This window comes from Balaenoptera physalus (genome assembly GCF_965194825.1).
Source record: "Balaenoptera physalus genome assembly, chromosome: 1".
Taxonomy (NCBI): domain Eukaryota; kingdom Metazoa; phylum Chordata; class Mammalia; order Artiodactyla; family Balaenopteridae; genus Balaenoptera; species Balaenoptera physalus.
The window spans coordinates 121917290-122061468 of NC_138882.1; the positions used below are offsets into that span (position 1 = coordinate 121917290).

Genomic DNA, 144179 nt, shown 5'->3' on the forward strand with positions numbered 1-144179 from the left:
TTCCTTCCTTCCTTCCTTCCTTCCTTCCTTCCTTCCTTCCTTTCTTTCTTTCTTCTTTCTTTCTTTCATTCATTTATTTATTTATGGCTGTGCTGGGTCTCCGCTTCTGTGCGAGGGCCCCCTCCAGCCGTGGCAAGCGGGGGCCACTCCTCACCGCGGTGCGCGGGCCTCCCACTATCGCGGCCTCCCCCGCTGCGGAGCACAGGCTCCAGATGCGCAGGCTTAGCAATTGTGGCTCACGGGCCCAGCCGCTCCGCGGCACGCGGGATCCTCCCAGACCAGGGCTCGAACCCGTGCCCCCGCACCGGCAGGCAGACTCCCAACCACTGCGCCACCAGGGAGGCCCGTTCACCATTTTTTGATGTTAATTTTAATTTGGTTTTACTGATTAAAAAAAAAAAATTGGTAGAGAAGTGAGACACTGTAGACCCTATGAGGACTTAAAGAAAGTTCTGGTGGATAATCCCTGAGTTTCTTCCTAAAAACCAGAATTTGGGGCCACATCTTTCTCTTTACTTTGCCTCTTGTCTTCTTTTTCCTGTTCCTGCCTGTAGGTCAATAAACTGGATGTTCTCTCTGCCCCCTCCCCTCTGCATCTCTTTCCTACATCACTTCCTTGTCTTCTGCTCAGATCTGAGCCACATTTGTTGAAAACCATCTAGTTAGAATGTCTTCTTCCTTTCGCAACACAGCTCACCATGTTTCCTTATCCTTTCTTCCTTTTTAAGGATTCATACATTAAAGGTAATCGCATTTGGCTCTACAGAATCCAGTTGAGGAAGTTCTCAAGTTACAACATAATGTGTTGCCAAAGTGCCTTTGCTAATAAGTTGTTTGGAACTTGGAACAAATTTCCCAGCAAAAAGTAGGCTCTAAGTGGTACTTACAGTTCCCAGTCCAGCCTACAACAAGTTACTCACTCAATATACTACACATCTGTTGAGTCAAGCATTTGCTAAGTGCTGGTGGTTGAGAATTTTTGTGTTCACTGCATTACCCTTCAGCACTGTGCTATTTGAGTTGAGCTGTTCACTCCCCTGGCCTCATTCTCATGTATATCATCTGCAAGAATTTTGCTTGTGCGGGTAAACATGATCTTTCTTTAGCATTAACTTTGCAAGTTGTATCTCTCTCTACGCAGTTCATCTGTAAGACAACAGAGTCATTTTCTGCACACCCAGGTGAAGCAACAATAATTTGGGCACATGTTGATCAAAATACAGCCCAATCCCTGTGAAGGTTTGAGGCACACCACGCTGTCATGGCCTATGGGATGAGATCCATTGCACAAGGAATAAAACATTATTAAAACATTATTTTCAGAGAGAGTGGAATTTCTTTGATGGTAAAAGGCAGGTTATCGTCCAGATTGTTTCCTGGGATATGGGTCCTAGTTGGCATACAGAAAGACCCAATATCAATACTGAATGATGAATGAACGAATGAATGAATGGCAAAGGGCTACAGGAAGACATCTCCCGCATACGCTCTCAGTTTTTTCCAAGGTTTTAAAGAATGAGGGGGAAGGACTCACAATATTTCCCTCCTGAGGTCACGGGGAGAACCCAACTCTCTGCACGTCTGTGCCCTCTTTTTGCTTTGCAGAGCTCAGAGAGAACAAAGTCTTCACGACAAACATTGTTTTACTTTGCACCTTTCTTCTTTACCAAAGGTGGGTCGGTGGAGGCTTCATATTTCAGCTTTGAAAAACAAAGTGTCCAAGACTATTGACCCCAAGAGGCCCAGATTTCTCTTACAAGAACTTTAAATATTTTTTGTTTCCTGTTTCAATAAAAAGGTGCCCAGGAAGGGTCCCAAGCCAAATGTCTGTGAACACCTGTGGCCTCTGGGGGCTGCCTGCTCCCTCAGATAGCTTTGGAGCTGGAGTTTTAGAGCAAACGGTCAGCCTGGCGGTGAGCTTGCCTCACACGTGGGCTGTACTTCCCTGAAGCCACTTCAAACAAATCTCTCCCCGCAGTGTGAGGAGAGTGAGGAGAGGGACAGGAGGACAGTGATTTAATACGGGGCTCCGAGGTACGGCCCTGTAGGGCCTGTGGGTGCTAGCGGTCCTTTAGTGGGCGCCATCTCCCCCTGGAGGCCGGCCACACGCCTGGGGACCAGTCCCGGGCAGAAGGGCATCAGCAGAAGAGCCCCCGAGCGCCGATCCGGGCCTCGCCGGTGGGGGGCGCTCTCCCGTGGGAAAGGTCGGGCAGGGCGGGGAGGGGCGGGGAGGAGCAGGGCGGGACGCGGCCCCTCCGCCCCCTGGGCGTCACCCCTCGCTCTGCCAAGCTCTCCTCGGGTTCCGGGCGGGTCTCAGCGTCCGCTGGAGAAGAGGCGCGCCGCCGCCCGCCCGCTCGCCGCGTCCCCCTCGGCTGCTCGCGCCCGGCCCCCGGTCTCCCTGTCGCGCTCGGCCCCGAGGGCATGCGGCAGCAGCAGGGGTCTCCGCTCCCGGGCTCCGCGGCGCGGGCGAGCGTGAGCGGTGAGTGGGTTCCCGGAGCGGCGGCCGGCCGGGGCGCGTTGGGAGGCTTTTCGGGGTTGCCTGGCGTCCAGCCCGGGCCCCAGACCCATTCCAAGTACCTGGGACGGCCCTCTTTGGGCGGTGTGTGGCGCATCTTGCCCTTTCCGCCTTCTTTTTAAAAATTTTTTTATTTTAGGAGGGAGAAGCAGTCGGGATGCAGAATCCGCGTAGCGCCCGCCCCAGCTGTGGGCTGGTGGGCTGGGCGCAGAGGAGCGCAGAGCGGGGCGCAGGCTCCGCTCTGCTTTTGCACAGGTGCTTCTTTTCCAAACTCGGTTTTACAGCCGTCGATGGTTAACTGAGGTTCTCTCGTGGAGCCTAGGGATATAACATTTTCCAGCCTTCAGTTACTCCCTATCCGGTGGTGTGTTAGGGAACAGCTCGAACCAAGCAAGGCATTCAGAGATTCGGGAAATGGTTATTACGAACTAACTAGTGACACTGTTGGGGGTTGTGCTTTGAGAGTGACGGTCCCCGCGGTCCCCCTCTCACCACCGGCAGACAAAAGTGCTTTGTTCTGTAGCAGCGTTACTTTATTGCTTTCCTTCAACAAGTTGCGACTACCTAAAATGGCTTAGAAATTTCTCAAGCAAGTACTTTGAGGAGTGACTGTGAGTATTGGAAACAATTTAGTCTTATTAAGGTCGTCATTTAAACTGCCCACAAAAGCATTTTTAAACTGAGTATTTTCCACGAAGTGTGTTCCCGGTACTTCGTTACTGTCATTGTCGTACACTTCTCCCTCCTCACTTCTTTGCTGCCCTGAGTATTACCTGGCCTTGGAACGTTACTTTAGAAGTTAAGGGCAGCTTAGCTTCTCACGGTTCCTTCTTGCTTTTTGTAAGTCGGAGAATAAAGTAAATGCCAAACAGGTGATCTCTTTATCGTTTATTATTTCATGCACTGCACAGCATGTCATTAATGCATGAACTTTTGTGTTGTTAAGGAGAGTTGTTGGGTTTTCCAGTGAACTACCTATCAGTGGTTGCTCACCCTGCTTCCAGTGAGGAATTGCATCCAACTTTGTGTGGTCTGAGTCCTGTGAATAGAGTTTTCCTCTTTTCTGAACAGAAGTGATATAGTTCGAAACACACAACCTTGGCTCTATTAACACCATGCTTGTCTAAACAAACTGGGCCATTCTAAAAAGACCAGCAAGCAAACCCTACCAGTGAGGTTTATGTACTTGAGATAAGCTTCTGGACTTGTTTCTCGTGCCATGAGACTGTATGACTGTATCATGTAGGGACTGGACATCCAATCATCTGGATGTAACTTATATTGATTGTTACTACCAGGTAACTAGGAAAATAGATTATTTTGGCACATTTTCAGGTTTTCTTTTCTTTTGCCTTTAGAATTCAAAACTTTGTAGCTTCGATTAAACAAGAAATAACACATTTCTTTTCTAAATCTGACAAATGCGTAAATAGTAGTTACCAGCCTCTTTATGTTGTTAGATCAGATCTATTTTAGGTATCTGGCTGTTTTACAAGATGTTTGATAGAACAGATCTGCATATGTTTTCTCTGAATGAAGACTGAAATGAAAACACTCCAATATGGGATTATTTTCATGTATGTCCATCAGAGCCTAGTTGAAAATCTACATGCTAATTCTCTCTCATTTTTCCAAAACACACAGGCACAGAGGAACCACTGTGCACACAGCATTGTAGCCAGGCAGCAATCAAGGCACACATTCTCAAAGTGGTGCACACATGCCCAAGGCTGGCTGCGTCTCCCCCAAGTTTTTCATCTTGGAGCAGAAATCCACCATAACCTAAGCCCAGCGTCTTATTTCTTTGGGCCGCGGCAGGGGGAAATCACTGTAACTTGAATGGGAATTACTATAACTCAAATTACCCATTAACCATTCTCCGTGGAGTATACATTAGTTCAAAATGCTCTGTGGCCTGTGATTATACCCAGCAGAGTGGTTAAGTCTGTTTGCAAGGTTCTATATGGCAGAGCCCAGGCCTAAGGTATTATTAATGTGGTGTAAAGAGAAGAGCAGGGCTTTGCAGAGAGATAGGCTTTGTTCCAGGCCAGGCTTCGTGACCTTGGATGCTTTGCTTTACCTCTCTAAGCCTTAATTTCCTTGTCTGTAAAAATGAAGATTATATCCACCTCCCAAGATGAAAAGAGAAAGCACTTAGCAGGGTCTCTGATATACAGGAAGTATTCCTTATATGTTGGTTGCCCTCTTTTCCTCCTAGATAAAGTATTGACATTTCTATAAACATGGTGCAAGTGTACATTGTACTGGTGAGAGTGCAAAGATAGATTCCCAAGTCTTGGGTGATTTAGAGATGTTCTGCTCACTTTCCTTACTTGCTTTCCTCCTCCCTTGCCATGGTCCTTTTGCTCTTCCCTCCATCATTTCTCCTGCAGGTACTGAGCTGCCTCCTGTCTGGCCTTGCTGATCCTTTGTCCCTAATCCTGGACTCTGTGTTTATGTGGAGGAGACCCCTGGAACTTAGTTCTGCCATGGATGGGAGAGATGGAGGTGAGGGGTGCAGAGCTGTCTGCAGAAGCCCTGAGAGTTTGTGCTTTCACAGTGCTGGGTTAGAGAGGCAGTTCGGAGTACAGGGGTCTGGGTTCTAATCCCAGCCCCACTCTTGGGAGCTCTTGTGACCTTGAATAAATCACTTATCATCTCTGAAGCAGTTTTCTCATTCACACGATGGGTATAATAATTCCTTTTCTAGCTACCTGCATGGGTTGTGTTGGGTCCCATTAAATCAGGCATGTGAAAGAGCTTTGTATCTGGTGAGGGCCACATAAATGTTGGATAAAGAGACAGGGCCTCCAGATGTGGGACACCCCAGGCAGGCTGTAGGGGGTGGGAAGATCTCCATGTGGGTGTTGGACGTGCTAAGTGGTCATTGCTGCCGTCTCTCCACACCCCTCTTTCCTACCTTCTGATGGCAAATGAGATTTCAAGGAGGAAATTCTGCCAAAGGTTGAGAAACTGCTCTGTGGGAAATATGAAAGGAAGAGAAATTTCAGGGCTGAGATTACCTAACATTGTGTGATTGAAGGCACAGGGCAAAGATCCAAAGAAGTTTTAATTCCCTCTTAGAATTAACTGTACTGTCTGCTCATCTCAGTTCTTAGTGGACAGAAACATAGAGTTAACTAATCAGCCAATGAGGCAGAGGAGAGTGGTACTGGCGATCATCAGACGTTGAACTGGGGTGCCCTGTGCCATCCTCACTGGCCTGTGCCTTCTTGCTAACTTGAGTCTCTGAGGTGCACTCTGCAAAGCACTAAACTGACTCAAGGCATCCCCCCACCCCGCCACAAACAATTAAGCTAATTATTTAATTCAATCTGAGAGGTTTGTGTTGCTCTCTGCCTGACCTGCCTCGTGAGCCAGGAGAGTAGTGCCCAGTGAGAGGAAGGTCTGACTTCCTGGATTGTCCCCACCCCCTCTTTCCTCCCCAGACTGATGCCATCATCCTTATTCCTCTTCATCTCCTGGCCTGGCCTCTGCGGCCCCTGACCCCTAGCCTCTTGTCCTGTCTGCCTACTGCCTTGCACTCCATTGCCTGTGCCCCTCCCTGCTCCCATGGACCTTGCCTTCCCTCCTCAGATGTGAATCATTCATATACCCATATGGCCTTAGTCCAGGCCAGACTGGGTGTCACTCTGGAAAACAGCCTGCCCAGTATAGCCTGCCTCACCCCTTCCAAACAATGTTAGTCAGCCCCCTCATTACTAATCAGCTAGTCCTGTGTCTTTATTGTTCCCTGGGACATTAGGCTGGAGGACCTACTAGCCCTGGTTTTGACGCAGCCATGTGCAGATTCAGTGGTGTCATCAAGTGTGGCTTGGCAGGTGCCGGGGGTGGGTCGGAGGGCACTTTAGCCCCCCCCATAAGTGCCACTAGTTTGCCCAAAGGGTCTCCAAACAAACATGCAGTCTAAATAAAAGCAGTGTGCTTGCTTTGCAAATGCAGCTTTAAGGCAAGCCCCCTTTCAGTCAGTCTGCCCCCAAACCCCTCCTCTTCAGAAATTCTGGAGCTGTCCCCAGATGGACTCAGACCATGTAAATCAGAGGTGGTCAGTGGAGTCAGTCAGAGGCATTCACTTCCCAAGGAGAGCTAGAAATTTAACGTTAAGGCTCAGAGCCCTTGAGAGTAACTAGTTATTGAAGATCAAAGCAAGGCATCAGGTGTAGAACATCACTGAATCATTTGCCTCCTGCCCTGGTTGATTTTTAATAGGCCAGTCCTTTAAATGGGAGCCCTTTCCCTGAACTAAACTGTCACATGGGTCTGGTAAAGAGAAAATAAGTATAATTTTTTTCTATAAAAATGGCATTAGGATTAGTCAGCGTTCTCCAAAGAGATGGAACCAATAGGACATATATAGCTATTTATAAGAGAAGGTTTATTATAAGAATTGGCTCATGGGATCATGGAGGCTGAGAAGTCCTGCGGTCTTGCCATCTGCAAGCTGAAGAACGAGGAAAGCTGGTAGTGTAGTCCAGTCTGAGTCTGAAGGCCTGGGAACAGGAGCTCTGATGTCTGAGGGCAGGAGGAGATGTATATCCCAGCTCAAGCAACCAGGCAAATTTGCTCTTCTTCTGCCTTTTTGCTCTATTCAGTCTCTCAGGGGATTGGATGATACCCAGCCACTGTTGGTGAGGATCATCTTCTTTACTCAATCTACAGATCCAAACGCTAATCTCTTCTGGAAACACCCTCATGGACACACCCAGATAATGATTTACCAGCTACCTGGGCATCCCTTAACCCAGTCAAGTTGGCCCATAAAATTAATTCTTGCACCACCAAACCAGGAAGTTGACACTGGTACAACACTACCGTCCACAGAGCCCATCCGTATTTCATCAGTACTTCCCCAAGTGTCTCTTTTGCCTGTCTGATCTAGGATCCATGTTAAATTTATTTGTCATGTCTTTTGTAAAATAGTTCCTCAGACTTTCCCTGTTCCTAAAGTCCTTGCAGTTGTACAGGTCTTACATTTTGTAGTTGACTCTCAACCTGGGTCTAGCAGGTGTTTCTTCAGAACCAGACTTAGGTCCTATGTTCTTGGCAGGGTACTCTGCTCTTCTCAGCACATCACATTAGAAGGTACACAGTGTCAACTTGGCCACCACTGGAATATTGGCCTTAATCACCTGGTTATGTTGGTGTTTGCCAGATCTCCCCACCTTAAATTCACCATTTTTCCCTTTGAAACTTATTGGTATTTGTGGGGAGGTGTTCCGAGGTTATGCTAATAGCCTGTTTCTCATTAAACATCCACCTACAGCCTTATCATTCACTGATGACTTCTGCCTGAATCAGCCACCTCTCTGAAGGTTGCCAAATGGTGATTCTTTATTTCCATTACTCCTTCCACATTTGTTAGTTGGCATTCTGCTATTAGGAAGAACTTTCTTTCTCCTTCATGCATTTATTCATTTATATTAGGAAGTATTTGTGGATTCCTTTTGTATACAGTATGTTGAGATCTCTTAGTATAATTATTTATTTTGATGCTCAAATTGTTCTCAGTTTGGCCAGTGGGAGTCCCTTTGAACTGGCTCCTTTGTCCTTTTGACATCCTTATGATCATTGAACATTTAAAAATTTTCTGTCACCCCAAGGCATCCCAGGCTCATCTTGTACTTTCCCTCACCTGGTTAGTCATCCCTTTTGGTAGAGAATGGTATTTAGAAACCAAGATATAGAAGGTTGATTGTGTCCATTTTTACTGGGGTGTCTTAGATGTCTCAGAGGACAGAGCTAGGAAATATAGGTATATATGTATTTACACATACACATTTATATATTTTCTACATTAGGCCATATATTATAAAATCATGAGTTCATACTAATACCTCCAATTCCAGTCCAACACCCAAGGATCTTTCTAGTCTTATCCCTTTACATCTTTTTACATATCTTCTCTGGCAGTTAGAAACTTGACTCTCATTACCTTCAATATTTTTACTTATTTGCTCAGAGTAGCCCACCCCTCAGCCACCAAGGCCATCCTGCCTCCTCTGTGTCCATCTCTCTTCCCACTGCTGCTCATCTTTGGTGCCAGGCCTGCTAGCCCATGTGTCTATGCAGCTTTATTATCAGCCTCCAGTTCCTCCAGCTCACTACTCTGTGTGGCTCCCCAGCCACAGCCCATGCTTCTGTGCAACCCCCCAAACTCTCTCCATCATACTGCATTCTCTGCCACATGCTGACCCCTCAGTTCTGGGGAGGGAAGAAAAGAGAAGGCAGATGAAGAGAGAAGAAGATGGGAATGAAAGAAAGCAAAGATAGAAACAGCATATACATTTTTAAAGGTTTCCATGGATTGCTACTAGGTCATTACTAGCCTTTCTCAGTTGATTTCCAGCCTAATTTCTATAGTCAGATAATTGATGTCTGTGGCCTAGTTCAACTGGTAGTCTCTAGTTTGTTGATGGAGAAAGTAAAATGCTTTAGGAGAAACTGTTTCTTACGTTATATCATTCAACATGTTAGAAGTAAACTGGGTTGCTTGCTCTTCTGAGCTTTCTCTGAAGCAGGCAAACTGACTAATCATTGCTATTTTCTATCGTGTATTTAGAGTTTTATTCAGTCCTTTTCATTTGTTTATGGATTTTTCCCATAAACTCTTGTCAACAATTCTAAGTAGAGATACATTTACAAATTTTTATTGACATTTACCACAACCACATTATATTACTTCTAGAATCACTAAATATTTGCAAAAGGCATTAATGTCATTATGGAGAACAAATCTGCATTTTTATTTCTCTTGAGGTTAGAGGATTAACTACTGAAAAAACGCTCCAGTGGTCAGGGTGGTGAAAAGAGCCCTGGGCTAGAAGGATGAGAGCTGGTCAAAGTGAATCAGTGTCTCCCAGTTTTAATTTTCTTCTCTGTAAGATGGAGAAAGCTACATTGCCCATTTCACCATGGGATCAAATGGGAAAAGAGACATGAACTCACTTTGAAAACTGTTCAGTGGCATATTAGTGAATATATTTTGATGGATTACTCTAAGATCCAGATAGAGTAGTCTAGAGGAAGCATGGTAATATGATTAGAAGGTTAAACATCAGGTTTTCAACCCAGCTGGCTAAACTCCTTTTATACTTATTCTCTGGGACTAAATAGTTTCAACTGGTAGCGAAAAACACCCGTTAGTGACCCTGGACAGGGTGATAGAGGGGAGAAGTTCTTGGGGTTGTAATGCCGGTGACCCACCCTGTCTGAGGGAGGGATTGCCTCCTTTGACCTTCCCTCCCTGGTAATCTCTCTTGAGATCCCCCTCCCCAACCTATTGGGAACAGACTTACCCTGTTGCTTTACTGGACTTGTATCACTCCTCTGGACCTGGAAGTGGATTGAGAACTTTACATTGGCTATTTCATTCACCTTGTCCCAGTAACCCAGTAACCTGACAAGTTAGATCTTTTCTCCCTTTTGTAACAGAGGAAATTGAGGCTCAAAGAGGTCAAGTAACTATCCTCAGGCCCCACTGATAATAACAGTAATGAAATTAGCACTCTGTGTCAGAGGCTATTCTAAGCACCTTGTTTAAATCTCCCTTTAGTCTTAGGAAGAAGGTACTGTTGTTATCCCCATTTTACAGATGACAGAATTAAGGCACAGAGAGGTTAACTAACTTGCTGGTAAGTAAGGCTTCACACTCAGGCCAGTTATCTCCAGAGGCCATGCTCTTTTGCTCTTCTGATATCCAGTTTCCCCAACACCATTTGTTGAAGAGACCGTGTTTGCCCCATTGTGTATTCTTGGCACCTTTGCCAAAGATCAATTGATCATATATGCATGGGTTGATTCCTAGGCTCTCTATTCTGTTCCATTGGTCTATATGTCTGTCTTTATGTCAGAACCATACTTTTTTGATTACTGTAACTTTGTATTACTATTGCTTTGTAGTATATTTTGAAACCAGGAAGTATGAGACCTCTAGATTTGTTCTTTCTCAAGATTGTTATGGCTGTTTGGAATCCTTTGTGTTTTCATGTGAATTTTAGGATTTTTTTTCTATTTCTGTAAAAAAAAAAGATGCTGCTGAGATTTTGATAGGAATTGTTCTGAATCTGTAAATTACCTTGAGTTGTATAGACATCTTAACAATATTAGATTCTAATCCATGAACACAGTATGTCTTTCCATTTATTTATGTCTTCTTTAATTTCTTCCATCATTGTTTTGTAGTTTTGAGTATACAAGTCTTTTGCCTCCTTGGTTATGTTTATTCTTAAGTATTTTATTCAGTATGCTGCTATTGTAAATGGGATTGTTTTCTTAATTTCCTTTTCAGCTTGTTCGTTGTTAGCGTATAGAAATGCAACTGATTTTTGTATGTTGATTTTGTATCGTACAACCTTACTGAATTCATCGATTAGTTCTAACAGTTATTTTTTTGTGGGATCTTTAGGGTTTTCTACATATAAGATCATGTCATCTGCAAACATGATTTTACTCCTTCCTTTCCGATATAGATACCTTTTATATCCTTGTCTTGTCTGGCTAGGACTTGAGATACTTTGTTGAGTAGAAGTGGCCAGAGTGGGTCTCCTTGCCTTGTTTCTGATCTTAAAGGAAAAGCTTTCAGTTTTTCACTGTTGAGTATGATGTTCATTCTGGGGGTCATGCTCTTAACCACTCTGCTTACCTGCTTATCTGCTAATATTTGAACCCAGAACCTGAAGCCTGTGTTCTTCTGCCACATCACATTGTCCCTCCTCTGCTTCCTTACCCCGTTCTACACTCCTGCCTCCCTGCTTTGTTTCAAGCAACAGAAGAGGGAAGTGGCAGTCTCTTAAGCGTAGTCACTGTGGCGCTAGGCCCGTACTCTCAGGCAGGAGAAGAGTCTTTCCTGGACTGCAGTTATTTTAGTGTAAGTATAGGATGCCTTTGTTATTGGTCCTTGTTAAATTGAAGTGTTAGAGCATGAACAGTTAAAATTCCAGAATGCCAGTTGTATATTCTGTTGAATTTTGGGGAAATTTTGAGTTAACTTTCTTGGGAGGTACTATCTACCATGTATTGAGTACACCCTGTGTCCTAAGCATCTTGCTACGCACTTTATAAACATTGCTTTAATTAACCTTTCAACAATCCTATATAGTTGTCGTAGTTATTATGTTGTAGTTATTTTTAGAGAGGAAGGACAAGTCTCTGGCCAGATCGGCAGCATGCCAGGTTAGAGCCATCGCTGGAAGTGATGAGCCTACATCTGACCCAGGTTCAGCTGACGCCAAAGCTTCTGCTCCTCTCCCCCGGCTACCCAGCCCTCCTGTGTGTCACAGCCTGCCATGCTCTCCTTGAAAGTGTTTAGGTGACCAGAACTCCACTGGTCTGGCCTTCCACTCTCTAAACCCTGTTTTAAATACCCATGCTAAAATGTCCATTTCTTTATTTATTCTGACCAACGAACGTCCATTATGCAATGGAGGAATAGAAATAAGCAAACCAGAGCAAAACAAAACAAAACTCCCATTCAGAAGAAAGGGAGACATGCAGCAGACATGATGAAAGCCCGCTGGGCAGGACTGAAGACTTCCCTGCCCTGGTCCCTTCCTCTGTGCTTTATGCGAGAGGCTTCCTGGTGGCCCTGACTGTGACTCTGTTCCCTGGGAAGTTCTTCCTTGTCCGTTACCCTCTGTGGCCATATCTGAAATGGGTGTTGGAAAGTGTGTGCTCCGGGCCACTCTGTGGCTTCCATAGCAGTATAATTCCTTAAAAAGTTTATAGGCTTCTGGTCTGTTTGCCTCTAGTCAGTTCCATACACCAGTTACCACATCCAAATTCTGTTTTGGACCAAGGTCTTAGGCATTTCTTTTTTCCCAACTTCTATGCTGGGCCCATCTCTCTTTTCCTCTCCTTAGTGGTTTCTGCCCTGAAGTCCTCTGAAACATGGACTTGGGCAGGAGGATGCAGGCTTACTCTTTACTGTCGGCCTGACTACTTTGTTCCAAGGCCATGTTTTATTGAGAGGCCTTTGAGAAAGGCTGTGAGCAGTGATACTATTTTCTGCTCTATGGGGTCGCAGAAGCAGTTAACTTTTCTAACCTTCCAAGGCCTCCAACTTCTGGATGCTGACCATTCTTTTCCACCTTTGCTTACAAACGATCCTTGCCTGAGCTCATCTCTTTCTGGGAATGCCTTGCTAAAAGCTGCGAGGAGCAGCCGATGCATGCTTATATGATGTTTCCTTCCAGTGCCTGCACCTAGAGCTGCAGGCTTCTTAGGCAGAGAGGCCTCCAAACACAGTGATTTGAAGACAACAGAAGTTTATTTTTCTCTCTTGTTAACAGTCCTGAGGTGAGTGGTTTGGATTTGAAGGGCTTCTTTTATCTTGTTTTTCCACTACCCACCAGGGCAATGTTTCTCAAACTCCCTTTGTTTATAAAGACTGGATCTTTTTTATTGCCAGTGTGCCAAAGACCAATACTTTTGGTTTATACTCCACTGATCACGCACTTGTATTTCACAGCAATGTCAAATTGTCGCAGACATTTCTAGGTGTTTATTCACAATTTCTGTACTTAGCTCCTCATTAATGGAAGCTTGTCCCTGGACTGCTTCGAGTTGTGCTTCTAGGGCTTTGCCCTGGTCTGAGTGTTCAGGGCTGGATCACAGGGCTGCTCGTGCTCCAGCTTGCAGGAAGGAGGAAGAGCACGGAGGCGCACGTGCTATTTCAGGGCTCACCTGGAAGCCGCAGACTTCATTTATGCTCACAATCCATTGGCAAGAAGTTGGTCACAGGCCTCCCTGTAAGGAGGCTGGGAAATAGAGTTTTTTACTCTATAAGAAAAGGAAAACATGGTTTAGCACTTTGTGCCATAGACCATAAAGCTAAATAATGATAAAAGAAATATTTATGAGAGAAATCGCAGGGCAGCAGACAATCATGGGCAAATGAGCTAGAAGAACTGTTCTGAGTTCAGTGCCCCATCACTCAGGACAGGGCCTCTTGGAAACGGAGTCTGGGGTCCTGCTGGCCTTTTTACGCAACCAGGAGGTCAGAGGCTGGTTGTGCAGTGAGGTTAACAAGGGGGAAGTACATGCGAGAAGAGGCTGAGAACCATTCTCAGGAGGAAATCCAGAAATCAAATACCCAGGTTTGGAGTTGGAATCCGCAAGGTGGTATTCAGAGTGCTGGGGCAGGGGCAGATCTGAAGGCTTAGGCCACTGCCGTAGTCAGGATCAGTGGGCATCAGGAAAGGGGTTCCAGTAGTCTACTCTGAGCCCAAGCAAAGTACCGGAGGAGGAAGGACAAAAGGTCCTGGCCAGTGTGAGCCGGACAAAAGGTCCTGGCCAGTGTGAGCCGGACAAAGCCTCTCCAATCCCAAACCTCTCTGCCAGCTTGCAAATGCTATGCTACAAACAGCTAGTGAAGCCCGAGGCCACCATTGTTTTAGCCCCTGCATTGAAACCTGGTGCTTAAACCTCAAACTTTATTCCTATCCCGACAGCTGAACTGAGGGAGGTTTCATGTCCCAACCTGCATACATGCTACCCTTATGATGACTTTCTTCTTGTTTATCTTGAAGGCAGTTTGGGAGCTTAGCATGAGGGAGAGAGGACGTGAGTGGTGTCAGGGCTTGAGCTAGTTCAGGAGTCATCCACATAGAGGAAAAAACTTGAGCAATCATAGCTCTTGTGGAAGAAAGTTTAAAGGGAAAAGAAGAGGGGGCTGAGAGCCAAGTCTAGGAGTATGTACACTTCAAGGCTGATGGAAGAACAGGAGACAGAAATACTGAGGACAGTGGGAAAAGAACCAGGAAAAAGTAGGGTCACAGAGGCTTGGGAGGGGAGTTTCAAAAAGAGAATAACTCTCTCAGCGTCCACAGTGAAACTGAATAAAAAGAGGACTGGAAACAAAGGAATTGTTACTGAATTATTCAATAAAATTGAACATATTTTTCTTATGTGCTGATTACAGGCAAGGTTCTGTGTTTGTGCTTCAGAGAACAGGGAGACAGAAGGATACTAGCTCTGCTTCCAACAGGTTTGGAAGTGAGGTTAAGACGAATCAATATTTAATATGATATGTTGAATGCCACAGGAGAGCTACCAAGTATTTGTCAGCCAAATTTCTTGGAAGAATAGCCTATACTTTCTTTCCACTTCCTGATCACCCGAGTATTATTCAATACAGTGTGATCAAGTTTCTGTCTCTTCTGCTTTCAACCAGTGAACTAAAACTAACCAACACGTGAACCAGACACGCGTTGTCCACGCGCCTATATTGGGCATCAGGTGCACAGACATGAGTAAGAAACTGTGGTGGCCCTTCAGAAGCTCACAGTATGGTGGTAAAGGCTGACACTGAGGCAGAGGCTGCTTCTACAGGGCAGTGTCAGGGGAGTACCCCTCCAGTGGCTAAAAGAGAGTCCGAATTTAGTAAATAAAAAGTCACCTTAGGAGAATGAATATACACATGTCTGAAAGTTCCAGGTATATAGATGTGTGCAGGTTCCAGAGTCAAGGACCACCTCCGATCTCCCCCAAGTGCGTTTGTATTCATTTAGGAAGAGTAGAGGTGAGGAATGTTAGAGTAAGATGAGACTGTTGATGGAATAGAAATGAGTTTATTCCTGACCTCCCTCCCTCCAGTGCCTTGAGCCCCCATGCTTCTTTGTCTACTCAGGGACTAAGTCTAGCTTGTGTCCCTAGGGTCTAAAGGTCATCTGCCATTATAGCCTCTCCACCTAGGTTGCAGCCTGCAGAGCTTCTGGGAGAGTGGCACTTATCCAGCATCCCCCACCGCTGGCCCTGCCACTGGAAATGCCACTGTGGAGGGTGGATCAGTGGTGCCACCAAAAGGCAGTCCTTGTAGTGATGTCTGCATGGCCTTGCATCAGGCTGCAGTGCCCCCTTTGGCTCAGGTTGTCATTACCCTGACCCCCTCTGCCCCGCTCTCCTCACAGCACCTTAAGGAAAACTCTACTGCTTCTTTCTCTGCAGTGTCTAGATTCAAACCTGGCTAACCTTAGGTCCCAATGAACACTTCAACCCATGTCATTTATTTCCATGGTATACAAGACCAAGAACACAGAGTTGGAACTCGTCCTTGATTACACTAGAGGACATCTGTGAGGTAGACTTCAACAGGCAGGGATCTGTTGGAATCCAGTGCAGTCATCTTTATTGTATATAATGCTTCTAACTATGGGCAAATCATTCATTGACTGAATCACTTACTGTGTGTAGCGAAATTTATTAGGGTTCTGGTACTCTAAGGGGACATAGGGGGCATCCAAAGAGTTGTGATACCGGCCCATGCCTTTGGGAATACGGTTTATCCCTCTTTCCTTCTCTGAGAGTTGTTACACTTATAGCCAGGAAATATGTGTACTCAATCTTACTAAAAGATTTAAGAAAAATCTATAACATATTAACACCTTACAAATAACACTGTTGTATTATAATGTACTTGAAGATATCTGTATTGCTCAGAGTTCCACAGGAAACATGATATAGTTAATTTGGTATGTGGAGCAGGGGATGGTAACTTGGTAACTGGGGGAGGGCAGAGTTCATGGAAACCAAGAGATGGTACAGTGACCCAGAGCTAGAAACAGCAAGAAGCTGTTAACACCCCTCAACCTGGAAGCCAAGGGCAGGGCGAAGGAGAGGCTGCCTGCCAGGCACTAACCCAGCCAACCCGTAGCAACCTGGCAGGGAGGGAGCAGGGGAAATCAGTGTCTCAGCCTTGCCCCACGCACTCCTCCCCATCTCTCGCTGTACCTCTCAGGGCAGGAGCTGGAGGGCAAGGAAGCCGGTTGATTCAGTCCCGCAGGGAAAAGAGCAAGTGGAGGAGGTTGGAGAGGGAGCTGGAGGGACCAATGGATGAGATCAGGCACAGCATTCAAATGCCTTTTATATGCACTTCCGTGACCTGGTTACCTTCATACAGACGTGCTGTTTTACTACGAGACACGCATAGGGTGGGAGAGGGGGGCAGGATGGGGATGGCTATGAGTTCCTTGCTTTAGTGATGAAACAGCTGTGCCCTCCTTTAGAGCCTCTGAAGCCTTCATTAAAACAACCATTTCCCACTACAGCCACATGCTTTGAAAATATGACTGTCCTTTCTGTATAGAGTTTCAGAATTCAGTCAGGCACTAACCTGAGCTGGTGTGCTTTCCAGAAGCAAGGAGGGGTCACTGCAGATCACTATTCACCTATTGCTGGGAACAGCGGGGGATTATTTAGAACAAGAGGCTGTTGAATATCCTTCTCAGGACTGGTGGCAGGAGATTGAGTCACGAAATGGAGAGTGAGCCAGGGAATGAATGCAGTTCATGGTTAAGTTAGGACAAACAGTTTGGACCAAAATTTTCTCTGTTGTGAATTTTATAATGTAAAGAAATCTAATTTTCTTCTTATGGGAAGTCATTGGCTGTAAGTAGGAACTTTGAAATTTCTCAAAATATATTTTCACAGAATGACAAAGTTCTTTGTACAAGAAGAATATCTCTTTCAGGGATGAATGTCCACACTTTAAATTTTGGCATTCTCTCCTCCTTCAAACATGTGATTACATGATGATCTAAGGATTATTTGGTATATAATAGAACATATGGGGTTATATTATATATAAATATTATTCATTTTAAACATTTTGATTAGTGTCTTTACTTTTAAGAGGGTCAAAGGACAAAATGTGTCTGTCATCTTTCCAGCCTAATGAATTAGATGAGATTAAAATCATATACAATTGGTAAAGTAAACACAATTAAAGATTTACATTACATTTGGATAAGCTGAGTCAGGGAGTTTGCTGATCATATAAAATCCCTGTCTCACCTCGTTTATTTGGTTTAGTTCTGTATGTTTTCAAGTTTGCTTTCCTGTTTAACCGAGAGGTTTAAGAGTTCCTCAGTCATCAGTGACATCTGAGGAACAATACATTTGATTATAGTTGTTTATTAAACAAGTCCTAGGGTAGCAGCTGTTTGTATATACCATGGCCTCTTGTAAATCCACCCACTCGATGGAGAGAGAGAAAGCAGTGGTTGAAACAGCTGACATGCAACAGGCGGTCCTCCCTGCCTACAGGACTCAGAAACGTGCGCTGGCACAATAACCTGTTTATCCTGCTGAGCTCTGGCTGCAGTTGCCCGTGTGTGTCACTGAGCTTAAGATGACTTGAGGCATGGAAGTTTCTCATTTCCCAAGCGCACTGGGCGTTTGCCTGCTTCTCCTCTGTGGCTGCTGTCTTGGGAACTTTACTACCAGTTGAAGCACTCGGTGTGCCGTGGGACCTTGTTGCTCTGTGGAGAGCAGGGGGTCACAGAACAATTTTATGTGCGTGAGTTTACCATTCGTTCCTAAGAAACAGAGTAATGAAACTTTAACAAAGTTGAGTTCAGCTTTCTTAAGAGAAATGGTCTAGTGTATTAAGATAGGGTAGCAGATTTGTAAAAGTGCTACACTTAACAGGTACCCCTAAAGTAAACATATTAGCTTTACCCAAGAGTATCGAGGATCTCAATACTCTGTCATAGATAATATCTGTTTAAGTTGAATCTCCAATAGGTGGCTACTCCTTTGTGTTATTTTACCACAGCAAAGAGTAAAATAACTGCTTATGAAACCTGCAGGCTTTATTTATTTTGAAATTACTGTGGTATAGTAGAGTTGATAACATCCTCTCCCCTCTCTCTTTTTAAAATCTATTTTTAATATTTATTTATTTATAAGACCGTTTTATATTTACAGAAAAATTGAGCAGATAGAATAGAGAGTTCCCATGTTATACTCCCACTCCTACACATGGTTTCCCCTCCTATTATTAACATCTTACAGGAATATGGTACATTTTTTACAGTTAATGAACTGATATGGATTCATCATTATTAACTGAAGTCCCACTTTATTCAGATTTTCTTACTTTCTACATAATGTTCCTTTTCTGTTCCAGGATCTGAGATACACATTATATTCAGATGTTATGTCTCCTTAGGTTCCTCTTAGCTGTGACAGTTTCTCAGATTTTCTTTGTTTTTGATGACCTTGATGGTTTATGAGAATGTCTCCCAACTGGGATTTGTCTGAGGTTTTTCTCAGATTAGACTGGGGTTATGGGTTTTGGGAAGGAAGATTACAGAGTAAAGTGCCATTCTTAACATATTTTATCAAGGTTACAGACTAGCAACATGACTTATCACTGTTGATGTTAACCTTGATCACCTGGCCGAAGTCACGTTTGTCAAGTTTCTCCACTGCAAAGTGAGCCTCCCCCTTTCATACTCTCCTCTTTGGGAGGAAGTCACCATGCACAGTCCACACTTACGGAGTGGGAGATATGTTCCCCTCCTTTAGAGTGGAATATCTACATAATTTATTTGGAATTCTTCTGCATGGGAGATATGTCTCTTCTTTTTCATTTATTATTTTTCTCAGTCATTTACTTCCAACAATATGGACTAATAGATTTTTTTAAAATACATTGGGTTATATAGTCCAATCCTACTTGATTTATTTCATTGCTCAAATTGTTCTAGCTTGGCCATTGGGTCTCCCTTTCTTTGGAAGTTATGTTCAAAGAGAAGTCATAATTTCTGATGTCCATACAGACAGGGGGTGGGGGGGTATCTACGGTAGGACTGCCCTTCAGACCACCCTGTCTTGTCTGCTCTGGTAAAGCCTCTGTTCAAGGGTGGCAAACACCACTCCTTACACCTCTCAGCCAGCAGGGCTTGGAGCCAAGTCTACAAAGGAAAATGAAAGAGTTCTGAGACCCAAATTAGAGAGTATACAGCAGTAGAAGAAAGTAATAATGCTCAGTTTGGGTAGGGCGCACGTGTGCCCAAGGATACTTAATTTAATTCTACATTTAACTAGTATTTACTGAGTGCCTACTGTGTGCTGGGCATTGTTCCATGTGCTGGGGACAGACCATAACCCCAAGCAGTTGGTCTCAGGTAGTGAGAAATGCTGTAAAGAAAAATAAAGCAGAGGAAAGGGCGATAGTGCCGTGAGGGCAGGGGTTTGGGTGAGGTGCTGTTTTTACAAAGGGGCAGGGAAGAGAATCTCTGGTGAAGTGACATTTGGGCTGGAATGAGGTGGCAAAGTGAGCCCTGAAGGTATCTGGGGGAAGAGCCTTCTGGGAGGAGCAGCAGTTTAAGGGCCTTGAAACTAATGGCTAGAATGAACCTCAAGGATCATATGTGGATTTAAATCTCCCATGCTGTCCTAATTTTGCCATTAACATGAATTATTAAAAGAATTCAGTGAGCAAACGTGATTGCTTAGAAGGAGTGGTCTCTTTTCTGGCCGTTAGCGTACCAACTAACCTAATCTCCAACTCCCATCTGGCTGGAGTTTCCAGAGAGGGGAGGATAGTTCTACATTTGTAGACCACAGGAAAAGAAAATGTGCACAGCACCAAATGATCTTGTTTCGATGCACCCTGTTTCGTCCTAAGGGGAAAAAGAAAGTGTTATTTAAAGTCAACTAAAAGGCCAGCAGTAACTTGTCTCGTAAGATGTAGCTCGAAATAAGCTGCTTGAGTGGTTTTCACATGTCTTAATTTTCATAATTGTTTCCACATTATGGGCTGACTGGACAGTTTTTCAGAGAATCGAGTTTGGGAGAGTCTAAATGAAAGCTTTGCTCCTGAAGTTTTCATTTGGATTCCACATATAGACTTTCTAAACCATCATTTTATGAAGTCTTAAATTACTGAAGTTTGAAGTTGTGGTAATACCTCTAAAGTTTAACATCTTTTGTTTCTGGGTCAGAACTATTCAAACCCTCTAAACCTTAAGTATAAAAAAAAAAAGAAAAAGAAAATAAAACAGCTTGGGATTTGGCAGAATTAAAGTTTAGCAACGTTACTCTTGAAATTGTATTGTGTGCCCTGCTTACTGTAAAATTTGAAAACATATTTTCAGAAAAAAATGCCTTTTCTGTACTTCTCAGGGCATTTAAAACAAAATAAAAAACCCAAAGTGTATTTAGAATGCCCAACTTTTTTTATAGTGCAAGACAGTCTTTGAACGTGATTTGGTGGGATCAGTCTATTTTGGTAATCCCATGGTTGTTGTTAAGTATGACTATAGTTCTTGTTCTGTCTGGTGTTTCATTTATCTGTGGAGGGAAACTGTAGTGTTGTAGAGAAGCACACAAGCCTGGGAGCATAGCTGCCTGAAGAGAAGCTGGGATCTTCCACTTACTAGTTGTGCAACCTTAGGCGAGGTTGCTTCAGTTTCCTCACCTGCAAGATGGATATGCTAGTAGTATCTACATCACTGAGGGGAGGATTAAATGAGATGACCTACATAAAATGCTTAGTCCAACACCAGGCACAAAGTAATCACTCAAATATTAGCAATTAAAAATAGTAATAATGAAGTCAAGATATTAAGTAACTAACCCAAGAACACATAGTTACTTAGTGAAGTTCTCTAATTGGCATATTTAGTGGGTGATGTGTAAGTCATCAAAGGCATTTAACTGAACCTCTTCATTTTAGTGGGGGAAGAGATAGTGTCCGGTGCAGATTCATTTTTTTCCTTCCACACATACTGATGCTATAGACATGAGCATAAAAGGCAAGCTCCCTGCTCTCCTGGAGCGAAATGGTCTAGCAGTGGGGGGTGAATAATAAAGGCAAACACACACACACAAAATACGTCACAACTGGTAGAGAAAACAAGGCTCTCTGATAGCGAGACCTGGGCGTTACTTTCGATTGGTCAGAGAGGGGTATCTCTGTGGAGGGAATGTTTAGGCTTAGATAATAGAATCATACTTTAAGGTTTGAGAGAGGTCGAGACACTATGTCGATAATTTGTTATAAGCTCACTAAAGTTTTTGGTAATTTCCAGCTAGGAGAATATGGTGATCTGTAGTTAATACGTACTGTACTGGGGACTGTCAACAAGCTTGATAACATATGGCAGAGAAAAAAAATCAAAAGTACTAATTCAGAAACTTCTAGTTATTCATATTTGGGGCTCTGGGGCAATTGTGTTAGGAAATGTTTTATAAGAGAGTTGGGGAAAGTGACGTCTTGATTTGGTCAGTTGTCAGCATATAAGGTTTTGTGGTTACATGAAGTTTTAAGTAGAAAACCATTTTATTTTCATTAATAGTGGAAAATGCTAAAGTGCGCTGTGCTGGTAAGAGTAGTAATAACGAACATAAGTGAATCCTTGAGGCTTTTCCTTTGAGCATTAATTTTGATTTTTCATTGTCGTAGTTGTCAAAGAAAGGTAGATTAAGTAGAATGTGTGCTCCTAAGACAGAATTTGTAGACTAGCATTTAAAAGTCTATTTATTTATTTATTACAGAAAATGTGGAACATAGAAAAAACTGGAAAGAGTTTTTAAAAAATGACCCGCAATTCTACCATTCTTAATTAACTATTTACACTTTGAGTTTTTTTCCTTATTTTCTTTCTATATCTTTTAAAAATAGTTAAGACATACAAACACAAGCACATTTGTGTGTGTTTATATGTATGTTATATATGTATGTATACATAAATATCTGTATATGTATACATACATATATATTTATCATTAAAATAATGGCATATGCTTTTCCTCATATTACTACAACTTCATAGTAAACATGGTTTTCAATGGCTGTTTAATATTCCATCCTGTGGAATCTTTTTCATCAATTCCCTATATGAACTTTTTATATTATCATTGTCTATTTCTCCCAAAAGTAGAATTCGAGGCTCAGAGGTAGGGAACTGTGTGGTGGGAGTTCCAGTTAATCATGGTTTTCTTGTGGTTTTCAACTTTGTAAGACAAAACTGCTTCTCATTCTCAGGACGAATTTTGCTAAAATATGTCGAAGAACATGCCATTTTGGTTTTGATGGGGGAAAGTTGAACTTGAAGATTTTTGAAGTAAGAATCATTGAGGTTTTAGGGCATCATCTATTTACAAATTCAACCAAATTTATGAACCAAAATAAATGTTAAGACCCCTTTAAAAGGAAATTAGGATCCATAAACAAGACGAAAAGACAACCCTCAGAATGGGAGAAAATATTTGCAAATGAAGCAACTGACAAAGGATTAATCTCCAGAACTTACAAGCAGCTCATGCAGCTCAATACCAAAAAAACAAACAACCCAATCCAAAAATGAGCAGAAGACCTAAATCGACATTTCTCCAAAGAAGATATACAGATTGCCAACAAACACATGAAAGAATGCTCAACATCATTAATCATTAGAGAAATGCAAATCAAAACTACAATGAGATATCATCTCACACCGGTCAGAATGGCCATCATCAAAAAATCTACAAACAATAAATGCTGGAGAGGGTGTGGAGAAAAGGGAACCCTCTTGCACTGTTGGTGGGAATGTAAATTGATACAGCCACTATGGAGAACAGTATGGACGTTCCTTAAAAACCTAAAAATAGAACTACCATATGACCCAGCAATCCCACTACTGGGCATATACCCTGAGAAAACCATAATTCAAAGAGTCATGTACTACAATATTCATTGCAGCTCTATTTACAATAGCCAGGACATGGAAGCAACCTAAGTGTCCATCAACAGATGAATGGATAAAGAAGATGTGGCACATATATACAATGGAAAATTACTCATCCATGAAAAGGAACGAAATTGAGTTATTTGTAGTGAGGTGGATGGACCTAGAGTCTGTCATACAGAGTGAAGTAAGTCAGAAAGAGAAAAACAAATACCATATGCTAACACATATATATGGAATCTAAAAAAAAAAAAAAAAGGTCATGAAGAACCTAGGGGCAGGACGGGAATAAAGACGCAGACCTACTAGAGAATGGACTTAAGGACACGGGGAGGGGGAAGGGTAAGCTGGGACAAAGTGAGAGAGTGGCATGGGCATATATACACTACCAAATGTAAAACTGATAGCTAGTGGGAAGCAGCCGCATAGCACAGGGAGATCAGCTGGGTGCTTTGTGACCACCTAGAGGGGTGGGATAGGGAGGGTGGGAGGGAGGGAGACACAAGAGGGAAGAGATATGGAGATATATGTATATGTATAGCTGATTCACTTTGTTATAAAGCAGAAACTAACACACCATTGTAAAGTAATTATACTCCAATAAAGATGTTTAAAAAAAAAAGGAAATTAGGAAAATTTAAAGTTTTTTGGTAGTATGTTAATTCCTACATCTTTCTGACAATTTAATCTTGATTAAACTGATGAGTTAATCAAGAATAATATAATTTTAAAATTAGAAATGTGCTTCTCTTAGCTATCTAAAGCATATAGCAGAATAAAAAGGATTTTTCATTCATGATAGGACACATAATAATTGCACACATAGGGACTTCCCTGGTGGCACAGTGGTTAAGAATCCGCCTGCCAATGCAGGGAACATGGGTTCGAGCCCTGGTCTGGGAAGATCCCACATGCTGTGAAGCAACTAAGCCCGTGTGCCACAGCTACCGAGCCTGCGCTCTAGAGCCGATGAGCCACAACTACTGAGCCTACGTGCTGCAACTACTGAAACCTGCAAGCCTAGAGCCCATGCTCCGCAACAAGAGAAGCCACTGCAGTGAGAAGACCGCGCACTGCAACAAAGAGTAGCCCCCGCTCGCTGCAACCAGAAAAAGCCCGCACGCAGCAACGAAGACCCAACGCAGCCAAAAATAATTAAATTTATTTATTTATTAAAAAAGAAATTGCGCACATAAGAAGACACATAATCATTAAAATTTCTTATGTGGTTTTTGGATTTTTTTGTCTTGAATTTCTGTGTACTTTCAATACTGTTGAAAGCTACATTTTCCCCTTGGATATTAAAATTGAATTTCACTAGATTAGTATCTGCTATGCAACTATTATATGTGCTGGTAGGATTAGAAATATGATCTGTCTCAAGGGCAGTTCAACAACATGTATCAGAAACCTTTAAATAAATTTATATTCTTTACTTCATCAACTTGAAATCCATGGATTAATCCTAAGGAAATAATTGGCCAAGTGTGTAAAGATTAATGCATAAGAATGTAGCCTTGCTTGTAAAAGTGAAATATTGGAAACAACCTAAATATGCAACAGTTAGGGATTAGTTAAGTAAAGTGTGGTATATTCATACTGGAATATTATGAAGCTATTAAAATTATCATGTAGATCTATAGTTTTAATTTGGGAAAATTATGATGTAGTGTAGATATATTGCCCTGTTGTATCTTTGTTTTGTCCTTATTAAAATTGAATCCCCCTTCCTTGTAACTGAAAGGCACTAGAACCATTTGTCTCTTGAGACCACTCCCATTTTGTTTATTTTAAACATATAAAATGATATTTTACCTTTCATTATTTACAGCAGGGATGCATATATCTAATTCATGAAAAATATCATTATACCATTAAAATATAAATATATAAAAAGAAGACTGTCTATGATAAATTTCTATTTTGTACTACTTCAAGCTGATATTTGATCCACTTATCCTGATTCTGGATGTGGTATTGGACTGTAGAATTTATAAGATCCTTAAGAGCTGGGGATTTCTAGTAAGATTTTACTGTTAGAGCCACTTCATTCCCACCAGTGGACTGCTCAGTGCCTGGGCCTTCTGGATCTCCAGCTTTCCAGCAAAAAAGTTGTAGCCTTGTTTCTTGAGAGAGAGCCCGTGGTCATTCTCCCCAGAAGCTAGATTTTCTGGCCTTCAACCCCAGTCTCCATTGATTGGACACTTCATGGCTATAGCCAGACTACTGTGAGGCAGAACACCTGGTCTTCCTAATAAGCATAGATAGATGGACATTGTTTGAGTCCTTGCCCAGCCCCTCCTTGGCCAGAATCCCTCACTTTTGGGCTGCAAGAGATCTTGTCCTGAGATTAGTGTCTTGCCTGTCTGTTTGATACCCCATTTTGGGGTCCACTTTCAGACATGTGTCTGGAGGACTTGCCCCTCCTTGGCAGGAGTGTTCTCACACCCTTGGACTCCAGATCCTAGTCTTACCCATGGAGGCCTGGTCTTCTACTACCATCAGTGTGGAAGAGAGTCCAGGGAAGGAAACTGACTTGAAGTGACTGAGGTGGAAAATCCAATATGCAAACTCACATTGGTACAATTTGGATTAGGAGAATAAGAAAGAAGTGAACAAAAAGGTAAGGAAGGAAGATTGAGGCCAAAGTTGCCAGCCCTGCACCACATGCTTAACAAGTGTTGTCACTGTAGTTTAAAACTAAAAGATGGCAAAAGGAGGATCAGGATTGGAATCAGAAGTGGTAGAAAATTAATCTCTTGGGGAAGCCATTTGGTCATGTGAAGAGTAACTCAACACCTGTTATCTGGGCAAGAATGTGCCTGGCATTACCAACCTGCCCTTGATTAATGAACAGAACCTATAAATAAGAAATGAGCTGGAAACCACCAGGAGAAGCCTTAACGTGCTATGCTATAATTGTTACCAATGCAGGGGGGATTATTGCAAGGCTCAGAATATTTGACCTATTCCTGCCTCCATGACCATTCATTCATTCAGCCAACCAGCCAGCCAACCATTCAGCAAATACCTGTCTTGAGGCAGCCAGGGCAGATGGGTCCTGGGGTTATCATGGTGAACAAAATAGACACAGACTCTCCCTCACTGCGCTTGCACCTAACCTGGGAAACAGACAACGATGACTGATATGATATAAATGCTGTGATAGGTGGTCAGGGGCCAGGGTCCTGGAGCAAAGGGCATGTACACTGAGATTTGAAGGATTAATAGGAGTTGACTAGAACAAGGGGCTTAGCAATGGCAATTGGTTGTTTAGTGATTGATTTTTCCAAAGAGTGATATTTGTTTCTTCTTTAAATTTCTTTCTAGGATGTTCAGTTCTTCTCCACAATGAATGAGTGTTACTATGATAAGCAGATGGACTTTTTTTATAATAGGAGCAACACTGACACTGCCAATGAGTGGACAGGAACGAAGCTTGTAATTGTTTTGTGTGTTGGAACATTTTTCTGCCTGTTTATCTTTTTTTCTAATTCTCTGGTCATCGCAGCAGTAATCAAAAACAGAAAGTTTCATTTCCCCTTCTACTACCTGTTGGCTAACCTAGCTGCTGCAGATTTCTTTGCTGGAATTGCCTATGTATACCTGATGTTTAACACTGGCCCAGTTTCAAAAACTCTGACTGTCAACCGCTGGTTTCTCCGCCAGGGGCTTCTGGACACTAGCTTAACAGCCTCCCTGACCAATTTGTTGGTTATTGCCGTGGAGAGGCACATGTCAATCATGACGATGCGAGTCCACAGCAACCTGACGAAAAAGAGAGTGACGCTGCTCATCTTGTTCGTCTGGGCCATTGCCATCTTTATGGGGGCTGTCCCCACACTGGGCTGGAATTGCCTCTGTGACATCTCTGCCTGCTCTTCCCTGGCCCCCATTTATAGCAGGAGTTACCTCATTTTCTGGACTGTGTCCAACCTCATGGCCTTCTTCATTATGGTCGTGGTGTACCTGCGGATCTACATGTACGTAAAGAGGAAAACCAACATCTTATCTCCGCACACAAGTGGGTCCATCAGCCACCGGAGGACACCCATGAAGCTAATGAAGACGGTGATGACTGTCTTAGGTAAGAGGAACCAAGTCAGCCATTATTCCCCTTCATTCAGCAAATATTTGTTGAGCACCTGCTGTATACAAGGCACTTACTAGGTAGTAGGAATGCAGCAGTGAACATGAACAGACCTAAACCCTCACCTGTCTGGAGCTTATACTCTAATAGGGGAAGACAATATAAGTATTCTAATGGGGACAAACAAAATAATTTTATAATACATTTTATTATAAAATTTGTAAAATAAGATGTTGAGTGGTCTAATGGGGAAAAACAAAGCAGGAAAGAGAGATAAGGAATGTGCTAAGCAGGTATAGTTTGCAATTTTAAAACGTGTTGTGAGGGACAGCTTCACCTAGAAGGCAACGTTTTAGCCAAGATGGGAAAGTGGTGAGGGAGTGAACCATGTGGGTGTGGGCGGAAGGGTGTTCCAGGCAGGAGATGCAGTGAGCATAGGAGGCTGAACAGCAAGGGGGCCAGTGTGGCTGGAGTGGAGTGGAGGGAGGGGGGGAGGTGATGAGGTCAGAGAGTTGAGGTGGTAGAGGTGGAGTGACTCAGATTCAGTCAGGCTGCACAGTTATCATAAAGTCTTTGCTTTCCTGAGGGAGAGGAGAAGCCATTGGAAGGTTTTGAACGAGGGAGTGACGTGATCTGACTTGAATTTTTTTTTTTAATTAATTAATTTATTTATTTATGGCTGTGTTGGGTCTTCGTTTCTGTGCGACGGCTTTCTCTAGTTGCGGCAAGTGGGGGCCACTCTTCATCGCGGTGCGCGGGCCTCTCACTATCGCGGCCTGTCTTGTTGCGGAGCACAGGCTCCAGACGCGCAAGCTCAGTAATTGTGGCTCACGGGCCCAGCTGCTCCGTGGCATGTGGGATCTTCCCAGACCAGGGCTCGAACCCGTATCCCCTGCATTGGCAGGCAGAGTCTCAACCACTGCGCCACCAGGGAAGCCCCCTGACTTGAATTTTAATGGCATTTCTCTGGCTGCTGTTTTGAGGAAGTACTGTAGTGGGGCAAGGGTAAAAACAGAGAACTGCTTAAGAGGGTATTTCAGTACTCAAGAGAGATGGTAATGACTAGGACCAGAGGGCATCTAGAGGTGATGCAACAAGGCTGCATTCTGAATTTTTTTAGATGGTAGAGTCAATAGGATTTGCTGAGTGGTAAGGTATGAAGAAAGGCGGGAGGAGGAGGGGAGGGTGGAGCGTGTCATTTGTGGAGATGCGGAAGACAGAAGAGGAGATTTGGGGGGAAGGTTGGGAGTCTGGCTTTGGACTAGCTAAGTTTAGGATTTTATTAGACAGTGAATTGAATTTCCCCTATTGAATTGATCCTATTGAATCAAGAGTTGAGGATTTAGGTCTGGGCTGGAGATCTATATTTGATAGTCGTTTGGGGAAAAAAATGGTATTTTAAACCACAAGACTGGATGAGCCCACCATGGAGGTGAGTGTGGATGGAAGAGAGAAGAGGACTGAGGGACAAGCCCTGGGGTACTCCAACGTAGGGAGGGTGGGAAGGCAGGGAGCAACGTCACAAGAGCCCGGGAAAAGGAGAAGCCTGAAAACCCAGGAGAATACGGTGGCCTGGAAGCTGTGAGAAGGAAAGGGTGTATCAGCAATGTTAATACTCCTGAGAGGTGGAGTCAGATGCGGTCTTAGCAGAGTGGTAGTTGTTTGGTGACCTTGAGAAGATCAAAACTAGTGTAGCCAAGAGCCTGATGAGAAGGAAATGAAGAAACGGAGGGAGGAGAGTCTTTAAGACAGAGTTGAAACAGCTCTGAGGAGTTTTGCTCTCCACTGTGAGCCCTGGACCAAGGAGACACTTTTGGGGCAAAGAATTTTCCCTTCATTTTGTTTTCTCTATGGCAGGTAGCCAGTTGTGCCCCAATTCCAGTCCCGGGTTACAGGTAGAATTTGTGATATGTGGGCAAACAAGAACTTTTGTGGCTTCACAGGCCTTGTGTTCTACGTTAGAGAGGTCATTTTCTCACCATGTGTGGTGGCTGCAGCCATGGGGACCATGATTGAGAGAGAGCCAGGAGTATATTCCTTTTAATTCCCAGTGTGAAGGAACTATAAAACGAATTCTTGGGAAACAATTCACAATGGAGGATGCAGGGTATATATGGTGTGGTATGGGAACCATCATGATGTCTGCAGGTCCTGAAACTGCTCGTAAGATTTGGAGGTCAGCAGACACATAGTGTGATTGTTAAAATAATTTCAAACTGAGGATTTATTTTAGTTAGCAAATATTTATGTAGGCTTTAATATGTGTCAAGCATTGTCCTAAGTGTTTTACAGATATTAACTTATTTAATTCCCATGGCAACCCTGTGAGGTAGGTGCTACTGTCATCCCCCTACCAGATGAAGAAACGGAGTGGAGACTTTAAGCAGTATGCCCAAGGTCACTTGTTATTAATGGTGGAACCAAGACTGACCAGTTGGCCTTTGGAGTCCACATGTTTATTTCCACACTCTGTAGCTAGTTTTGCTCTATTTGGACTTTTTACTGGCCTCCTCTTTGTCCTGTCTTCTGCTTTGACCACCTCATTCTCCTTTTAGTGTCTTGACAAGAACATAGACAACAGTAAGAAAAGGAGTAGTCACATTAATCCATTTTTCCACTCTTGAGCTAGAGCTGTTGCTGTTTTTGGTATTTATTGGTAGTGTCAACAAACTCTGCTGCTTTCCCTGCTTAACTTGCAAGCATAATCATTTGCTTGGCTATGTATCTTGAGAAACTACCTGCCTAAAAAGAGAAAACCTTTTTTCCAGCATGTTCTATATTATATACAGCATGAGATGGAAAAAAAACTTGTCATCCTAGGTAGGACTTTTTGTGAGATGGTCATCATGGTCACCAGCTTCAGTGTCATATGTAACTCTGTCTGGAATGTATGGAAGGGCTTAAAATGAAAGAGCTGTGTGGTTTGGGCAGGTGTGGTGTTGGATAAGGGCAAAACCAGAAGAAACAGTGAGATTGCCGAGTAGGTTAAGAGAAGTCAGGGCATCAAGATGAAACAACATTGGGGAATTGGTTAACATCAGGAAGACAGTTTGGTGTGGAGGACCTGGGGAAGTTCCTCAGTGGTGAGACAGAGGGATCTGGTGGAAGACAGGAAGTTTGGGGACAGGGGAAATGAAACCAAAGAGCTAGGTGGTATGAGGTTTTTAGGCTTCCAGCTCCTGACTTCTTCAGATAACAGATTTGGGTTTTAGCCCCACCTCTGTGATTTTCTACAGGGGTGATCTGAAGCACATTAGCTCACCTTTTCTTGGTTAAATTTCCTCATCTGAGGTTGAATAGGTAAACTTTAAATTCTTTCCAAGTTATGAAATTCAGTAATCCTACCATGACGGTAAGTAGCCAAAGCCAACACAGAGTTCGTGGATTGACTGTGTATAAAAGCACAGAGTCCCCTTCCATGAGAGCATCTTTCATGGTGTTCCTTAGGAAGGAAGCCCCTTAGTTGCTCTATCTGGTACATGTAAGAATTTGGTTGCCTAATACAGGTGTCTCTCATATGATGGTACATGCATTAGAAAAATCAACAGGGCTGGCAGGACCTACCATCACTGTAGTCACTGGTTCTGAGTATATGGAAATTAACAGCTTAATACTTATTTCATTAATGATTACCTGATTTAAATATCTTCATGATAAAATGCTAAACCTTTCTATTTACTCCTTGATATATATTTTGTAGGAAAGGTTAATTTAAGATTAAAGTTTCTTATATACGTAACTTCTTTTAAGTCTTAGAAAGTTAAACAATAAATATATATCTACTGTCTGTTAAATAACATCTGAGAGGCAAAGGGCTGCATGTATTCAGTGAGCTTAATCTCATTTCAGAGAAGGAAGAATGGATAATTAGGGGCTGTAGAGTTTGGGGAAGGCTTCTTAGGGAGCTTGGGGTGTGATCTGGAAGGATGGGTGGGATTTGCATTGGCAGGAGGGAAAGAATTCTATGTAGGAGAAACAGTATAATCAGAAGTGTGATGGCAGAGACATGTAAAGCTTGTGCAGTAACACAAGGAAGGCCCCGTGGAACTCAGATGCATGTTGAGGTACAAGGGGAAATAGCTCAGCTCTGAGCCAGAAAAGTTTAGTTGGCCATCCTCTTTGGAAGGAGAGGGGTAGACCGGATGACCTTTGTGTTTCTTTCTGGCTTTAGGATTTTGGTTGAACACAAAAAGCATACAGAGCCGGATGGGGAGCAGACTCTTTCCTGTTTGAGGGAGGTGGTGGTAGTGATGATGGCGATGTGGATTTTAAATCTGTGTGTGACTGGAAAGGCATCTAGGCATTGTGTTCCCATTTCAGCAGCCCTGAGGCAGAATGCTGCTCACTTCTGGGTTATAATGTGTGATGGGCCCTTTACGTGAAAGAAGTTGCTTATTTTTAAATTTTATTTATTTATTTATTGGCTGCGTTGGGTCTTCGTTGCTGCACATGGGCTTTCTCCAGTTGCGGCGAGCCGGGGCCACTCTTCACTGCGGTGAGCAGGCCTCCCATTGCGGTGGCCTCTCTCGTTGCAGAGCACAGGCTCCAGGAGTGCGGGCCTCAGCAGTTGCAGCACACGGGCTTAGCAGCTGTGGCTCACGGGCTCCAGAGCTCAGGCTCAGCAGCTGTGGCGCACAGGCCCAGCTGCTCCGAGGCATGTGGGATCTTCCGGGACCAGGGCTCGAACCCATGTCCCCTACATTGGCAGGCAGACTCCCAACCACTGCACCACCAGTTGCTTGTTGAATGTTCTCATCGAAAAGACATTGGAGACATATGATCCTACTTTCCACAGGGCACCAAGGCCCTGCCTAAGAGAGACTCCTGTATTTTGAAATCTTACTTGTCAGCCAGCCTAATCAGCCACAGCAACCCCAAACACACAAGATACCCCATGTGGAAACCTCTTATTTATTGTCAAACAACATACTAGGTGAACTGTGTACACATGGATGTTTTATTTTCAAGAAAATAGGCTGGGCTTTCTTTTATTCTGCAGTATCTTAAAGTGCAAAAGAAAAGAAAGATTCAAAGGATTTGTGAACCATACTTTTGAAATCTTTCATAAACCTTCCTGTCTCTTAGGATGGTGTTTTTCAAATTGCAAGTTGTGACCTACTAGCAAGTAGTGAACTCAATTAGGAGATTGTAACTGACACTTTTTAAAAATGACATAAAGTAGAAAAGAAGAGAAAATATCAGAGTGCATTGCATATAGTAGGTATAAGTGTATTTCATAATGTTTGTGTGTGTGTGAGACTGGATTATGGTGTGTGTGTGTATATATATATATATATATATATATATATATATATATATATTTTTTTTTTTTTTTTTTACTATGGGTTATAGTGAAGAACACTTGAAAAGCCATGGTCTTATGGTCCAGGTTACTTTTCTGGCCAATAAAGATAGAGCTTTTCAAAAATATGAGAAACATTACAGTTAAGGGACTTTGAAAAGGTTTGTGGTTATTGAAACAAAGAGCTGGAATTTTTTATTTCTCCCTTCTACTTTTCCACTCAGATCAATGCTGAATCCACCTTGCCTTCTCTCAGGGGAGAGGGGAGGGAGACAAAGCGGTGGTAAGAGAAGAAACAGTACCAGGAGTTCTCATGCTAGGAAATGGGTGAAAATTTAGTGCCATATAAGCCTTGCTAGAGTACTACTAATAATCATACATGACATTTCTGCGACACTATGTCTTTTTCAGTGTTTTAATACATTATTCTCATTTGGTCTCATGGAAATTCTGTACGGTAAGTGGGGAAGATAGCATTATTCTATTTTCTTGCTACTCCCCTAAATGCACCCTCTACTCAGCTGTAAGTAATTATTTACAGTTTTTCACTTTGCATTGCTAGGCCTTTGCTTCAGCTGGAATACCTTTCCTCTTGTCTGCCTGGGAAACTTGCATTCATCTTGTAAGGTTCAACTCAAGGGCTTATCTTCTCTGAATCTTGCCTAGACAAATCTGATCCTACCTTCTTTGGGCCACTCTCTATCTTGTCCATACCTCAATCAGTGTACTTCATTTGTTTACATGCCTTTATCTTGAACTAGGGTGTACACTCTTTGAAGTTGAGGTCTGTACCTTATTTATCTACCTTTGCATATCTAACATGTAGCACGCTGTCTGGAACACACTTGTTGACGTTATAGCAGAAGGAATAAGTGAGGAAATCAAGGTTTAGAGGAGTGGTTTTTCAAAAGCGGGAAATAAAAGTAGAACCCAGATTTCCTCATGTGCAGCCTGACCTTTGGCAGGCTCTGACTGTGACGTGCCTGTGAGGTAAACAATGGCTTGAGGGGAGTGAGTGGGTATCCCATTTCATAGGGTGGGAAACTGAGGTCTCTCTTGGGAAGAGGAAAACAAATGAACATTTTTTGATTGCTTACTATGAGGAGGTCTGTATCTTACACGCTTTTAGGATTTTATTTCATTTAACCCTCATAACAACTCTCTGCAGATCTGTTTAATAGATGAGGAAACTCGGATGGACTTAAGCATCTTCCCCATAGACCCATACTGGAAAAAACAATAATAGTTAATATTCACTGTGTGCAATACATGGTTCTGAGACACGTTTTATTGCATTTAATCTTCATGACAACCCTATGAGTGAGGTTCTGTGATTATTACCAGGAAACTGAGGCCCAGAGAGGTTCAGTGTCTTGCCCAAGATTAGTAGCAGAGCTGAGATTCAAATCCAAGCAGATTGGCTCCAGGAACCAATTTTTCAAGGTTAATTAGCAGCCTCTTGAAAGTGATAGGGCTAGAACAACATCTACCCACGTAATGATGTTTATAACTTGTATCTCCCTTAATTTCTAGTTAAGTTTATTTCAGTAAAGGTACTTGATCTCTCGATGTTTACCTTGCTCTTGATTTGTTTTAAAGATTCTGCAGCTTGGTGACAGTTATGACAACATCTCCCAGGGAATGACAGCTCCACATTCTTCAAACTTTATGTTCATTAAAGTAGATGGCAAGAGTAGGGGCTTTGGAATAGGGAGGGAACCAGATTTAAATCCTGGCTTTGCAGCTTCCAAGTTGCATGACCCTGAGCAATTCACCTGACCTCCCTGTGACTTAGTTTCCCCATCTGTAAAATGGGGATAATATCAGTAACCCTGGCATGGCAAGTTTTTGCGGATACAGTGAGACAATGCACATAAAATACCTAGTGTAGTGTTTGACACATAGAAAGTACTAAACAAGGTACATAGTAAGTACTAAGAAGAGTTAGGTAATCTGAAGAGCCTTGCCCTGTATTCAAGCAGAGTGCTCTTGTTTCCCCAGTAATGTCGCAGGTACTGTGGAGAGGGGGGGACTAGGGACCTACTGTTGGCGCCATCATGATGGCAGGTTTTGTATTGTGGACAAGTAGCCAGGAGGAAGCTAACTGGATGTGCTTTGCAAAGGCTATCTGACAGCAGACCAATGGCACCAGTTCAGTTCCTGGAGACCCAGGCCAATCTGAAAACACCGTCACCACAGATCTGAAAAGCTCTGTGCTTGCATCGCTAGTCCCTATAAACCATCTTCTACCAGCACCCCGCCCCCCGCCCCCAGTGCCAGTGAAATTCTGTTAATGATTCCTATCTCTGCCAAATGATCTTTGCATTAATAATTCATTTTGCTTTTGCAACATTTATGAATAAAACATGATAAGTGAGACCCTGACCATCAAGTGTTAGCTTAATAAGAATCCTGTAATATAGCACCAACATCTTGTGTGTGGATCTATAAAACATTCCTCATGAGAAACTGTCCCCATCTTGCTAATGAATGCTACCAGGATTCCTAGTTAACCAAGTACTATTACCACCTTTACTAGGGTTGGGAAATTTGCCCTTTGTCTGAAAAGAATTGGGAACACATACACACACACACACACACGCACGCACGCACGCATGCACACACACAGAAACCAAGAGTGAAGAGAAACTAACTACGGTCCCCAGGAATTCTGAAACGTTTGTTTTTAGCTTCTGTGACCTTGTAGTGGCTTCTACATCACAGAAGCCTGCTTTCAATGTTTGCTGCCTTGCATGCCTTTGTAATCAAATATCTGTTAAAAAAAAAAAAAAAGTTAAAGCTTTGCTTTAAGAAACGCTGAGTGAAACGATCAGATTTTTGGCACTCAAGAGTTTGCTTGTTGCTGTGCAGTCATATCAGAATGACTAATTCTTTTCAGAGTCAAGCCACCCAGGCACCACTACTCAGTACGTCTTGTCCAGGGATGTTTGTACTTTTGTCTTGAAAACAGCTAATCAAAGGAGCACCTTTGTGGCAGATGCTTTTCCTCTGGGCTTCATGTCATTGCAGCAGGGGCCTTTGGGAGAGGGACCTTTGCTTCCAGGCAAGCTGTAAATGAATGAGGGCAAAAATGTCATCTCTCCCCAGGTGCTGCCCCCAACAGTACAGTGTGACAGACCCCTCCATTCTGAGGGGGAACGTGGTGATTGAGAAAACCTCAACGTCTGATGTTAGAGGGAAGGTAGCTTCAAATTTTAAAAAAATCCATCACTGTATGCCTCTCCATCCCACCTTTTCAAATTGTCTGCACTTCTTGATACCTTTTCTTTTTTTTTTTTTTCCAACTTTAGGATTTCTTTACTGTAGATTCTCACACAATGGTATCCCTCCATGAATGTAAATAACTCCATTTTTAGTGCTCATCTATTTTTGCGATAATTTGATTCATATCTGTGTATGACATAGTAAGCATTCATTAATGTTTGATGAGTGGATGTCTTTCTTTTTTTTTTTTTAACATCTTTATTGGAGTATAATTGCTTTACAATGGTGTGTTAGTTTCTGCTTTATAACAAAGTGAATCAGCTATACATATACATATATCCCCATATCCCCTCCCTCTTGCGTCTCCCTCCCTCCCACCCTCTCTATCCCACCCCTCTAGGTGGTCACAAAGCACCGAGCTGATCTCCCTGTGCTATGCGACTGCTTCCCACTAGCTATCTATTTTACATTTGGTAGTGTATATATGTCCATGCCACTCTCTCACTTCGTCCCAGCTTACCCTTCCCCCTCCCCGTGTCCTCAAGTCCATTCTCTAGTAGGTCTGCATCTTTATTCCCGTCTTACCCCTAGATTCTTCATGACCTTTTTTTTTCTTAGATTCCATATATATGTGTTAGCATACGGTATTTGTCTCTCTCTTTCTTTTTTTTTTTTTTTTTTGTCTCTCTCTTTCTGACTTACTTTACTCTGTAGGACAGACTCTAGGTCCATCCACCTCACTACAAATAACCCCACATTTTTAGGAGTCTGTTCCTCCCCTTCTGCCGCTGCTGTATGTGGCCCTTTATTATCTCGAGTCTGGCTTTTGGTTCTTTTATTTTTTATTTTTTTCCTGCTTTACTGTTTCAGATGCCTTCCTTTGCAGTCAGTTCAAAAGTCATTTTACCAAATCTTTTTCGTCGTTTCCAGTGTAATCACTGCTCTGCCTTCTTCCTGCTTCTGTTTCCTCCATACACCCCTTCAGTTCTGTTAATCTCAATCCATTCAGCTTCTTTTATTTCCCTATCACACTCCCTCCTTCAGAACGGTTTTTTTCTGGTTTTTCATCTTTTTAGAAACCTGAAACCTTCCTCTTCAGCTGGAACGATTATTGAATATTTCCTGAGTACAAGGTACAGGAACACTTCTCAAGTTCTACCTCTTTGGTTTTTTTCCCCCAACTTTACTGAGGAATAATTGTCAAATATAATTGTATATTTTAAAAGTATACAACATGATGATTTGATAGACATATACTTTCCGGAATGACTACCAAGATCAAGATAATTAACACATTTCGTCTGTCACATAGTTAACTCTGTTCCTTTTTTGTGGTGAGGATGCTTAAGAGACACTCTCAGAAACTTTCAAGTATACAGTACTGTATTATTAACTACAGTCATCATGCTATACATTAGATCCTCAGAACTTACACTTCTTCTAACTGAAAATTTGTACCTTTGACCTACATCTTCCATTCCTCCTCCCCCTGCCTCTGGTACCCACCATTCTGTTTCATTTCCATGAACTCAGCCTTTTGTTTTTTTTAAAGATTCCACATATATGTGGTGTGTACAGCATTTGTCTTTCTCTGTCTGACTTATTTCACTTAACAGAGAAGTTTCATTACCCAACTACATCCAACTCTCCTGCACCCAGCCTCCTGGAAGGATTAGAGTTCCAGAACTCAGTCATGCCCTTTCTCAGGGCCTTGACTTCTGCCAAAGGAGAATATGGTTGTTACCTGTCACATCACTTGACTAACTTAACACCTGGAATAGCATGGTATATGTTGATCCATGGTAGAATTTTTACCAAATCCGTGTGAACATTGTTTGTACTTTTAAAATTTCCACTGGGGACTGCATTCATTGTGTAGCTAAAGCAAACATTTTGGGGAGGAATTAGGAGTCAAGTGTGTTTGCTGGAATCATAGCCTGTCACAGACCTAGGGGTCAACATGGAAGCTGGGATGAAGGGTGGGCAAACCAGGCAGTATTGGCAGGGGTACACCAGGTGGGCAGCCCTTCCTGCTGCTGTAGTCCAGGTACCTGCTCTTTCCGCCTCCTCACCAGACTGGTATCATAGCTCTGCAGAGTGTGAGAAGGAAAGATCCCATTACCTAGAAAATCAATACCTGTTGAAAGATTTATCCAAGTTCATCTTGTAAATCATTGCTAGTGTTGGGGCCAGAGCTCTGGATTTCCTAGTTTCTGCTTCTTCCTGTGGGTCTTCCTTCTTGCTTTGGTGAAATACACCTGTGCTTGGGTGCCTGAGTGGCAGTGATAAACAATAAGTTGTTTATTTCCATCAAGTCAGAGAGTTTACAGTGGGCCTATTTTATCCTTTACATTTTCTTAACAAGAAGAGATTTCTGCTTTTTATACTTTTTCATCATAAACATTTATTGAGTACCTACTTGATTTTAGGCAGTATAGTAACTATAAGACATGACCTCTGTCCTGAAGGCTATGAATCTGTGCTGCTCTGATGTTTTATGGTTGTCAGGAGATAGCCGTGGTTTGAGTCAACGGTTGGGTTATGTATGAGATAGATTACACAACGACAGATCTGCTCTGTGTGGCTTTTTGGGCAAATGACTTATAGGGAGCCCTATTTATAGGCTTATCTGAGGAATGAAGGAGCTTACCAAAAAAAGATAAAAAGAAATATAGATAAAAAGAAACAAAGAAATATATACAAGAGCCAAGTGAAGGGTCCAGGCAAATAGTGCTGTGGGTTTGGATGGTCTTTGGAGGCCTCCTTGAAGAGAGGGGATATGAGTGGATCTCAGTGTGACAAGTGGAAAGGAGAGGGTAAGGCCTTACTGAAAGGGGGAAAGATAGGGTAGGAGACAGGCATACATACATCTAGGGAGACCACGCCAGGGCTGGGACAGGGAGGAGGAGGGGGACAGGGCAGGCAGATTTCTGGAATAAGGGCTTTGCATGGTTTGAGAAGTGACTGGACCAGAGATTGGAAGGCCTTGAATCCTAAGATTGTGTGGACTTTATTGTCAAGTGTCTACAGAGACTGAGTAGAACACGTTGGTGTGTGGATTGGGCCTAGAGTAGGAATAAGGCACTAGGGAGGGGTGGCACCTGTGGCTAACGGGACAGTTCAACTTTTGTTAAAAGCCCTGCAGGCTAAGTTAAATAGGTCTGTGGCCAGTCATAAGCCCATAGCTAAGTTGCCTCATCTGGCAGTGGAGAGCCCCTGTAGGATCTTGGGGTATTGGTGGGTTGAGAAGAAGGTGGGAGTTGCGAGGTGGGCTGGAGAGGGAGAGATCACTTAGGGGACTGCTGGGATTGGCCCAGGGCTCTGTGGGCGGTAGGTAGCTCAGATGCCCGAGAGAGACAGAGCTGGCTCGTCATAGTAGGTGCTGCAGGAAAGCACATCTGTCACTAGCAGGCCCAGTCTACACGGGGAGGGAGGAGCAGCCAGGGAGGACCAACGGGGACTGCAGGGGAGCAGAAGGGGAGCAGTCCAGAGGAGCATGAGCTTGTGGAAATCTGGTAGGAGACAAAGGTGGAATAAGCAGGTGGCCAAGGTCAGAGAGATCTGGAAGCAGGAAGCAGGGATCCATCATGGGAACTAGGATTCAGGGGCAGGGGACTGGCCAAAACAAGATCGGACATAATCAAACTTCTCCCACTTTCCTTAAGGCTTTTGAGCTTTGCCCTTTTTCCCCTCCCAGCTGACCTCTCCTTCCTTGCTTCCTTCTAACCAAGAAGATAAAAGTTATCTGGCATGAATTCCCCTAATTTCCCTCCCTTCACTGGCTTAACCAACCTACAGAGGTCCCCCCTGTAACCTGCTAGCTTTTCTGTGAGAGTCATTTCCCACCTCCCCAGGAGCCTCATCCTTATTCTTGCTCTCCTGTGCTCTGTTTTTGGTCATTAAAAAATATAACCCTTGGGGCTTCCCTGGTGTTGCAGTGGTTGAGAGTCTGCCTGCCGATGCAGGGGACACGGGTTCGAGCCCTGGTCTGGGAGGATCCCACATGTCGTGGAGCAACTAGGCCCGTGAGCCACAACTACTGAGCCTGCGCGTCTGGAGCCTGTGCTCCGCAACAAGGGAGGCCGCGATAGTGAGAGGCCCGCGCACAGCGATGAAGAGTGGTCCCTGCTCGCCACAACTAGAGAAAAGCCCTCGCACAGAAACGAAGACCCAACACAGCCAAAAATTAAAAAAAAAAAAAAAAAAATAACCCTTGATTTTACCTCCCTTTTCTAACTACTGCTCTGTCTCCTTCCATGTATTATCCTGTTTTCTTAATACCTTAAACCATGATAAGCTACCTCTGCCCCTGCCACTCTACTAAGACCGTGCTGAAGCCACCATCGCCATTCTGTTGCTTAACATTGAGTCTGTCTGGATTCCTTCCTCCATGTTTTCCCTGCCCCAGGCCCTCCTCCATACCACCAGCTGAGGAATCTTCCTAAAAAGCACAATTAACTCTGATCTTTTCTCGCTCCTCCTACATACTACATAAAACTCAAATTCCTTAGCTGGAATTGCAAGGCCGCTTTCACAGCTCTGTTCCCAATCTTCTTTTCCAAATGCCTCTTCACACCGATGCCCCCCAGCCCATGCTTCCGTTGTGTCAGGCTTCTCACCACCCCTCTGGAGGAATGCAGGGATGGCTTGATACTCCTTGTGGTTTTTCTTAGCAGGGCAAACTCCTATCCATCTTTCAGGATCCTTCTCTGTGATATCGTCTGACTCTCTCAGGCAGAGTTAATTATGCAGTGCTTCTATAGCACACTATTTATATGCATAAAAGTATTTAGCTCACTTTATTACAATTTATTTGCTAAATGCCCTTACCTCTTACTAGACTGGGAGCTTGTCAAGGTCAGGACTGTGTCTATCTTCATTCTGCAGTGCCTGGCACACAGTAGGTACTCAACAAATGTTTATATAATGAACTAACAAACATATTTACTGGATGGGTCACTGGGAGGCGGCTGCCCCAGCCTCCATCCTTGTCCTTGTCATAACCACAGGCATGGTCCTACTGCCACTCAGGATCCTTCTTACTAACCCTAGGGTATCTTAACATGATTTCTTCCTGGAATGCAGGCCCCCTATGTCCTGCTTCTCACCAGTGGTCTTGTTCTGAGCTGGGGGAAATTTGAAGAGTGTAGCAAGTAAAGCTGGGATGGGAATTGACTTGTGTGAGGAGTGACCCTCAAAGGCATCAAAGGAGATTTCTTTGGGAGGCATGGGACTAGAGGCTGAGGGAGCTCCAGAAAATACCTGGAGTTTATGTTACTTGGGAAGCAATTACATCAGGGCTGCTGACAGGTCCAGCTACATAATTTGTGGACCTCTTGTAAAAGAGGCAGGAAAGGGGAGGATTGAGAGTGGATTGAGAGTTTAGGGTTAGCAGATGCAACCTATTACATATAGACTGGATAAACAGCAAGGTCCTACTGTATAGCACAGGGAACTATATTCAATATCCTGTGATAAGCCATCATGGAAAAGAATATAAAAAAGAATGTATATATAAGTATAACTGAATCACTTTGCTGTGAAACAGCAGAAACTAACACAACATTGTAAATCAACTATACTTCAATCAAAAAAATTTTTTTTAAATTATAACAGAAAGGCAGGGGAAAGAAGTGCTACTTTCCTTTCTTCTGCACATCTCCTCTACTCACACTCGTGCTCATTGTACCGTCAAACTTCACTTACAAAGAACTAAGTTCAAAGATACACTTAGGATTTCAAGGCAGCAACAGCAGAGCTTTAAGCCAGGCACGGGGCCCTTGTGAGTGACTTGTGACTGCACAGGCTTCATGCCCACAAAGCTGGCCCTGGCTGCTGAGTGTGACCCCTCGGCCTTAACTAGCCCAGGACCCAGCTACTGTGATGCACGGCACTTTGAACGACTTAGGTCTCATTGAATTTGCTCCTTCAGTTTTACGAGGACCAGCCATGTGTGTCGTTTCATGATGTCTCCTCGATTGCGAGAGAGGTGTTTTCTTAGAGGCGTCCTTGTCTTCACTAGGGCCCGCGCCTGTTTCCAGGGTAAGGCTCCTTATCGCCAGGCTTGAGCACTGACGGGAGGTGGAGCGGGGCTGCGGGGCTCAGACAGGCCCAGGGCTCCCGCTTAGAGCGTCTACGTTACTGGCCTTTCAGATCTGGACTCGCCGATGAGTCAGGGAACGGTCTGTTCCTGCTCTGTATCTGCTCTGAGTTGCCTGTCTGGGTCCAGGGCAAAGCTTATGAGATAAGTGCTGTATTCAGAGCACTCCACCTCATGCCTGGGTCACCTCAAGAACCCTGCAAATGGGCCTTGTGCGAAAGGTCAGGACTTGTCACTCGAACAATTCCTCCTTTGAGAGGTCCGTGTTTTCCTCCCCAGGACACATTCCAAGCTCCTCGACCCTGGGGCTCCTCATCGCCAGGTCTGATGTTCTGTGGAAGGCTCTGGGTTCCAAAGGAGTTGTAGTGAGTTTATTCCTGAGGGTCCAGATGCTGGAAAGCATGCAGCCAAGTTCCTAGGCTCTGCATGGCCGCTTAGGTGTCTTGCTGTTTCTCCAGAGACACATGGCAAGCCTTTTTGTTTAGGCTTACAAACACACATTTATTTTCTCACAGTTTGGAGGCTGGAAGTCTAAGATCAAGCAGGGCTGGTTTTTACTGAGACCTGCCTCCTTGGCTTGTAGATGGATGTCTCCTTGCTGTGTCCTCACATGGCCTTTTCTCTAACCATGACATGGCAGACTTTTGAAAGCCATCTCCGAGTGGAGTTCAGTGCTGTCACTTAGGCTAGGGAACATAGGGCTGTTGAAGTGGCACAGCAGACCTGAGTGGTTCTGACTCTCTGTGCAGCTTGGAAGCTGAAACTGTGTCTCTTCAGCAGCATGGGATGGACCCTCAGAAGGACATTGACGTGGTCCTACAAGAGGTTAATGCTAATTTATGCGGTAATAATTGGACTCTCCTCATTTGTAGGGGAAATCTTGTTCCTCTGCTTTAAGGCAACTTGCAGTTCAGAGACGGCAGCATTGGCATGAGCCTGGAGAATCTTTAGGATTCCTGATTCTTCTTTGCTGGCCTCTGTATAACAAGGGGCCATGTAGACCCTCCTGACTCAGGGAGTCTCTCTGAATGCAGTCCCCAGGGACAATGCCAGGAACCAACCCCTGGATTCTGGATTTCTGTCATTGGGGAGAAATATTGGCCAGCCTGGGGGCCCTGCAGGGACAGTCTGGAAGTTCTTAAGTTGAGGGCTTTCTTGGATTCCCTCAATCTCAGGAATGAAGTAACATAGGAGACTTCACTGTTAGGTGGGAGAGTCAGGCCTAAACCTCCCCAGATGGAAAAGTGGTGCTTGGGCTCAGCCTGGGGGTGGTCTCAGTGATTACAGAGTGGAGGAGCCGTGGCCTTCAGGATCTGGCAAAGAAGGATGGGGATCTCTAAACCGAGGAGTTCCCTGGGATCTGGCTCTGCAGCCCCTCCGAAGCCCCCAGGGTTAGGCTCTGGGAACCTGGGATTTCAGGGCAGCCTCAAGAAGCTTCAGGGTCTCAGGAGAGAGTGGCCTCCTTGGATCGTTTAGAGGCACTGGCCATTCAGAGAACACAGCCAAGCCAGAGCTCATTGGCCAGAGGCAGCCCTGGACAATGGAAAAGAGAGTAGGCTAGGGCCCGAGGGTTCTGTAGGAGAAGCCTCCTTCTCTTAAGGTCCCTTGAAGACTTTTTGGAGCACAGTAATGCCTGTCCCACGTTTGTCAGTCAAGGGCATAGGCTGAGACCACCCTTCCTATGCTGAGCAAGAAAGGCTGGGTGCAAAGCTTGCTGAATTCATGTCTCCATGGGAGATAAAGTTCTCTAGCAGCTGTGGGCTCCTCTGGAGTTTCCTAGGGAGCTCTCTGGGCATTCCCTTGGCATGGGAAGTGGATGCCTGGAGACCTGAGAGGACAGATGGCCACCTAGGTGGAGCTTTTCCCACACTTCCAGACCAGGATAGGGTCACAGAGTGATGGCAGGAGCCCCCTGTAGGGTTAAGGAAGTAGTGCAGGCAGGGGCTGGCCATGTTCAGGTGGAGCTGCCACTGTCCGAGCTCTGCAGCAGGTGCAGGCTGGGCGGCTGGCAGGTGGGGGCTGGGCTGTAGGGGTCACAGTGGAGGGAGGGAGCTGGCTCTGGGCAGCCTCACAAAGGCCTGTGCCTGCTGTTAAAGGAGGTACTGAGGGAGTGTCACAGAGTAAAGTGTAAAGTGGCGGGTCCTCAGTGACAGCACGGGCCCGAGAATAGTGCCCAGGAGCCGCCAAGGAAGGGTTTGGGATCCAGCCAGGAGAGCTGGGGACAACAGATGCCACTTCCTGCAGCAACCAGGTACAGGCAGCCCTCTTGGGAGCAGCAGCTGGAAGTCAGGGTCAGGGAAACCTGGCTGTGGATAACGGGAACCTGGTCATCGACCCAGGCCCGGCTGGGATCACGATGGGTGGATGGATGCATGAGGGGCAGGGGGCCGGAAGCTCCCTGAGAGACTGACAGGAGTTGGGGAGAGGCCCAGCCTCAGCAGACCTTGAGTGTCAGGTCACCATGGAGACCTAATTAGTGTGGCTGGGATATAAGGCAGACACCAGGATTAAGGCTGAACTGAGGCTTGGGGTTCCTCAGATTCCTCCCGATCAGAGATGGGCTCTAACTGGTTCCAAGTGCTTGGTTTGGAGGGTTGAGGAAAGAGGGCCCAGACAATTCATTACAGAATGTGGTGCTACTTTGCATCAAGATCCCCCGGGCAACATTTTCCACATATGCGGAGCTCTCTCTCCCCTCGTACACACACACACCAGTTTCTACTTCAGTGGTCTGCTGGCACAGCCCTGACATGCATACTTTGAAAAAACTACCAGAGTGTTCTGAATGCCCTCATCCCATGCATAAACACTTCAGAGGCAAGAGTTCCTGTGATGGCAGTGAGAAAAGAAAAGGAAAGATGGAATTAAAAGACATTAAAATGATAGATGCCTCAGAAGGTGGAGACATATCGACATGAGGGGAACAGCAAAGGGGTGACTTCAGCTTCAGAATTTTACATTTGGATGACTGAAAGAACAAAGCAAATGGTGGTTTAGAGATGGAAGAAGTTCAATGAAATAGAGAGACCCAAACCCAAATCTCTGATATAAAATATCATTTCTTTAAAAACCTTTAGAAAATACGTGCTCCCCTAAGCCCAATCTCTAGGAGAACAACCTGCAGGGTAGACCCTCACAACTTCCAGATACCACATCAAAGCTGCATCATTTGCTCTGATAGGACCCATCTATTTAATACATTTCTTCCCTTCTGCCTCTATATCATGGAGACTTAACACATTTTTTGTCCTTGTCTTGTTCTTTTCACTATAGGAATAAACTATTTTGTTAGGTAGAAATTAGCCAGTGTGAATTTGTGTCAGATCTCATTTGCCCTGACACAAATAACCCCTTTGTGGGTAATGAAAACAATTTAATGGTGTGGTCTAAAGGAGAAGACAATATTACTCAAGCGATTAACACCAGGGGACTTCTCGCTGACCTCTCACGATGACCTGCAAACTGTGCTTCCAGTATTATTGCACTCTTGAGGAAGCATGGAGTGAAAGCTTGCCCCCAAATATTTTAGAGAATGCTTTATGTGGAAAAAGTCATAAGATAAAGGCAGAGAAAGATAAGTAGCTGTAAGTGAGAGGAGAGAAGGGACTTCGGGAATTAACCTGATGACAAGGTCGACTCGTTTGGAACAGCACGTCTTCAACACCAGTGTGTCTGAATTGGGCACAGGACCCCGTTGCTATAGCATTTTGAAGATAAAAATTGCACGGGGTTCTGCAATATTGCGTTTTGTGATTCTCTAATAGGACTGCAACTTTCAAGGAAGTGCAAATTAGGCCTAGCATCTCTAGCCTTAATTATTTTTTTCTTTTAATATTTCTTTATTTCTTTATTTTCTTTATTTTTTTGGCTGCATCGGGTCTTAGTTGTGGCACGTGGGATCTTTCATTGCGGCGCGGGTTTCACTGCTCTTTGTTGTGGCGTGCGGGCTTCTCTCTAGTTGTGGCGTGAGGGCTCCAGAGCGCGTGGGCTCAGTAGTTGTGGCGCACGGGCTTAGTTGCTCCGCCGCATGTGGGATCTTAGTTCCACCACCAGGTTTCGAACCCGCATCCCCTGCATTGGAAGGTGGATTCTTTACCACTGGACCACCAGGGAAGTCCCTATCCTTAATTCTGAGTGTCGGGTGAACGCCTTTGAGGCAGGGAGTGGTGCCTCTATCTTGTTCATCTTTATATTGTACTGTGAACTACACACAGTTGGGCTCAAGAAATGTTTGTTGATCTGAATTATCCAAGCAAAGAAATCTTGAAGAAGACAGGCTTTTCCTGCCTTGAGACATGGATGATACTCCCAGGGAAGAGAGGAATAATAATTATCATTTAAAACTAATGTCGAGGAGCAGTGTAATTGGTAGTTGTCTACTGTTTCAGTTATATAGCTGAAACATCTTTAAAATGCCTGTTTTAACACTTAGGAAAATTTATCTGGGAAGTCTTTTTGACAGTCTTTTATGATCAATAAACATACTATCTCAAATTTGGTTTTTTGACCCATAGTAGTGGGAAATTGATAGAACTTTGTGACACTGATTAAAATTTGCTTGCTTAGGCAGAAATAGAGATACAGATGTAGAGAACAAATGTATGGACACCAAGGGGGGAAGGCGGGGTGGTGGTGGTGGGATGAACTGGGAGATTGGGATTGACATATATACACTAATGTGTATAAAATAGATAACTAATAAGAACCTGCTGTATAAAAAAAATAAAATTCAAAAAAAAAAAGAAAAAGCAGAAAATCTGAATGTACCAATAACCATGTAATAAATTGAAACACTTGTAAAAGAGCTATTCTCTGAAAAGGTATGAAGCTCAGATGGTTTTAGCAAGAAGTTCTTCCAAATTCTGAGAAGGAATGATACTTTTGTCCTGTTTAAACTGCTATAAAGCATGGAAGACCTGCAAAATGTCACAGTTCATGTTATCAAATTATGTTGCTGTTCTTTATAGCTACTCTTCCCCACACCCCACTCAGCCCCAAGCTTTATGATTTGTAATTTGCTGCCTCAAGGATTTTTGAACAGTTATCACTCCTCTTTTGCAAAAACTCCACTGAAGAGATCAGTTTAAGTATTTTCATGGTGGAGACCAGTTTTTCCTTAGAGGAAAGCCAAGAAGAAGTTCCCTTGAACTGGTAAGAAAGAAAGATTTATAATTCCCTAAAACATCAGGGACCTGTACTGTGTGCTCTGGCATATTCTAGAAAGCAGTAAAACCTCTGGGGAAAATGGCAGCACAGGGATGTAGGACTGAAGAATAGGTGGCTTGGGAGCAGCTGGGGAGCAGAGATGACTGATGACAAGGGTCTCCTCCAATGCCTTGGTACTTTGTAAGACCCCAGAAACTTTATACTACCTTAGTAATAGGAAGGGGACTCAAGAATAACTGACAGTGAATTTCCTGCCAACCTAGGGGCATATGTGCTTGACGTTGGAAGTAAATTGATTTAAAAGTAATAAAAACTGTGATATTTCTGTCACAATTGAGTTTGTACATCAAGATCATACCCACTACATACAGATTAAAAATTTTTTAAAATATATTTCTGGTGAATTAAATCTGGGAGAATAATAAAAAAAAATCACACTGGGATAATTCTACAAATATAAGAATGGTTAAACATTGAAAAAAAAATTTTGCTTGCTTGAGGGAATTCCCTGGCGGTCCAGTGGTTAGGACTCTGCACTTTCACTGCTGAGGGCCCGGGTTCAATCCCCGGTCAGGGAACTAAGGTCCCACAAGCCGCACAGTACAGACAAAAAAAAAAAAAAAAAAAAAAAAAAATGTGCTTGCTTGAAGCTGAGGGAATTGGAGCCCACACACCTTATTTAGAAGTGAGCCCTCTTATTTGAAGCCTTGGCAAGAGTTATAACTTACGGGACGATGGCTGGGTGGGACAGGTAAGACATGTCCCGCCCACTTGTTTGTACACCCTGTTTGTATATAACGGTAGCAGTGCCACAACAAGCAAACCTTCAGAAACTTCCCAGTGACTGAAGTATCCCTTTCTGCAATTTGGTGGAATCAGTGTCCCTGCTTTTTTCCAAGTCTTATTTTTCCTCCAGGTAAATGCATGTTTGAATCAAGACCTACATTTTCTTCTTTTTTAAAATCCTGAATATTTATTCTGAAGAAGTTTTCCTAAACTGCTCTGGTTTTAGGTGCATAAAAGCGTTTATCTGAGCATAATTCAAAAGATTAATTGGCCTTGGTGAAGATGGACCAACACACTTTTCAGGAAAAGAAACATACGGGGCTTTTTTCGCTGCAGTTGTGTTTTATTTTATAGTTCCAAAGGTGCTTATTACTGCTCCTGACTAGACCCAGTCCCTTTCACCTTGGAGGGAATCATAGTCTACAGAGTCTATTCACCTACCTTCTCTCTGGGTAATGCACGGGGTGAAGCGGGGGTTTAACGTCAGAGCATTTGCTTCTAGTTCTGCAGTCTATGGGGGAAATTTAATTTCTCTCCGCCCAAATTTCTTCACCTGGAAAAGTCATAACACAGATCCTTCCTGGAGCGTATCCTTAGGAATAAATGATAGAATGGTAACAAGAAGCTTAAACAATATACATAATGGCTTCTTGGCATTTAAAATGTTTTTAAAACTCATGCCATCATTTTGATTTAGCTGCCCAATAACCCTGAGCAGTAGCCTCATTTTATGGGTCAGGAATAGATAAAGCCTAGAGAGGTGATAGAATTTGTTAATCTGAATGTCGGCGACGAGAGCTCAGAATGTAAATAATTTTATCAATATTAAAGTGCTCCAGCTCCAGAATTTAAATGATGTTTAAAACCTTTATTATTTTTGTTATTAGGAATGTGGCATTTGCTTGTCGCTAAAATGTACACATGACATAAATATATTATATTTAGAAAGTGAAAGTCCCACTCAGCCCTGTCTTTCGAGCAGTCAGCACCACTGTTAACAGTTTGATGTGTCGTCTTGGAGACATTTTCCCTGCAAATAAAAGTGTGTGATACACACATATAATGATGATTTTTGTACAGAAAGGTGTTCTTGATACTCATAATAGTTCTCTAGCTTGCTTTGTTCCCTTGACCATAATATCTTGGATTTGTTTTTTTGTTTTTTGGGGGTTTTTTGGTCATGTCAGTATCAACATATGTACTAATTCTCTTTGGTGACTATATAAGATTACATTATATTCCACACTGAATTGTTGGTATTTTACGGACTACTAATTTTTCACCCTTATCAATAATGCTGTAGTGAGCACCTTGTATATACGTCTCCGAGGATTTGTGGGACTATTTTGTGGACTATATTATTTGAGAGTTAACAGGTCAAGAAAATACCTGTTTAAAATCTTGTTAGCTGTTTCTAAATTGTCCTCCAGTGGATTATATCAAACCGCACTCCCACAAACGGTGCAGTAGTCTTTCTTCTCATGCTTTCCATCAATACCAGGTTTATATAATTCACATACCTTTAAATGAAGTGTTCCTGCTTTAGCACAAGACGTGTGAAAGGGTGACAGCTATCCATCTCCCAACTCCTGTCAGCAAACCAAGGGCAGAAAGCACAGAGTAAATCAAAGCTGACAGGGAGCTAGAAATGGAGAGACTTGGCTTCCATTCCCATTCATTCATCCAGATAGCCTTTATTGAGGGCCGTTATGGGCCAGACCCTATTTAGGCCTTGGGAACAGAGTGATAAAAAGACAAAGTACCTACCTTTGTGAACTTACATTCTAGTGGACGTGAACCATAAATAAATCAGAATATTATCTCCAATAGTGTGAAGCTCTCTGATGAAAAATAAAGCAGGGGAAGGGATAAAGAGTGGCAGGGAAGGGATAAAGAGTGGCAGGGCAGAGGCGGGCAGGGGGGAGAGGGGTGGTCCTGGAAGTTTCTCTGCTGATGTGATGCCTGAATAGAACCCCTGATGCAGTGAGGGCTGAGTGCAGTGCTGATCAGAGAGGGTCCACCCAGACAGAGCTGGCAGCAGCAAGAGAAAAAGCCCGAGAAAGGAGCAGTTTGGTGGGTTCCAGAAATAGCCCTAAAGCTTCACTGACTTTTGATCTTCCAGAAGAGGATAATTGAGCTACTTACTTTCTTTATAGAAGGCCATGTTCAGGTGAAGGAACTTGGAAATGCTTATGTCTCTTTAGAAAAGCAATGCTCTTAGTGTAGACTGGGGTTCTAACCACTAAAATCCACCAGCAAGTCTCTGCCAGGGTCCAGCAGATGTGGAGTTTTCACACAGTCTCTCTCCCAAGCAGTAAGACCACCTGTGTTGAAACATAAAAGTGTAAAACGGACCCACTGCCCCTCCAGCCTGGAGAAGTTTAGACCAGCACACTTTTATGACTGACATAGCCTTCCTCCTGCTTTCTTGCTTCATAAGAACCCAGTTCTTTGTTAAAGTGTTTTAACACCACCGGAGAGAAGAAATCACAATCAAAAACCGACTTTGTTTGGAAGATGGTTGCAGAAAGAAGCTTCCACTCTCCAGGCCTAGGAAGTTACTCCTGTGTCTAAGGACGGGTCACCCCCGCCCCCACTCCTCTGACTCAGACAAAGGCTGAGGGCGGCAGCCAAGAGATTGAGGGGTAGCTGTGTGGAGCGTGAAAGAGGATGTGCTGAAAGCAAAAAGGCAGCTTTCAATGTGAGGATGAAGGCAGGAGTTAAGAAGAGCCTCCATAGGCACTGAACTTCTGGCTAATCCCTGACACACACCCTAGGCTTGAGTTCCTTTTAGTGATGTGAAGACTGAGACAGAAGTTTACTTCCTCGTCAGCACTTGGTCCCCTCCTTTTAGAGCTCATCTTTTAAGGAAAGGATGAAGCTGCCTGGCCATAAGGCTTATAGGGGCCAAAGCCTTGCTTATTGGGTGGTTTATGTTGCCTGCGTCCCAGCTCCTCCATGTCTCAACATGTGGCGAATCTTTTTTTTTTTTCTTTGACCTTCTCCAAGAGTCTTACGAAAGAAGGCTCAAACAAGAAAAACCTCCCTGTGAACAAAGCAGCACTGCTGGAAGATTTTGATATTCATGCCAAATGTGATATTGAACTTGAAATTCAAACATAGGACTGTTATTATTATCTTCTACTTCTAAAAGGAACTCCCAAGTCTACCCTCATTTACCTGCATAAAGAAAAAATGTGCTTACTCAGAAGTGCTTTAACAGATAATTTTAAAAAATTAATTAATTAATTAATTTATGGCTGTGTTGGGTCTTCGTTTCTGTGCGAGGGCTTTCTCTAGTTGTGGCAAGTGGGGGCCACACTTCATCGTGGTGCACGGGCCTCTCACTATCGCGGCCTCTCTTGTTGCGGAGCACAGGCTCCAGATGCGCAGGCTCAGCAATTGTGGCTCACGGGCCTAGTTGCTCCGCGGCATGTGGGATCTTCCCAGACCAGGGCACGAACCCGTGTCCCCTGCATTGGCAGGCAGATTCTCAACCACTGCGCCACCAGGGAAGCCCCAACAGATAATTTTTTTAAATGACAGGTTTGTAAGAGTGCTATGAATAAACAGACTGATGAGGTGTAAAATCTGCACGAATACTTTGCATTTTATAGAAATGAAAACTAATATACTTAAGTGCATTTCTTTAATACATCTCTTCAAAGCTCTAACTTATGAAGCTATAGGAAATGTAGGAAAATAATTTCTGCAAGTTTATTTACATCACTAAAACCACTTGTGTGGCCATACATTATGTTCCTCCCATCCCAAACTCTTTGGGAACTTTTTGGCTTTTGACCAATTACTGAACTCCTTTTGTCTGCGACTCCAAAATTACAGCAAATGATTGATCTGATTGTGGTGGTTATGAAATATCTGGAAGAAACTATATATTTCAGTTTCTGGCCCTATGCTTAAATTTAGAGTTCCATTCATTTATTAACTATCCTTTTAATTGCAAAAACAGGGACCAACTCATGTCAGCTGAAGTGAAAAAGAGAGGAACAGGAGTGCCATAGAACCAAGAATGTGTAGATCACCAGACCTAAGGAATGGCCTGGAACCAGGTCTTGGAAAGCCCTGTGTTCTCCAGGAATTCTATTCCCTTTTCATCTGAGTTTCTCCTATGTGCTTATTTTATTCTTATCTCCCTCTGCAAACTGCTTTCTATTGTCCAGCTACTTCTATCTAGATTGTGCAAAATATAGCAGCCAGTAGCTCCTATGTGTGTATATCAAGGTCTCTCTCTCCTATTGACATATTCTCTGGGATGGGACTCAACTGGCCCAGTTTGAAATCAGATGCCAAACCTTAGACCATTCACATCTGGACGGAAGCTGGGGTCTATGGATGGGATTTTGATTGGTCCAGTCTGGGTCAGGTGTTTCAAAGGAACCAATTTTGGTCAGGAGTAGAATCAGGTATGTCAGGAACCTCACCTGTGTAACCATGTGGATAGAGTGTGTGAAGGAAAGAGAGTGAGAAACAAAGAGAGAATGACGGAGAGAGACAGACAGAGAGGGATAAGGGATGTGATACTTAATTACTACAAATCTGAGACACAGACAGAGAGATTAATTGAGAGGGGTATGCAGTCACCAGAGAAGAGGGAATCTTTGACTTGTAGGTGTCCATTTTAATCCCAAAACATGTGCCCTACACACTGCATAACTTGAAAGTGTAGAGGTGGGTACTTGGAGAATGACAGAAGAACCACTGAGAATTTCCTAGAATCTTATGGTGGGGGGAGATTCATCCATTTTTCTTTACCACTAAAGGACAAACTCCACTTCAGTGAAATCTAAGGACTCTCCAGATTTTTAGTTGTAGTGGGGTTTTGTTGTTACAAAAATTTTTTATTAAATTAATGAATAAAACAAACATTATCTGTCATAAGGCACCCTTGGTTGTTCTCCCAAACCTCTCAGGCAAATAAAGAATTTCATGATTATGCTACATTTTAAGTAGGATTTAATCTCCATCACAAAAATGGGAAATGGAGTTTCAGGAATTCATTTTTGACTTGGGATCTAGAAAGAAAAGATAGGAACCTTAATGAATACTGTATTATTTTTCTTGCCAAGCATTGGCAAAGAATGGATCATTGTTGAGAACTGAAGGATAACGTTTATAGTAAAAGTTCTGGTTGCTGTTTCTTTACAAGGAAATTCCAGTGAGTCTTTAAATGGGTCACAGACGTGAGGACCAAGGTTTTGGATTGCTCAGCAGAGGCTCTACTCTGAATGAAACTTTTCTATATTTATGTGTCTCTTTTGGTGAAGACCAGCCACTGTTTCAGCAAATGGGGTCTCCATTCCAGTATTCTCTAAGCAAAGACACTGTTCCTAACAAGGGATGCAATACTCAGTTACTCCACAAAATCCTGGCACAGTGTCTATTCCTTTGGTTATATCTTTTCTTAGATCAAATTATTGTTTTAATAAGACATCTGCTTTGTTTTTAAGAGCACACAATTAAATCCCTGTTGAGATCTGAGGATTAAAGTTTTTTCACTGTCAGTGAGTAAATTGTTCAGGAAATTTTCCCCGTAAAATGGAATTTCTTTGGTCCTAACCATTCTCACAAATCTGAGCTTGTCCTATTAGTTAGTCTTAGGAAACATTTCCCAAAAGCTTTCTTATAAATTTGCTCCTCATATGTAGGAGTTTATCTTTTATGTAAGTAAGTGGTGTGCTCTGAAACTTCTAGATCATTTCCTCTTTAGAGTTGGTTAGAGCCGACTCATTCATCTGCTGTTTTTGTTAGTTAGTTAGTTGTTTTTGTTGTTTTTTAAAAAGTCTACTGATGAGATTATTTTGTAAAGAATCCATCCTTAAGCTAGTTCCTTGATGCTTTGTAACAAGTATTTGGGCAGTGATGTTTAATTCTAGGACGAGCATATTTTTGAGGATTGTCACTTTATCTTAGTTTCTCTTGCCTGTAAAGTTGAACTAATGATGTTCATTCCATTTTACAAGTGCTTTTAGTTTCTTCGTTAACATGAATGCTAATAATAGCAAACACTTGTATAGTCCTTATATGTTCCAGGAACTCATCTAAGCACTCTACAGCTATCAACTTATTTAACTCTTACATGAACTGTGTATTATCATTATCCCCATTGTAGGCAGAGAAGTTAGGTAACTTGCTCAAGGTTACACAGTTAGTCATTGGAAGAGCTGAGATCTGAATGCAGATTGCTCCTGGAATGTGCTCCTAACCCTATACCATATTGCCAAGCACTGTCATCACTTATTAATTCAGCAATCATTCACTGAGCTTCATCTAGGAGACCACCAAAAATCAGGCATGTCTTTCCTTCAGGACCTGCAGTCTGTGGTGCAGAAAATTGGGAAAATAGATAATTGTAAGTTTTATGATAAACATAGGGGGCTCTGGGAGCACTTAGAAGAGGCACATAACCCAGCTTTGAGAGATCATGTGATCTCATCTCTAAAAGGGGAACATGATAATCCCTACCTCAAAGGGTTGTTGAGAGGACTCAATGAGTGGATGCATAAAAATGCCTTGAACAGAACCACTCATATTAAGTGGAAGCTACTGTTTTTATTAAACTGAGTACTGGAAGCTGTGGCGTTGTGTGAGGAACTGGCCCGTGGATCTTTAAAGTGTGCTGGAAGCAGAGGGAGCTTCAGGGACAAAGACCCAGAAACGAAAGACGACATGGCCTGTTCAGGGCACTGCCAGTAACACAGAAGGTAGGAACAAGGGGTGAGGGGAGCAAGGAGGCTGGCGGGTCAGTCAGGGAGAGGTCACCAGGGACCTGCTGGTCAGGCTGTGGACTTTGGACTCGTCCTGAAGATGTCCTAAACAAGGAGACGGCTTTGTCAAACTTGACTCATATAGAGATCGCTGACCACACTTTGCAGAATATAGAGGCAGGAAGGCCATTTGGAAAGCTGTTAAATTAACCCAGGCTTGGGATGATGGTGATCCGATCTAAGGGAAGCATAGGATGGTTGGAAAGAAACAAATGCATTAGAGAGATATTAATGAGGTAGAATTGACAGTACTTGGTGATTGTTTGCATGCGAAGGTGGGAGAAGGGAAAAGTCCTTTGGGATGACACCCAAATTCTGGCCTGGACAACTGAGTGGACAGTGGTCCTATTCCCTGGAACTCATGGCATGTAACCCATATATGAGTGCAGGTTCTGGCAGCATTGAGAAAGGGACCATGAGAGATGGTAGAGTACACAGTGAAAGAGGATGACCTATGAAAGAATCCACGATGGATCTGGCGTCGATACTGGGTGGCACAGATTTCTTAACATTTGTACAGAGAAGCTAATAACCAGACTGTTGGCACAGGGCTGTTGGCAACAGTGATCCTCACCCTCAGATACCTTTTGCCCTGAGGATCCGCACTGGCCCCCTAGCCTCCAGAGCCTGCCCTGGTAGGAGATGGATGCAACTCGTTTCTCAAGGAGTTGGCTTCATGCTCTTTATGCCCCAATACATGTTAGACCTGTGTGTTATAGAGCTCTGGTGTTCTAGGGGGAATTTTAAAATCACATGCTATTATGCCAGGAGGGACCTCAAAGGCCATCTAGTTCAACCATCCCTGGAGGATATTTCACAAGTAGATGTGATAATACTGAATTACGTGTATTGTAAGGCTACCGTTTCTGAATCACACCATTTTTCTTCCAGCTTCAAATAAGATTGTTTTCACCCTAGTTTTTGTGCCAATAAGAACATAACTCTCCCCAGCCTCACTACCCTCCTGTTTCTGTATCTTGTTACCTCCATTAGATTTCAGCCTTTCTTTTCAGTGGCAGAAAACTGATATGAATAGTATTTGTGTGTGTGTGTCATATATATGTATATGTATATATACCATATTTCCATGTTTTATGATGAGAAACTCCTGCCTAAGTTTGGCATTTCATATACCCTCTGTTAATTCCATCAGAGTTGATGTCACTTGGGTTTTTTCTAGAATAGGAAAGGACCTCAGATTCTCCTAACTGGCCCCAACCTGGCTCAGAACCTGCAGGAAAGCGTATCTGCTGACCATGTAGAGTCAACCTGGGGGAAGTTTCTGTCTTTCTTTAAATAAAGTGCTATGTTCATATCAAGTGAGTTTTTAAATAAATAAGTGATAAAGTAAATGTTTTTCTTTCAGGGATAGAATTATTTTTTTCTTAAGAATATAGGGCTTTTAATTTGCTAAATAGATCAACCTTAATTGTATTATTTGCTAGTAAGATTTACTAACCCCTCTGTGTCTCAGTTTCCTCACCTATGAAATGAAGCAATTAGAAAGCACAGAAATGACTGTTTATTTTGAGACCTGTGGTTTTAAGATTTTGTTCTAATTTTCTAAATAAAGTCCCAAATGAGCAATTATGGTTGACTGTAAATGAAATGTTATTATTCTTCCCTAGGATGCAGTGTATATGTGGAAAAAAATAATAGTTTTGAACTTTAAAATTTTAAATTTCATTTTCTGACCACCTTTACAAGATCTTTGAGTATTTTACAAATATGAGCAGTTTTGTATGAAGTCAGAAGATAAGTCATGAATTTATATTGCATAACTAACTAGTTTAATGTTTGATGAAGAATCTTACATGCTCAGGAAAATTGTAGAATAGATTTTTAATTAAAAAAATAAGTGGTGCTCATAAAACACCATATAAATTAAATAACAAATCAGCTCAGTTTATAATTTGTGATAAGGTTGCTAGGAGAGTAGATAAGAGCATGCTATAGATAGTATGTATATGTGGATGTCAAGATGCCCTTTGTTAATTGGACGTCGTATTCTGGTGATCAAGAGGAACTGTGGGCAGGATGATAGAATAGTCAGAAGATCCACCAGTACCTGAACAGGTACACCTGAGCCCTGGTGATTAGAGACAGGCTTGATGTCAACCTAGCAAGAATCTCAAGGATGCCAGAGAACTTTGTGCTTGGTCTGTATTTCCCCAGCAAAGTAGCAGTGACTTAGAGAAGATGGAAAAAACATTACTTGCAGGTGTCAAAATATGTAGGTAGCAAAAAGAGAGAATAGCTAATATGTTAGGTAGGAGGTTCCTTATTCAAACAGCTGTCAACAGAGTAGAATGATCTGCCAAAGCAAGCGAGAACAGCGCTTTATAAGAATAGATATGGTCATTAGGTTTAGACAAAACACACACACGCGGGCACACACACACACACACACACACACACACACACTGCAGTTATACAACCAAAAAGATAAGATCTTAAAAACAATATATGTATATATGTTTGGGGGAAAAAAAGAACTAAGGGTTTTTTTTTTTTAATTAATTAATTTATTTATTTATGGCTGTGTTGGGTCTTCGTTTCTGTGCGAGGGCTTTCTTTAGTTGTGGCAAGCGGGGGCCACTCTTCATCGCGGTGCGCGGGCCTCTCACTATCGTGGCCTCTCTTGTTGCGGAGCACAGGCTCCAGACGCGCAGGCTCAGTAGTTGTGGCTCACGGGCCCAGTTGCTCCGTGGCATGTGGGATCTTCCCAGACCCCTGTGGTTTTAAGATTTTGTTCTAATCAGGACAGGGCTCGAACCCGTGTCCCCTGCATTGGCAGGCAGATTCTCAACCACTGCGCCACCAGGGAAGCCCCGAACTAAGGGTTTTTACTGACTAGAAGTGCTGTCGTGTCGAGGACATCACACTGTACGATTGTCCCAAAGGGGAGTGTGGTCATAGGCATGCTCATGAAATGTGAAGGATCTATGCTTAGGAAAGAAAGTGTGCTGCTTTCTCTGGATACAAGGATGTCCACAGTGGTACTGTTAAGGCCAGATCTGGACATCACATTTTGAGAGGAATATTGTCAGTGTAGTCAGCACCTACTGGAGAGTGACTGGGGTTTGAAAGGATCCAGAACAGATGAAGGAACTGGAATTGTCACCAAAGAAGAGAAGAAATGAGGACATAACAGTTATTTTAAAACATTTTATGTGTTCAAAAAAAGGAATTATATTTTAGAAGTTTGGAAGTTAAAGCTAGGATCAAGGGGTAGAAATTAGAGAAAGAATATTTTAACTCATTATCAGAAGAATTTTGTAAAAATTAGAGCTCTTCTCCAATGGAGCTGGCTGCCTAGTGATACGGGTGGGCTTCCCCTTGCTGGAGGTGCTGGGTAATTGATAGATGACTGTCATGTGTAGTGCTACTTAGGGATTCTTACACAACGTGGGAGGATAGATGGACAAACTGTAAGAACGCTTGTGAATCTCAGAGTCTATGACTCTATAAAAAATGTTCGTTAGATTTATCGACAACATTTTTGTGCAGGTATGGGAAGACGACTTGATCTTATTTGAACTGGGAGCAAGCATTAAATACTTTAGTTGGTTGGGTGTATATCATCCACATAAAGCAAAACAATTTTGCCAAAGGCCTCATGCAGTACATTAGCTCTGGCTGGGCTAATTAGAATTGCCAAGCAAATGAGAGGATTCATAATAAAACCTCCACACGGTGAAAACTAGGTTCTGTGAAATTGAGGTTCCAGGCTATAGACGTCACTCCTGTTCGTTTATCTTCTCGTTTGCTGTTGGCTCCTACCTGGTGATGCAAGAGTCAGATTCTGCTCTGATAGGATGAAAAGATCTTCTTGTACTTGGACAAATATCTACATATATCTTTAGACCATTCTTTAATTCACTCATTTGATCACTCACTCATTAATAAGTATTGGTTAAGTGCCTGCTTTATGTCAGGCACTCTGCTAAGAACTGGGAATGCAAAAGTAAATTGGCTGTATCTAGTCGTAATCCTTGAGGTACATATGGTCTAGTAGAGAAAACAGGCATGAAAATGAAAAACATTTGCAGCATTGCTAGTGCTGTAACAGAGATGTGCTGAATGGATGGGGCACCGCAGGCTACTTCTGTCACTCAGGTCTTTTCACTTAGTTCCTCCTGTACGGCTATGTTCTAAAAGACTAAATTTTAAAAAATAAAAAATAAAGACTAAATTTATTGAAAAAAATCATTATCCCTATGGGGTTACTTAGGAAATAGCAACTAGTTACTGCATCTCAAATAACTCTAGTTTCTTAGTATTTTTCCACATCTTCCCACTCTGGAGTTTGATTCTGACCATCTTTGAACCTGGAAAGCAGGGTCAACAGCAAGAATGACTAACACATCATGTCTCACTCAGTGCTGAGCACTGATCTGGATATTTTATGTATAATCAGTCATGTGGCCCTTACAGCAATCCCAGGAGGTGGGCGTCCTTATTATCTCCATGTTACAGGTAAGGTAACTGAGGTACAGGTGGGTTAAATAGGTTAAATAAAAATCACCCAAGGGTACCCCAAAGCAAGCGTACATCTGAGATTTGAACCCAGTAGTTTGGCGCTAGGAGCCGAGCTGTTAAAATGCTCCTCTGACCAATGCTGTTTCAGGTTTTCCAAATATCAGATCACAAAAGCAGTACAAGTAAGAGATGCTGATCACGATGATGTCTTTGTGCTAAATGCTGCACTGAAGGGCCTTATATCTGTTCTCCCAACTGGGCCTCACCAACCCCACGACGGGAATTTTAGTGTCTTGTTTTACAGATGAGGAAACAAGGCTTAGCAAGTTTAAGTAAATTACCCGAGTTTACCTAACTAGTAAATCCTTCAGTATATGTATATCATTAGGTTAAAAGATCAAATTAGTCATTGTACCCAATAATAAATAAACACATTTGCTTCAGGAAAATAAAAAGGTATATGTTGAAAGAGGAAGTGTTTAATGTTTTCCTATGGGAGAGGGGCTAAAGGATAAGAAGATGAGCTTTCTGTTATTTGAGTATCACGATGTCTTTAGTTCCACAGTTTGAGTGAGACAGTATCTCAGACTTTATTTATTTGCCCTTTATTGAACTTAGGGTATTTGATGTGCCCAATATCCTGGACCAAGGTAAATAGATGGTCTCTAGTTCAAAGATAGACTCCTTTAAACTTTGAACAATCTTTCTCAGCATCTATATGTATGTGATTTGGATGTTTCGTCTTCACTGATTAACAATTTATAAATTATTTATTGTCGTTTACACATTTTGACTTATTAATCTCATTTGATTAATAGGATAGTAAAAGTAACCTTTTAAACAGAGAGTTCTTTCAAGCTATGATATTATATGGCTTAAATGTGTTTGATTAACCCAAATGTGGAAACACATGGACTGTAATAAGAACCTCAGACTCTTCTGTTCTAGATTATAATAAACCATCCCAAATCAGAAGAGGAGTCCTTGGTTTCCCAGGTACCTATGATAACATGCTTTATAGTTTCTCTGGGAGAAAAATGCACGGGGAGTTGTCCCAGCTTGCTGGTATTACAGCACCAAGGTACAGTGCCTGATCTCAAAGGTATTGGTATATTTATATGTCATGTGTGTGGTCAGTAGGTTAGGGACATTTCAGCTTTCCTTTCCTGATTCCTTGAAAACTGAGCAACTACTAAGCATCCAGCCCCAATCAGGTGTCAGGAATCCAAGGTGAATATGGCAGCATCTCTGCCCTTCAGGTGCTCTCAGCCCAGCTGGCCAGATGGAGGGATAATCTACTAATGGTGTCTGATTTGACAGTAAGTATGTGGAGAGCCTATGGAAATGTGGGATGGGGACATTTGGCTCAGCCTGGGAGGAGTGTCTGGGGAAAGCTGTACACAGGAGGTAACAAGGGAGCTGCTTTCAAAGGAGGAGGAGGAGACCATCAAGCCATCAGGTGACAGAGGGGAGAATGTGAATCAAGCATGGCACCACAACCGGTTTGCCTCCTTCCTTCCTCCCTTTGGCCTGCCCTCTCTCTGGATTGGGTGTGTGTGTGTGTGTATGTGTGATTAACTAGAATGCCATCGTATTTATTTGGATGGAGGAAATAAAATTACCAAGAGGTTTAGATACTCAATACCTGGCAAATCAAGTTACCATTAGAGGTTGTTTTTTGTACGGACTCGCGGACTCGGAACAATAGAGACATCCCAGCCGTGAGAAAGGCTGACCTTGACCAAGAACTCTTCTCCCTCTGAATTGCATACAGTCGTTCTAGACATCCCTGGCTCTGATGACATTCTTTCTTCTGAGATGTTAGTGCCTTCAGTCAGATTTCAGAAAAGGTGTTGCAGGTCTGGGAACTATAATGTCTCTTTAAGATGACTTTGGTATAGGGCTGAACTCAAAAAAACGACCTTTTTCCTCTCATTTCCAGGTTCTTACAGGATACTTTGTTGGCACCTCCTTGTACTTGGCACTCCTGGCAAGTGTACTCCTGGCACTCCTTGTTTGTAGTGTCCATCGTCTCTTTCACTGTTATCTGTTATACATATTCTCTTTATGTCCTCCAACCTTACTTTGCTTTCTTCTCCTTTCATCCTTACTGTATACTTAAGCCACCCATTCCCTCATATTCCTTCTATCAAGCTTTGAAAGTTTGTTCAATGCAAACTGAGACTATGCTTCCAAATAATGGGTTTTTTTCTTTTTCTGATTACATAGTTTGTTCATTAAGTTATTAAGCAGGTTGTGCTTTACCAATAATTTTCTTTTTCTTGAATATGAACCTGATGGAGAATGGCTTTTCTTAAATTCCTGTAGGCCTACACCATTCACTGTCACCAAATTACATTTCACAGGAGTCCACAGAGTATATCCAAATTGAGACTTTTCCTTTTCAGTGGAAGGATCCCCAAGTGGGATGTAAGCAGATATGGTCATCAAACTTTAAGACCCGGGTTTGTATAAAATCCAGCACTTCACACATTCACCCTGAGCATGAGACTCCCTGGGGGCATCTGTTAAACATTCAGATTCTTGGGCCCCACTCCAGGCTACTGGAATCAGAACCTCCAGAAGGTAACTAGAAGGCGCTGTATACAAGAAAGGTGTTTGTAGGTGAGTTAAATGGGCAGAGTCCTCACTTTCATGTTTTCTATCCAACTGGGATGATGGGCAATTAGTAAATGAAGCAACCAACCAGTCAACAAATAAACAAGGTAAGTGCAGAGAGTGATATAAGGAAATCAAACAATAATATTTTAGGGAATGGCTAGGCTGGGCTACTTTATATGGCACAAAGGAAAAGGTCTCCAAAGGGTACACTTTGAGCTGAACTATGAGAAGGAGCCAGTGAAGTCAGGAACTGGGAAAGAGCTAGTATGTCTCACCTTATTTACCTGTGTCCTGGGTAATTAACACGATTGTTGGCACCTCTTGGGGCTCAATGAATTTTCGTTGGATGATGCATGCAGTCCTGGGATAGCAATGCTTATATCACAAATAGGATACAAGCAGAATTCCTGAAGAAAAAGAGAAAATGAAGAAAAGTAGCTAAAGGAGAGCATCTGGGATGAATAGGACATGGCTGGGGGTTGGGGAGGGTGGCAGCAAGGCAGCTAAAGAGTTGAGGAATAAAGAAAATTGAAAACAAGGCTATGTTTGCACCTCTAGCATCACTGTATTGCTAGTTAAAAGGTTAATCAGTAATTATTGCCATATTCTTGGGATTTGAGTACTGTGCTCTGACTAGCATTGCTTTCTAAATTACAAAGTAAACTTTAAAAAGTCTTTAGAAAACAAAGACAGTGTCACATTACATTCCTTTAAAGCAAATTATGGTAAATACCATTTCCAACAAGCTTAGGAACAAGTTACATATGATCGAAAGTAGCAAGTTGAAGGTATTTTGACAGATTCTGAATGGCGCTCTAATTCATACACCTGGCAAGTTGAAACTATAGATGTTTGTCACTTGGATTCTTTTTTTTCCCCACTTGGTAGCAGAAAGTGTAACAAACGCAAAATGAGTTATTGGAGAAGCTGGCTATTTAAGAACTAGTGGGGTGTATTTACAGCAGACTATCTCCACATCTGCATGTGGAGAAGGAAGCTGTAGGTGAAACTCAGAATCAGCCAATGTAGGAGCCAGAAGGAAACTTACAGGTCATTATGGTCCGAATCCCTTAATATACAGATGAAGAAACTGGAGGCAGAGACATAGAATGACCTTTTAAAATTACTCTAGTCCAGGGTCTGGATTCGAATCAAGATCCCTTACTCCTTCATTTAACAAGCTTCGATTAAGTACCTATTATGTGTATGGCACATGGCTTCAGCTGGGTATCCCAAGCTGAAGAAGGTGCGAAAGGGATCTCCTCTGAGGATGTCAGTGTAGCAGGGTAGCCAAAATAGGATAGAGTGTAACAGATTGTGTGTGTGTGTGCACACGTGTACACACAGGTGTGGGCCTATGACAGCGACCAAAGCTTTCACACTTCAGCAAGCTTTCACACTTTCACACGACAGCAACGCACCAGATGTGTTCATAAATTGCCTGAGGAAGCACAGCAGGGGAAGTGTCCGACACCATCTGGGCAGTCAGAGTGAATATTTTCTTTTCTGAGTGTCTTCTGTGTTAGGCACTCGCCACCCATTATCGCAGTAAATCTCCCCCAAAATCCTGTCAGGTCAGTATCCTTCATGCTCATTCCATAGCTAAGAAGTGGAGGGAGGCTCAGGAAGGTGAACTGATTTGCCTGTGGGCATAAACCAGGATTTCAACTCTGGGTCTGCTTGATCCTTAGCCTATGCTCTTTTTTTTTTTTTTTTTTTACTATAATAGGGATGGTAAGTGGATGTCATCTCAAGGGCAAATTCCAGCTGATTGCTCGAGGCTGAGCAATGTGCTATGAAGGCTTCCAGGCCATATCTGGGCTCAGAAGCACATGGTGGATTAATGATGGCGGCCATGGGCGTAGGACGGAAAGGGGTAGCCCTGAGTCAGGCCTTTGTACTTCCTGAGCTATACCATGCTGTCACTCTTGCAGGCCCAACTCTCTCTAAGTCAAGTCTCCTACATCCTGTTCCCTTCCTCTGAGCTCAAGATGGTATTTTGTGCCATCTGGGTGTCTAGAATCTTGTCTCCTAATCAGGTCAGCTCCCCTGTGCATTGTCCCATGCTGCAACCCTTTTCAAAATTTTCAACCCCATCAAAGATATCCCTTTTGCATTGCCTCACAACCCTGCTCCGTGCTGATGACAGCTTATGTGATATGTAGATTATTACATGCCTACAGCTTAATATGTTCGTGTCTAGGTAACGTGCAGGCCTTCCTAATTCAAAGGAGTGACTCCAGCAGAAAGAAGTTCAGATCCTTGGGCAGGCTAGCTGGGACCTGTCAGTCTTTAAGATTACACCAGGCAAAGAGCTGCTGACCTCACACCTTTTCTTAGATGCTGGAGAGCCCTTGATATAATAGTTAGTGAGGTACTGAGGTATTGTAGGTCCACGCATACGGTGCTTAAAGAGGAATCTGGAGGTGGAGATGGTGTTTTCTTACTGTTGCAGTTTATGATTTCCAGCTGTTGCCCTGAGTTAGACACTACAATTAGGTCTAGGCTGTGGTTCTACCTAGTATGCCTCTGCTTTAAATTTTATCTCATAACCCCTTGGCAGCAAAGAATTTCAACTTTCCAAAGCTGGCCACAAGTTTGAAACAAGTGTCTAAAAGCAGTTGTTAGAGTCAAAAGATACAGTGGTAGTAACAACCGTGTTAAATGAATCATCTGTGGAATGCTTAACTGCTCACCATCTATTTGAAGTGTCTCAGTGTTTCTTGTTTTCTGCAGTAAAAATAAGTCAGGTTTACTCAAGGTATATATTTTCATTCCTTTCGCATATGTGACAATCTATTTTCTGAATTATTGGACTTCTAAAACACTGTGGGTAAACGAGTATGAATTTGAATGCAAACCACATCTGGAGGTGTTATTTTTAAATTACTGAATAAATTCTTTAGTATCATAAGAGCATTTTCACTTGAATATTCTATTAATATGTAACTTACACATTGTAATACTTCTAACCAAGAATAGCTGTTAACTTTAAAATCTTACTTTTAAAATTCTTTTCAAATAAGAAGAGAGCTTCCATAGGCTGAGGTTCCTAGCCTGATTTTTATGTAGAGTTGTAATTTTCTATTTTAGTAAATCAGACAGCCCTGTGGCTTAGTAGGTTAGCATTATTGCTGGTGCCCTGCTGTTTTTTCCTGGACTAAAAACAAAGAATAACAGAGTGAACATATTTAAAATATATCCTCTTGTTTGATGAAATGAGTAGCCCGTGTGCCAAAGTGAGACTATTCTGTGTGAGTGATTGCTTTTATCGCTATGGATGTTTTATTTATGTGTCACTCACATGTCAGGTTTTCTTTTTAATTGTATGTGTGAATTTTTAAACAGAGGAAAATAAGGCTAACTAGATGGAATAGAAAAGTATGAGTCCTAAAGAACAGGAGTCATACAACTTGAGGTCTGAATCTTCTATACATCTTGCCTGTCACCTAAACCCCAAGAACTATCTTAAAAAAAACTTTATTTTAAAATTTTGGTTACAGTTTCATTTTTGTTTTCTTAACAAGTCTACTGTTTAATCTCTCAGGATTAAAAAACAATTATTAATCTTCTAAAGAACTGAACAACAAAGGAATGTCAAGGGAAGGGCACAACTGCCCCATTCTCTGGGGGTATAGTAGCTACTCCAGTTTAACACCTAGCTTCAAAACAAAATGAATTTTTATATTTTCTAAATGAAATAATGTACAACCACCATCTTCATCTGAGCTTATTATAACTTTCAAACACAAAGCTTCATTTTAAGCTTGGTAAAAATCTTTTAACAGGAATGATGGCCGACCTTAATATGTAGTGTGTATCTTACAGGAAATGTTTTTTAACAATCATAACACAGTAATAATGCCATTAATGAAGTCCTCAATTTAGAATCTGGAACATTCTTCCATCAAGGGGGGGGAGGGGGAAATTCAGTCCAATGAGTCTGTCTCAAGATCTTCATCTCTTGTTTGCTCCACTTGTATTCTCTTTTCAGTAACTGGATTAATGCTTTGAGCCCAAAATGAGATATATTTTTTATTACTGTAGATTACATGTTGTTTGGTGCTCAGTTTCCATTTGTTCCTCTTGCTTGCATTTTCTATCTGCTGCTTCTTTCTCATGTTGGCCTTTCAGCATATTCCTTCTATGAGCAGTCTGAAAGTTTCTTCCACCTTTTCTCTTCTTTTCACCTTCTTGATCATCTCCTTCCTCTTCAGAATCAGAGGTTGATGTAAGCCCTGTTTTAGCTAAATTTTTCCTTTTTGATTCAACTTCTTTTTTCCCCTCTTTTTTATCTGGCTCTTTTCTTGGCTTATCTTCTTCCTTCTGGCCCTCTTCATCCTTTTTAAGCTGCTTTTTAGGTTGTTTTTCCTCTTGCCCTTTTTTCTTACTTTTGTCTTCTTCAGTTACCATGTCACTCTCCGAAGGACAGGGCTGTTTTACCATTTTGGGTCTGCCTCTTGGTTTTGGAATCTTGACTTCTGTAGCTGCAGGTCGTCCTCTTTTAGGACTCACTTTTAGATTAACAGATGCTGTTGCTGTAGTCACTACTCCTGCCTCCTCGGTTTCTACTTGTTTTTCTGCCTTTTTCTTTCTCCCTCTTCTGGCAGCTTTTGGAGTGGTTATGTCAACTGCTTTAGTCACATCCTCGTTGCTGGCTTTTTCTTCATGGTCAGTATCTTCTTTTGAAACACTAGTTTCTTTTTCTTCAACTTCAACATCAGATGACGCATTTGATTGTTTAGTTGATGCCTGTTGACTTGAAAAATTTCACTTTCGGATTGTTATCTATCTCCCATAAACCTTCATTAAAGCCTTTTCGTTTATTTGGTTTGCCGTACTTTTCCTTATTTTCTGAGTAAGGAAATATGTCCTTTGGGCCTAAAAAAGCAGTCTCGTGAGTTCCAAAAAAGAAAATGGGTAGTTTGTTTGTGGGTGGTTTTACAGCTCCATCAGGAACTTCATCTACTCGAGCTGGCCAATGAGGATAACCTTTCATCTTGGCGAAGATGAGGTCCCCAGGTTTGAAATCGCGAGTCATGTTTCGGGGGCGAGGCCGGGGGTCCGAGCACAGGGAGGAGGTGTGGCGGTGCGGACTGCGAGGGGATGCGGGAGGGCGGACGGCAGCCGAGGCTCCCGCGGCGGCGGGAGGGGGAGGATGCCTCGGGGTGTCCCGACGCGCCTGCCGGGGCCGCGGGCGCTGAGGCTGCGGTGGCGGGCCGGCCGCCTCTGCCCGCGTCCACGCAAGCCACCCGCGCCACCAGCTGCCGCAGAGGCGTCTCAACGGCTCCAAATAGCAACCGCCGCCGCCGCTGCCGCCGCCGTCGCTACGCTAAGAACTATCTTAAATACATTGCAGTGAGGGGCCCTTCTCCCATATGGACTGGTATTCTTTTCTATAATGAGTGTATCTTCTTTCATATAATGTAGCCATGAGGTGTTAACCAGAGTATTGTTTGAAATATTTTGAAAACTTCCAAATAAGGGGGGTGGTGGTTGTAGATTATTTCAGCATAATATTGACGAGGGAGTTTGAAAGATTTTTAATTTCACTTGTCACCAATATTTTCAGTTGTAATTGTCTCTTCTAAAGTGTTAGACATTCCTTAACTTGATGTTTCTGATTACCTTAAATTGCAGTCATTAAATATCATTTTAGTACTTAATTGAATATTCTAGTGTATGATTCACTATACTTTAGAAACTTGTATTGAATTCATGATACTGGTTTTTGAGTACAGCAGTGAAACTAGTTGAATTACTAGAGGAAAGCTCAGTGGTAATCTAATTGGACTACTAGTGAGTCTCTTAAACAGGTACAGAAAGAACATAGAATATCATTAAAATAAAAAAATAATTGCTTCTTATCAACATAACTCACCTATCACGTGGCACTAGAAGGATGTTATATTTGTTATTCAAATGTAATCATCTGGAAGACATTCACTCTTAGTGGCTGGCACATGGCAGGTGGTTGCCTAGTAAGTATTTATTAATGAAAGAACATATGGCTTCAGTTCCACCTACTGCCGATGACTCCCAAGTTAACATTTCAATTTGGAGCTCTCAGAGTTCTGACCCACATTTTTGGCTGCCTTCTACTCGTCTATGCCTGGAGGAGCCACAGATATTCTAAGTGCTCGATGCCTAAAACTGAATCACCATCTCTTCCTTCTAAACCTGTCGCTCCTCTCTCTCCCACTTGGTTATCAGAATCCCATGCTACCCAGTCACCCTGGATTCTTTCTTCTCCCTCACTTCCTAGATCCAGTTGTTTATACATCAAGTCTTACAGGTTTTCCTCCTTACCACCTCGCTGACCTGGCTACATCTCTCCAACTCCATCAGATCCTTAGACTTTCCACCTGAATTTTAGTTGGTCTTCAGAGGTGTCTCCATGCCTAGGTCAGTGGTCCTATACTTCACCCTACTAAAGCATTCCCCAGGGAGCTGGTTAAAACCGGAGATGCCCAGATCGTACCTCCATCAGTTTCTCATTTGGTAGCTCTGGGTGGGACCCAGAAATCTGAATTTCAAGCAGTCAGCCCAGGTGATTCTGATGCAGGGGGAGCGTCACATACCTCCATTCCATCCTGAGCACTCAGACACAGCTTTGCTTTAAAATATAAGACTTATCCATGCTCTTGATTAAAAATCTTCAAAGAACTACCATTCTACAGCGGTCATTTTCAAACCTAGGTCAGCGAGGTTCCCAGGGGTTCCTCAGAGGTGCCTCAGTGTATGTATGTGTAGGGGGGCGGGGGGAGCACTGTAGTGTGAAGATGGGAGTGAATTCTCCATGAAGATCTTTAGTCAACTCCCTCCACCCCTTCTCCTTCTTTAGTCAGAGCAGATCTGATATTTATTGAAGTTTAACAAGAGATTTTCTTTGGGAAGTCATCCTCTACTTAAAAAAAAAAATAATGATCTATAGAAGTAGGTTTCAATTTTTATTTTTTAATCAGGACCCCACAGTGAGAAATAATGTACATTCTCTATCATGGCCCAATACATACACATATTTTTGTGTGTAATTGAAACAAGTTTCATGAAACATACCATTACTATACTTGATGTATCCTGATGTTTTCTGTTCTATTTTATTTTTTAGAAAATTGCTGGTTGCAACCTATTAAATTGATTTCACAAGTCACTGATGAGTTGCAACCTACTAAATTGATTTCACAAGCCACTGATGAGTTGCAACTGAGCCTGAAAAAAACCTCAGCTCTTAACCTTTCTCATTAGGTTTCCTTTATGAAACGTGGAACCTAGAAATATTTTCTTAATCCTCCCATGATGCTGTATGACTCATACCATTCTAGGTGCTTGGGAGAGAGGTTAATTCATTACATACCATGGATACCTGAGGGCATTCACCTGATGAACTCCCGGTTGAAAAAGGCTTATGGGGTGTGATCTATACAATAAATCCAAACTCCTAAGAACTGCCCACAGGGCCCTTCCAGGTCTGACCCATGTTCATCTTTCAGAATTCATCTTACTTCCCTAGTCACCTTCCTGGGTTAAAACCATCCTAAACTGTTTGGAATTCCCCAAGTACATCATGCTATTTCTCACCTCTGCACAGTCATTCTTGACCTTCAATACTCAGCTCAACTGAGTGTCATTCCACCTGGCACCTTCCTGGATAGTAATCAGAATCATCGCATCCTGTTTCCCTGCCTGTCAGTGCCCGAAGGGCAGGACAGCACACTGTTTGCCTCAGCAAGTGCTGCAGCTAATGCGTTACCTGGCCCCGTGTGGGCTCTTAATAAACTTCAGTTATGTTCAATGGACTCATCTTCTCTGCTACTGAGTCTGGAGCTCTATACTTCATGCTGAGGACACAGACAGGTATGAAGCACAGCCTACATGCTCAGGAAGCTTGCAACAGGCCCGAGAGACAGGACGTATGTATTAAAAACTACCTCAGAATAGCACAACGCTCAAGAGTTTGCATGGGGGAATCAGGCCTGGGTTCAAATTCGAACTCTTCTATTTGTTGGCTTCTGACTCAACCTAGGACAAACTCTTGAGCTGTTCTGAAGTTCAAATTCATCATATGTGAGACGGAAAATAAGAGTGGCAACTTCACAGGGCCATGAGTTTTAAACAATGGGTGTATGTAAAGCTCTAAGCACACTGCCCAGCCCAGAGCTCTTGGGAAATGTTAGAGTGGAATTAAGCAGGTAATATGCCCAGTGCTGTGTGGATGTTGTAGGTGGAAAATGCCACAGGAGTTGAGAGGAGGGAATGGTCACTGTGGGTTGGACGTATGGGAAAGGTCCAGTAGAGGAGCTAAGCTTAGAATGAAAAGTAGACCTTAGATTAGGAGCCAGGAAGGCATTCCTGGCAGGGCGAACCAGAGCGCCAACCAAGGCCAGTGGAGGACAGTATATGCCTTGCCTGTAGACTAGTTTCCCTGCTAGTGTTTGTACATTTCATTTATGCATAAGATGTACTCAAACATTCTTTCCAAATAGAAGCTGAAGGTATTGATCTGAAGGTGATTTTCTTGTTCTAAAGAATTCTGCCCCCTTTCTCTTTTCCATGACTTTTTTGCCAAGTGTGTATGGAATCTACAATTTTGCTGACAGGATCAGCTTGATTAAACCATTTTGGTCAGCATAGAAAAATGGTTTGTAAAACTGGCCATGCATCATAATCACCCAGGGAACTTTTTAGTCCTACAGATTTCCATGTACCACCCCAGAGAGTCTGACCATTGGCTCTGATCTAGGACCAGGTGATCTGCATTATTAAAAAACTCCTCTGAGAATTTGGTGGCCAGCCAGCTTTGGGAACTGCTAGCTCAGAGGATTCATCATAATCAATTTTTAGCCATACTGTCTGATAATGGTGTCTGGGAAACCAATACGTCGAATTTGTTTGAATTTTATGGGGAGTTGAAACTCATAGTTTGTAGAATTTAGCAGTTTTCTACTTGGAAAAGAGTTCAGAAGCCACTTAACCCTCTCTCTCTCATTTAGGAAAAATCTCTTCCCTTTGTACATCTCAGGATGATCTGGGCAAAGTAAATACCCTGGCTAAGGGAGGCTCTCTGTCTGCCGAACAACAAATTCCTCTCCTAATAGCTTCATTTTCTTAAAAAGAAGTCTTACATTCAAATTCTGCCTTTTGGTACTTTTCCATTTGTCTCAGGGTGACCTTCATGATAAGTCATGCTTCTCTCTATGTGATGGCCCTTCAGGTCTTTGGGGACAGTTAACATAATGTGGTTTTCCTTTGCCTTTTCTTTTCCAAGAGAAACATGCTTGATTTCTTCCATCAGTTCCCTGATAGATACCTTTAGATCTGCTCCTATTTGTTAATGCCTGATTTAGGGGGGGGAAAAAATGATCCAGGCTTGGCATATGTCTCTTTGAAAGCCTTGTTTGGTCCCAGCTGTCTTGGTCTGAGCATTGAGTTTAAATACTCAAAAAACATTCATCTTAGTTTTTTCCTCTAGAATTTTTGGGAAATTGATAAGGGACTGAGTGATATATATTTCTCAGGATGTACCCTCTGCCCCTCTTTTTTTTTTTTTTTTTTTTTAATTTTATAGCTACTTTTTTAAATTTTTATTTATTTATTTATTTTTGGCTGTGCTGGGTCTTCGGTTCGTGCGAGGGCTTTCTCTAGTTGCGGCAAGTGGGGGCCGCTCTTCATCGCGGTGCGCGGGCCTTTCACTATCGCGGCCCCTCCCATTGCGGGGCACAGGCTCCAGACGCGCAGGCTCAGTAGTTGTGGCTCACGGGCCCAGCCGCTCCGTGGCATGTGGGATCTTCCCAGACCAGGGCTCGAACCCGTGTCCCCTGAATTAGCAGGCAGATTCTCAACCACTGCGCCACCAGGGAAGCCCTGCCCCTCTTTTAAGAACTGGGACAGACAGAAACATTTGTATGTTTCTGACATCTCCCACATTCTCCAAGAATTCTCCAAAAAGACGGATTCCGAAGGCCAAAACCATTCCTGACATTTTCTTCTCTTTTAAATGTTTTTGGGGACCTCATATCTGCTGCTGCTGACATACAGTAAAAACCCCCAAGGAATGAGCTGTTTAGATAAGCTGTGCCCCCGCTCTGAGATGTGTTTGGAGGTAGAGCTTGGCCGCCGGTGGAGGAGTTGGGGAGCTGCAGTTTCCCAGGGTCCCTGCTCGGAGTGCAATCATCACCTCAGACAGCACCACTGAAGCACCCATCAGCAGCGCAGCGTGTGGAGGCTGTTCTGTCAGAGACTTGCCTGTTGTTGTTATTGGAAACAGTGTAAAGAAAAGGTCAGAAGATTTTTTTTAAAAAATAAATTTATTTTATTTATTTATTTTTGGCTGCGTTGGGTCTTCGTTGCTGCGCATGGGCTTTCTCTAGTTGTGGCGAGCGGGGGCTACTCTTCGTTGTGGTGCGTGGGCTTCTCATTGCAGTGGCTTCTCTTGTTGCAGAGCACAGGCTCTAGGCACGTGGGCTCAGTAGTTGTGGCTCACGGGCTCAGTAGTTGTGGCTCGCGGGCTCTAGAGCACAGGCTCAGTCAGTAGTTGTGGCGCACGGGCGTAGTTGCTCAGCGGCACGTGGGATCTTCTCAGACCAGGGCTTGAACCTGTGTCCCCTGCATTGGCAGGCGGATTCTTAACCACTGCGCCACCAGGGAAGCCCCAGGTCAGCAGATTTTTGTTGCTCTTCTTACCTGTATTTTTGTTGAAATTCTTTCTCCTTTCTTTCCTCCCCTTCCCTTCCTTCCTTCTTTCCTTCTTCATCTTTTTTGCTTCCTCCCTCCCTCCCTCCCTCCCTTCCTTCCTTCCTTCCTTTGCCAGAAATTCTTTCTGTTAGCAAAGCAAAGAATGACGTGGTTGTGATATACCGTATGCAGTTTCACAGTGAGATATGATATTCTACGAATGAGACTTTAAAGGTCAGAAGTACCCTCCCCCCTTCCCCATCACTTACTTTAGAAATAATATCCTTTGCAGCTCACTGCTGAGCAGCCTAGCACGAGAACAGGAGCACAGGCTCTGGGGCCAGGCTGCCTGTTCAAATCCTGGCCCTTCCACTTATCATGGCTTTGAGCAGTTTACCAATTTCTCTGTGGTTCACTTTCCTCAGGTTTAAAATGAGGGTTTTATATATATAAATGAGGGTTTTATATATATATATATACATATATATGTATATATATATGTGTGTGTATATATATATATATATATATATATATATATATATATATGTAATAGTACCTATTTCCAAGGGTTGCTATGAGGATTAAATGGTTAATTCATATAAAATGCTTACAACAGTGCCTGGTATATAACCATTGCTCAGTGAAAAGTGTGTCAGTGTTGACTGAATGAATTATTTTATGAAATTCAATGCAAAAGGAAAATGTATGTGAAGTACCACATTATGACAAACAGGGCATCAATTTGAAGATTTATTTAGAGTGTTTAGGTCCCCTGATTAATCCAAACTAGAGTTTTATACTAGGGAAAAAAGCTTTAATGATTTTTAAAAATCCAATTTTAAAAACAGTCTTTAGGAAAACATATTGGCAATTTACTTTTATCCTTTTTTCTGATGTGTGTGTGTGAAATATATCATTCAAACAAAATTATATAAGATATATGTACAGTTTAAAGAATAACACTTAAAAGAATATTAAAAATGTAAAACACCTGTGTACTTGCCACCCAATTTAATAGAACATTATCAGTGTGTTTAGAACCTCCTTTGTGCCCTATCCTGGTGGCCCCCTCTCTCCTGTAGAAATAACCATATTATAAATTTCATGTTAATCATCTTGCTTTTCTTCATGGTTTTATCACGTATGGTTATAATATTAGACATCAAATTATTTAGATTCACTTTTTTAACTATACAATTAACATTGATTTTGATTATTAGTATACCATTTACCCTTGAACAACAGGGGTTTGAACTGAGCAGGTCCATTTATGTGCAGATTCTTTTCAGTAAATACATGCTACAGTGCTACATAATCTGATCTGAGGTTGGTTGTATCTACAGATGTGGAATCATAGATACGAGGGCCAAATGTAAAGTTATATACGGATTTTCGACAGTGCAGGGCCCCTAACCCCTGTGTTGTTCAAGGGTCAACTTATCTGGATTCATTTCCAGCATCTTAATTTTTTCTTTATCCCATTTTTCTATGTTTTCCCCCTTTCTTATGCATTGAGACTTTTTTTTTCCTTTCCTTTACTTGCATCCTTCCCCCTCCATTGGTTTGGAAGTTATATACACTATTAAATTTTGACATGCATATTTAACTAAGTATAAAGTTTATCAATATTTCTCCCTCCTACCCATTAACACAAAAACCTTGGAACACTCCCACTAGGATTTCTTTGGAATTCTGCAATCTCACACAGAAAGGACTCTTCACATCAAAGTTGGTAGCTACAGCTTTTGATGTCTGCTTTGTTTAGTTTTTCCCTCCTGACAACATAGTAACCCTGTCTCAGAAATGGCAGAGAGAACAAAAGTGTTACTGTTATGGGAAATACAGACCATTGGAGCTGGATGCAGCCTTAAAGGTTATCTGAATTAGTGTTTTTCAAACTTTTTGACTAATCCCAACAGTCAAAAATAATATTTTATTTTATAAGCAATGCACACATAAATATAGTATATAAAACTGAGACAAAAGTTTCATGAAACAACACTTCTCTTGGTCTGTGTAATATACTCTGAGCTATTCCATTCCATTTGCATTTCCATTCTTTCATTAAAAAAAAAAAGAAACTTTTCCAAATTCATTAAATTGATTGCATACTCACTAAGGTGCCTTGGCCCACAGTTTGAAAAGCCCAGAACTTGCCTAACATCCTCAATTTACAGTTTAGGAAGATGAAGCCCAGACCGATGACATGGATCTCCCAGAGTTGTACAGTAAGTGAAGAATTAGGACCCAAATCCCTGATATTTTATCTCTAAGTTCACTTCTTTCTTCACATATGTCAGCCAAACCAAAAATAATACAGGATGGAGAAAAAAGGGAGCCATTGGAGAGCTGTAGTTATGAAATGGGAAATGAAACCCCCTGAGAACTCCTGCACGTCTACTTTTGGCAGATGTCTTTGACAAAGCATCTCATGATAACCACTGCTGAGTGAACCCAACACGGGATTAGACACCACTTTTCATTACCTCTGACTCTTAACAACCACTTTGTAAGTCGGGATCATTATCCTTATTAAATAAGGGAACGGAGGCTCAGAAGAGTAATTTGCCTTACTAGCAGTATGTAAGGTGAGGAGCTGGGCGTAGCTGTCTGACCCCATAGCTCACGGAGTTTCACGGCCTCATACTGCCTCTTTATAATTCTTGACTTGACTTGCTTATTATTATATCTCTCAGAAGGAAGATAAAGCGCCAAGAGGAATACTGTCCAGGTCTGACTCTAACCAGGAAGAGTAACTAGTTGGTGATATGGTTCACAGACTTGCTTGTTCGTTCTCTCTCTCCCATTAGCACTTTTGTTCCCGCACCGCAGGGTCTCCGCCTCATTCACTGTCTAGCACAGTTCTTGGCACATTGAAACCTCACAATGACTATTTGTTCAGTGGATAAGTAAGGACCTTCAGAAATCATAAGGACTTTGGGAGAAAGAAACCACGTCCCAGGCAGGTCCCATAGTGGCCCAGTGTACAGCCTGTGGAGGAAGACTGCCTAGGTTCAAAATTCAATGTCCCTTACAAGCTATTTGCCTGTAAGCAAGTTACTGAACTTCTCCTGTGCCTCAGTTTCCTGAGGATGATAATGATGTCTATTTCAGAGTGTGGTTCTGTGAGTTAATAAAGGGAAGCGTTGATGTGTTAGCTGTCATCGTTATCTGATGTTACCATGACTAAGTAGGGAAATATTGAACATGTGTCTCATATTTTAGGAAAAACAAACCAGAAAGTTTGAGGTAAGCTAAGTATGATCATATGGGTAGAGACTCAGAACAGACCCCCCCTTCATGTGCCATTGGTGCTAAAATTATGCTAAATAAATAAATGTGCTAATAAAAAGCACACCTCTATCTCATCATGAAAGAGAAAGATTTATTTCTGACAAAAATATCTCAGCCTAGAACAGATTATTAGGCAGATAGCCTATGAATATGTCAAAAAGAATTCAGTGCTTACTCAGCATCAACATGGATTTGTAAAGAATACAGTTTTTGAGCAGGTGACTTGATTAAAAGACTAGGAGACTCCCATAGATGCAATGCGTCATATTTTCAGGAAAGCATTTGGAATGTCTGATTTGGAGGACAGCAGAGTGCAGGGTTAAGTGTGTGAGGCTTCCTTCCCCACATAGACCCTGGGATTTGGCCTCAGTCTTCTCACCTGCAGAGTGTGGATAATGACCGCACAGCTTCCTAGTGTGATTAGGAGAACAAACAGAAATAAGGTCCATGTTGTGTTCAATAAGTAAGAGATAAACGTAAGCCCCTAATTACGGTACCTGGGTAAGCAGATAAGAAGGTGAAGTGGAACGTGGTTAATAGCCTGTTTGCTTCTAACAAGCCCAGTCTCAAATGCTCAGAGGAAGGCTGGAAGTTTGCTTTGCAGTTGTCAGAACAAATCCTCAAGGTCCCTTGACACCACTGACCGAAGACCGGGCGAGAAGAAACCCAAATAATTAGCCTGAGGTCTGAGTGCCTGTTGCTTCCTCTCTCTCCCTCCAGGGGCCTTTGTCGTGTGCTGGACACCAGGTCTGGTGGTTCTGCTGCTCGACGGCCTGAATTGCACGTGGTGCAACGTGCAGCATGTGAAAAGGTGGTTCCTGCTGCTGGCGCTGCTCAACTCCGTCATGAACCCCATCATCTACTCCTACAAGGATGAGGACATGTACAGCACCATGAAGAGGATGCTCTGCTGCTTCTCACAGGAGAAGCACCCGGAGCGGCGGCCCTCCCACATCCCCTCCATGGTCCTCAGCCGGAGCGACACGGGCGGCAGCCAGTCTATGGAGGATAATAGCGACCGAGGCCAGGTCTGCAACAAGAGCAGCTCCTAGGCTGCAACGCCCCTCTGCCTGGCCCAGCCTCCTCTGGGAGAACTGTTCAGAATGGTTACCTGTCTCCAACTAAGCCCACGTACAGTGTTATCTGAGCTCTGAATGAGTCACTGGGAAATTTTTTTACAAATTGTTTTTCATCATTTTAAAAGCATGGGCAGGAAAGAGAGGACACGATGCATTTAGAGAAAACGCACAGAAAGAGGGAAGGCAGCGCCGTGGATTCCTGCCTGACATCCTGTGAACCCCTTGGAGCATCGCCCACCAGGCCGTGCATCCTGGGCTCTGCCACCATCTTGTAGCCATTCTCGCTGTGTTTCCAAAGGATGCTGTTAAAGGGCTTAGGCCAAAATAAATAAAAATGTTACTTGAGCCACCTTATGTAGCTGCTTGGAAAACCTATGTAGTTCTTTCTGCATACATTTGAAATTTTAAAAAATGCTTCAGCAGTGATGTTTTTCTCCTCAAACAAATCATGGCCAGTAGCTAGGTGTTCAATAGGAATCTCAGAATAACAAATCAGTCAGGGCTCCAGATTAATTAACTTGATTTTTAACTGAAAGAACATTCTGAGGAAAAAGATTTACTTTGAAGTAATAACAAAAAAGGTAAATGTTAAAAACTCTTCTTGCAGGAAAAAAAAAAAAAGAGGCCTTGATATGGTCCTCTCAGTGTGCGTGCGTGTGTATACACACCTGTATATTTACACACTTCAAATTTGTATTTAAAGACATCACAGACAGTGATGGTGAAATAAATTCACTGACCACCTAGACTTTCCAGTCTAGGACTACAGTTGTAGAAATGACCTGTTGTGCTCTAAAATAGAAAGAGGTGATTTGTTTGAAAACAGACATTCAGCAGGGTAGAGAAGTATATTAGCATGCGGACTGAGTTCCTTGCATATAGGATCAAACATGAGCTTAAATGAGTCTTCCTATCCAGTTCCTTCCATGCCACTGGTGACTTGTCAGATTTAGTATTTAGAATAATTTTCACACCTCATATTTTACCCACAATTATTGACATGTTTCCACTACTTGTTTTACTTGTGGACTGAATTTTGATCTGTGTTCTATTTAAAAGTTTTCTCCTTCAAAGACCTAAGCAGGCAACATGAAAGGCAAGTCAGTAAGAAAAAAAAAAAAGTTTTATATACATAGGCTACTGACCAGAGTTTTCTATGTAAAGCATATAGAATATCTTCTGATTCTAAAATGAGAATAACTTCAAGGCAGATATTATAGTATTTATGTAGTTTGCAAAAGAAGTTTACATTTTTTTTTGCTATTGTGGTGTAACATTTATGTGCAAGAACTACTTGTAATAAAAGGATTTGAGAAGTCATGCTTTTAGATATAATGGCCTAAAATAGAGAGTAGTATGATTTGAAGGTATAGATTTCACAAACTGTGTAGTAAGTGGGTCTATCTGAAGCTTATACCAAAGCTACCTATAAAATAAAATAAAAAAAGAGGATCTGTTTTCTATTGTTGGAGGTGCATTATTACTTTGTGTATTTTCTAAGTAAAAATATAATTTGTGGTAACTATAGCACATGTTTCTATTGCAGAAGAAAAATCAGATTTGCCAGGAAGTACATACTCTCAGTGTTTTATGTAAGCATTTTGAATCTACAGCTGGGCAAAGGGTGGAGAATTGAGATTGAATTTCCATCCCTGAATAGCTACTAAGGGATCTTTAAAGGTTTTATTTTGAGCAAAGCACAATTTTTAGTACCCTGCAGCAGAGTGTCATGTTCAGAATGGTGTCTGGAGGGGATCCAACTATGGAGACTCGGGGTGGAAATATATAGCTTTTGTTTTTATGCACACACATATCTCAGCACTGGTGCAAGAGTAGAGGAGTCACGTATATTTGCAGATGACAAGTGCCAGCCATCACAGGGCTCACCAAGAACACAGCAAACCCATCTCTTAGTTGGGAAAAAAAAACAAGAAAAGAATGTTCCTATTCAAATCCTAGGACCCCGAGTTTATCTGCAAGTCATTGTGATGATGGTGCTACAAATTTGATCTAGACTCTTTCAGACCAGCCCTTGACTCAAAGCATGGGCTACTCCCAAGCTAAGCAAGCTTTCATTTTCTCCTTAGATTTGTAGCACTGTCCAAGGTGTTCTGTTAAATCTATGTGGGTGAGAGAATTTAGTCCTTCATGAAGACTGCCTGCTTGGAAAGAGAGAATTTTTTGGAAGTAAACTGAAGTTTCTTGGTGAAATTTTTTTTTAAGTGACTGGTAGACTTGAGGCCATAATGTAACTTTTAGAAGCCCTAAGCACTGAAATGATTATGCCTCCATTTGTGTAATTCCAAATAAAAACAGTACTTAACCATAGAACAAATGTAAGCCTTGAACAAAACTCTAACTTCCTTCACAGTTAGCACTTTGATGCTTTTTATAAATGTTGACAATCAAAATTTAGCAGTTTCGATGCCCCTGCTGCCCTGGCACCCTGAGTTTGGATGGTCCAGGATCAGGGCCTGGGAGGGCCCAGCAACAGCAGCATCAGGCAGTGGGGGGACCGGGGAGGCATGGGCGGCGCAGCTCTTTTCATCTGCTGGTGCTGCCCCACATAGACTACAAGGCATGCCATGCCCCATGCTTGTAGACTAACTGTAGGAGGTTGAGAGTGTTTTGTTCTTATTAGCTCATCAATTCTCTCATCATTCAGGGAGTGGGGGCAATAAGAATGCTTGGCCCTCTTTTAATTGATTGACTAGGCATAATGAAGGCAAGCCCCATGAAGACATTCATGAAGGTGACTTAACGACAAACACAAGCCCTGTTAGAACCTGGAGTGAAAATAACCAGAGCGTTGTTCTACAGGATGATGCATCTCACGGCATACTAAAAAGAATTTAAAACACACAAAAACAGATCTGACTTCTGGGATGTTTACCAGAGAATTCTATCCCCTTGGTGGGCCACTAAATGTGAGCTTAAATTGGAAACTCCTAGAGCTCTTTCCAACTTTACACATTGTCTTTCAGGCATAGGAGTTGGGGTTAGAATCACTTAAAGACATGAAGGAGCTTTAAGAGAAGATGCATTTTGTGAAGGATGCTCTCCTGAACACATCACATAATTTACAATACTCATAATGTAAGACTGGTTTTCACAGAGGAGTAAACATTAGGATGGGAGATGCTGTTGCTGTAGGGTTTTTTTTTTTGGCCCTAATCCTCTATCTATTTTTACATCATTCTCTCTAGTGCCTTTTAGAGTGTGCTCTCTCCTAAATAAATAGATGGTAAAGTTTTAATGGCAGTGGTTAAGGGTTCAGAGTATTTTATTTTATATAACTTCTGAGCTAAAGGTGTATGGTGCAAACAATAGTACAATGGTCACTAAAATCACATGGGGAGATTCCGGTACACGTGAATAAGAGGGTGGGTCGTGTTATGCTGTATATATAATGCAGTACCTCTGCATGTCAATCCATGAACATGGTTTGCAATTTACTGGGTCAGCCAATTTTGGAATTTGCAGTTCTTGCCAGCTTTTTAGAGAGTTGCAACTTTATAAAAATGTTTCTGTATTAACAACTTCAAGTTTACATAATTCAAATTTCCACAAGCTGCATCTGTATTGTATTTGTTACTGAGATTAGCACTTACACATTCTTTGTTAGTCGTAAGGTCGTATTGAAGAAAAGGGAGTGGCACCTGTCAGAAGTCCATGTTACATCTTTGTGCATATTAGAAAACACTGTCCCTTCCTCAAGACACTTTACCTGCATCTATTGGAAAGCATCTAATACATTTTGTATTAGAACTTTTGTTAGAACTTTACTACTACTTGTCAGACAACTGTCCTAACACATATGAATGTTCACAGTATGATTGGCACACATAGAGTTGTTCAGTTCACCACTCACCCAAATGTAATGACAACCATCTTAAAGAAAGCACAAGATTGAAATTCAGAATACCTAGGTTCTGAGTTCTGTTCTGTTCTGTCCTAAACTATGTATGAAATTCTAGATATGATTGCTGATCTCCTAAATGATAAGCTTAAATGATCTGTAAGGGCCTTTTCAGCTCCAAAATTCTGTCATTCTATACATCAGCTCTCAGATGTGAATCATGGAAAGAACCCCAAGTCTTTGGATTCGTTGGGTTTTACTCCTTGCATAGGGATTTCGAATAAAAGGAGCTCCGTTTTTATTTATTGCAGTGGTTCTCAAGCTTTAGTGTACGTAAGGATCACCTAGGGGAGACCATTTAAAATCTATGAGATTGAGGCAGGTGTGAAATGTGTAACTGTAAACCCATCGTCAATACGAGAAGGAATTTCTGGAATACAATGGAACTGCTAATCAAAATGGAGAACCTAAGAGACTTGAAGATCTGCTTATGTGTGCTAAAGTGAACTTAAATTCAAAGTGTGTGAGTCAATGTTTACTCCATCAAGGCAAATGGGAACCCACAAATTTACTTTTACGTGTAATTTAACCAAAATCTTTGAATAGTCCCTAGGTGCTAGGGAACAAACAAGCAAAAAGTCCCTGCCATTAAAAGAATGAACAAAATCATAAATTAAACATACACAGAAGTAATTGAAGGGAAATAAAATGAAAGGGAGCTGAAAATATTAAGGATGGACATATGTGGAGGTAACCATCCTCCAGATATCACTTGGAACATTGTTTGATATTGGTGTTGTATTTTTTAGATCCGGCCTCTGTAATATAATTCTTAATATAGAATTCTCCAAGACCTAGGGGAAGAAAAAGAAATCACATAAAGGGGCTACTCTGGGGGTTAAAATCAGTTTACAATTTATGGGTTGGGGATCTGGTACTGATCATCTAAACTAGACTTGTCTTTTTCTTAAGTGGACACCTGACCACAGGTTTATATAAATTAAGAGATGGGATATTTCAGTCAGTCTTCAGTTTGTAAAACAGAAACCGCTCTGGGTACTTGAAGCAGGAAGGTATTTAAAATAGGCAATTAGGTGCTTATAAAATAGTTGGAAAGGCTAGAGGAGCAAAGGTGAGAGAAGCCCATTGTTAGCTCTCAGGTTTGCAGCTAACCTGTAGGGAATTATTGCCACACAGGTCAGGAACTTGTGGAAGCTGCTTCCTGAGGGATACTCAGAGGCCACTGCAAAATCTAACATCTGCTGCTAGGGGAAGAATATGGCTTCTGCTTCCCTTCTGCCCTCCTTATCTCTTGTCTTTGGCACTGGCAGAATCTAAACTGGGATATTTGCTGGCTTTGTATTCTGGGAAATAGAATTCCCAGGCTTCCAACCTTTCAGATTCAGGGGAGAGCAGAGAAAGGACCAGCAATCCAGCTGACTGCTGGCAGACAATACAGCAGATGGAAAAAGAAAAAAGGAAGGGAGTGGGTCATCTTGGCTTCTGAGACTTTTGCCTTTCGGAGATATGGGTCCTATTAGTTTGTCTTGACTGTGGGTAGAAGATAATATAACTAGTTCTAGAGTAAGGGATGAAAATTCTCTAAAAAGTAAAGTGTTGGTATGTGTAACTTATGGGTTCCCCCTTATAGTATATGGATCTTCTGAAGGCTGAATGGGTAAATAAGACAAAAAAGAACATAAGAGCATGGTTTACTTATTGGCTATTCATTATCCAAACCTGTGATATCAAAACTGAGATTAGAGCACGAGAAATAAAATATGTGGTCACAGTTGATATACAGCCATGGCAAATTTAGTACTACTTAATCTTTCCTTTAGATTACCAGATGATGAGAAGAGGACCTTGAAACAATAATGAGTGAGCCAAGGTAGGTGTAAAATGCAGATGTGCAAAGTTATTTAAAAGTCAGAACTGTGTGTTCCATGGCCTTAAAAGATGCAATGGATCAAGCCTTTTCTAGAGTTGAATGGTAATAGATCTAAATTTCAGAGTTTGTGGTTTTTTGGGGGAAAGTAACACTAAAGTTTCTTCTTTTGATGGAAATAAGGGCCTGATTTATGCATCGTTGTGAGGAAGTTGTAATGTAGGGATTATCTTGATTTTACAAATGAGGAAACTGAAGACCACAAGATTGAATGAGTACTTAAGTGACCGAGTCAGGATCAAACTTAGCGAGCTAAGTTCTTCTTCAGAGGTTCTTCTCTATTGAGAAAATTTTCCTACCACTGTATATAACTTCAGATTTCAAAGAGCCAATGTTTACTAATAATAGGTTAGCCATTTTAGGGACTGAGAACGTTTATGCTCATTGAGCAATTCAACTTCTAAGAATGTATGCTAAAGAAATGATTCTAAGTCAAGAAAAGGTTTATTACACAAAGGTGATCAAAACAACATGATTTATAACACTCGAAACTTCTAAACAATGTAAATATTCAAGCATGTGACAAATGTAAGGCATTGTAGTCAAACACATGGACTCTGGACTCAAATTGCCTACGTTCATATCTCAGCCATTTCACTTACTAGCTGTGACTTCGGGCAATTCCTCTGTGCATTAAGTTTCTCACCTATCAAATGGGGATCAAGATTCTACCTCCCTCACAGAGTTGTTGTAGATTCAATAAATTATATGTCAAGCACTTAGAACAATGCTGGGCACTGTGTAAGTGCACTGATTGTTATTGATGGAATGCTATTTGGCGATTTTTAAGTTATGGGTATGGATAATCTAATGACATTGAAAAATGTGTATGATGTAGGATATGCCAATGGATTGGATATGGCAACAAGAGATTTGTCTTAAGACAACTTCAAGTGTTTTGATCCAAACCACTACAAAAATGGGATTTCTTTTTACGCTGGAGAAGGTGGTAGGAGCAGCAGATTTGGGGATGGGTAGGAATCAGGAATTCAGGTTCACTGTGATACTAGATGTTGCAGAGGTACACGCAGGTGGAGATGTCGAGAAGGCAACTGGAGAAACAAATCTGCTGCTCGGGGAGAGGTCCAGGCTGGAGATATTAATCTTGGAGCCACCAGTTATGAATAGTATTTATAACCACGAGGCTGGACTAAATCACATGGAGAGTAAGTGTAGATGGATTTACAGATTTGAGAACTGACCCGTGGGCATTTGCAATGTTGGAGGTCAGAGAAATGAGGAGTCAGTTGAGGAGACTGAGGAGGGGCAGCCGGTGGTGTAGGGAGAGAACCAAGAGTCAGTGAGACCCGGGAGTGATCAACTGTATCAAATGCTGCGACTTGAGGCTTGAGAAGTGACTGCTGATTTGGCCTTGGAGGTGTTTGGTGACTTGACAAAGCTGTTTCAGTACCTTGGTGGTGAAAGCCCAATTGGAGGGGGTTCAAGAGAGATTGGGAGGAGAGGAGAGGAGACAAGTGAGGACTGTTTTTTTTTTTTAGCCACGCCACGCAGTATGCGGGATCTTAGTTCCCTGACCAGGGATCAAACCCGTGCCCACTGCAGTGGAAGCGTGGAGTCTTAACCACTGGACCGCCAGGGAAGTCCCAGGTCTAGTTATTTTTAAATTACTGTTTTTATTTTCCTAAAAAGACACCAGAGAAATGGGGCAGTAGCTGGAGAGGTATGTGAGGTTGGGGGGTGGGGTGGGATTTATTTTCAGATGGGAATTATTACAGCTTATTAGCTGCTGGTGGGAATGCTGCAGTAAAGAGGGAGTAAGTGATGATTCGGGAGAGTCATGGTGATAATTGCTGAAAGGAATGGGCTCCAGGATATAAGTGGAAGTTTTAGCCTTTGACAGCAGTGGGGACATTCCATTCATAGTCAGAGGGGGGAAGGCAAGGTATGCACACAGGGAGCTGGAAGATATGTTGATGGGGGTGTGTTCACTTTTTTTCCTATCTAATCAGTGAGTGAGGGCTTCACATCCTTAGCAGAGAATAAAGATAAGGCAAGAGGAGTTGGAGGTTTGAGTAGAGAAGAGGAGGTGAGAAATCACTGTCCAAGGGAGTAGGCCAGTGAGTGGACCAGGGGATTTAGTAGGGCTGCTGGACCAAGGCCCACCCAGTGAGATTTAAGACCATTCAGAAAGTTCATGTGTTTCCCTTCAGCCTGACTAGTTGCCTGGCTGCAGTCGTGGTGCAGACAGAGAGTTGAATTGTTTGTCATGTCTGGGCTCCATCCTAACCAATTAGATCAGAATCTCTGGGACTTGGCCCAAGCCGTGGGTACATCCAAAGTGATTGCCATGTGTAGCCAGAGTTCAGATCCATGGATTAAAGCAAGAAGGTGAAGGGAAGGTTCACAGAAGAGCCTGAGATCCAGGACACCCTGCTGTGAAAAAATTCAGCGTCTGTTTAATAACCTAACTCTGGGCTGAAATTTTAACTGAGAAAAGAAGGCAAGATAGGGGAAGCTAACATTGATGGAGTACCCATTATGAGTTAGGAATTGTGTTGTGCCCTATATACTTAGTACCCAGAATCAGATAAGAATTAGATAAGAATCTTGGAGATAAGAATTTTAACCTCTACTCTATAGTAAATAAGCTGAGATTTAGACAGATGATGTGAGTTGCCCTCAGCTCCACTGCTAATAAGTCGTCAAGCCAGGATTTAGATCCGGAACAAATTTACTCTAAAGTTTTGTGTAAGATTTCATGGAAGATGTGAGACTTGAGCTGTGTGCTAAAGGAGGAGTATGGTTTTGATTTTGGAGAGGCAAGAAGGCTTCCCAGCTAGAGGGATACTGTGAGAAAAAAGGGCATGGAGTCAAGAAAGAACATGATGATTACAAGGAAAATTCAGGAAGAAAGGCGCCTCCCATGGCCAGGTGGGTTGAAGTAAATGAAGGAACAAATGATTCAACCAACCAACCAAGTGAGGGAGTGTCAGACATCTGGGCAGCCTGCCAGCATACTTAGGGCCCCAGGAAGTTGCATTGCAGAACTGCTAAGCAAACGTTCCCTGCATTGTTTGTACAATTCATTATTTTTAAGAAATGTTAGCTGTTGGGCTCCACTGAGATGAAAGATGGCCTCTGAGTATAATCTCATTATCATCTGTCACCCTGGCTGGGGAGCTTTATGTGTCTGCAGAATCTTAGAATCTATACTTCTCTAGCTTTAATCTCAGGGTCGATATCCCAACACAGCACTGCTCATAATAAATAGCTAGTAGTAAATGATAAAGTAGGCTACTGTGTTTTATTTTATTTGGCTTTCAAGCCAATCAGTTTTATAGCTGTCTGTTTGAGTGCTGAAAAAGAAATTCTGGAGACAGCAAAGAATCATATGAAAAACTAGAACACACTGACAAAAAGAATCTTTATCTCCGCCGCCTCCCCCATGGAAAGAGGCCCTAGATAGACTGTTGATTATGCATCTAATAAGGCGGCTGCTCACGGAAATGGTCCTTTTGATTGGTTTGCAGAGTAACTATTTTATGCCCCTTTGGCCAGTAATACAGCTTCTCATAGGCACCTGTGTGGTGTACTCGGTGATGACATTAGTTTGCTTGCCTTCTCATAGAGATTTTTCACTTTGAGGATATGAAAAATCATAATTCCTGAAGTGGTAGCAAGAGAAAAAAAGAGAGATATGAAAAATAAAATAGCATCTGTCCTCAATAGCAGTGCTGATTAGAAAGCTGAATTTCTCCTCTCTCTGCCTAGTTATTGCTTTTGGAAATATATGTGGTTCAGGTAAGGTGGAAAGTATTTTGCCTGCCCTGCGGTGGAAACAAAAGTATAAATGATCCAATCAAAAAGAAGGCAATAAATTCAACATATAAGGCCACATTTAAGTATACTTGTTATGCTCGTCTGACTTTCAGTTTCTGACCAAGAAAGTTTTTTTATTTCAAGTCATTCATTAATGCAACATGCTCTCACTATTCATTCATTCACTGAGCATACTTTCAGAGTATCTACCTTAAAGCAGACAGTGTGCTGGCTACTGAGAAAGATACCGAGGAAAATGAGATTGACTCTAAGCTCAAAAAGAGCTTACATTAGTGACTAAGCCGCTTCCAGTAGATATTCATGGGGCAAGAAAGGGGCTAAAATCGGTGGTTGCCCACACTGTCCAAAATGTATCTCCAGAGTTATACCCAAAAGTGCTGTATGGCTTGCCATTGCACAACGTACAGGCTATGGCATAAAATTCACTGTTGTTATGGAACTAACTGGAATTTTCCTAAGAACCAGTGACTGCAAGAGCATTTGCATGTGATGTGCACATTTTATATAGATTATGTGAACAAGTTATAGGCATACTTTAAAGAAATTATTATTGCTATCCCAAGGTGTATTTCTTGATTTTCATTTCCTTTATTATTTTTAAATTGTTAAAACCCATTTGATTTCCCCTACAGAAGTCTATGCAGAAAGTCAAAAGGTGTCTAGCTAGAGAGTGGAGGGCATGTCAAGTTAAATACCGACTCTGGCACCGCTGAGGACCAGCCCCTTGCTTCCACGACACCAAGTCTCTTGGTTGCCGCTTCTCAGTCTCTTTTGCTGGTTTCACTCTTCTCCCTGGCTCCTCAATGCTGATGGGCTCTGCCACCGGTCCAGTTCTCTTTTCTATCCACCTCCACTGTGTTGGTCATCTCATCTAGTCACATGGCTCTAAATACCATATATATGCCGACAGCTCCGAAATTTTTATCTGTAGCCAAGACCTCTCTGTCTCTCTCTCAAACTCTAAACTCATATAGAAAATTCTCCCTTGAGGGAGAGATAAATTAGGAGTTTGGGAAACATATACACACTACTATGTATAAAATAGGTAAACAACAACAACCTACTGTATAACACAGGGAATTATACTGTACTCAACATCTTGTAATAACCTATAATAGAAAAGAATCTGAAAAAAGATATATATATGTACAACTGAATCACTTTGCTGTGCACTTGAAACTAACACAACATTGTAAATCAACTATGCTTCAATTTTTAAAAATTGGGGAAAAAAAAGAAAATTCCCGGGACTTCCCTGGTGGCGCAATGGTTAAGAATCCGCCTACCAATGCAGGGGACACGGGTTCGAGCCCTGGTCTGAGAAGATCCCACATGCTGCGGAGCAACTGGGCCCGTGAGCCACAACTACTGAGCCTGCGTGCCACAACTACTGAAGCCCACACACCTAGAGCCCGTGCTCTGCAACAAGAGAAGCCACCACAATGAGAAGCCTGCACACCGCAACTAAGAGTAGCCCCCGCTCGCCACAACTGGATAAAGCCCCCAGGCATCAATGAAGACCCAACGCAGCCAAAAATAAATAAATAAATAAATAAATTAAAAAAAAGAAAATTCCCCTTTGAATGTCTAGTATACATTCACTCCCACCCCACACCTGATCTACTCACAGCCCACCCTGTCTCAGTTGATGGTAACACAATTCTTCAGGTTGCTCAGGTCAGCAATCTTAGTGCCTTCCTTCACTTCTTTTTCCTTCACACCCCACATCCAATATGTCAACAAATTGCCTAAGCTCTTTTTATCATAAAAGCAGAATCTGCCCACTTTTCACCACCTCCAGTGCTACCTCCTGGTCTGAGCTACCTTTGTCTCTTGCCTAGATTCCTACATAGCCTCTGATTGGTCTCCCTGCTTCTACCCTTCCCTTCTTCCCATCTATTCTCCACACGGTAGCCAGAGTGATCCTTTTAAAATTCAGGTTAAATCATGTCATCCCTCTGCTCTTAACCTTGCAATTGCCTCCCATCTTATTAAAGAGATGCTAATGACCTTCAAGATCTAGCCCTGTCACCTCTCTACCTCTTTCCCGTCTACTCTCCCCCTCGCTTACACCACTCCAGTTACATCATCTCTTGCTTGTCCTTGAACATGTCAGGAATGCTCCTACCTCAGGGCCTTTGCACTGTTGGTTTCTCTGCCTGAAATGGTGTCTCCCCATATATCTGCATATCCCTCACCTCCTTCAAGTCCTTACTCAAATGTCTCCTTCTTCATGAGGTCTGCCCTGACCAGGTATCTAACGTGCAGCCCACCCCACGCCCGGCACTGCCTTCCCCCTTCCCCCACTCCATTTTTTTGGTGGTACTTATCCCCTTCAGTAAGGCTCCTTCCACTAGAACCTAAGCTCCATGAGGCAGGGATTGGTGCCTGTTTTGTTCAGTGATCCATCCCAAGCACTTAGAACAGTGCCTGGCAGATAGTAAATGCTCAATAAATATTTGAATATAAATAAAGATGAATGAATGTATTATATGCAGGAGGAAACCTCCTTTTACAGACTATATCTACCACATTTGTGTTCATATAGTCCTAAGGGAACATAGGAACACTCTTCTGAACATCTGCTAGACACACAAATTCTAGTATTCTAAACACTAACATTTTTTTGCGTGTTTGTTATAAACTGGGCACCATGGGAAGTACTCTACATGCACTTCTCTTTTAATCCTCACAACCCAATGAAGAAACTTGGAATGATGTTACCTCCACTTTATAGACAGGGGTACACCAGCTCAGAAAGACTAAGTAATTTTCTCAAACCACACAGCTTATACATATAGAATAGTTTCTTAACCACTCTACAAATCCACCTCCTTTAAGTAAAGACCTACTGTCAGAATTCGCTCTTTGAGATTCATTTTTCAATGATTTGTTTAAAGTCCTAAGAGGATTCCTACTCAGCTGTTTGAAACTGGCAGTGGAAAGACCTTAGAAGTGGGACCAATGAGTCAGGCAAAACCATAACAAGAATGCCAGAATTCAATTGGGTACCATTTTAATCACTAACCCTAAGAGTTGAAGAGCCTAACAGATTGAAAGGATATGAAAAGAATCCAGGATTCTGAAGTTCAAATGTCTTTAGAGATAACCAGAAAATATATTTTTATATGTTGAGTTAATAAATGCAAAACCTCATCAAGTGAAGTGTGTAGTCCATGTGGGAGGAGGGTTGGTGCAGACTTCTGTGAGGAGTTAAACAAATTCAGTAAAACAGAATGTAAACTCAGGGCTTGATTATGAGGCAGCCTCATCCAAAGGGCATTGATGGCAATGCTATAAATAGAACTACTATGTCCCAGCAGTGTTACCATCAGAAAGACACCCTTTGACCACCTCTAGGCATTACCGCGTGATTCACTGGAATGACAGCTCCTTTGTGCAGATAGTGGGTTGAACGGTGGTCCCCAGAGAGACATGTCCATGTCCAAATCCCTGGAATGTGTGCATGTTACCTTATGTGGGAAAAGTCTCTTTGCAGATGTAATAAAATTAAGGATTTTGAAATGAGATCATCCTGGCTGGACTACCTGAGTGGGCCCTAAACCCAGTTGCAAGAGTCCTTATAAGAGACAGAAGAGGAGACACACAGAGGAGGTGATGTGAAGATGGAGGCAAAGATTGGAGTGATGTGGCCGCAAGCCAAGGAATGCCTGGAGTCACCAAAGCTGCAAGAGGTGAGGAAGGATGCTCCCCTCCAGCCTCCAGAGAGAGCAGGGCCCCGCTGACACCTTGATTTCAGACTCTGAGCTTCCAGAACTGGGAGAGAATAAATGTCTGTTGTTTTAAGCCACCCAGTTTGTGATCATTTGTTACAGCAGCCCTAAGAAAGCAATACAGACCTTAAGCATCACTCAACCACAGGCTGGTTTAGATTTAAGTATGGATGTGTTTAAGGAAATCAGCCTGTTGTATATTAATATTTTGTGTGAAAGAGAAGCATATATTTGGTATTTCATGTGCCTGCAGTGTTTAACACAATTTGGCCTAATTTTAAAATTACCAGATTTTAAATTCCAACTTATAATGTGTGAATAATTGCTTTCAATTTTGTTATAATTTTACTAAGTTTATACACAGTATTGAAATATTAAAAGAAGTTAAGGTCAACCTTATTTATAAGTTTGAATTATGATGATTCCTTGTTATTTGAATACTCAGGAAGGTTGTGTTAGTTCAATCAAAATATGGAAATAATAATTTAAAAAAGAAATAGAATACATTGATTTATAAATGCAATTTAAAATGCTTGAAGGTGTTAGTTTAGCTAAGCTTAGAAACAGGATCATATATTATTCAAAAGCCTTTGACATAGTTTTAAAAAATATGACAGGATATATATAGTATACAATGAACAATAATATTTGATGCAGAACTTAAAAGCTTCAGAAAAAAATAGTTTTTTTAATCTGTAACTTCAATAAATTGCATGTTAATTTTTAAAAACAACATTAACCTCTGAGTAGTTTTTACTGCCTCAAAACCGCTCGAGGGCACCAAAAAGCTCACATTTAATAGAAGCGGCATAAAAGAAACTTTCTAACTATGGCATTGTTCAGGAGCAGGGCCCAAGGAGGCAGTCAGCAGAGTCAGTCGGTGTCTGGATAGTGTGAAGGTGATCTTTGCTGTTGGGGGAGCTGCAGAAGGCCGTGAACTTCGCTGGTGGGCGCCTTTGTTCTGAGTCAAAGCATTCCTCGGAACACAGAGGAACAGCAGGTCCAAAGGCCTCTAGTGACTGAACAGTTAACGTGAGCTCCATCAAAGCTCAGCTCCACTCATCCCGGCCTCTCCTCCCCAAGACAGCACGGTGAAGGTGGCATGCAGGCAAGTGTTTGATTTCTGTTTCTTTATTAGCTTAATTTGAGGAACCAACTCTGTCTCCACAAAGAAAACCATAGAACGATCATTTTGAAGTGGTGGCCATTTCTGGCTTTAGTCTTTTAATTCCCATCACTGCTGCACGTATCATTGGTTTCCTCATGTGTGACTGCTGGTCCTAAAATTTCCAAGTTGGCGCATTGGTCAGGTCTGGGTGAGAGAGCCCTGGGCAGATTGCTGTCATGACCTGGGATATCGAGCGTTGGTCTTAACTTTACCATTATCAGTCCTTAGAAGAACCACAGCAAATGACTTCAGGCCTGTAACATGGAAACCATAAAGAAACTCTAAAGAAACAGAAATGATTTTATATGAAGAAAAACCTGAAAGGAGAGTTGCTAATGATCTTAAAATGTGTAACCAGTTTTAAGACTGTCCTTAGTTCTGTCCACCTCTCTGTTTACTTTACTTTAAAGTTCTCAGCATGCTCCAGGGGCTGGGGGTGGAGCAGTGGGAGAAGCAAGGTGGTGGGGAGGAGCTTGAGACCGACACCGCAGAGATGGCATCGCTCAGCAAGCCCTGCAGAGAGGTGCATCCCAGAGCTGCATGCCGTCCAGACTTGGACTGCAGGAAGCTCAGTGCCCTCTCTCTGCTCTGGGCCCTACTTGCCAGGTCCAGAAAAATAGACAACATCCCACTTGCTACTTCCCACTACCTCCTTAAGAGAACAAAGACTCTGGTTTTTACTGGGTTGAATGAACAGGGTGTTTTTGTGTTTATCTCCATGGAGATTATTTGGTAGGAAACTAAAGCACAGTATACCAAAATTTTTATTATTATATCTCCTTAGAAACTGTTCCTGAGGGACTTCCCTGGTGGTGCAGTGGTTGAGACTCCACGCTCCCAATGCAGGGGGCCCAGGTTCAATCCCTGGCCAGGGAACTAGATCCCACATGCATGCTGCAACTAAGAGTTCGCATGCCACAACTAAGGAGCCCGCATGCCACAACTAAGGAGCTGGCAAGCTGTAACTAATGAGCCCCTGAGCCTCAACTAAGGAGCCTGCCTGCTGCAACTAAGACCTGGCGCAACCAAATAAATAAATAAATAAATAAATAAATTTTAAAAGGAAGAAATTGTTCCTGAAGTCTCTTTAAGGAAGTTGAGTGTCCATCTGTAGCTGAGAAATAAGGAGGAACATCCAGGTGCCTTCTCTGAGAAGTCTTCCCCAGGCTACCCCATGTGAGCCAGCTGTGCTCCCTTCTTCTCCCCATTTATTTGACAAACACTTGTTTGGCACTTGCTATACTGGGGATCTAGCAGTCTCTGACTTCAAGGAGCTTTCAGTTTAGTAAAGAGAGAGAAAAGTAAACAGATACAATGCAGTGTTAGAAACACTATGATGGAAGTGGCAAGCCTGCTGTGTGTGGTTATGTAGGTTGTGTGTTACACAACTCCAGTTGGGGGCAGGGTGCCTTTGCCTTTCACATTGCAGCCAGGGGAATGCACAGCCACATGTGGCAGCCTTGGTAGCTCTGGAGGCAGATAGGAGGGACAGGTAATCTGGTGGGATGAAGAAGAGCAAAGGGTGGTAAATTCTAAAGTGGTTTCTGTGCTTCCAATTTCCCGTATTCACATCCTTCTGTCACCCCTTCCCCCTAGAGTGTGGCCAGACCTGTGACTTCATTTTAACTAATATAATATGGCAAAGGTGATAGGTTGTTGCTTCTGGATTTTGTTATATAAGATTGTAACATCTCTCTTGCTAGGAGACCCTCTCCTTTGCTGGCTTTGAAGAAGCAGGCTGCCATGTTATGAGCTTCCCTATAGAGAGGGCAACATGGTGAGGAACTGAGAGCAGCTGACAGCCAGCAAGAAACTGAGGCCCTCAAACCCACAAGGAACTGAATGCTGTCAACAACTATAAAAGCTTAGAAGTGTATCCTTCCCCAGTCAGACCTTCAGATGAGAACCCAGCCCTGCTGATACCTTGACTGCAGCCTTGTGGGAGACCTTGAAGCAGAGGATCTAGCTATCATGCCTGGATTCCTGATTCCACAGATATTGTAAGAAAATAAATGTGTGTTGTTTGAAGCTGCTAATTGTGTTGTAATATTGTTTTGCAGCAATACCTAACTAATACAGGTGTTTCGGGACAGCATCTCAGGTCACATATACACTATGTTCCCATGGTACTTTGGAAAATCCTCATAACAGCATATTGCAAATGTCCATCTCCTCTCTTGAAGCCGTTGACCACGTCTTATTCACCTCTGAATTTCCTCATCTGTAAAATAGGTTAATAATAGTATCTACTGCTTAGAGCTGCAAATTAGATAATTTAAGCAATGTGCTTTACACTCTGCCTGACTTAGTAAGTGCTCATTAAATATTACCTCTAAATCTTCAGGGTGTAGCACAGTACCTGGCACATGTGTTATAAATGTTTGTTGAATAAATGGTTAAATGCAAGAATTGATGGAGAAGTCCAGTGTATCCCAATCTTATGGCAAAATGAAAAGTGTCAGAATTTTGGCCATGATCCCTCAAGGTCTGCCAGAAGAAACCAAGGATGTATTCAACAGTGATGCTAGGATGACTAAACAAACACAGGCAGAAGCAGGCCCAGTTACGATGGCATCTATTAGAAGCTGCTTCTTTGGTTCTGCCCACTCTGGACACCAGGTTCTTGACTGAAATAGATATGTGGTTTCACCCAGGGGTTCTTTTAATTCAGGCTTTATGAACCCACATTTAGTACTGAGAACAATAAACAGTTTACATACTGATACACAATGCAGTATATAAGAGATTCAGCAGATTGTGATGTGACTTTTTAATTCCTCCTTTCTAAGGATCTGATATAGCCTTTAATCCTCCCTTTGCTACTTCTTTCATTCATGATGCGTTTATGCGTTCCGCGCACAAATATTTACTGAGGATAACTCTGTGCTGGTCAGTGGGTCAAGCACTGGGACTACACAGTGAGCAGAACAGAGCTGCTTGCAGTCCTGGGGCTTATTAGTTGCACAGCTGGTTGGAATCTCTTCTGTATGTCCTGTCAACCCCCATACTACTCCCTTGCTGTTTGTGCTATGCTGGAAGGTCCTACTCTTGTTTTAGTGGTCTCAGTATTCTTTGTAGTCTTTACCCATTGCTTAGGCACTTGCTTCAAGAAGAGTCTTTAGATATTGAGTCTTCATCAATTACATTTTATGGAAGGCTTTCTTCCCTCCAGCAAGCTCCTTCCCATGGGACTAGGCAAGTGATTTTGCAACTAATAGCCTCTTTAATCTGAATGTTCTTTGTGATCTCTTTTCTGTGTTTTCTCTGAGGAGCAGGGGAGATTGGAGGGCCCTTTGATGGTCAGAAAATCTTATGGCTTGGAACATGAGCTTAAAGTGGATCCTGCATTGAGTAACACCCAGACACTATGAAAGCAAGATGGTGGGATGCCCTATCTAACCGACTCTAATAGCTGCTATTTAGCTGTGCGATGGGGTGCAGTAATCACCAACAGAAGCACAGCGAGAGCAGCAAGGAGAAAGCCCAGCCACAAGCAGTTGGGTGCATCTCAAAGAGGCCAGGAAGGATCAGCACCTGATGCCCCAGCCCAGCCTACAGCTGCTGATGATATTTTAGCCAAAGCTTTGGGTCCACCAGGTAGAATTATAAATCATGACCGACTTGCTTTAAAGTTTGTTTGTGTTTTAAAAATAAAACAATAAAATGAGCAGTCATGAACCTATCTCCCAACTTAAGAAATAGAATGTTATAAATATCATTGAAACTCCCTGTGAGTAGGGTTGCCAGATTTAGCTAAAAACAAACAACAATGAAAAAGGACACCTAATTAATGTTCTTTTTATTCTTTTTTTTTCTAATTAACTTTAAATTTCAGATAAGCAATAGATAATTTTTAGTGTAAGTACACCCCATGCAATATCTGGGATATACTTACACTAAAAACGTTATTCATTGTTTAAATTCAAAGTTATTTGGGCCCCTGTGTTTTATCTGGTAACACTACCTGTGTTTAGTCGACCCCATTATATCACAGCATTGCCAACACTTAAAATTTTCAGACTTTAAATTTGTACCGGGCTTCCCTGGTGGCGCAGTGGTTGGCAGTCTGCCTGCCAATGCAGGGGACACAGGTTTGAGCCCTGGTCTGGGAAGATCCCACATGCCGCGGGGCAACTGGGCCCGTGAGCCACAACTACTGAGCCTGCGCATCTGGAGCTTGTGCTCCGCAACAAGAGAGGCCGCAACAGTGAGAGGCCCGCGCACCGCGATGAAGAGTGGCCCCCACTCGCCGCAACTAGAGAAAGCCCTCACACAGAAACAAAGACCCAACACAGCCAAAAATAAATAAATAAAGAAGCTTTCATTTAAAAAAAAAAAAATTTGTACCACTCTAGTAGTTGTAAAAATATCTCTCGTGATTTTATTTTGCTTTTCCTTGATTACTAATGGAATTAAACTACATCTTGTGTATTGGTTGGCCATTCATGTTTCCTCTTCTGTGAAAAGCCTTTTCATCCCTGTTGCTCATTTTCTATTGGGTTGTTTTTAATTTTTCTTACTGATTTTTAGGAGTTCTTCATGGATTCTGTTAATTATATGCGTGGCAAATATGCCCTCTCAATTTTGGCTTGTCTTTTCACTCTCTTTATGTTGTCTTTCATTAAAAAGAAATTCATAATTTGAGTTTTTAAATTTATCAATCTTTTCCTTTATGATTTGTATTTTCTGCATCTTGTTTAGAAAATACTTCCTTACCCAAGGTCATAAAATATTCTTCTATGTTGATATATAAAAATTTTTAAAGTGTTTTCTTTCACATTGAAAGTTTATTTTACCTGGACTTTATTTTATATATGATGTGAGGGAGGAATCCAGAATCATTTTTTTTCTGATGTGGATAAACACTTATTCCCACACTATTTATTAAACCGTCATTTCCACCACCCCCCTACCCCCAACACACACTGCTCGGCAGTGCCAGTGAATCATCTTTATATATTTATGGTTCCACTTCTGGGCTCACTATTCTTTCCTTTGGTCTATTTGTCCATCCATGTTCCAATACCACATTGCCTGATGTACATAGATTTATGAATCTTGCTATTGACATTTGCCAGGGCAACCCTCACCCCCATTCCATCACATACACACCCTTGTTCTTATTCCTCCAAAGTATATTGACTGTTTGTGAGCCTTAGCTCTTCCATGTAAAATTTAGAATCAGATTAATAATGTCTATAATAAACTATTGAGATATTGGTTGGAATTGCATTAAATTTGGGGAGAGTTGACATATTTATGATATTAAGTTTTCCTACCTATGGGCATGGTATATCTCTTTATTAGTTTAGGTCTTCTTTAATGTTTTTCAATAAAATTTTTCTTCATAAAGGTCTTGCCCGTATAGTTTTATTTCTATTGTAATGGTATCTTTCTTTTTTATTTTGGCTGCACTGGGTCTTCGTTGCTGCACACGGGCTTTTCTCTAGTTGCAGTGAGCGGGGGCTACTCTTCGTTGCGGTGCTCGGGCTTCTCATTGCAGTGGCTACTCTTGTTGTGGAGCATGAGCTCTAGGGCACACGGGCTTCAGTAGATGTGGTGCGTGGGCTCAGTAGTTGTGGCTCGCAGGCTCTAGAGTGCAGCCTCAGTAGTTGTGGCGGACAGGCTTAGTTGCTCCGGCATGTGGGAGCTTCCAGACCAGGGATCGAACCCGGGTCCCCTGCATTGGCAGGCGGATTCTTAACCACTGTGCCACCAGGGAAGTCCCTGTAATGTTATCTTTTAAAAGTTATATTACTATAATTTTTATGGCTGCTGTATGGAAAGGCAATTGGTTTTTGTTTACTCAGCCACTTTGCTAAATTCCCTTCTTAATCCTAATAACTAGACAATAGATTCTTTTGGATATTCTCTATAGGCAGTCATAGCATCTGCTTAATGATGGTACAGTCTTATAATGACTATTTTATTTCTTCTTTGCAATTTGAATACCTTTTATTTATTTTCCCTTTTAAATTTTACTAATGAATCATGAGAATAATGTTGAATAGAATGATAGCATCTTCAGCTTGTTCTTAATTTTAAAGGGAATGCTTTTAAATTTTACCATGAAGAATGATATTTTCCATGTCTTTTGTTTTAGCTTTCAATTAAGAAGTTACCTTCTTAATTATAATTTGCAGGGTTTCTATCACAAATTAGGTTGCTTTTTCTGAATCTTTTGAGATGATCAAATGGTTTTCCTTCTCTAATGTGTTAATATAATGAATTATGTTATTTTAATGATGTTAACCCAACTTTGCTTTCCTGGTATAAACCCAGCTTGGTATGATGGAGTGTCTTTTTCATATTCTTCTGGATTTGGTTGATAATAGTTTGTTAGAATAGTTTGCTTTTGCAACTTTGGTTATGAGTAAGAGTGACCTATAAAGTTTTCTTTCCAGTCATATTTTATTTGATTTTAGGATCAATGTTATACTAATCTCACAGGATAGATTGGAAGAATTTAAGATTGGTGCAAGAAGATGCTCAATTAAGTGTCAATTGAAGCACCAAGATTCAAAAGATATAAACTTCCAAAGTGAGATGATAGGCCAAGAGAGACTTTTCAAAGGAAATAGCCAGGAATTAGTTCCTTGACATCAACTCCTCATCCTCTGAAGCATGTAAATGGCTTGAGAGAGTGGAGTTTGATGGAGGTATCTCAATAAGATTTTTCAATTTTTTCCTTTGGAAAGTGTTACTGGTATGAATTGAGCCAATTGAGAAGGGATTCAATAGTTCCCCTTGGAGAACTCCATATGAGTCCCCTGCAGCTAGGCAGGTCCAGTGGACTTGTGTCTGGCTCCTACCTAGAACACGGAAGGCAAGATCAGAGCTGGCTAGAGTGAAAGAAAGGTGCTGCTGGGCTTGAATCAGCTTGTATTCCCCAAATTTGCCTGGGCAAAGAATACATGAGTCTTTCCTTGGCTCATATACAGCCAGGTATGCACAAAAGAGCTGGCACGGGGTCCTCCCAGGTTGTTTCAAATAGAGCCAGGTCAGCTGGAAGGTGAATAGGTTTCATTACAGGGGAAGCTGGAGGTGGATGCTGGGGTAGGGAGGTTTGGGGCAATAAATGGGTGTTAATAAGCAACTTCTAGAATGCAATGCATTTGTTCAGATCAAACGAAATCAGCAGTGGTGTGGTAAGAAAATAGGTTCTCCACAGGTCACAGGAAAGCGCTCCATGAGAGAAAGAACCAGCTTCGAATACCCAGCAGGTCCACAGGGAGCAGAACACTCTAATAACAGTACCAGTTCAGTAAAGACTTTCTCTTCCCCTTCCTTCTCCATCTTCCAAAACTGGACAGGATCAGAAACAACGCTGAGTGAATGGGCAGTGCAGTGAGGGATGGCGGGGGGAGGGTGTCAGTCCTTAAGTTATTCTCCTTCAGCTCCAAGCCCACCCTTTCATCCTCTGCTCTGTGACGTTGGGGCCGCAGCCCTGCAAACCACACCTGTGCTTTACCAGTTGTTCCCTGTTGGATTCTGCCAATCGCGGTGCTAGAGGGAGACTGGAAGACTGGAGGAACAGAAGAGATGTGCCCTCCCTGCTTCTCTCCTGTGGACTTCTGTCGGCTCCTGGTCCTCGTGAGTGTCGCTCCAGCACCACTTCTTCACCCCTGCAGTGGCAGTTCCTTCCACAGCACCAGCCAATCCCGTCTGCACTTTCTACAAAACTTGCAGGACCAGACTCGTCGTATCCACTCCTTCACTCTGAAACATGACTGCGTCTTGGCCAGCCACCTCCTCTTCGGAGTCTGGGTTCTGACCTCATGGGCTCCTTCCTCTGAGCTCAGAGACACCAGCACCAGCCAAGTATCACTTCCTCCTCAGGAGCCAGAGTTTCAGCTCTGCGGGGTCCCTTGTCTATGCTTTGAAGCCTTAAGAATATTAACCTCATCCTTTTATTCCTTCAGCCCTGGAGATGGTAGCTGCTTCTTGAAATTGCTACATTTATGATACCTTAGAATTCTCTTCTTGTCTCTTCAGTTGCCTGGTTAGTAACTTTACGTTTAGTTAATAATTCTTTATATTAACTTCTTTCTCAAATAACTGGTATGTTTTTTGTCTCCTTGATTGGACCCTGACTGATGAGGGAGGGATGATTGAGAAGGTGGAAGAGAGAAGAGAAAACTCTGACTCCATCTCCTGCCCCCCAGTAGGTGGTCAGCCAGCCACAGCCCCTAGCTGGGGGAAAAGAAGGTGGAGTGAAGTCTTAACTTTTAAATTGAAAGCCTAGCTTATTATATTGTACTGGGCATTTTAAGTTACTAATTTGATTCAGGGTTTATGTCTAAAAGTAAATATAAGCATTTCTATTATTCAGTAATAACCATAAAAGTCTGAGTTTTCATCCAATGGCAGGGCGAGAAGATTTAAAGGGACAGTAGGAGGCAACAATATGATCACCTTCTCAATTACATCCTGTGCATCCTGCATATTTAACATACTGGTCGTAATCTGAGGCTGTAATTAAAATGTCTCCTAGAACTCACAAATAGAACTCTGGAAACCTAAGATTTCTTTTGTGGGAAGATGTTTTACTACTGATTATGCTTTCTAGTTCTTATTTAGTCAACTTTGGTAAGTTATATTTTTCTAGGATTTTTTCCATTTGAAATGCACATTTTCCAACTTACTGGCATAAGGTTTTCTATCTTATATTTCTATTATCCTTTTGATCTCTGTGTGTTCTCCCTTTTCACTCCTAATATTATTTGTACCTTCTCTCTCTATATTTTTAAAATTTCCTTAATCAGTCCTTCCAGGGGTTAGTCTCTTCAAAGAGCCAGTCTTTGGCTTTGTTGATCATCTTAATTGTATCTATTATCTGTTTCTTTCGTTTAAGGTTGTTTCCTTCTTTTTACTTTCTTTGGGAATATTCTGTTGTTTCGTTTCTCCCTTCTCATGGTTGATGCTTCGCTTATTAATTTTAAGCCTTTCTTCTTTTACCAAATAAACATTTAAAGCTGTTTTCTCCTATGTGTACTTTGGAGAACTCATCATTATCCTCTGTCATGGCCGCTTTTCTGTGACCTGAGTGAATTCACTGCATACCGTAAATTTTGAGTGCAGTGTCATGCGATTCTTGCTCTTCACACTTTCTGATTTCATGTTGACCCCCAAGTTAGTAAGTAATGTGTTTTTGCTCTTTTAAAACTCTTTCTTGAAGCATAATGTAGAAGATGTAAACATATATTCATATAGCACAGAGAAGTGTGCACATAATAGCTTGAAAAAGTTTCAGAAACGGTACACACCCATGTTTCCACAGATTAGGATTTAAACAGAGATAACGAGCACTTCTTTACTGAGGTGGGAATTCGCATAACATAATGTTAGCCATATTGAAGCGTGCAGTTAGGTACATTCACAATGTTGTGCAACCACCAGCTCTATCGAGTTCCAACACATTTTGATCACCCCAGAGAAAACCCCATCCCCATTTAGCAGCCACTGCCCATTCCTCTCTCCTCTCAGGCCCGGCAACCACAATCTGCTTTCTGTCTCTGGATCTTTAAGTAATGTGCTTTTAAATGTCTAAATGTATGGAGGTTGTAAGTTGTAATTTTTTTCTGCTTTCTAACTTGACGATGGTACAGTCTTATAATACTGATTCTTTAAACATTTTTGAGATTTGATATTTGCTTTAAGCCTTAATTCAACATCAGTTTTCGTAAATGTAATGTGTGATTTTGGAAAGAATGTATACTTTCCAGTGGTTGAGTGCAGTGCTCTGTATAAGTTCTTTACATCAAACTTGTTAATCATGTTGTTCAAAATCTTTTTAGCTTGACTGAATGTTTTTGGCTGTTTGATCTATTAGTTACTAAGAAAAAAGTGTTAAATCTCCCACTCTGATCATGGATTTGTCAATTACTCCTTGAAATACTGTCAGTTTTTGCTTTAGTGATAGACTTTTCAGATAACACAGAGAGGCACTAATCAAAGCAGAAACTTCAAATGTGCTACATTTGCAAAAAGATTATCAGCTGGCTCAGTCTTTTCTGCCATATTAACCCAATTTAGTCAGTCTTTCCAGAATAAGGTGGCCCTTGCTCTATCTCCTGCCCCCTCTCTTTTCTTTCCTCCCATTCCAACAATACATACACTTAAAATCCAAAGAATGGTCTAAGAAGGTGTGGAATAAAAATACTGTAGACCAAGTATCTCAAGATTAGATATCCAGCTATCCAATAAGGGAATTCCTTATTTCATTTAGCAATACAGCTGAAAATATCTTTAAAATTATTGTTTCACTAACTACCATACAACCTTATAGTTTTTCATTTTCTGCAAGGGTCACTGGGCACCAAGGACAGTACTGGACTGAGGGTAGACCAAGCACTATTGGCATCTCATGTCTGTGTGGTCTCCAGTGTTTGTGCTGCTTCTTCATCAGGCAGTGAAGGATGAATTGTGATTCGGTCCACTAGCAGGGAAAGCCTCTATCATCCCACCACTGAATTCACTCTGTGTTTATTTGCTACCTTAGCCAGAACAGGAAAGAGAAGCATAGGTAGTGAATGGTTGGGCTGGGTCCAGCATCTTTATTCCTCGTTACCTTCTACATCTAATACAATTGCTAACTGAAATAATTACTGTCTTTACCTGGTAGCGACATTCTATTTTGCTTATAAGACAGGCTGACGGATGTGATTTGAAAAAAGCAGCAAACATCTTTCACTGAGCTTGGATTCATTTCCCTTAGCAGATGATTTCAGTAACTTCATATCATTTTTAATCTGGCAGGTCAAGGAAAGCCAAGTTTTGAGAGAAATAAAGCTTGTTCCTTGGAGTGGAACAATGCCACGGAAGGTGAAACAACTTCATTTTCCATGCAGATGTGGGTGCCCTTCTAGTTTTTGCAGGGAGAGGTGCCTGGATTTGCTCCGATCAACTTGTGGTGCTCATACTAATTGGTTGTTTGAAATGGGCTGCCCAGCTGGCAGCTGTTTGAGCCGCCAGAATGGCCCTGGGGTTGCTGAGTCATTTCTTTCCCGAAGACTGAATGGCCTATTATTTGAAAGGGAAGATGGAGCCAACCCAGTTTGTCCCAGCTTGCTGTGGGTGACCTAGGGAGGGGGCCGCCTCTCCAGTTTGGCTCTTGAACTGTGAAGAAGTCATTTGCATCTTAGCACAAGAAACAGCCTGTGGAGCTGGTGCTACCTCTGGTTCCCTGGAGCCTGGAGGGCAGAGAAGGTCATCAATTCTGCTGGGCCAATGTACAGTGTGAGAAGGAGACCCATAGATGAGTCAGGGTGTGCAAACCGGGCAGCTGGCGTGGTTTATAATATTTGGGGTTCTTTACCCCAGGACCCTTGTCTTGCTCATTTTTCTGAGCTGAGAAGTAATGGCAAAGAAAAGGACCGTGGAGCAGATAATGACTTGCCAGGTATTGTGGTGATGAACACTCTAATATTCATTTATAGAGCCCTGTATGCATCTAGTCCATCTACATGTATTTGTTGAACATCTATTATGTGCCAGGAATGGTACTGAGTTCTGTGAGCGATATAAAAACAGAAGTCCAACAAGATGTCTACCCTCAAACTCCTTATAGTCTAATCAGGGGCCCAAGACATAAATACAAAACATTAAAGAACAATACAATAGTTAAATGAGGCCAAAGTAATCAACATTAAAAAAAAAATGCCAAACTCATTTCTCACAGTTGATAAATCTCTCTCAACCCCCAGAGGTAGACAAATGACTTGACTCTTCAGCAGAACTTTCTGTGTGAATAATAATGAACAGAGGCAACATTCTTGAGGGCTTACTATAGATAGAACATTTCTAAGCCCCTTACCATTATTTTATTTAATCTTCAGAAAAATCACTAAAATGTAACAAAAATCTTAAAGAGTGAGGCACGATTCAGGTTTAAAACTAGATACTGCAGTAAACACCACTCCTTTGAATTTCAGCCTTGGCCCGATTTGTGTCAAAGCCTGGAACAAAAATTCTTTATGCTGTCACATGTTACATCTGAGAAGTTGATCCAGGTCCAGGCTGTAATGTTGTGATATAGACCCATAAGTGTACAAATAGGCCCGTGACACTGTGTCGTAGGGGTTAAGGGCAGAAGGCAGGAACAAACCTTGGTTAATAGGACAGCTTTATGGAGGAGAAAGCCTTTCGATACAATTCAAATGTTCTACTTACAGATTAGGAACTGAGGTAGAGATTGAAAGTTTCAACCTATGAACTTTCAACCAAGCATCTCAAGATTAGATATCCAGCTATCAAATTGTTTAACAAAGGAGCAACTTGGTTCTCATATGGCTGGGGCGCAGCTCCTTACGATACCAGAGTATAAAACTGTGATCTTTACAGCCTTACTCTTCAGCGTTCTCTGGGGTCTTCCTCTGGGGTAGCGGAATACTGCGCGAATAAGATGTAATACCAACCACGTCACCCCTTTGCTTCAAACTCTTGTAGGATAAGGTCTACAGATAAGGGCCTGGCACTCAAGGCCCTGCTCAGATTCAGGGCTTTAGCCCCTCTTCAGTGCCATCCCCCAGTGTGGCACAGAGTTCATGCTCTGGCAGCATCCATAGGCTTTTGCCACCTTGCCATCAGCCAGCTCAGTGGGCATGCAGAGCACCTACTGTGGGTCACGGACTGTGCTCACCTTGGTGGCAGATGCCATGATGTCCCCTGCCCATGTCGGGAATGCCCACCCACTGCCCATTGCCTGGGCCCTGCTACGTGTCCTTGACAACCAAGCCTACGTTGCATCCCCTCCAGGGAACCTAGGTTGGGTGACATATTCTCCTCTGTGCTCTCATTTGTTGGTGTTGTGTTTCTGGGTGTGGCTTAATCCCTTAGACTGTACGTTCCTTAAGGGTAGAGACTCATCCATGTTGTATCCCTAGCGCTTGTCATCGAGCTTGGCACATAGTAGGTGCTCAATAGGTGTTTGAACTTAAAAGGAAAGGCTGGTGGGGACACACGTGAGAGTCTTATATTCAAGGTCATCGGGAAGGTAGGGTAAAATGGGGCAGTGCACGTGTTAAGTGACTGAATGATTACTTTCCCTGGGGAGGAAACATGTGCGCAGATTCCTTGGCATTCCTTTTCTGTGCAGGGGGATCTCTGCTTTCGGTGGGCTGATCATCATCTCCACTGCAAGCATGTCCTACTCTAGAGGGGAGGGTGTAGACCTCAGCCCAGCCCTCTGCCCCTTGCAGTGGGGGAGGGTAAAAATGCGAGCAGGTGTTACTGACCTAACGGGATCCAAGATGAGGATGGGGAACTAGGAAGGATGGAAGTTTGAGTCGCAGTCCAAGATGCTGTGACTGGTTATGGGATGACTTGCATGGCAGTTATGGTCAGGAAGCCCTGTGTGGAAGACTGGAGGGACAGAGGCCCCAAATCCTGTGGCCACTCTCTGCCAGTGGCCACCAACAGCACAACAAGAATAATAAACACTGGTAGAGGGCTTTACTATCCACGAGGCATTGTTCTAAGCCTTTTCTATAGTCATGTAATGGGACTAGCTGGGGAAGAAGGGGTCCCGGTCTACAAAGGGGTCCTCTGAAATGTGCTGACTTCATAGAGAAGAGGGAATTGGTGCGGTTTCAAGCACCTCCTCAGAAGAGGTCAAGATCAGAGCGAGGAAGAGTACATGTAATCCTGAGGTTGGCCTTGAAGAATTAGAGAAACCACCAGCCTGTGCCCCCAACCTGGCCCAGCAGCCAGGCCTCCGGTAGGGGGATCCTTTGGGGGCCCGGCTTTCTCTCGTAGCCTTTTCGGCTGCCCATCCCGATGAGCTCAGAGCGGCCCCTTTGGAGTGGCCCTGCCAAGCTCTGGACGCCCCCAGACCGCCCCCCGCCACCCCGAACCTGCCTGTCAGGATCGGGCTCCCTGCTGGGAGGAATATAAATATGGATGGAGCATGGCATCTTCAAACATCGCACAAGAGCAGAGGGACAGCCAGTTCCAAATGATAATATTTGAAAAGCCACAGGGAGCCTCTGTTGCTGTCGAGTTAGAATTGCTCGTCTTTCATGTGATTAAAGAAGGCCTCATGCGGTTTTTTTCTTTTCCTTAGAGACATACCAGGGTGTCTCCTCTCCTGCTACAGCGCTGAATGGTTTTTAAGGTTTCTAAGTAGACTGCATTTACATTTGCTACTCGTTCTCTAAATGAAAGGCAGGCTGGAACACATTCATGAGCATCCTGATTACTGCAGCCCTTGAGAAATTAATTAACGACAATGCAGTGTGCACTTAACATTCCTCCTGCTTCCCAAGATGAGTCGGAGAGCCCAGGAGCTGCATCCAACCCCAACCGAGAGCCGCCACACACGTCTTCAGCCAAGGGTCTGCTTTTCCTGGGCACATTTTGAGTTGCTTTTCCTAGAGAATGCTATTCCCTGGATAATTCAGTGATAGTGTCTTTCTCATGGCCTGGAGTTTTCCCCCTAAACTAGGTGGTCTTAGCTGGAAGAGCCTTTAGTTTGTCTCGTTTCTTTTCCTTCTTCTTGTTTTTTGTTTATTTTTGTTTGTTTGTTTGTTTTTAGAAACCAGTATTAAGCACCAGCACTTACCTGGTCTTTCCCTTATAAAATAACCCACACTTAAATGGTGCTTATTTTGTCAGGGACTCTGTGTGTACATGTGTACACATTTATTTATTCAATCTCACAGTAACTCTGGGGTAGGTGCTGTTATTATCCGTGTTTTATAAAGAGTGAAATAAAGGAACAGAGCTGTCAATTAAGTCACTTAAGATCACACAGCTAGTAAGTGGCAGAGTCAGAATCTGAACTCAGGGGACTGGCTCAGAAGCCATGCCTTAACAACTAATCACATCTACACCTACCCACACATTTGTATTTTGGGTCAAGTTTTTAAAATCCAAAATGTGTTTATTGAGGTGGTTTCTTCTTTATCTTGATTCGGGGTGCTTTCTGTGCTGCTTCTGCCCGAAGGGACATCCTTCAATGACCTTGTTTTGCCTCCCAAACTACTGTTTGAGCATGGATAAATACCGGGTAATTTTATAGCGTCCAGGCATTTCACATCCAGAGACAGGAGTTGGGCTCTGCACCAGGAGTTTTGTTTGTGTTTTTTTCTTCTCTTCTGGGGAGGGATGAAGGAGATCCTTCATAAGAAGCATATTCTCAGGCTGAAGAGGGTGGAAGGAAGTTGACATTTTTTAGAAGAGAATCCCGGGGCTCAGAGAGGACTATTATCTGCTCAGGGTCATGCAGATTGGTTTCTGCTGTTGTTGTCTTCTGTGTGTGTGTGTGTGTGTATGTGTTTTCTTGGTCTGACTCTGCAAAACTACAAACTGGCTGATTCCAAATTGCTGTTCTTTCCGCCACACTGCACTGTGTCCATGTGGTTCTACTGGATGAAGCATTCGCTGAGATGGCTACACTTTACACTTATTTCTGATCTCAGGGCTAATGTAAGAATGAAGCAACCTTACAAGTGTGAATCCCAGAGGCCAGGTTCTTAGAAGAGTTGTGCAACTTTTTGGCACCCCCAGGAAGCCCTGAAATAAAGCTGAGGACCAGAGTAGCGTTCGCGGTCATCCTGGTAGCAGTCACATTTACCTCGTAAAAACAGAGAAGCAGCAAAGACTCAGCAAGACACCTCCAGAAGTAGCTTCAGTTGGACAGTGTTTCCAGGTAAGAGAAAGAAAACAATCCTAAAAGAAAGCGATTTGCACGAAGAGCGACGCGTCTTCCAGGCGACACGCAGCCTCAGAAACCTTCTTTCCCGCGCACAAAGCACTGTGGGCCTGGCAGCACCCTCCACGAGCTGTTTCACCATCTATAAGATGGGAGAGTAATTGTACCAGTGTCATAGGACTTTTGTGACAATTAAGACGATATATGTAAGGAGCACACAAGGTGTAACATACACAATAAGCACTTAATAGTAGTAGCCATTCTTAGCATCCGTCGTGCTTTTTGCCAGATTCTCCCTTCTTCTAAGCACCCACTGGTCCCTCTGAAATGCTCTCCACTCAGGATTCTGCTCAAAGGGCAGCTCATTAGCAGACCTTCCCTGACCACCCCACCCAGGGGAGCTCGTGTCCTCCCACCTTGCTTTACGCTTTTCCCGGTGTGGTTGACTCTCAGATGCTAGGTTATACAGCCAGGTGTTTGTTTGTTGATTGGCTGTCGCCTTCCCAAGAACATTAGCGCCGTGATGACAGCAATTGTGTCGGGTTCACTACTGGATTCTTGGTGGCTAGACCAGTGTCTGCCATTTGGGGGGGTACCAAGTCAGTGCTTCCTGAAGGCACATGAGTACCAGGCGTCTCTTCTGAGTAGATTCTGATTCTATACAATGGCACAGCCTAAAAGTGGGCGTCGGGCACAGGAGCTGTTGTGGACCTGGGACAAGCCTTGGGTTTCAGGGTGACAGCAGAGTGCCCGGGAGGCCTGACCCTCTGAGGCGCTGAGATGTGCTCCAGGGAGCCCTACACCCCGAAGTGCCCAGCAAACTCTGCCCTGGGCTGGAGGGATCCGAACCCGTGCATCGCTTTCTTTGCTGGAAAGTTATAACCTGAAGAGACTCTCGGGAGCTCCCCTCCCTGCTCTGCGTCCTGATCATCACCCCCTCCCCTCTCTCTCAGGATTCATTATGGGCAGTGCAACTTCCTCAAGGACCCAAAGCATGTCTTAAGTAATCCGTGGCAATGGATAGTTTACTGCTTTTAAACTCAGGAATGATTTTTTTTTTAAAGGCAGCACATAGCTCGGATCATGATTTTCAATAAGTAAAAGCAAAAGTCAGTTTTGCTCCTGGTTCTACCCGGCTGCTACTGAGATGCAGCAACCTGTGTTGGTCACGCCTCCTCGGCCCCCCCCCCGGGGATGGCACCTGGTGGGTGGGGTACGAAGAGCTGCCTCCTTCCTGCTGCTGCCTGGGGAGAAACCAGAGGAGACAAGGCTCAGCGAGCATTCCGCACCCTGGGCCCAGCGCGCCCAGCCTCCTTGGCTCACGCACCCCATCAAGATCCAGAGAGAGACTGAACTGGATACAATAACGCACCTCAGAGCCACCAGTGGAGGTTGATTTAGAGGAGCCTCTAAAGGGCATGTGGTTTCTCCAAAGCGCACAGTGCTTGTAAATTCTAAGCACTTTCAGAGGTTGTAATAAGCAGACGTGTGGCTTCCCTAAGCCTGCATGGAGCAGAGAACTCGAGCAAGAGGAAAAAACTAATTAAATAATATAACAAATAGCAAAACAGAGAGCATGCTCAATAAACTCTAGCATGACCCAGCAATTCAATGCTAGAATTTAGTTAATTTAGATAATTCATGTTCGAATTTAGTTTCATGCTGGGTAGTGAGATTGGCAAGGTAAAGGAGAAGCTGTCTTTGGTCATTAGCTGTCAATTATTGTCTGTGCTGTAGGCGGTATTTCCATGTTAACACACATGTGATATTGCATCACTATGACAGTAACTCTACTGCATAAGGCCCACGGACAGATGCAATCATAAAGGGATATAATACCTCGAATCATGCATTTGGGTGAACTGTCCCGATGATGCGGCAGGGTGGGTCCGGAAGTACGCAGGAACATGTTTTTCCTTAGCCATTCCATGTAAAATCACAAGTCTGTGCCTCTCTGGACAAACCTAGCTGGATTTCCTGGGCAACGTTCAGGTCTCTGGCTGTGGACGGGTTGTTTCTTTTAATTATTTTCTCCCCGGCTTGGAGTGTTTCTTTGATACACATGGCTTTTATGGAAGAGAACATTTATTTGGGATTTCCTGGGCAAGGTTGTGCCAGAGAAGGAGTGGCCTCCCGCTAGGCAGGGATGCTCTCTCATCGACGTACACAGTTCCCACTGTGGAAAATTAGGATACCGACAATCTGATGTCCTAACCATCTCCTGGGAGCCTGGAGAACTCGATCCACACCCCAGATGCTGGTCCCCACCAGACAGGGCCAGCAGATAGCCTGTGACCATCAGGACCGAAGCCTGGCAAACAGATCTAAGAGTCTATGGAAGAGCTCCACGTTGTAAATTTCATCCTCAAAACAATCCAGGTGGTGGGAAGCTTTCCTGCTCTCTCCCCTCCAACTCCTGTACCTACTTTGTGCCCCCATGAAACCTGATACTTCATTCTAACACGGCACCTGTAACATTTTGCACTGATCTTTTCCCCCATATCTGAAAGCCTCATGAGGACCCATGGGGGAGCCTGAGCCTGGCACAGTGCCTGGAACATAGCAGATAATACATGCTTGTTTGCTTATCTGTCAGAGGACCTTCCTGCTGAGCCTGGCAGGGAGTGTATTTATGCACGGGAGCAGCCTCTGCCTTACAATCAAATGCATGATGGATCTGAACACGAAATGGGGCCAGGTGTGTAAAGAAACCCAACAAGATAGCTTGGGTCAGGAATGCTTACAAAAATTTCCTGGTCCAATCCCAAGGGCAAGGATGGCTCGAGTAGCTGGGATTCAGCTTAGCCTGGTCAGTGGAAGGTTCCCTCCTCTCCTGCAGGGTCTTTTGTGGAATCCTGGGAGACAGAAACTTAGCCCCAGGTCTCAGCTGATTGATAACAAGGTCACCTTTGACAGTGACTTAAGGTCTCTCAGGACCCAAATCATATTCAGTTTCTCACCCTGTGGTGATAATCATGTTGTGGAAATCAATAATACACCCTTGTGTAGCAGACATCTGGCCTCCTGGGGTTTCCGTGATTGAGGAATGTGCACTGATGGTGGCAAAGAAAGGACTAGCCTACTTGGTTAGATCGGAGTCCTTTGGGAGTCCTGTGCGAGCTGGGTGGGCCCTGCATGTGAACAGAGAGAAGAGGATGGAAAGGCCTTGCCCTGAGGAGTGGACTGTTAGGCTCACTGCTCCAGAAAAATGGGTCTTTCCCAGACTTAAAGTGGGATCCAGAGCCCCTTCTCTGCAGCTCTGAGACTTGGTTTGGTCCTTCCTCACTGTGGAGTTGCCCGCCTGTGAAAGGAGGGCATGTGTCGAGGGAATCCCATGCACACTGAGAGCCAGGCCCAGGCTTCCCTGGAGAGGCTTCGTGGTCCACAGAGCTTGAGGAATTCCTTCCTAGCAGCTTGTCAACTGCACCCACTTTACCCAGGATTTTGGCAACGCGGATGCTTTTTTAAAGGGTAGATTTATTTCATTGCAAACAAAAGGGCATTCAGGCTCCAGGGCCCTGGATGGGTCCCAGAGTCCCCCATGCCCAGGGCCCAGGCTGCCTTCTCCACCCAGACTGCATCCTCCCTCCTGGGCCAGGCCAGAGGCTCCTGCACGGGCTCAGGGGGGCTGCACTGTCTCCCAGATGAAGGTGAGAAAGATGGATGGACCGCTGCAGGCAACTTGCTCTGTGGGAACACAGAGCCCAGGCATCTGCTTGGGGCAGAAGCTCCAGGTGCCCCGTGAGAAAGCTGTCGGGGCCCTGGATGTGCAGTCAGGGGAGGCTGATGGGCCGGGTGCTGGCTGCCAGCCAGGGAACACAGAATGTTCCTTCACAGAACAGCGAGTCCATCTGGGTGGACAGCTGCCCCACAGTCAGCCTCGCCTTGACTGTGCCTTTGCCCTTTGGAAGGCCACGAGCTATCATTGTTCTCTCAGATGCCCCTCTGCGAGGCCAAGAAGGCCGGTCCCATTGTCCCCTTGCCCTCCCCTCCGCCCTCCCACCTGCATCCCGGATGCTCTCCCTCTGCTGCCACCTGTCTTTGTACAAGGCATGTCTTTTATTTAGTTATTGAATTTTTGAATTTTATTTTATTTATTTTTTATACAGCAGGTTCTTATTAGTTATCTATTTTATACGTATTAGTGTATATATGTCAACCCCAATCTCCCATGTCTTTTAGAAGTCTTTCGGGACAGGCCGGGAGGAGAAAGGCATGTTTTAATGGGGACATGAGCCATTTATTAAAGTCACCCGGTCAATCTCCTGTCAAGTGTTAAGCCTTTCTGTCCCTCAGAAAGGAAGAAACACATCTGTGGGGTGTACACAGAACTGCTCAGAGAGACTAGGCAGGGAGCCTGCTGCCATAGCACCATCAAGTTCATCATCATCGTCATCATTATCATCATCAAAAAGCATCTGATTGCCCATGACATCCAACTGAGAGGGAGATTTGGGTGGGAGGCAGCTGAACTTGAAGGGAGGAGGCCTGGATTTCAATCTCTGTCCTAGCTCCGTGCCTCTGAGCATGGCATGGGAAACCAAATTGTCCACTGCTGTTGTAGACACAGCCCTCGACCTCCATATATCCCCAGCCCATGCCCTTGGCAGACATGGCTAACCAGTCCCTCTCCCCAAGAGCCTTAGAACATGGACTCTTTCTGTTTTTTTGGCTGCGCTGGGTCTTCATTGCTGCGCGCTGGCTTTCTCTAGTTGCAGCGAGCAGGGGCTACTCTTCGTTGTGGTACACGGGCTTCTCATTGCGGTGGCTTCTCTTGTTGCCGAGCACGGGCTCTAGGCGCGTGAGCTTTAGTAGTTGTGGTGCGTGGGCTCAGTAGCTGTGGCTCACGGGCTCAGTAGTTGTGGCTCATGGGCTTAGTTACTCCGCAGCATGTAGGATCTTCCCAGACCAGGGATCGAACCCGGGTCCCCTGTATTGGCAGGCGGATTCTTAACCACTGCACCACCAGGGAAGTCCCGAGCATGAACTCTTAACACAGAGCTCCCGACAGCCAATGCCCACTGATTTGAAGGGCACACAAGATGAAACCTAGTTGCCATCACTGCCCTAGGAATTTATAACCTGGAAATGAAATTTTGTACCAAGAACAGACCAGGACATTAAAAAGAGAGAGAGAAAGAAAGAAAAGGAAAGAAAAAAGCTTAAAAATCAATAAAGAAATAAATCCACCTGAACAATCTGGACTGTCCAGATGAATGATACTTAATTTTTAGGCAAGATATCTGCACTGAATCATTTTATTTGGATAGATCCAGAGTTAGAGAGATATTGAAACATACCTCAAATCAGACGTGCTCTTTCTTCATACATATGGAGTTCTGGAAGGGAATTACCTTAGTCCAGCCTTTTCATTTCAGAGATGAGGAAATAAAAGCCTCAGGGGTTGTGATTCCCCAGCCCACCCAGCTTGGCGGAGGCCACGACAGAAAAGAACCCAGGTTTTCTGGTTCCCATCCCAGTGCCCTCTCCTCCACTGACTACACTGTCTTGCTTGGCATGAAAAAAAACCCAGAGCAAAAAAGCACAGCTATTTAAGGCACAGGCAATGAATGGTTTTCAATGGTATTTGTGGTGAAAATTAACGAACCAATGGCCCCCTCACTGAGACCATAAAAAACAAAGTACCAAACGTTGCTTAATTGAACAGGGGGTCAGAACGCCTTCATTCTGATGTCACTCCACCACTCCCTATTTGGATACCTGGGGAGAGTCACCTAACCCGTTTGTGACCTGGGTTTTCTTGCCTATACAGTGGACACCAATACTGCTGCCTGTACTTGCCCCACCAGGATATAGAAACAGAAAACAAAAGATGCGGAACTTCTGGCTCCAGGAAAACAGCAGTCACCATGAGAGGGGTGATGAGCCATCAGGTAGTGTCTGTCATTCCAGGATTAGTGGCAACATTGGGCAAATGTGTGGGATAAATGCACCGCAGCTCAGGGATGACTCAGGTGCTTCAAAGGAGGGCCAGGCAGGCTTCAGAAATGGTCTTTATTTAGATGGGAATGTCAGGAAAAGGAAAAACTCAGAGGGAGCTTCCAAATGATGAAGAATTGGTCCAAGTTGGCAGGTGACCCAAGGGGTCCTTCCCTTCTCTTTCTGTGTCAGATGTCTGGCGGAGGGTTCTGACAGCAGGGTAAGGCCTAGGATGGAAGCACTGCATGCATGCTTAATGAGCGTTAACTGCGGAGCAGCTGAAAGCATTAAGGACCAGCGCGTAACAAATTGGCACACAGGGAGTAACCCAAACACCTTTCCCCATTGCATGTGTCAGGGCACCTCGCTGGGTGTTCCTGACATCAGGAGCCCGGCTTTGGAATCACATGCCCACCACACCAGAAATCACATCTATCTGGCACATCTGCACTTTTTCTGCCAAGTATTAATTCACATTTATAATAAATAAGGCATTTACACAAGTGGAGAGGTTCAGAGTTCAGGATCTGTTCTGATTTGAACTTTTCTGCCATTTCTGCCCTGTGTAACATTGGGCAATCATGTAACCTCGCTAATCCCTATACTTCTCTATGGCAAGGTCTTTGCCATAGGAAGTGGCAGTGTGTTCACACAAAATATCTTTCTAGGACGTGAATTAAACATCTGTTTCTCCCAGGTCTGGCAGTTTGCCGCGCTCCTGCAAAGGAAGGGCTGAACTGGCTTTATTCTCTTACTTCAGTGGAGGAAAGACCATTCTTTCCTCCATTGAGCAGAAGGCATTTTAGGGAGAAAAAGGCTCCAAATAAGCCACTAGGTGGCGCAAGAGTTCTACCAATGAGACCACAGCTGGCCCATGGCCCTTTTAGAGAAATTTCGGAAAGGAATTTGAAGCATCCTAGAATTTCAAAGCAGGATTGGGCCTTAGAGATCATCTAGTTCAACCCTATCATTTTGAGGCCAGGTAAGTGGAGCTCAGAGAGATGAAAGATCTTTTCCTGGTATAAACAACCAGTTGGTGCAAAACTGGACTTAGAAACCAGGTCTCCTCCCTCTGGATTAAGCTCATTTAGTCAAGCCACCATGTTTTCTTTCTCTCCTTAATGTGTGTCTTGGATTCTTGGCCACGACTGAAGCGAGAAGTGGCTTTGGTGTTGTGAATTAAACATAGGAAGGACAGGAAGGGAGTGGTGTTGCTAGGTCTCTTTCCCAGCAGTGTGGATGGACCTCTCAGCTGACCCAAGGGCCTGGGCTACAAGGTACAGAGAATTCAACTGTAGTTCTGCCCATCCAGGCTCAGTCTCTGCAGCCGCTGTCATCCTGCCCCAGGCTGTAATTGAGCAGATCATGAGGCTCAAAGCCAGATAGGACCCAGCCTGGAGGCAGCAATGCTAGGTCCACTCTGCTCCGCACTTGCCAAACACAAGTCACTGTCCTAAGACTTGGTTTTTGGCTTTAGTAAAGCAACATGGCAAAGGGAGGGTGAACTCTGTCATCAAATTTCCATCCAAAGACCACAGGGACCCAGAAAGTGAACCTGCCATGGTTTTTATTTTTCTATGTTCTTTATTCTTTTGCATATGCCCTACCACGTTCCAGAAAGGAATGAAAGTACAGCTGAACAGTAGGAATATTTCACAGAGACCAAGAAATATTTGATGATAATGATGATTCATTCAACAGAATCTATCCAAAAATATTTATTGGATGCCAAATTTGTTTTTATATATGTTCTGGTTAATGTTGACACTCCATCAACCAGAAATCACATCTATCTGGACATCTGCGCTTTTTCTGCCAAGTATTAATTCACGTTTATAATAAATAAGGCATTTACACTAGTGGAAAGGTTCAGAGTGCAGGATCTGTTCTGGTTTGAACTTTTCTGCCACTGCTGCCCTGTGTAACCCTGGGCAATCATGTAACCTTGCTAATCCCTATACTTCTCTTCGCTAAAACTGGAGTCATGTTTTGATTCTAAATTATCTTACAATGACAGGTAATGCCACCTAGTATCCGGATGTTGTTTCCTAAATACCGTGTTCCCTTGAAAGGAACCAGGGCTACTTTGGAAAAGTGATTGATTATCAGACTGAGGCAGGGAAAACACAGGATAAATCTGGAACATTTTGGTGGTGCCAAAAAGCAAGAAAGTACCCCCAAAAGGACAACAGCAGCATGTCAAAAGGGCACAGGACATGTCAAAAGGACAACAACATGTCAAAAGGGCACAGAAGCTAATCTGAAGGAGCTCCCAATGGCCAGAGCTAGAACAATTTGAGCAGCAAAATAAATAATAATAGAATCAGATTATAATTCATAGCCTAAAATATTCCTGAGTCAATACTGATGTAAATAAATTGTCAAATTAATAAATAAATAAAAGGGGGGAGAAGGGACAACTTTATAGAAGAATTAAAATTAATAAATGAGGGACTGAGGCACATATAAAAATCACCTTTAGAACACCACAGGCAAGATCCACAGGTGCATGCTAAAATTAGTGGGCAGAAGTTTGAAGGGAAACAGATTATTTGAACAGTCTGAAAGTATCTCCCTCAAGACACTTGTTAATTACAATGGGAATATAATAACTTGACAGTGGGAAAACCCAGCAGACACCACCTTAACCAGACGTTCATGGTCAACATCACCAGTTATAAGACACACTGGCATCACCAACCCCTGGATATGATGGACTGAGACGGGCACATCACTTCTATGTGCTCCTGATAAAAACACATACGTTCGATCTAATCATAAGAAAACATCAAACAAACCCAATTTGAGAGATATTCTATAAAAATAGCTGACGAGAACGCTTCAAAAGCATCAAGGTGATGAAAGACTAGGAAAGACAGAGGAACTGTCACAGATTCGAGAAGACTAAAGAGAAATGACAACTAGATGGAATGTGGGGTCCTGGATTGCAGCCTGGAGCAGAATAAGGACATTAGTGTTCCTGACAGAGGGGACGGCAACAGACATGGACCCCTCACCCTCTGGCAGGAGGGGGCCTGAATCAGCCTCTGTTACCCCCTTGCTGTACAAATATTATCATTTTTTACATGTGCCACGATGGGAAAGAAGTTAGACAGCACTGAGGCTGGGGACCAGACCAATGGTGAACCTTTCCACTACCCATCCTGCTACCATCTTGCAGATTGGCAAAGGGCCAAGAGCTACTTCTGAAATCAGTGACTCCGACCAGGCTGGGGCTGGTGTGTTCTGGGCAGAACCTCACATCTGTGGGCTCCAGTTTGGGCCTGGTTTTATTTTTAGGAGACAGCCCAGAACTTACTAAAACATATAGTATACTAGGAAGAGCTCTGGGATAAAACACATCTGGGTTTAAATCCCACTCACAGCTGTTCAATTTAGGGTAACTTGCTTAACCTCTCTGATCCTTGATTTCCTCATCTATCAAATGAGGATTAATAATGGTACTTAACATTAAGTGTTGGTCAGAAGGAGTTAAAGAGACACAGCAGACTCAGTAATGGGTTGTTTGCCTCGTTCTACACCTGTGTCTTTGGTGGTGTTGGCAAATTAATGGCAGGTTACCCTGGAGGCATTAGGCTTCTGTTTAAAGTGAGAGGCAGCCTAGCTGGGTGAAGTTGCTCAGTCTGTTTTGGTTGAAGTGCATCACTAACACCACCACAAATCCCCCTCCATACAGAGACTATATAATAAACATTAAAAGTTAAACACTGATTTAAAGAAGAACCAAAACCCAAACAGATCAGAGGTCAAAACTTAGATGGACTGTTGGGGGTGAAAGAGGGAAAGGCAGAGTAAAGATGGGGCAAACTGACTGTTTCTATTCAACATCCATCCTCCCAGACTTAGTAATGAACTTGAGTTGTATGCATGGTGACCACACACCAGCCAAAATACTATGTTTCCCAGCTTCCCTTGCAGACAGTTGTGTCCATATGACTAATTTCCAGCCAATGAAATATAAATGGATGCTGTTCAGTGGAACTTCCAGGAAGGCTCCTTAAAGAGGAAAATGGTTGAGAAGTGCTCTTTTTCTCTTCCTTCTGCTTCCTACCTGGAAGGCAGGCTTAATGGCTGGAGTGATTGTGACCATACTTGAAGCATGAGGCAGCCTTGAGGTGGAAACCACATGCTAAAAGAGTGAGAGAAAACCCTGAGTTCCTGATGACATGCAGAATCACCAACCAGGCCTGGGCTACCTACATCCATAAACTTCATGTTTATTACACATTATTTCCAGCCTGTTAATAGTAGCCAATAGAAATTCCTAGCTGAGGGACTTCCCTGGCGGTCCAGTGATTAAGATTCTGCGCTTCCAATGCAAGGGGTGCAGGTTCGATTCCCGGTCAGAGAACTAAGATCCTACGTGCCGCGTGGTGTGGCCAAAAAAAGAAAAAAAAAATTCCTAGCTGATACAGGAGTATAGGAAGACATGAGATAAAATAAAATTTGATGATTGACGCTGATCATCACAGCGAGAAGGATAAATCCCTTTGGTGGCCTTGACCTATTCTTAGCCCAGGTAGACACAACCCTGGGTAGATTGTAAAACATCATTAGTTAGGATTTAAATGAGAAGTGCCAGATCCTGTGAAAGTGTGATTTTGATTTTCATTTTTTGGTGTTATACAGAACAACAGGCTACCAGGCCTGATGCCATGTAAGAAGGAATTCTGCATAGGCTCTGGGGTTAGTTCACTTGTCCATCCATTTATCCCATCTATTTATCTATCCAACCATCAACCCACCTACGTATCCATATTCATCCATCCAACTATGTGCCCACTCACTCACACACACTCACTCATATCCATTTATCCATCTATCCCATCCAACTATCTACCCAACCATCAAGCCACCCACCCACCCATATCCATCTATCCAACCATCCACCCACCCATTCATATCCAACCATATCCATCCATTTATCCATCTATATCCATTCATCCATCCACCCAATAACATCTAATCACGGCACTCTGTGCCAGGCATGGAGCCTACTGATGAATGAGACACAGCGCCTTACCTTGAAGAACTCCTGTTCCAGGAGCCCAAATAGGGATATAAACTACTCAGCAAATGTAGTTGAGCCTACAAGACTTCACCTGATTTCCCAGCATAAATATAAATTGGTGAGCTAGCGATGCTGAAAAGAAGGAAGTTAAAAAGCAAATAATAAGTAGATCCTTATTTTCCCCAGGTATTAGTAATAATTATTATAGTTTATCATTTATAGAATGATAGCTTTGTGCCAGGCACTTGACATGCACTATCTCAGTTCATCTTTACAATGATTCCCCAAGATAGAAATTTGTATCAGTTGGAATGCTCTAAGTTGCAAGAATCCGAATACTCTGTGGACAGTGGCCTAAACTGAAGAGTCATTTAATCATCTCACTTGACAGAAGGATGGATGAGTAGTTCTAGGGAAGTTCAGCAGCTCAGTGATATCAGGGCACAGGCCGAACACCTCTACATTCTTTTGGCCTCCCTTTCATGGTGACATGGTCATGGCAGCCGCAAACATCACGTTCTCACATGACAGCATCCACAACAGAAAGAGAGGAGTGTAAAAGAAAGAATCATTTCCTCCCATGCCTTTCATTATAGAGGAAACTATTTCCCCCAATTCTTCAGCAGCCTATTGGCCAGGACTGGGTCACCTCTAGCAGCAAAGGAGAGTGGGAAAGCACCTGTCTGTTATTCTCCACTTCTAGTGTGAAGCAGGTGGGGAAGACAGGATTGGTCATGTACTATTGTTATCTTTTTTTTTTTTAATAAATTTATTTATTTATTTTATTTATTTTTTGGCTGCGTTGGGTCTTCGTTACTGCACGCAGGCTTTCTCTAGTTGCGGTGAGCGGGGGCTACTCTTCGTTGCGGTGAGCGGTCTTCTCATTGCGGTGGCTTCTCTTGTTGCAGAGCACGGTCTCTAGGCGCGTGGGCTTCAGCAGTTGTGGCACGCAGGCTCAGTAGTTATGGCTCACGGGCTCTAGAGCGCAGGCTCCGTAGACGTGGTGCACAGGCTATCCTTTTTTATAGACAAGGAAGCTGAGACACGGGAGGTTACACGTCTACTGGTCCAAGTCACACAGTCAGAAATGGCAGAATTCAGATTAAAATTCAGGAAGGCCTGATCTTGGGCTTGGACTCAATCACTGTATACGTCCTGCATCTGCTGTAGAAGACTGCAAAAAATTTAGCAACTTTCCCATTCATTGTATTTCTCTGCTCTTCCTATTAAGCCTCCCAGTTTGTGGTAGTTTGTTACAGCAGCAATCAGAAACAAATACAGGGGCAAAGGTGGAAGCAGGTACCCACTTGAATGCCTGCAGACAAGAATGAGATGGTCAAGGTGAGGCAGAGGTGGGTAGGGAAGGGGGAGGGGTCTGTGTGAGGACTCAGGCTCAGCTGCCCTGTGCTTCCCCCTCCACTGTGGTCTACCTCTGTAAACTATCCTCACCACCCCAGACACCTTCCCAAAGCAGATGGGAGACTCCTGTTGAGAGCTAATCACCTACCTCCGGTCTCTGTGCTGGAAATTCACCATGTATCTTTCAGGGCTAAAGGGCTGATGATTAGCCCTCGATTTCAGGGGCTCTTGCCCATTTCCTGGGCCACACTGAAGGGCTCCACTGTGTTTCTCCTCCAAAGTGTTTTCCTTGCTCTAGCTTTAAATGATCTGGCTGAAGGGACTGCTCTCTCCGCCTTCCCTGGGAGTCTTGGTTCATTACATCCATTAGCACTCCCCGGGATCTTCCCAGCAGGAGCTTTTCAAAAGCACCTGTTCAAACAGGCAGCCTCCTCCCTTCCATGAGCTTTGGCATCCTGGCTCCATTCTGGTTTCCTCCCCTGTCCCACGGCAGTGGCGACATCCCAGGCGGCCTCTCTGCAGTGTGAGGCATGTCTCTGGTTAGAGAAACTGTGCCCTTGGGTTTTACACGGATTGCATTCCTTTGCAGTAGATGTTCCCTGATTGGGAAGATAATCACTTTCAGAGTCTACAGAGAAAGCGAAAAAATACCCAAGTGAATAAAACCTGCTTTCAACCTTAACTCAGGAGGTATCCTTGTTTTACCTGAATTGACTGCGATCACAGGGCACCGTGTGGACCACTGACTTGGGTTAGAAACCTCATTAGGGAGTGTCTGTACAAAGACTGGGAACCTGTCTCGAGCTTCAGACGCAAATTTCCTCGCTGTGGGCCCCCAGTCAAATAAGAATGGGAAGAGATATACGTGGTCTTTTGCAAGAGCATTTTGCTCTCCAAATTGCTGGATGAAGATCAGATTGTGCTTCACTGTTAAGCATCCAGAACACATTATTCATTGAATGTAGAAGACGGTATTGCGTAGGATCAGCTATGCAGACAAGCAGCAGTATCTGAGGCTCAGAACATTGAAAACTAAGAGTCCACATAATAATAATGCCTCAGTGCTGTAAAATATCAGTGGAAGGTATTTAATCCAGCTGCATTTTGTTTTAAAGATCTTTTTCTCATTATTTAGCCAGCGGTATGGATGGTACACACGGAAGCCTCCAAGAATCTATGGGCTAAACGTGGGTATAGTCAACTTGAAGGGCAACAGACAGCTGAAAAACTGCCTCATAATGACTGAGAACATGTTATTCTGACAAAATAGCAACAACAACAACGAGGACTATAGTATATTAACAACAACAAAAAGTATGAGCACTGTGGAAGCTTCTAGTGAAATAATGGAAAAATGGCATGCATGCTGCCACCCCCTTCCTGTGATAGTGGCAGATTTCATTAATCAACCACCATACCTCTCCTGCTAGACCAGAATGTTGCATTAAAATCCTTCTCTGCGGGCTTCCCTGATGGCGCAGTGGTTGAGAGTCTGCCTGCCAATGCAGGGGACACGGGTTCGAGCCCTGGTCTGGGAAGATCCCACATGCCGCGGAGCAACTAGGCCCGTGAGCCACAATTACTGAGCCTGCACGTCTGGAGCTTGTGCTCCGCAACAAGAGAGGCCGTGATAGTGAGAGGCTCGCGCACCGCGATGAAGAGTGGCCCCTGCTCGCCGCAAATAGAGGAAGCCCTCTCATAGAAAACGAAGACCCAACACAGCCAAAAATAAATAAATAAATAAATTTAAAAATAAATAAATAAATAAAGGCCTTTACCATCTGAGCCTGGCCATCTGGGCTCTTCCTTTAAAAAAAAAAAAAATCCTTCTCTGCATCATCAGAGGACAGAGTTGGCACGCAAGATTAAACTCTAGTCTGCAAACTAGAGTCACTATTAGCAATTTCATTCAAACCCCTTCAGTTTCTGAGGATTTAGCTCACACGAATGCCCATGTGTCTAGAGCAATGTGTTAGGCACTGAGATAAAAGCAGTACAATGGATATCCTGTTGGGCTAAATGGAATGAATTTGTAAGATGGGGGAAATTTTCCCAGGAAAGATAATATTTGAGTAGATGGTCTCCACTCCCTCTTCTCCTTAGAGGGGCAAGAGCATGACCAGCCACGAGGATACAAGTACACTCCTGGGGCATCCCAGGACACAGAAGGATGAGGCTGGGGGAGAGGTTAGGAAGACAGTCATTCTGTGAAGGGCCTTGAATGCCACACTAGGAGTTCTCTGCAGCAAATGGAGAGGCGATGACAACTTGTGAAGGGTGACCCAAGGCTCTCCATGGTTTAGAAAGATCCCCCTTTCAGCAGCATGCAGGAGGTTTGCACAAGGGTGAGCCCTGAGAAAGGAATCAATTATCTTAAAGGAAAGGTTGTAATCCCTTCCTCTCCCTTCCTCTCTGCCACATCACAAGCCTTATGCTCAGCTCATTTCTGGATTGAAGATCTTTACATTGATCTAGATGACTCTTCCTGAATGTGGGAGGCTCTCTACTGCTGCCGTTCTCCCAAAAGTCTGGAGGCCTCAGTGACCTGTCCTACTCTAGGCTTGATCGCTAGATTGGAAACTCCCTGAGGGCAGGGACCTGGCAGAAGCCCCCTTGATGTCCCAGTACCAGCTTATTCCTGACCCACAGCAGGTGCCCACAGATATTTGTTGAACTAACTCATTGTAGGATATTACTTTTTTTTTATTAAATATACCGCTATTGCATATTCTGCGCCAGCTGAGCAGATCTTGATATTTTCCAAGCAGGAAAGCTTTTTCCCGGACTCCGTTCTCTAATCTCCTTCCACTTCAAGAGAAAGCCTTCTCTCCTCCCTTCTCACAAAACCCAGTTCAAACTCATCCCTTCAAAGAAGTCTATTGTGAATAATAGGCAGACCTGCCCATCATTTTGGAACTTGGGCTTTACAAGTCTATGGGACGTGCACTCATCATATGCCCCTGCCTCTGGGGAAAGCTTTGCTGCCCCTTTTGTCTCCAGGGGCTTTGTTAGCTCAGACTCATGAAATGTTATAGCTGGAAGCAACCGTACACAGCCAACCTTGTCGTGTTATGGTAAGGAACTGAAGCCCTCCTTTACCAGGCTTGTGAGTGGCAGAGTCAGGATTAACTCAGTCTCCTGACCTTTCCATCGTCCACAAAACCTCACAGCTGCCTCTCCTATTCACTGGGTGCACGATCCGTGAACTCTCTTCAAATAGTTGTTAATGGTGATGACAGCCATATAGAGATTACTGACTTTGAAAGGGACAACTTGTTTTTCAAACAAAATCCATTTTACACTACAATGGCATGGAACATGATTTTTCGGGGATGGTGTCAGGTGCTCTAGAAGACTGGACAGTCTTGTCTCATGGTGTTTGCATAAATCCCAATTGACGTCACCGTATTGGCAAATGAGGTCCATAAAGATTACCACACGGGGGCAGAGTTAGTAGATAGACTGAGTGAATGAGGGAACAGTTATAAAACACCTTCCACAGGGCTGGCCCTTACTTGGGTCTCAAACTGCTTATTTTGTTGCTGTTAACGTTTCCAGATGTTACAGCTCAGGCCTGGCATGTTACCATTCACCCCGGAAGGATCCAGGAGAAAGCTGGAGCGGGGGAGGCTGGAGTGATGGCTGAAGGGGAGAACTAGCATTTATTAAATCCAGCTCAGGGCCAGGACCAGTGTAGGAAACTCCCATATCTCATTGATGCCTCTCAAACCCAGCACAGCAGGCGTTGTCGTTTAGGTGGACCTCATTACGCTACATACAGCACCTCAGAGTCTAGCTGTCAGTTACACGCTGCTGCCTGGAAATCGCTGTAAATTGCAGGTTGTTCATTTGTTTATCTTTGCATTATGTACACTGTTTAAGAACATAAATCATTTGCATTCATAGGTTTCCTTTCTGTAAAAGGGGTTAATAATAGTTCCTACTTAATAGTGTGGTCATGCATGTAAGATGCTCAGAACAGTGTCTGATACATGGCACCCACTCAAAGTTTCTTTGCAGATTGTAATTACTATAATGATGATGATTGATATTGTTTTGGTTTATTTAGTGTTACATGTTGTTTCCTTTTCAAAATGAAGTTAATTTTTTTTCTAATAACAAAAGTAATAGAAAAAAATCAGAAAATAGTGACTAGCAATAAATAATATTAAGCACTATTAATATCCTGGCTAGATTATTTTAGATCCTTTTTGTATACATATGCACATAATACAAGTACACACACACACACACACATACATGTATATCAATCTGTTTCCAAAACACATTTTAAGCTATGACGAATTTAACCCAAATAGCAGTAATTCATTTAATCACTCACTTATCCAACAAAAATTACTGAGAGTTGATGATGTGCCAGCACTGCTAAGACTGGATGAAGTGTTGAACAAGGCCGTGCTGGCTTTCAGACGCTTTTTAGATGCTTTTCACAGCTTGAAATGAGTGACTTTGAGAAGCGTGCAGGATTTCTGTAGGAGACACAAACCTGGCTGGCTGAGGCAGAACACACCCCTGGGCTTCCTCATTTGATACTCTTTTCTCAAGTGCCTTGAGGACATTCAGACCTTGGCCCTCCCCCTCCCCCATGTACTCCCCCCAACCCTCCCCCTCCGCAATACACACATGGGCCCAGGAGGTGGGAACACCCATCCCTCTGATTGACTTTGTGAGAAGCTTTTTGGGTTGTGTGAAAACAAAGATCTTAGTTTTTACAGGGAAACATGATTGTTTCAGCCAAAAGCTCATTCACTGATTCCATATAAGAAAAGTAATAGGAGTATTATTTACTGTTGGCAATTAATCAGACTTCATCTATCTGGGGGCCAAGGCCAGCACTTGTACTCAGCCATGTTCGGGGAACAATTTGGGCCACTCCGTGCTACTGCAAGGCTCTGCCAGCAAGCTCTGCCCAGATTGCTGGGGAAGGAGTAGTGGGTGTGTATTATTTATGCTCCCGTTCAAAACAAACCCAACAAAAGAACAAAGCTCCCCTTCTGCTGGCGACGTTAGTGGCCCCGACATATGGCGCTGCCCGGTTCTTTCTGCTGAGGAATGGGCGTCCAGGTTGGGCGAAGGTGCTGCCCGCAGCCGTCTGCTGGGTGCCAGCTCTTTTCACTCTGAGCTGAATTCTAACTGTGAAACGGGGAAGGAGGGGCGGGGGGAGGAGAGAGGCTGGGAGAGAAGACACGATTGATTTTGTGACAAAGGAGATGTGCCTGTCCAGATCACTACACACGTGGTCCAAGCCCATTCTCTGGGAGAAGCGTGAGATCATGTGGGGAGGGGGGGTGGGAAGGGGAAGGGCAGGGGTCTAAAGAGAAGGGGGGAGGAGAGCAGGGTACCTGGAAACCTAGACCTGCAACTGGAGCTGTTTGTAGATTCCGACCACAATTAACTCTAAAAGGTATTGTGAAATTTCTAGCCTCTCACAGGTGTTTATGAAAACAGTCACAGTGAAAACACCCACAGTGGGTGAAAACTGTATTTTCAAGCATGATTTGGGTCACAAAATTGATGTTTAGTAAAACGTGGCATAACCATAGTCTTTTGTGCTCAGGGGTTCTGAAATGAAAGACGTGGAGAATCCATGCAGGGCTGGTGGCATGAGTTAGGCCCTTTGGGGGCAGTAAACTTTGCATCTGTGCCCCTGAAATCTGACACGCACAGCAGGGCAGGAGGCAGCGGCAGACGTCAGAGCACTGAGCTGGGGTGTGTGTGTGCGCACGCACGTGTGCACGTGTGAGCAAGTCCTTGAAGCAATTAAAACGACTTACAATGTGTGTTTTTTAATGTCATGTACTGCATGCTGTTGTGCCCTGAGTGACTCACCACGTCTGGGAGCACTGGTGCTGGGAAAGACAAGAACATACATAGATGCACATTTTTACCCTTGTTTTATTTTTATCTATCTGTCTAGAATCTAAAAATAATACAAATGAGTCTATATACAAAACAGAAACAGACTCACAGACATAGAAAACAAACTTATCGTTACATAGATGCACATTTTAAAAACCAACTCAAAACACACATTCGTCGTTGGAGATAACGAAATCCCCCAAAGTCTTGGTCTCTTGGCTCAAACTCCAAGCAGTGGAATTTATTACTTTAAGCTAAGATTAACTGGGCTGTGTCAGGGTTTATTCCCCCTTTGTTTATCCTCCTCCCAGAGACCCAGGGATCATAGTTCCGTTCCTGAAACCACCACCTCACACCTGGGACCGTCACAAGATGAGCCCTTTTCTTCTTGCCCCCGGCATGCCCGGGGACCAGAGCATGTCAAGGGTTGCTAATCCCTCAGCAAAGGCAGAACAGGTGGAGATAGCAATTCTCTAAGCTAAGATTTTTTCCCCCTATACTTGGAGAAAAAAAATAGGAAAAAAAGTTTAAAGAAATGTGAACACTTTTATTTTCTTAAGGGTATTTCTCTTTTAGAGTAAAAATAACACGACAGTCCCTGGCCCTTGTCTCTACCGTCTTCCCTGGAGGGACCCGGAAGGATGGTCCAGGGGTCATCGGCCCTTGTGTGCGGGATGCCCTGGAAAGTGTCCCCCCGTCACTGATGTGAGGGGAGATCTGGGTGACTGTGATATGCCCTGCTCCTGCTGCTTGCCTGTTGGAGCTCATTGAGTTGTCTTTCTCCCCAGCCAGTGAATAAAATCTGAAAGTATAAAATTTAGTTTGTAAGAAAGAGGAGAGAAAGGAAATCCAGTATGTGTATCTGCTAACAAGCACGGCTTAATGTTAAATCCAGGTTTGTTTCCAGAGACTGTACTGTCTCCTGCAGGGACCCTCAACTCCACAGTGAAGCAGCTTTGCTACAGAGTCACTTTGATGGAGGCTTCATCAGAAAATGAGGTGTGTGCAGATCCCAGGACCTCAGAGTTGGCAGACAACAAGCCCTTAGAGCAGGGGTGTGCCCAGGACCAGCTAGGGGGCACTGTAGGCTTTCCAGGGCGGGAGGCAAAATTGAGCACCTGTTCTCACTGAAAAGCTAACAGATCTTTGGCCATTTACACTTTACATTAAAACACGTAGAAACTATTCTTAGCTCTCAGGCCGTACAAAACGTGCAGCAGGCTAACACTGAAGTTCCTCGGCAGCCCCCCTACAAGGCGCTGTCCAGGCTTTGCTTAAATACCTCTGAGCCACAGTATACTCACCACCTCCCAAAGTAGCCAAATCCACGCAGGGGCAGCTAAAATGGCGAGAACACTCTTCTTTAGACTGAGCTACAATTTGTCTCCTGCATCTTATTACTGAAGACTGACATTAAGAACTGATTTTAATCATTTTAAGAACTGATTTAAATTTCTAGAAATGTTTTTCTGTGGAAATCATCCTCCATGACCTATTCCCCTGCCTAGCAGCCATGCTGTAACCTTTTCTGTTGAGTTAGAGCCATTATGCAAATAAATGATTGCAGGACGCTGTAAGGCGAAGGAACCCTGAGGAGCTGCTGGAATTTGCAGAGCTCTGGGCCCTTATGCTAAATGTCCCTGCACGGCAGTGCTCCATGAATTCTTGTTTCTTTTTTCAGTTTTTCATCCTGATCCCTTATTACAGAGATGTCACCCATGTCCTTTCTCACTGTTGTCTGCTGCCTACTGAAGCAGTTCACTCCCTCTTCTAATTAAAGGCTTCTAATCTTCCAGTGGACTAAAAACTAGCCTGCCAAGAGGGGACAGACCCCGGGACCTCTGGGGCCTTGGTACTTGACTCAAGTATTTCACCAGTGAAGTTTTTAAACCACTCAGAGGCAATGTCTTCTTTCTCTCTTCCTCTCTCCTGGGTCCCCACTATCTTAATACCAGGTAGATTTTTGAATAAACGGTGAAAGTTTGCCCAAAGTCTTTATTACCATTTGTATAGTTTACGGGTTATAAATTCCTTGAGGGTGGTGACTTTCTTTCTCAACATTGTAGCCTTAGATCTTAGCCTAGCGCTTCCTGTACAGTAAGAGCTCAGTAAGTGTTTCTGAGGGACTGAAAGAATGAGATGTTCAAGGGGAGTGCTGGGTTGATTTGTTTCAAGCTATTTTAATTTTTAGTGGAAGATTCTTTTGTTTGTTTGATTAACAGCAAGATTGGGGCTATTATATAATAGGGTTTAATAACCAACAGAAATCAACCCTTAGGGATATAATTTGATACCAATAGACATAGCCAAAAATAAAAACAAAAACAAAAAACAACAACCTAGTGGTTGACATGGGGGGAAGGGGGGAGATTAAGAGGTACAAACTACTATGTATAAAATAAATAAGCTACAAGGATATATTGTACAGCACAGGGAAATATAGCCAATTTTTATAATAACACTTTAAATGGAGTATAATTATAAAATATTGAATCGCTATGTTGTCCACCTGAAACCAATATAATATTGTAAATTAACTATACTTCAGTTAAAAGAAAATACAGATAGCCAACTTCTAGTATGCTGTCTGTTTCCACAGAGCTGACACTGACTGTCATTAAACACGGATCTGTGGGATTTATGTAAATGTGAGCAGCTGTGTTGGCCCTGCTCCTGGAGTAAGTTCAGGGCTCTTGGCTTAGCTGCGTGGAAGTGGCTCTGTTTGTAGTTCCGGATGCTGGCAGGTAACAGTGAGCTTTAACTAATTACACCTCCCATCACCCCCAGGAGGCAGGTAATGATTATAGACGTGCTTGGCTGAAGTAACTCAGAATGTCTTAATAATCACTTAATAGAATCTTATCATGTGAAGCAAATTGCATTAAATGGGCAAATGAAGTTGACTGTGAGAAGCAGAGTTAGAAAATAAAATGCTATGGGGTGTTTTATATGGGAAAAATCCAATTAACACCTTTTTAAAAGAGTTGGCCCATGGCTTTTTCATATCCCTCTCGGTGCCTATCACAGGGTTATGCCCTGAATAAATACTTTCTCTTGATCGATGTGAAAGAAATTATAGGTAAACATAGAGAATGTGAAAGGATACATGGGGTAGGGGAGGGAGACAGAAGTAGTAGCCATCTGATATCACAATTCCACTTAGAAGCAAAATGCCAAATGATTTGATTGTGGAGCTACTGTGACAAGCTTTACAATAAGGACACATTAAAAAAAAATTTTTTTTTTATTGAAGTATAGTTGATTTACAATACCGTGTAAGTTTCAGGTGTACAGAACAGTGATTCCGTTATATATAGATATATATATAATTTTTCTGACTCTTTTCCCATATTGGTTATTACGTAATATTGAATGTAGTTCCCTGTGCTATACACAGGTCAGGGACACGTTTTTTTCTTATTTTATTCTTAAGCAAAATTGCCGTCATTACACAAAATGTCAACCAAATAGATTGTGTGTGGGATGGATGTCCCCTCCATTTATCCAAATCTGGGGTACCCTAGCGTTGAAAGAGCCAAGCCTGATGTTAAGGCAGCAAGATAACAAATTTGGTGAAAAGAGAGTTCAGGAGGGGGTAGGGTACATATAAACACCCTAGGGAAGGCAGCTGGAATTTTGTATCACAAACAAAGATAAGGAGACTCCATGGAAGCCGCTGGGAGAGTCTTGTGACTGATGGTAAAGAAGGGAGTGGATTTTACTCAGGAGAAACGATTCTGGGAAGCATGGTGGTCAGCGTCAGAGCTGGGCTTTTAGAAAGAACCAGTAGGTGGCAGAAAGACATGGATAAAATCCAACTGCGTGTCCAGGATACCCAGATCTAACATGCAAGGAGCAAGGGCATGGGAGGCCAGCACAAAGTCAGGGGGGTTGGGGAGTGGGATTCTGGGGTCAGCCAAAGCAGCACCAGACCAAGGAGGCTGTGCAGGGGACCAAATTAAAGCAACAATAAAGATTGCACTCTGGACATAGCACAACAGGGTCATTGAGTCTGAAAGTTGAATTGTACACCTCAATTGTACACACACATACACACACCAGTAACTACACACCAAACTGCTCCCAGAGGACTCCCTATGGAGAGGTGGGTAGAAAGGGAGTAAGAGAGATGAGAGAACTTTTATTTTTTCTCTATACAGTTTCGTGTTATTCGATTTTCTTCCCTTTAGTAAGGGACACGCATTTGGGTAAAACAACTACCACCTATTTACCTTTAAAAGAATTAAATGGGAGGTGGTGGAAGCATGTACTACTTTCCAGAAAGGGCACCAGGGCTTTGGTCTTTGCGGGGAGAAATTGCTTCCCTTTTCACTTGAAGGACAACATGGACCCTAAAGCTGTGTAATAACGTTTAAGGGGGGTGCTGGGATCTATTTTTCTCACAATGCAAATAAATTTTTACCCTCACCTTCTTCCTGGAAGCTCTGACAGCTCTGTTAGTCTTAGCAGCCTTTTTGTAACCACGGTTTGCCTGTATTTCCTTTACTTGACGCTTCCGTTTGCCTGAGGTGGCCGTGTAGACCTGCACTGCACAGCCTTCCTAAATCATCGCCCATTCCGGGGCCTGAGGGTCAGGCGGGGCGCTGCCATGACCGCCTGATAGCCTGCTCTGCTGCTTACGTCTCCTACCTGTGATGGGCAGACCTCAGGGGTGCATTTTAGCGTCATTCTAATTGAGCGCGGAACATTGTTCTCCTGTGTCGTAGGGGTGACTAATGAGAGAAAACAGGCAGGTGCGACGGGCAATCAGGGTCACTTTTCTCACATCCAGGGCCAGCAGCAGCGGAGACGAGGGGCAGGGAGTGAAGAGACAAAGCCGGCTTTTCCAGCGTCAACCTAAGACGTGAGCTGCCTGCTGCAGCGGCTCAGTAGTGATACCCTAATGGGTTTTAAAACCTTGTAAGGGGTACTCAGATGGGAATCACCGATGCTTCCAGAATGCAGTTATGTCTCTCAGCAGCGCAGATCCCTGCTGACTCCTTGGGGAATTTTAATAACATGTCATTTAACAAATTAGAAGGGGGAGCAAATTCAATACCAAAACAAAGCTTGAGAAACAAAGTAAAAGCAAGCAGACTTTTCCCAAGTGTGCAGATTTGAAAAAGTAAGGTTTTCAAAGGATTAGCAATAAAGGGGAAAGTTACCATAGCAACACCCAAAGCCGGCCTAGCTAGCTAGCCTCCACCTGCCTTCAAATGTCCCGTTCTGTGGAAGGGCAGCGGTGGGAGGCGTTTGAGGGAAGTTTTTGGATTTTTTTTGTGTGTGTGTGGGAAAAGAAAAAAAGAAAGAAAGAAGCTTAATGGATTGTGATTCACCTTTAAATACCGGGAACAGCCCTGTAATGACAAGATTTCTGGAAAGGAGCAGATGTCTTGAGAAATGGTGACTGACCGCTTGGTGGCGCTGTTGCTCCACTGCTGCATTCTACAGAGGCCTTTTCCTCGCTGGTGGAAGACTTCTTCCCTTTACAAGTAGGAACTCTTTCTGTGAGCCGCCCTAACATTCATTTATTCAGAAAATATATTAAGTATCCACCATGTGCTGGAAACCATGTGGGTCTCTGGGGATAGGCTGGTGAACAGAACAGTTTGTGGACAGAACAGTCTAGCAAGAGAAACAAATAATCAAGTGAAATAATGACACATTGTGATTAGGTCTGTGAAGGAAAAGGGGCTGCTATGATAGAAGTAACCGTGGGAAGCTGTCTTTATACAAGATGGTCAGGGAAAACCTTTCTGATGAGTTTTTAGTCTGCACACCCCACCCCCTTATCCCACCAAGTGATGGAGGAAGAGTGAGTGTATCAAGCAGAGGGACTGTAGGTGGCCACACCGGCTGGGGCACAGCAAGGAAAACAGAAGTGTGAAGAGGCGAGATCATGCAGAAACCTTTACTCCTGGGAAGACCTCAGTTCACATTTTATTCTTAGGGAAAAGGGAAACCTTTGAAGAGTTTCAGCAGTAAAGTGAGATTATTCAACTTAAACAGTTTGCTTTTCACACTGTATTGTAATTTCTGTTTCATCGTCTTACTTTAGATATATGTAGACACTTTGCAAAAAACATTTTCAGTATTGTAACAATTTTACATTTTCACACAGCTGTGGTTTTTATAATACAAACTATAGGATATAAAACTTAACAAAATCTCTGCTAGTGGGGCAGAGTTTAAGAAGTTTGAGAGAAGTAAAAAAAATATATGGTGAGAGAGGACGGCATTATGGTGAGAGCCAGCAAACTCTCCTCATAGCATTTTTCAAACTGTGTTGTCATTACTCTTCACCTTGTCTTCTGCCCCCACAAGACTCTGGGATCCTGTCTTATCTACCTCACTAACCATAATGACTAGCACAGGAACATGGTAGAATCTCAGTAAGTGTTGGATGGGTGGACAAGGAAAGGATGAATGGATGGAGAGATGGAGGAATGGATAGAGGAATGGAGGAATGGATGGATGGATGGATGAATTGATGGAGAAATGGATGGGAAGGCAGAAGATAAGAGGTGTGGAAATAACCATGCTGGATAAGTGAATCTTTAAAGAAGTTTAGTGACACTTTCCCAAAGATAAATCATTTTCAACTTCCAGGTATAAGACAAAGCATTTCCCTGACCTCCTTGTGAACGTACCAAATATCAGTTGAGCACCTACTACATGCAAGGCACTGGGCTAGATTAGGGACACAAAATGAGTAAGACATCATAACAGTCCTCAATACTTACAGTCAGTAAAGGAGATAAGACCAAATCACAACCAATACACAGTTTAGAAAGTGTTATGTACACAAAGTGAGGTGTGGATTGAGTGCTGCAGGTGTTGAGAAGAGGGAAAGAGGACTTTGAACTGTTAAAGGAAAGCTTCATGAAAGTGACATTTGAGGTATGGTGGGGTGAGGTGTGCAGCCTAAAAGGATGAGAACTTCTCAAAGGATGAGAAGTTTCCTTCTGGGGTGACATCTCTGTGAGCCTCTGCTAAGAACTAGGAGAGGTGGCTTGTTCCTGACCATGCTGTGCTAACAGGCAAAGAATGCAAAGCCCTCTCCCATCCCTACTCACTGTGTGAGCCCAGGGTGCTGTCGCCCCAGCACAGGCAGACAGCCCAGCTTCCCAGACCACGAGCTGTGGGCCACCGTTGAAGAGTGCGCTCTGGGGATGGATATTCTGGACCACAGCTTTCCCAGACCTCCCAAGCGGTGTCTGTGGCTCCCTGTTAGCGTCTTTGGTTTGGGTACACTCTTCATGTTTCTACTGCAGTATTTTTCCAACTGAGATCACAGTCCATCAGAGGGTCAGGTAATCAATAGAGTGAATGTGACCAGCATTTTGAAAGTTGGAATAGCCTAGAATGGAAACTATTAAGGGGCATTTCATAGTAAGGGAAGTATCATTTTGTGAAAACTATTTTCAGTTAAATGTAATGTGTGCCTGGGGGCCGTCCCACCAGGTGATCCTTTTCCTAAAGACTCTAGGGGACAAAATTCCTTGTAAGAGTATTGCTACCCTACTTGCAGGGCGATTCCACCCTTCACAGAACCGGGAGAGAGCTCCCAGTGTAAACTTAGATCTCCTCTGGGTCCCACGAACATGTAGGTTCATGCCATAATTTAGTGGAATCAGAAAACATTTTTGTACTAAACATAAACATTTTTTGAAAACAGATGTCTTTTTTGGAGTGCTACTAAAATATTCTCAATTCCCCACCTCGTGCTTGTGTGCACACGTCCTACCGCGACTGGCCAAAGCAGCTCTGTGCCAACACTCTGAGCACTGTGCCTCATCAGGCAGGAAAATACAAGTCAAGGGACCACGAAATGCTCGAGCCAGGGAGTCAGCCCGAGCCTCACAAAGCTGTGGAGCCTCTCTTTTTTTTTTTTAATGTTTTTTTCCAGCAGTTTTTTTATTTTGAAATTTTGAATTTTATTTTATTTATTTTTTAATACAGCAGGTTCTTATTAGTCGTCCATTTTATACATATTAGTGTATACATGTCAATCCCAACCTCCCAGTTCGTCACACCCCCACCCCCACCACCGCTTTCCCCCCTTGGTGTCCACACGTGTGTTCTCTACATCTGCATCTCAATTTCTGCCCTGCAAACTGGTTCATCTGTACCATTTTTCTAGGTTCCATATATATGCGTTAATATATCATACTTGTTTTTCTCTTTCTGACTTACTTCACTCTGTATGACAGTCTCTAGATCCATCCACGTCTCTACAAATGACCCAACTGCATTCCTTTTTATGGCTGAGTAATATTCCATTGTATATATGTACCACACCTTCTTTATCCATTCATCTGTCAATGGGCATTTAGGTTGCTTCCATGACTTGGCTATCGTAAATAGTGCTGCAATGAACACTGGGGTGCATGTGTCTTTTTGAATTATGGTTTTCTCTGGGTATATGCCCAGTAGTGGGATTGCTGTGTCATATGGTAATTCTATTTTTAGTTTTTTAAGGAACCTCCATACTGTTCTCCATAGTGGCTGTATCAATTTACATTCCCACCAACAGTGCAAGAGGGTTCCCTTTTCTCCACACCCTCTCCAGCATTTGTTGTTTGTAGATTTTCTGAGTATGCCCATTCTAACTGGTGTGAGGTGATACCTCATTGTAGTTTTGATTTGCATTTCTCTAATAATTAGTGATGTGGAGCAGCTTTTCATGTGCTTCTTGGCCATCTGTATGCCTTCTTTGGAGAAATGTCTATTTAGGTCTTCTGCCCATTTTTGGATTGGGTTGTTTGTTTTTTTAATATTGAGCTGCATGAGCTGTTTATATATTTTGGAGATTAATCCTTTGTCCGTTGATTTATTTGCAAATATTTTCTCCCATTCTGAGGGTTGTCTTTTCGTCTTGTTTGTAGTTTCCTTTGCTTTGCAAAAGCTTATAAGTTTCATTAGGTCCCATTTGTTTATTTTTGTTTTTATTTCTTTTACTCTAGGAGGTGGATCAAAAAAGATCTTGCTGTGATTTATGTCAAAGAGTGTTCTTCCTTTGTTTTCCTCTAAGCGTTTTATAGTGTCTGGTCTTATATTTAGGCCTCTAATCCATTTTGAGTTTATTTTTGTGTATGGTGTTAGGGAGTGTTCTAATTTCATTCTTTTACATGTAGCTGTCCAGTTTTCCCAGCACCACTTATTGAAGAGACTGTCTTTTCTCCATTGTATATCCTTGCCTCCTTTGTCATAGACTAGTTGACCATGAGTGCATGGGTTTATTGCTGGGCTTTCTATCCTGTTCCATTGATCTATATTTCTGTTTTTGTGCCAGTACCGTACTGTCTTGATTACTGTAGCTTTGTAGTATAGTACAGTGTACTATAGTATAGTACAATGTAGTATAGTCTGAAGTCAGGGAGTCTGATTCCTCCAGCTCTGTTTTTTTCCTGCAAGACTGCTTTGGCTATTCAGGGTCTTTTGTGTCTCCATACAAATTTTAAGATTTTTTGTTCTAGTTCTGTAAAAAATGCCATTGATAATTTGATAGGGATTGCATTGAATCTGTAGATTGCTTTGGGTAGTAGAGTCATTTTCAAAATATTGATTCTTCTAATCCAAGAACATGGTAAATCTCTCCATCTGTTGGTATCATCTTTAATTTCTTTCCTCAGTGTCTTACAGTTTTCTGCATACAAGTCCTTTGTCTCCCTAAGTAGGTTTATTCCTAGGTATTTTATTCTTTCTGTTGCAGTGGTAAATGGGAGTGTTTCCTTAATTTCTCTTTCAGATTTTTCATCATTAGTGTATAGGAATGCAAGAGATTTCTGTGCATTAATTTTGTATCCTGCGACTTTACCATATTCACTGATTAGCTCTAGGAGTTTTCTGGTGGCATCTTTAGGATTCTCTATGTATAGTATCATGTCATCTGCAAACAGTGACAGTTTTACTTCTTCTCTTCCAGTTTGTATTCCTTTTATTTATTTTTCTTCTCTGATTGCCGTGGTAGGACTTCCAAAACTATGTTGAATAATAGTGGCCAGAGTGGACATCCTTGTCTTGTTCCTGATCTTAGAGGAAATGCTCTCAGTTTTTCACCATTGAGGATGATGTTTGCTGTGCGTTTGTCATATATGGCCTTTATTATGTTGAGGTAGGTTCCCTCTATGCCCACTTTCTGGAGTGTTTTTATCATAAATGGGTGTTGAATTTTGTCCAAAGCTTTTTCTGCATCTATTGAGAGAATCATATGGTTTTTCTTCTTCAATTTGTTAATATGGTGTATCACATTGATTGATTTGAGTATATTGAAGACTCCTTGCATCCCTGGGATAAATCCCACTTGATCATGGTGTATGATCCTTTTAATGCATTGTTGGATTCTGTTTGCTAGTATTTTGTTGAGGATTTTTACATCTATATTCATCAGTGATATTGGTCTGTAATTTTCTTTTTTTGTAGTACCTTTGTCTGGTTTTGGTATCAGGGTGATGGTGGCCTCATAGAATGAGTTTGAGAGTGTTCCTTCCTCTACAATTTTTTGGAAGAGTTTGAGAAGGATGGGTGTTGACTCTTCTCTAAATGTTTGGTAGAATTAACCTGTGAAGCCATCTGGTCCTGGACTTTTGTTTACTGGAAGATTTTTAATCACAGTTTCAATTTCATTACTTGTGATTGGTCTGTTCATATTTTCTGTTTCTTCCTGGTTCAGTCTTGGAAGGTTATATTTTTCTAAGAATTTGTCCATTTCTTCCATGTTGTCCATTTTATTGGCATAGAGTTGCTTGTAGTAGTCTCTTAGTATGCTTTGTATTTCTGCGGTGTCTGTTGTAACTTCTCCTTTTCCATTTCTAATTTTATTGATTTGAGTCCCTCCCTCTTTTTCTTGATGAGTCTGGTAATGGTTTATCAATTTTGTTTATCTTCTCAAAGAACCAGCTTTTAGTTTTACTGATCTTTGCTATTGTTTTCTTTGTTTCTATTTCATTTATTTCTGCTCTGATTTTTATGATTTCTTTCCTTGTACTAACTTTGGGTTTTGTTTGTTCTTCTTTCTCTAGTTCCTTTAGGTGTAAGGTTAGATTGTTTATTTGAGATTTTTCTTGTTTCTTGAGGTAGGCTTGTATTGTTATAAACTTCCTTCTTAGAACTGCTTTTGCTGCATCCCATAGGTTTTGAGTTGTCGTGTTTTCATTGTCATTTGTCTCTAGGTATTTCTTGATTTCCTCTTTGATTTCTTCAGTGAACTCTTGGTTATTTTGTAACGTATTGTTTAGCCTCCATGTGTTTGTGTTTTTTACGTTTTTTTTCCCTGTAATTCATTTCTAATCTCATAGCATTGTGGTGAGAAAAGATGCTTGATATGATTTCTATTTTCTTAAATTTACTGAGGCTTGATTTGTGATCTATCCTGGAGAATGTTCCATGTGCACTTGAGAAGAAAGTGTAATCTGCTGTTTTTGGATGGAATGTCCCATAAATATCAATTAAATCTATCTGGTCTATTGTGTCATTTAAAGCTTGTGTTTCCTTATTAATTTTCTGTTTGGATGATCTGTCCATTGGTGTAAGTGAGGTGTTAAAATCCCCCACTATTATTGTGTTACTGTCGATTTCCTCTTTTATAGGTGTTAGCAGTTTCCTTATGTGTTGAGGTGCTCCTATGTTGGGTGCATATATATTTATAATTGTTATATCTTCTTCTTGGTTTGACCCCTTGATCATTATGTAGTGCCCTTCCTGTCTCTTGTAATATTCTTTATTTTCAAATCTATTTTGTCTGATATGAGTATTGCTACTCCAGCTTTGTTTTGATTTCCATTTTCATGGAATATCTTTTTCCATCCCCTTACTTTCAGTCTGTATGTGTCCCTAGGTCTCAAGTGGGTCTCTTGTAGACAGCATATATTTGGGTCTTGTTTTTGTATTCATTCAGCCAGTCTATGTCTTTTGGTTGGAGCATTTAATCCATTCACGTTTAAGGTAATTATCAATATGTATGTTCCTATTACCATTTTCTTAATTGTTTTGGGTTTGTTTTTGTAGGTCCTTTTCTTCTCTTGTGTTTCCCACTTAGAGAAGTTCCTTTAGCATTTGCTGTAGAGCTGGTTTGGTGGTGCTGAATTCTCTTAGCTTTTGCTTGTCTATGAAGCTTTTGATTTCTCCGTCGAATCTGAATGATATCCTTGCCGGGTAGAGTAATCTTGGTTGTAGTTTCTTCCCTTTCATCACTTTAAATATGCCATGCCACTCCCTTCTGGTTTGTAGAGATTCTGCTGAGAAATCAGCTGTTAACCTTATGGGAGTTCCCTTGTATGTTTTTTGTCATTTTTCCCTTGTTGCTTTCAATAATTTTTCTTTGTCTTTTTTTTTGCCAATGTGATTACTATGTGTCTCGGCATGTTTCTCCTTGGGTTTATCCTGTATGGTACTCTCTGCACTTCCTGGACTTGGATGCCATTTCCTTTCCCATGTTAGGGAAGTTTTCGACTATAATCTCTTCAAATATTTTCTCAGGTCCTTTCTCTCTCTCTTCTCCTTCTGGGACCCCTATAATGCGAATGTTGGTGCATTTAATGTTGTCCCAAAGGTCTCTTAGGCTGTCTTCATTTCTTTTCATTGTTTTTTCTTTATTCTGTTCCGCAATAGTGAATTCCACCATTTTGTCTTCCAGGTCACTTATCCGTTTTTCTGCCTCAGTTATTCTGCTAGTGATTCCTTCTAGTGTATTTTTCATTTCAGTTATTGTATTGTTCATCTTTGTTTGTTTGTTCTTTAATTCTTCAAGGTGTTTGTTTGTTCTTTAATTCTTCTTGGTCTTTGTTAAACATTTCTTGCATCTTCTCGATCTTTGCCTTCATTCTTTTTCCGAGGTCCTGGATCATCTTCACTATCATTTTTCTGAATTCTTTTTCTGGAAGGTTGCCTATCTCCACTTCATTTAGTTGTTTTTCTGGGGTTTTATCTTGTTCCTTCATCTGGTACATAGCCCTCTGCCTTTTCATCTTGTCTATCTTTCTGCGAATGTGGTTTTTGTTCCAAAGGCTGCAGGATTGTAGTTCTTCTTGCTTCTGCTGTCTGCCCTCTGGTGGATGAGGCTATCTCAGAGGCTTGTGCAAGTTTCCTCATAGGAGGGGCTGATGATGGGTAGAGCTGGGTGTTTCTCTGGTGGGCAGAGCTCAGTGAAAGTTTAATCCTCTTGACTGGTGATGGGTGGGGCTGGGTTCCCTCCCTGTTGGTTGTTTTGCCTGAGGCAACCCAACACTGGAGCCTACTCAGGCTCTTTGGTGGGGCTAACAGCGGACTCTGGGAGGGCTCACAGCAAGGAGTACTTCCCAGAACTTCTGCTGCCAGTGTCCTTTTCCTCACGGTAAGACACAGCTACCCCCTGCCTCTGCAGGAGACCCTCCTACACAACCAGGTAGGTCTGGTTCAGTCTCCTATGGGGTCACTGCCCCTTCCCCCTGGGTCCTGATGTGCACACTACTTTGTGTGTGCCCTCCACGAGTGGAGTCTCTGTTTCCCCCAGTCCTGTCGAAGTCCTGCAATCAAATCCCGCTAGCCTTCAAAGTCTGATTCTCTAGGAATTCCTCCTCCCGTTGCCGGAACCCCAGGTTGGGAAGCCTGACGTGGGGCTCAGAACCTTCACTTCAGTGGGTGGACTTCTGTGGTATAAGTGTTCTCCAGTTTGTGAGTCACCCACCCAGGAGTTATGGGAATTGATTTTACTATGATTGCACCCCTCCTACCATCTCATTGTGGCTTCTCCTTTGTCTTTGGATGTGGGGTATCTTTTTTGATGAGTTTCAGTATCTTCCTGTCGATGACTGTTCAGCAATTAGTTGTGATTCTGGTGTTCTCACAAGAGGGAGTGAGAGCATGTCCTTCTACTCCACCATCTTGAACCAATCTCGCTGTGGAGCCTCTTAACATACCTCCATTTTGTCAGAATTGTTTGCAAATATGTGATTTCTGCCACAGATTTTTTTCAGATTCCATAGACTACTGTTTTCTACCTCATTGTTGTCTCATAGAAGCCTTCCAATGCAAGTTGTGAAACCAAGGAAGCACAATTAAATTTGGATAGAACTGAGTAATGCATAGCTTGTCATTAGTTAATTAATTCTTTGATTCAGTGAACAGTTACAAGGGCCCAGTAAGGGCAAAGCACGTTGGCGAGCCCATGAGAGACAGGCATGGTCACTGCCATCAGTGAGCTCAAGTCACACAGAGAATTCAGCAAGTCACTGTGATGCTTTTCCTTTTCGAGATGGAATTATAGTGAATAATAATACATTTGGAACAAAGAATGAACCTCATCCCTTCCTAAACAAATGAAGGCATCTGAATGATTGGGTCGATCTTCACTACACTCAGCAGTGCAGGTGATATCATGTGGTCATTTTAAAGTGGTTGCCCCTCTTGTGTATAAGATCCAAACCAACCTCAAGAGTTAACAAGCAAAAGTACCTTATATGAAATGTACATTATATTAAAGTATATTATACGTGAAACTCCATAGGAGAATTTGGGATGCAGGCAAGCCTCTGGCAAGTGTGTGCAGCCCAACTGCTGTCTGCTCAGCATTCCCAAAGCTCTCAAGGGCAGAGCTGACCTAGAGATGACCACTCCTGTGTCATTGCCTCAAGTCCCCATCTGGATCCGTCCACGTGGTGTGTTATATGCCCCCTGGTCTCGGCAGATAAGGTGACCTAACTCATTCATTCTACACTATCTTGCATCCAAGAAGCTGGGGAGGGTGAACGTGAGCACTGAGGAAGCCTGTGTTCTCTCACCTCCCGAAAGGAAATGTTGGCGCTTTCCTGATGAGTAGGATCATCTGTGTAAATATTTGGACCAAAGCCACAGATAACTGAGCAGAGCTGACCTGCCTGACAGCTTTGTCCCTGACCATGACAAACTCACATATTCCATTATACTTATGTCAGTAAAGACAGAACTTTTTTGTTACAAAGTTTAAGCTGAGTAAATAAAAACTGGATAAACAGAGGCTGGATGGATCTAAAACAACCAGATGTCTGCAGTGTGTCATGAGAGTTCATGTGTGGATTTGCACTGAACTCTTTTTTCTTAAACTTTTTATTCTATATTGAAGTATAGTGGATTAACAATGTTGTGTTAGTTTCAGGTGTACAACAAAGTGATTCAGTTATACATATACACGTATCTATTCTTTTTCAAATTCTTTTCCCTTATAGATTATTACAGAATATTGAGCAGAGTTCCCTGTGCTATATACAGCAGGTCCTTGTTGGTCATCCATTTTAAATATAGCAGTGTGTGCATGTCAATCCCAAACTCCCTGCACTGAACTCTTCTTTGAAATTCGCCAGATGTTAATGGGTTAATATGTTATCTCGGGAAGTGACTGTGGGAAAGGGGGAACTCATAAAGGCCTGATTCGCTTTATCACTTGGTGGGAAAGGAGAGGTGTGATCTGTGTACGCCATCAACCTACACCATACTTTTTCCTCTCCCCTTTGTGGCGTCAGCTTTGTATAGACAAACTGGTGCTTGTGAATAACTGCAGCCTTTGCTTTAGGGACCCTGGACTTTCCCAGGGTTTCTGCTTCTTAGGACAGTGTCCTGGTTCGGACAATGCGTGGGCCGGGCACCTCCAGATGGCAGCTGCTGACAGTGTCCACGCCCCCAGAGGGGCTGCGGGGCTGCCTCAGACTCTTTGGAGCTGCAGGTCAAGCCAGCAGAGTCCCAGGCTCCACCCAGACCTGCTGGCCCTGGGGGCCCGCACTCTTGTGCCTAAGACGCCTCACAATTGATTCTTATTCCAACGGAAATCTGAAAACCATTGTCTGATGGGAACCCAAACCTGGCTGCAACTCAAAATCATCTGAGGAGCTTTGAAAAATACTGGTACCCAGGTCCTACCACAGACCAATTGATAAAAATTCCACAGGAATTTGACAATAGCTCTCCAGGTGATTCAAATTTGCAGCCAGGGTTGAAAACCAAGCAATTCATGACAACAAACAGTTTTCCAGGTACCTTAGGGGAGCAAGCCTGGGTGACACTCCCACTCCCTGTCGTGGTTCCTCCCCCGGGCCCTGAGGCAGGTGTGGAACAGAGCCCTGGGCTCCTTGTGACACAAAGTGGGGACAAGCCAGGGGTGGCAGGACAAAGCCACAGGATTCCTTCTGGGAGCATCTGGTTTCTTCCCTGTGGTCTGAGTAAGGTTTTCCCAGCTACCAAGGGCTTTCTCACATTATGGAGGAAACGTGGCCAGGCTCCTAACTTCTTCATGTGGCTGTAGAACAAAGGGACCAGTGAGAATCAAGTTCCTGGGAAGATGTATAAACTCAGTTTTAATAATGACATTGGGATGCAGAACTTGCTTTTAACCAAAGCAATTTTTTTCTTCTGCCTTGCCTGCCTGGAGTAAAACATCAGGGATCAATGCTTTCCATATAAGGAAAATAAAAATAATCTGATTTCAAAAGTAAGTGTAAGTGGTAAACATAAAGTGTCAATCCCAAAGAGACTCATCTTTGGAATCATTACCGTTGACATTTAAAACCCTGATATTCTATTAAGAATTCACAGAATCCAACATTGATTAGCTTACGTGAGGTGCTTCTATAATACGGTTCCTTCAATATCTCTATGGCTACTGCCCAGCAAATACTTTTGAGCACTGACTAAATGCCAGGCACTGTGCCAGGCTAGGAGTACAAACTAGCATGACTAGATCTCAGTCCTAAGTAGAATGGGGAGAATGGGGACTGTAAATATATACAAAGCAAGGTGATGTTAGCACTTATCATGAATAAAATATTGGATGCTACTGAAGTTGAAGGAACTATTTGTGAATGCATGTGTGAATCAGTTAATTTGAGCTGGGTTTTGAAGGATGAGTAGGAGTCTTCCAAGTACACCTAACAAGGCACTCTAGACAGAGAAAGTGGTACATGCAAGAAGTGTGGATGAGGAGACTTCCCTGGTGGTGCAGTTGCTGAGACTCCACGCTCCCAATGCAGGGGGCCCGGGTTCGATCCCTGGTCAGGAAACTAGATCCCACATGCATGCCACAACTAAGGAGCCTGAGAGCTGCAACTAAGGAGCTCGCCTGCCGTAACTAAGACCCGGAGCAACCAAATAAATAAATAAATAAATATAAATATAAATATATATGTATATATATATATTTTTAAAAAAAGAAGTGTGGATGAGCAGATCACCTTTGGAAAACTATGTGCATTTTTTTCCTATTCCTGTTATAAAAAATTACCATAAGCTTAGCAGCATAAAACATAACAAGTTGATTATTTTATAGTGCTGGAGGTTAGAAATCCAACATGTGCTAAAATCAACGTGTGTGCATCCCTTTCTGGAAGCCCAAGGGTAGAATCTGTTTCTTTGCTTTTTTCAGCTTCTAGACACTGCCATATTCTCTAGCTCATGGCCCCCTCCTTCATCTGCAATGGTAGGTCAAGTCCTTCTTACATTACATCTCTATGACCCTTCTCTCATCATTGTATCTCTCTCTGACTGCTGCTGAAAAAAGGTTCTCTGGATTTAATGACTCATGTGATTAGGTTGGGCTCACCTGAATAATTGAGGATAATCTTCCTATCTCAAGGTCCATAACCTCAATCACACTTGTGAAGTTTCCTTTGCCGTGTAAGGTAACATATTCACAAGTTCTGTGGATTAGGGTGTGCACATCTTTGGGGGTTTATTATTCTGCCTACCACACCATGCATCAATTTACCGAGTGACTTCTATGGGCCAGCATGATTAGAAAGGGTAAGTTGGAGCCAAATGATAAAAGGCCCTTATGTGTCAGGTTAAAGATTATTCATCTTATCCCATAGGGGACCAAGAGTCACTGAAGGTTTTAAGCAAAGGGTTTCCCTCTTAGACATCTCTCTGGCTGTACTGGCTGATCTTAAGTATCAATGTGTGCTGGGGTGGGGCATGGGCGTGCTTGCTACTAAGAGAGACCTGCAGGCTTGGAGATTCTGATTTAGTAGGTCCAGAAAAATGTTTATGACAAGTCAGGTTACCAATACACCACTAGAGAAGGTGATTGAGAATATAGCAAGGCTGGAGGTAGGGAGACCAGTGCGGAGTCCTTGTGAGAACTAATGAACATGTAAACTGAGGTAGGGAACAGCCCTACAGATGGAGCCAAGTGGGCAGATTTTAGCAATACTTAACAGGAAAATTTAGCAGAACTATTGGTGATCTATTGAATGCAGCCCTGAGTAGTGGAAAATGCATATCTTTTAGAATCAGATGGATGTGTGTTCAAATCTTGCCCCCTAGTAGCAGTTATTGAAATAATGCCTTTGCTGAAACAATGTCTCTGAACCTGAGGATCTTTGACTATTAAATAAGGACTACAATATAAAATTTTGTAGAATTTGTAAGGACTAGCAATAATGTGTCCAAGGTGCCTGAAGTATAATAGACACTCAAAAATGGCAGCCACTGTTATTGTTAGGCTGGTGGCTGATGTTATTTGAATGTAAAGGGTGATGGCGGGAGACGGAACAGAAAAGAGAATAAAGATGACTCCCAAAAGTTTGGACTTGGACAACCAAATGGATGGAGGGACCATTCTCCCAGATAGAAAATGTAGGAGGAGGAGCGAGCCCGGAGTGAACGGAGATGAATTTTAATTTTGAACAGCTGAGTTGGAGATGAGGGTGGGACTTCTGGGTGGAGTGCCCAGAAAGCAGAAAGCTATACAGGTTTGGAGTCAGAAAAAAGAAAGTCTGGGTAAGAGCTAGAGCAGCTTTTCCATGGCTCTGAAAACTTCTGAAAAACGTCTTTGAACGTGAGTCACAAAACTGTAGGAATCAAAAGACCTACTAATTCATCAAAGCCTTTTTACTGCTTAAATCACTTTTGTATTGTAATAACGTGAAAGTAATTACAATGTTCCTGTTTAAGTAATAACACCCTGACAATTGAAAGGCATGCTTAGAGAACCGCAAAGCCCTAAACATTCATTTTGAGCCCTCGCAGAGCTGTTTGGTTTATGATTTTACAAGTTTCCTGGAAGCGGGGTCATGCGGAGGTTAATAGACTAGGCTGTAATTCATCTGGGATCTTTGGCAGAAGCCGGAGTCCAGGTCTCTGCTTCCTGCTCTATCATTTCACTCGTTTTTTTGCTTTGTTAACCCAAGGCTGGACCCTCCCTGTGAAACCATACCTGCATCCTTCGTGTGTCCTCTTTGTGGTCTGCCAGTGTGACTCTCCTTCACT

The 144179-nt window shown here is 42.9% G+C and overlaps 1 protein-coding gene and 1 pseudogene across 7 annotated transcripts; one reads left to right on the forward strand and one right to left on the reverse strand.

Annotated features, from left to right (window-relative positions):
- Positions 1-2312: 2312 nt before the first annotated feature.
- LPAR3 (lysophosphatidic acid receptor 3) lies at positions 2313-95444 on the forward strand. Of its 6 annotated transcripts, none has more exons than XR_014260907.1 (5): positions 2313-2479; positions 26320-27076; positions 90780-91044; positions 92808-93104; positions 95124-95444. XR_014260907.1 is itself a non-coding variant. In XM_082450960.1 (3 exons), the coding sequence occupies exons 2-3, from the start codon at positions 26341-26343 to the stop codon at positions 76565-76567; spliced, it is 1068 nt and encodes a 355-aa protein (XP_082307086.1). In that variant the 5' UTR covers positions 2322-2479; positions 26320-26340; the 3' UTR covers positions 76568-78057. The 6 variants fall into 6 exon arrangements, 3 of the variants coding, with proteins under 3 accessions (XP_082307086.1, XP_082307087.1, XP_082307088.1); XR_014260908.1 differs by lacking the exon at positions 95124-95444 and adding an exon at positions 94380-94786; XR_014260909.1 differs by lacking the exon at positions 95124-95444 and having other exon boundaries at positions 92808-93136.
- LOC309655649 (PC4 and SFRS1-interacting protein pseudogene) lies at positions 65002-66896 on the reverse strand (annotated as a pseudogene). Its single transcript has one exon. The product of its transcript is annotated as a PC4 and SFRS1-interacting protein pseudogene (transcript).
- Positions 95445-144179: the final 48735 nt, after the last annotated feature.

Excerpts from the sequence above, each read along its gene's own strand:
- LPAR3 (XM_082450960.1), top strand. The coding sequence starts at position 26,341 with ATGAATGAGTGTTACTATGATAAGCAGATGGACTTTTTTTATAATAGG. Across the intron at positions 27,077-76,235 it reads GACGGTGATGACTGTCTTAG|GGGCCTTTGTCGTGTGCTGG; the intron begins GTAAGAGGAACC and ends CTCTCCCTCCAG.